This window comes from Tachyglossus aculeatus, unplaced genomic scaffold, assembly GCF_015852505.1.
Source record: "Tachyglossus aculeatus isolate mTacAcu1 unplaced genomic scaffold, mTacAcu1.pri SUPER_30, whole genome shotgun sequence".
Classification (NCBI taxonomy): domain Eukaryota; kingdom Metazoa; phylum Chordata; class Mammalia; order Monotremata; family Tachyglossidae; genus Tachyglossus; species Tachyglossus aculeatus.
The window spans coordinates 1737878-1882056 of record NW_024044837.1 but is presented as its reverse complement, the minus strand read 5'-3'; the positions used below and the strand labels follow the sequence as shown (position 1 = coordinate 1882056).

The following is a 144179-nucleotide window of genomic DNA, read 5'->3' as shown; positions in this document are numbered from 1 at the left end:
AGACAGTCCCTACCCAACAATGGGCTCACAGTCTAGAAGGGGGAGATAGACAACAAAACAAAACATGTAGACAGTTGTCAAAGCTATATGTACATCATTAACAAAATAGAGTAGTAAATATGTACATGTAAAATGAATAGAGTAATAAATCTGTACAAATATATACAAGTGCTGTGGGGAGGGGAAGGGGGATGATGGGGAGGAGGAGAGGAAAAAGGGGGCTCAGTCTGGGAAGGCCTCCTGGAAGAGGTGAGCTCTCAGTAGGGCTTTGAAGGGAGGAAGAGAGCTAGCTTGGCAGATGTGTGGAGGGAGGGCATTCCAGGCCAGGGGAAGGACATGGGCTGGGGGTCGACAGCGGGACAGGCGAGAACGAGGCACATTGAGGAGGTTAGCGGCAGAGGAGTGAAGTATGTGGGCTGGGCTGTAGAAGGAGAGAAGGGAGGTGAGGTAGGAGGGGGCGAGGTGCTTGAGAGAGTACAATGTAACAGAGTTGGTAGACATACTCCTTGCCTACAGCAAGCTTACAATCTAGAGAGGGAGCCAGACATTAATATTAAATTAATTATGAATATATGCACAAGTATTGGGTACTGAGGGAGGGATGAATAAAGGGAGGAAATCCAAGTGCAAGGTCGACACAGAAGGGAGTAGGAGAAGAGGAAATGACGTCTTAGTCAGGGAAGGCCTCTTGGAGGAGATGTGCCTTCGATAAGGCTTTGAAGGTGGGGAGAGTAATTGTCTCCTGGATATGAAGAGGGAGTGCATCCCAGGCCAGAGGCAGGACATCAGCAAGAGGTCGGCAGCAAGATAGAGGAGATCGAGGTACAGTGACTAAGTTGGCATTAGAGGAGCGAAGTGTGCGGGCTGGGTTGTAAGTAGCAGAATAGAGAGGTAAGGTAGGAGGGGGCAAGGTGATTGGGCGCTTTAAAGTCAATGGTGAGGAATTTCTGTTTGATGCAGTGGTGGATAGCCAACTATTGGAGTTTCTTGAAGAGTGGAGAAACATGGACAGAACGTTTTTGTAGAAAAATGATCCAAGCAGCAGAATGAAGTATGGACATCCTGGAGGGCACACTTGTGAAGGACTTTTGTTTGGATATGGTAGGGTAGAGTAGGGTAGGGTTCACCTCTTTCAGAAGGGCATGTGCTTGAGTTGGTTTTCAGTACTGGTGAAGGGGAGCATTGAGTCGCCTACACTCTCTTCTGGTCCTCATTCAGCCAATGGTCCACATTGCAAGTTGATTGGTTAGGGAAGGGTTCAGCCTGTGGCTGTGGAGTATATTGTGTCTACACCTTTGGACAGCAGCAGACCCTACTGTAACCTCTTCTGGCTTCTGTTGCCTTTGTGAGTGAGACCCTTATTCATCCATTCATTCAATCGTATTTATTGAGCACTTACTATGTGCAGAGCACTGTACTAAGCACTTGGGAGAGTACAATACAATGATAAAAAGACACATTGCTTGCCCACAGTGGGCTTACAGTCTGGGGTGTGTGTGACAGACATCAGTACAAATAAGTAAATTACAGATATGTACTTAAGTGCTGTGGAGCTGGGAGGGGTGAACAAAGGGAGCAAGTCAGGGTGATGCAGAAGTCAGTGGAAGAAGAGGAAAAGGGATGGCTTAGTCTGGGAAGGCCTTTTGGAGGAGATGTGCCTTCAATAAGGTTTTGCGGGGTGGGGGAGAGTAATTTTCTGTCAGATTTGAGAAGGAAGGGGCTAGGAGTCGGCGGAGAGATCGGCGAGATTGAGGCACAGAGAAAAGGGTAGCACTAGAGGAGCAAAGTGTGCAGGCTGGGTTGTAGAAGGAGAGTAGTGAGTTGGGATAGGATGGGGCAAGGTGGTGGAGTTTTTAAAGTCAATGGTGAGGAGTTTATCATTGCTGTATAAATCACCGAGGTCTTCAATGGGAATAATAGCATCATTTATTGTCCCGAAGCACTTTTTCATCCCATCAGTTTAAGGTAAGGAGAGGTAGATATTATTAGTCCCATTTTGCACAGGAAGAAACTGAGGCCCAGAAGGATTGGGTGATTTTGCCTGAGATCGAACAACAAGCCAGCGATAGAGCCAAGACTAGAACCCAGGTCTGCCGACTCTCAGACGTGTTCTTCAATCAGTAGTAACTCATTTATTTATATTAATATTTGTCTCTTCCCGCTTGACTGTAAACTCCTCGTGGGCAGGCAAGGTGTGTACCAGCTCTGTGTTATTGAGCTCTCCTAAGTGCTTAGTACAGTGCTCTGCACACAGTAAGCACTCAATAAATACCATTGATTGATCGACTGACAGGGTGCCTGCTCAGCACAAAGGACTGTACCAAATTGCTTGGGAAAGCACAATGTAATTAGTGGGCATGACCCCTGCCTTCAAATATCTCACAATCTAGACCACTAGATCACTAGACCATGCTACTTCTCTTGGGAGAATAGAACAGAAGTAAAGGCAGCATGGCCTTGCAGAGAGAGCACGGGCTTAGGAGTTAAATGACCTGAGATCTAATCCCAGCTCCACCGCTTGTCTGCTGTGTGGCCTTGGGCAGGTCTTTGTACCTCAGTTCCCTCAGTTGTAAAATGGGGATTAAGACTGTCCAACCTAGTAACTTTTATCAAGCCCAGTGCTTAGTACAGTGCCTGGCAAATAGTAAGGGCTTAACAAATACCATTTAAAAGACATGATCCCTGTCCTCGAGGACTTCAAAATCTCCTAGAGAGGAGCAGAAACTAATTAGCATAGATATGAGTGTAGATTCAAATGAAAAGAATGAAACTGAGCAGTTAAATGAGTAATTACCTATTTACATCAACAGATGTACACAGAAAAGCTAAGGTGGCTGACAGGATGGTCGGTACAGAAAGGTGGGGATTAATCAGGAAATACATCTTGTAGGCAGTGCCATTTTCAAGGGGCTTTGAAGGAGGGGGCATGGTTTGCTGGATATTTTTAATAATATTTGTTAAGTGCTTACTATGCATCAAAACATTGTTCTAAGCACTGAGCTAGGTACAACTTCATTAGGTGAGACACAGTCTCTGTCCCACATGGGGCTCACAATCTAAGTAGGAGAGAGAAGAGGTATTTAATCCCCATTTAATCCCCATTTTACAGTTGAGTAAACTGAGGCACAGAGAAGTTAAGTGACTTGCCCAAGGTCACACAGAAAGCAATTCTGAGAGCTGGGATTAGGGCCCAGGTCCTTTGACTCCCAGCCCTGCTCTCCTTCCACTAGGCAATGCTACTTCCCGGCATGGCCTTTTGACAATATTCTGGGGAGAGATTTAATAATAATAATGATAATAATAATAATAATTATGGTATTTGTCAAGTGCTTACTATGTGCCAGGAACTGATTTAAGTGCTGGGGTGGATACAAGCAAATCAGATTGGACACATTCCCTGTCCCACATGGGGCTCACAGTCTCAATCCCCATTTTACAGATGAGGTAACTGAAGCACAGAGAAGTGAAGTGACTTGCCCAAGGTCACACAGCAGACAAGTGGTGGAGCTGGGATTAGAACTCATGACCTTCTGACTCTCAGGTCCATGCTCTATCCACTACATCATGTCAACTTGTACTTCCCAAACAGTACAGTCCTCTGCTCACAATAAGCGCTCAATAAATACGAGTGAATGAATGCCGCTTCCCCATGGAGAGAAGAAGCGGAAGCTATGGACTTCATGTGCTTAGTACAGTACTCTGCACACAGTAAGTGCTCAACGAATGTGAATGATTGATTGATTGATTGAAAAAGTTTTAGAAAGCTTTTGTTTAGGCTAGACTGCCCAAGACAATAATAGTTAGTGGACCTGGTCCCAGGAAATCAATGGGGATCTGGGAATCAGGAGACCTGGGTTTCAGTCCCACCTCTGCCACTGGACTGCTGTGTCAGCCTGAGCAAGTCATTTGACCTCTCTGTAAAATAGGGGTAAGATTCCTGTTCTCCCCATCTCTTGAACGGTGAGTTCTGTATGGAACAGGGACAGTGTCTGGCCTAATTCTCTTGTATCTGTCTATCGATCATATTTATTGAGCCCTTACTCTGTGCAGAGCGCTGTACACAGCATTTGGGAGGGTACAACAGAATTTGAGACAAGATCCCGGCCACTGAGGAACTTACAATCTAGCCGGAGAGACAGACACAAAAGTAAATTATCAGAAAAATGACATGTGGTCGACTGAGGTCCGGCTGACGTTGGTTAGTAAGGACCCAATAACTTGAACCTCAGGTGAATCCACCACATTCTTCAGCCTTCCAGGTTCTAAGAAGGAGGAATCTCGCTTTCTGGAAGAAGACATTTTTCCTACTGACGAGTTTTCTCAGGGCCTGCTTCATGTCCCTGTTCCTCAGGCTATAGATGAAGGGGTTCAGCATGGGGGTGACCACCGCATACACCACAGATGCTATTGAACCCTGCCGGGATGTGTAGGTAGATGTGGGGCTGGAGTAGACCATGAGGCCAGTGCCGTAGAATAAGGAGATCACAGACAGGTGAGACCCACAGGTGGAGAAAGCTTTGTTCCTTCTCCCAGCAGACGGGAGTCTCAGAATGGTGGAGACGATGCGAGCGTAAGAGAACAGGAGGCCAGTGAGGGGAACTACACCCAGCACCACTAGCACTGTAAACAACAATGCAACAATGATGAGGGTGTCAGTGCAGGAAAGCCTTAAGACCTGGTAAACTTCACAGAAGAAGTGAAGGATTTCATGATTGGAACGGAAGGATAATCGAAGTGCCATTAAAGTATTTGACAGGGCATGGAGAGAACTGACTATCCCGGATCCAGCAATCACCAGGGAGCAGAACCGTGGGCTCATTATGGTGGTGTAGTGGAGGGGGTGGCATATGGCCACGTAGCGGTCATAAGCCATCCCGGTGAGGAGAAAGTGGTCCAGACTTACGAACAGAGTGACGAAATACATTTGCACCAGGCAGCCAGTGTAGGTTATGGATTTGCTGTGGGTCTGGTTGTTGACCAGCATCTTGGGGACCGTGGTGGATAGGGAGCAGACATCAGCCAGGGAAAGGTTGGTGAGGAAGAAGTACATGGGGGTGTGCAGGTGGGGGTCGGAGCCGATGGCCAGGATGACGAGCAGGTTCCCCAGGACCCCGAGCAGGTACATCGAGAGGAACAGCACGAAGAGGAGTTGCCGCTGTTCCACACCATCAGACAGTCCCAGGAGGAGGAAGTCCGAGACACTGCTTTGGTTTCCCCTCTCCATGAAGCTGAATGACCTGATGGGAGAGACACACCAGGAGAGAATGGAAGGGCATAAAAACAAAAACAATGCCGATATTGACTTATTCCCTCAGTCCATGCAGTCCAAGACTGTCCCTGAAAGGGGTCCCAAGACTCTTGGCTGATGATGATACCCATCATCATCATCATGGTTAAGGATAATCCACCTAATACCTCTGATATTCCCTTCTCTTTTCCTAAATTTTCCCGTAGTCACTATTGTGGATCTTTCAGCAATGGATTCATCCAAACCCCTCTTGAGTAAAATGAACCTACCAATATTGTCTGCAATATAACCATATATTATTATTGAGGTTCATTCCTCTCCTCCACCTCAGCCCTTCTTCAGTCTCCCATGTCTGGAAAAGAGGAAGGGTGGTGGGAACTGAAGAGGGACATTCCTAGCCTTGATGATTATAATGGGAGATACCGTGGTATAGGATAGTTCTGAGAGTTGGAGGACCTGGATTCTAGCCCTAGCTGTGCCACTGGCTTCAGTTTCCTCATCCGTAAAATGTGAATAATAATATCTGCCTCTCCCTATCTCACAGGGATGTCGTGAAGACAAAAGTGAGATAAGTAATGTGATAGTTAGATGGAAGTCACAGTATTATTATATACCTATATACCTAGACTGTATAACCCAATTAAGCCCTTTTTTCCCTGGCTCCCTTTCGCTTCTGCATCACCTTCGTACTTGGATCTGTGACCTTTGGGTATTTGATATTCTCCCCCACCCTCAGCATCATAGCACTTATGTACATATCTTTAAATTATATATTAAAAACTATTTATGTGAATGTAATAATAGTGATAATAACGACGGTATTTGGGTGCTTACTATGTGTCAAGCACTGCTCTAAGCACTGGGATAGATTTAAGGTAATCGGGTTGTGCCACATGGGGCTCACGGTCTCAATCCCCATTTTACAGATGAGGTAACTGTGGCACAGAGAAGTTAAGTGACTTGTCCAAGGTCACGCAGCAGACAAGTCAGAATGTCTGTCTCCCCCTCGAGACTGTAAGCTCATTGTGGGCAGGGAATGTGCCTGTTAACTCTGTTGTACTCTTCCAAATGCTTAGTCCAGCGCTCTGCACTTACTATGTGCAGTAAGTACACAGTATTTACTGTGTACTTACTATGTGTATTTACTATGTACTATTGAGTACATAGTAAGTGCTCAATAAATACCATTGATTAATTCATTGATTGATTGATGTGCAGCCATCCAACTAGATAGTGACTTCACTGAGTTGAGGAGTGGATGGAAAATTCTCTCCCCTAAGATTCTTCAGGGAAAATCAGTTTCCATGGGCTCTCCTGTGTTGCCTTCCTGGATCTCCAAAGCAACAACAAATTGACCCTCTGTCTGCCTCCTGATCTAGTACCCAAGAATAATAATATTCTTCTCAGCCACTTACTTTTCTCTGTGGATTCCCTCTTCAGGGATTTTGTATTCCATCATCCAGCCTTTTCTTCTCCAGGCTAGAATGATCCCAGTTCCTTTAGCCTGTACCCCTTAAGCACTTGGTATTAATACCACCCTCAACCTCTCAACACTTATGTGCATATCTGTAATTTATTTATTTGTTTATGTTAATGTCTGTCTCCCCATCTACACCATAAGCTTGTTGTGGGCAAGGAATGGGTCTACCAACTTTGCTGTATTGTACTCTCTCGAGAGCTTAGTACAGTGCTCTGCACACAGTAAGTGCTCAATAAATACCATTGGGTAGGGACCGTCTCTATATGTTGCTGATTTGTACTTCCCAAGCGCTTAGTACAGTGCTCTGCACACAGTAAGCGCTCAATATATATGATTGAATGAATGAATGAATGATTTAGCCCCCCCTCAGAGGTCTTGTTTCCCATGTATTTCATCATCTTCACTGCTCTCCTCTGTACCCTGTCAGGTGTCACCTCAGTCCAGTACTCAGTCCACCCATAGCTCAAGATTGAGAGTAAGATTGCCCCATTGGGTCTAGAAAATCCAGTCAGCTTTTACTGACTTTCAATGTGACATTTCTGATTAGAAAGGCTATTTTTTGAGAGGAAGAAGAGATTTTTGGGGAGGATGATGGCTGGCTCTTCTCCGTCAGAACGAACAAAAAAAGGAAATGAGGGTGAATTAAAGCAGTAGTGATTATGCTTCTCAGAAGGAAAAGATGGATCGTATCTGGTGCAGAAAGTATGGTGGAGAGCCACTCTGCCATAGTGACCACAAATTGATAAAATTGAACATTCTTGCTGGGGGTGCGTGGAGGGAAAGGAGAGGGGAAATTCCCATAAAACCAACACAAGGATATGTAATTTTAGAAAATGAAACTACAGACAAATGCATTAATTGCACAGGAAACTGAAAAAGGTGGATTAAAAAAAATGACATTCTAGAATTCTGGAACCCTTTAAAAAATACCACTTTCAAGACTTATACCTTGATCCCAGAGCAACAACAAAAGGATGTCCAAAGAGAAAATCTGGATGGCTAACTGGAGGGGTTAAAAAGTTCACTGGAGGGAAGGCATTAGTGTACAGTTCCTGCAAGCCTCCTGCTGTCCCTGTCAGAAACAGAATTGTGGAGTAGTTGGATCATGTGTCTGACCCAGGAATGACATTGCTCACAGTTTTATGATCTGGACTCCCAGATTTACTTATTCCAAGCCTGTAAGAAGATCTGGGAGTTACCAGTCACGGTGGAAAAGACCCAGAATGGTGCCTTCTGGTATATTGTTATTAATGGTATTTATTAAGATCTTTGTGAAGCTAACCCTTCATCCCTCTCTAGAATCCCGTCCACTTTTCACCTCAACAGTCAAAATAAAAATTTGGACCTCTAAATGTGGCTATCTCTCTCTGAGGGACTCTCACTCTATACGTCTACCACCCTCTTCTCCAGAGTCCCCAGCCCTCACCCGATCAATCAATGGTATTTATTGAGTGCTTGCTGTGTGCAAAGCACTATATTGTGCACTTGGGGGAGGACAATACAACCAACTTGATAGACAAGATCCAAGCCCGTGAGGAGTTTATAGTCTAGAGATGGTATTTACAGTCTATAGGCACATACAGAGATCCAAACCCAGATTGAATGTGGTTCTCTACTGCACTGGTCTCTCCGAGTCCCTTCCTGAGAGATGGTAGCTATGGTCAGCCTAGAGGCTCACTCAGTAGTTATCCTTGGGGATTTCCAGGAACTCCTGCAGTCCCAAGGCAGCTAGTTTATGGAGACGGCCCTCCCCGCCACCCACTTGCCCGTCCCAGTCCTTTGCCCCAACTTTGGAAAGTGGGGTGAAGAAGACATTGTCCCCAGTCAATGGTGTCCCCCCGACTATTATCCTCAGGCAGCAAGGGGACCCAGGTGGAGGCCAGACCACCTGACATTGGAGTGGCTCTGCCAAGGGGCAGGGAGTCTACCAGGCTGTGAAGGGCAGGGAAAGGGCAATGGGGCAACAAGATCCCTTGGCAATGTCACCCCCACATCCTCGCCACCCCTCTTCCTCACCACGACTAAGTATTTTGGTGTGCCAGGGGCTGCCTGGCCTTCCCTTGCTGCTGACAGATGGTGTGTGGACATTGCCAGGGAACGTCTTTAGCTTCAGATCTAGGAATCAGCGGGGCCGGTGGAAGCACTGGGATAGTCACTCCAGTGACCTAGAGGGCAAAGTGGAAAGTCCAGAGAACGGTAAGTGGCCCGGGCTGCTCCTTTGGCTGCCTGGAGCATTCCAACTTCCCCGCCATCTTTTCCTATAAAGGTGCAGAGCAGGTGGAACCCTTTGGGATCTGGATGGGGATAGAGGGAATCTTACCTCATCTCTGGGAAATGAGACTTAGAATCTTTAAACATCGGGAATGGGAACTCAGTGTCCACCTTTGTGGAACATCTGTGAAGCCTACTGCAGGTATGTCACCATCACAATGACAAAACTTCACTGGATACCTGAGGTGGGGTTCGCTGTGGGGACCATCAGACCCAGTTGGACGGTTGAACTCCTCACGGACGGTTCAACCTGGAAGGTCGGTGTTGGTCCGAGGCTCTGTCCCCGTGGGGTCGTGCTCTTTGGCCGTCCCTCGTCTCCACTGGGAAGCAGTGGGAAGAGGAACGCAGGGCTGTGAGGCCCCGGGCAGCAAAGCTGTGTCCTTAGCCACAGGGGCAGTGCAGGAGGGAGCGGGGCTGATGGCAAGACTATCTGCAGTAGTCACTGAGCCCTTGGAACCCCTGGCCCATGGCTCCCCAAGCTCCTTGTTAGAAACAAACACTCAGTGTCTAGTCTCTGGCCCGGCCCCTCTGGGTTCGGCTGAGGGGGAAACATCCACTGCTGAGCATGACAGGGGAGAGGTCTGTGTGCAGGTTCATGCAGGTTCAATGAAGTCACTCTGGTCCTTACTGCACCCTCGTACAGTTCAGGTAAAAATCAGCAATTGAGTGATTACATTTCTGTTTTTTTGTGCTTTTGTATTTCTTTTATACTTTCTGCTTCCATCATGTTCATAACTACTGCTGTGTTTGTGAATGTCTGCTTGTCCTATATCCAACTTTATTAGGTCCTAGGGAGCAAGAGTTTTGTCCTGTAACTCCCCATAGCAGGCAGGACACTGACTATGCAGGGCTGACCTTTCATCTTGAGAAATGAGGTGAAAGCAGCCTCCTCAAAGCTGAGAGTCTGGGTTCCAAATATCCAAATGCAGATCTGTTCTTGAGATCCATTTCAGCCTGAGACATGAAAGGAACCCTGAATCCAATCTAGAATCCAATGTGGTGGATTCACATAGGGGCTAGGTTCCTGTATCCTTTCTATAACAGCCTGACCAGACCTCAGAAGATAAGATATCATTTGGAGTACTTCAAATTTCCTGCAACCAATACCATCTTGCACAATCTAGACACAAACCGACACAAACCGACTGCCTTCAAAGTGCAGTGGAAAAATAATAATACTTATTAATTGTATTTATTAATCATATTTATTGAGCACTACCGTGATAATAAGTCTACAGGTCTAATAAGTCTAGTCTAGTCTCATAAGTCTGTAGATAACTGTCTACATGTTTTGTTTTGTTGTCTGTCTCCCCCTTCTAGACTGTGAACCCGTTGTTGGGTAGGGACCGTCTCTATATGTTGCTGATTGAAAGAATGAATGAATGAATAATAATAATAATAATATTTCTTAAACCCTAGCTATGTGCCAAGCACTGTACTAAGTTCTGAGATAGATACAAGATAATCAAGACAGACATAGTCTCTGTCCCACATAGACTATTGAATCCCCGTTTTACTGAGGCACAGGGAAGTCCCACCACATGCAAGTGGCAAAGCCAGGATTAGAACCCCGGTTCTCTTATTCCCAGGCCCATGCTCTTTCCACCGGGTGACACCATTCGCAGAAATTTGTGGAACTCCAAAACCAATCCAGCTGGACACAATTCTTGACACCTGGAGTCTGCCCAAACCTGGAGAGACTTCCCAATAGGGGCACCTTGGACTCACTTGTCCCAACCAGTCCCAACCTCTCACCCTGGGACAACCTTGTGAACCCCAGCAAATGGAGTTGTAGTGATAGCTAAACCTCTAGAAGCCTTATGCACCGTTGCACTTGGTTCTGTTCTCCTTAAACACGCTATTTACTTCTGCCTTTATCCCTACAGGACTTATGTCCATATCCTTATACTCTGCTGCTTCCCCTCTCTGTAATTGATTTTAATGTCTGTCTCCCCCTCTAGACTCTAAGCTCCCTCTGGGCAGGGATTGCATCTACCAACTCTGCTGTGTTGTACTCTCCCAAGCACTTAGTAGAGTGCTCAGCATGCAATAAACACTTAAAAGATACCATTTGATAGATTGATTGATTGATTGAAGCTCAACCACAAATCACACTCTGATGTAGGGATCCCTTGATCCCTGTTGCTCTTTTTTCCTAGAGACAGCAATGTGGGGCATCTTAGAAATCTTGTGGTATTTCTTGTATTTTCCACATGTTGACTTTCCCCTGGCTTCTCTCCCCGATCTGAGATGCATCACGCATGTCATTTCCTCCACCTGAAATGTCTTCCCTGCTCTTCTTTGCCAACCATGTCCTTCTTGCCATCAGGAGCCTTCCCAAAACCCACCTCCTCAATGTATCTTTCCTTACTATTCCCTCTTATGCTCCAATAACATTATGCCTAGAACTACCTCAGAGTTTCTGAATGCAATTATGGATTCAAATATTTTAAGGATGCTGGTTTAAGATTTTTAGATATGCTCAAGCCTGCTCAGTCAATTCTATGTTTACCTTCCCTTTACTTGTCTCCCCCATTATAGCCGGCCATGGAATGTTTCTCCAAGGCAGAAACCTAATATTCTACACATCTTATAATTTCCTGGTCCAGAGCTTTGAACACTGTAGGCACTCAATAAATACTGAAGACAAAATAGAAGATTATAATGATGATGGTGATGAGGATGGTGACGAGGATGATGATGATGATGGTGATGAAGGAAGTCGGAAAGCCTCTGCAGTTGCCTGAAGGATATACCACATCCTTGCTTCAGCTATCATATCTGAGAACAGATATAACTGCCATGGTGTCTTTCTTAAAACTAGAAACAAAGGTCATGTCTTTATATCTCAGCTTGTCCTTTATGTTTTTGCAGGGTCTCATTCTCCATGACAGAAGGGTTTTTAAAAAAATCTTCTAAAATGTTGTTGCCTGAAGAGAGTGACTCCATCTTGGGCTCTTCAGCAGTGCTGTGTTACTGTGGAAGGGACTTAATGGTTTCTTCAGTGACGAGTAAAAGTCCTTGGTTTGGTGGTGGTCAGCACAGCCCTGAATCTCCTCAACCTTGACATTTCCCTCCTCAAAAATCTCCAGTGGTTTCCTATCCACCTCCATGTCAAACAAAAACTCCTCCCATTGGTTTTAAAGCACTCCATCACCTCACCCACTCCTACCTCACCTCACTTCTCTCCTTCTACAACCCAGCCCACATACTTCGCTCCTCTGGTGCTAGCCTTCTCACTGTGCCTCCATCTTGCCTGTCTCGCCACTGACTCCTGGCCCACATCCTACCTTTATTCATTCATTCATTCAATGATATTTATAGAGCGCTTACTGTGTGCAGAGCACGTACTAATGCTTGGGAAGTACAAGTTGGCAACATGTAGAGATGGTCCCTACCAAACAACGGGCTCACAGTCTAGAAGAGGGAGACAGACAACAAGACAAAACAAGTAGACAGGTGTCAATACCATCAGAATAAATAGAATTATAGCTATAAACACATCATTAATAAAATAAACATAGTAAATATGTACAAATAAAATAGAGTAATAAATATTTACAAATATATACAAGTACTGTGGGGAGGGGAAGAGGGTAGGGCAGAGGGAGGGAGGGAGGCGTTAGGGTGGGGAGGAGGAGGAGAGGAAAAAGGCGGGCTCAGTCAGGGAAGATCTCCTGGAGGAGGTGAGCTCTCAGTAGGGCTTTGAATGGAGGAAGAGAGCTTGTTTGGCGGATGTGTGGAGGGAGGGCATTCCAGGCCAGAGGGTCGTGGGCCAGGGGTCGGCAATGGGATAGGTGAGAACGAGGCACAGTGAGGAGGTTAGCAGAAGAGGAGCAGAGTGTATGGGCTGGGCTGTAGAAGGAGAGAAGGGAGGTGAGGTAGGAGGGGGCGAGGTGATAGAGAGCCTTGAAGCCAAGAGTGAGGAGTTTTTGCTTGATTTGTAGGTTGACAGACAACCACTGGAGACTTCTGAGTATGGGAGTGACATGCCCAGAGCGTTTCTGTATAAAGATAATCCAGGCAGCAGAGTGAAGTATAGACTGAAGCGGGAAGAGAGAGGAGGATGGGAGATCAGAAAGGAGGCTGATGCAGTAATCCAGACGAGATAGAATGAGAGATTGAACCAGCAAGGTAGCAGTTTGGATGGAGAGGAAAGGGCAGACCTTGGCGATGTTGTGAAGGTGAGACTGGCAGGTTTTGGTGATGGATTGAATGTGTGGAGTGAATGAGAGAGCGGAGTCGAGGATGACACCAAGGTTGCGGGCTTGTGAGATGGGAAGGACAGTAGTGCCATCTACAGTGAAGGGAAAGTCAAGGAGAGGACAGGGTTTGGGACGGAAGATAAGGAGCTCAGTCTTGGACACGTTGAGTTTTAGATGACAGGCAGACGTCCAGATGGAGATGTCCTGAAGGCAGAAGGAGATACGAGCCTGGAGGGAGGGAGAGAGAGCAGGGGTGAAGATGTAGATTTGGGTGTTAGCCCTCCCTCTTCAAATCAACCCGGCAATTACTCTTCCCCCAACCCCTTTAAAGCCTTACTGAAGGCACATCTCCTCCAAGAGACCTTCCCAGACTAAGCCCCACTTTTCCTCATCTCCCACTACCTTCTGCGTTGCCCTGACTTGCTCTGATTTGCTCTTCCCCTCTCTCCCCGCCCCACAGCACTTATGTATATATCTGTAATGTTATTTATTTATATTGATGTCTCTTTATTTGTATTGATATCTGTCTCCTCCCCACACCTAGACTGTGAGCTCATTGTGGGCAGGGATTGTCACTCCTGACTGCTGTATTGTACTTTCCCAAGCACTTAGTACAGTGTTCTGCACAAAATAAGCGCTTAGTAAATATGATTGAATGAATGAATGAATCCCACCACTGGTAATACAAGCTCCTAAACCTAATCTATGTACCACCCGATGCAGCCTGTTAGGGGCCTCCCATATGCCCAAGTCAAGAGTGGCTGCATGGAGTTGATGGATCATTGCTTCCTTTCCTAAAAGAAGTTCCTATTTGCGCTAGCAAACCATTTTGATCTAACCAGTCTTAGTAGCAGCAATATTTCTTTTTATGACTGAAGAGTAAAATCTGGTCCTTTTCCCTCCATGAGTTTACAATCTAAAGAGAGAGACAGCACACACACACACACACACACACACACACACACACACACACACACACACTCCAACAGAAACATGCACACTCTCAGTTAGATGTTAAAAAAGATAAATATGCAATTAGATTAAACAGCACCAATCCCAGGAAGAGAGCTGGAACAAAAATAACAAAAATATAGATGCAACATGGACAAAACTGGACACAGAGAACTGCATGATTACTGGATGAAATTTCATCATCTCCAACTGAGGACAACAATTGTCTGAAACTTTCTTCAGTAGACTGGGGTCCCCAAGGACATGGTATGGAGATTTGACAATGAGTTTTGGTCTCTAACAAGGAGCTAGGGAATCATGTCCCAGAAGCCCAAGGATTCACTGTAAAGAGACCTAAAGTGAACCCACTTCAGCCCTTCTGGCCCCCAAAGAGTGAAGACTCTGTCTGTGTTCCCGGCCCCATCAGCACTGTATGAGAATCCTCAGGCCAGAATACGAGATCAGCACTGTCCTTCCAGGTAAGAGCTGACTCGGACACTTCAGTCCTGAGCAGGTCTGCTCTAGCCGGCCTACAGCATGATTCCCAGTGAAAGGAGGAGTGTGTGGGGGTGTATGGGGAAGGGGTCTTAGCCCCAAAGAGCGAGGCTGACTCTCAGAGATGGCCAGGTCCATTTTCTCCCTTCCAGACCCCCAATCAAGCCCCAAACACTCCAGTCAGGTTTCTGGCAAAACTTCCAATTTCCCAACCCAGGTTCTCCCAGAGTCTCCTCAAATCAATTAATCAATCAATAATATTTATTGAAAACCTACTGTAAACATAGTACTGTTCTAAGTGCTTTGGAGAGTACAACAGAGTTGGTAGACACAACCCTTGCCTTCAAGGAGCTTACTGTCCTCCTGCAGCCAATTCCTCCCTTGCCTTTCCTGGTCCCAGATGGTGAGAGACGAGGTGGTGAAAGGAGACAACCCATGGCTGGGGAACTGTCCCTGCATATTAATATCATTATTCATAGTAATAATGATAATGATTGCATTCGTTGAAAATGTCCCATCTCTAGACACTGTACAATGTTCAACTTCACAAACTCTGAGATTCCACTCTCCAACCACAACCTTCATACATCCCTGCTCTCACAACCACCCTGCAAATCTGTCCTGTTTCCCCATTGAGACCTCCAATCCTCTTACTCCCTCCAATTTTCCACAGTTATCTTGCCTATTAGGTAATATCCCCAATTTGCATCCTCTGTTTTTGTGCCCAAGCTGAGAAATGCTGCTGGTGGAAATCCAGACACCAGGCCAACGTCATCCTCAAATTCATGCTCACCTTCTTTAATTCTGCCCTTTCATCTGCCTGGTAACAATGCTTCTCCATCCTAATTGACTCCCATGCCCATTTCTTGTGCCAGCAGTTTCAGACTTTGCATATTCATTTGTATATTGCATATTCAAGCCCCCCATCCGCAGACCCTCCCAATGCCCCAGTGACTTAGGCACGCATTTTGTTGATAAAATTGAAATCATTATGCGTAGTCTCCCTAAAATATCCCCTGCTCCTCTCCAGTCTGTTCCTCCTCCGGCCCACTCTTTGACTATCTCATTCTTCCTAATGATGATGATGGTATTTGTTAAGCGCTTACTATGTGCAAGGCACTGTTCTAAGCTCTGGGGGGATACAAACTGATCAGGTTGTCCCACATGGGGCTCACAATCTTAATTCCCATTTTACAGATGAGGTAACTGAGGCACAGAGAAGTTAAGTGACTTGCCCAGAGTCACACAGCTGACAATTGGCCTATTTTATTTTGTTAATATGTTTTGTTTTGTTCTCTGTCTCCCCCTTCTAGACTGTGAGCCCACTGTTGGGTAGGGACCGTCTCTATATGTTGCCAACTTGTACTTCCCAAGCGCTTAGTACAGTGCTCTGCACACAGTAAGCGCTCAATAAATACGATTGCATTGGCAGAGCCGGGATTTGAACCCATGACCTCTGACTCCAAAGCCCGTGCTCTTTCCACTGAGCCATGCTGCTTCTCTAGCAGTATCTCAAATTCTACCCCTTCCTCCTGTGCCTACGATCCCATCCTTTCCCACTTTATCAAAACATTTGCCCTTCTCTTTTTCCCTCCCTGCCTGCCATCTTCAACCTCTCACTTCCCAGTGGCTTCTTCTGCATTGCTTTCAAACATGCCCATGGGCCCCTTGGCCTAAAATATCCCTCCCTTGACTCCACAGCCCCCTCCAGTTATCACCCCATCTCCCTCCTACCATTTCTCTCCAAACTCTTTGAGCAGATTCTATATATTTGCTGCTTCCACTTCCTCTCCTAATTATAGTATTGGTTGAGTGCTTACTATGTGTCAAGCACTGGTCTAAGCGCAGGGGTACTTACAAGTTAATTAGGTTGGACACAGTTCCTATCCCACAAGGGCCTCAAAGTCCAAGTAGGAAGGAAAACAAGTTTTGAATCTCCATATTGCAGTTGGAAACTGAGGCCCAGAGAAGTCAAGTGTGACTGCCCAAGGTCACAAAGCAGGCAAGTGGCAGAGCTGGGGCTAGAAGCCAGGTCCTCTGATTCCCAAGCCTGTGCTCCTTCCACTAGCCCACACTGCTCCTCCAATTCTCTCCTCAATCTCCTGCAATCTGACTTCTTTCCCCTTGTCTCCTTGGGAACACCCAAATCCAATGGCCTCTATACCATCCTAATCCTCCTTGACCTTTTAGCTGCCTTTGACACTGTAGCCCAGCCCCTCCTCCTGGAAACATTATCCAAGCTTGGCTTTGCTGATACAGTCCTCACCTGGTTTTCCTCCTATCTCTCTGGCCACCACTTCTCAGTCTGTTTCACTGGCTCTTCCTCTGCCTCCCACTCTCTAATTTTGGGGGTCCCTCACGAATCAGTTCTGGATATTCTTCTATTCTCTATTCTCCTCCATCCCACTTCTTTGGAGAACTCATTTGCTCCCATGGCTTCAACTACAAGATTATCATCTACACGGATTATTCCCAAAATCTACCTCTCCAGCCCTCTCCTTCCCTCCTTCCCTGCCTCGTATTTCTTTCTGCCTTCAGGATATTTCTACTTGGATGTTCCCCCGACACCACAAGCTCAACATGTCCAAAACAGAACTCCTATCTTCCCACCCAAACCCTGTCCTCCCCTCACTTTACTATCACAATAGAAAACACCAACATCTTCCCTGTCTCCCAAGCCCATAGCCTCGACATTATCCTCCACTCATCTCTCTCATTCAATCCACACATTCATACTTCATCTGTAGGTTCTGTCTTCACAACATCTCCAGAATCTGCCCTATCCTCTTCATCCAGACTGCTACCATGCTGTACCAAGAACTTATCATATCCTGTCTTGAGCACTGCATCAGCTTCCTCACTGATCTCCCTGCCCCCTATCTAATCCTTACTTCACACTCCTGCCTGGATCATTTTCTAAAAAAATGTTCAGTCCATGTCTCCCCATTCCTCAAAAACCTCCAATGGTTGCCCATCCACTTCCATGTGAAACAGAAACTCCTTACCATCAGCTTTAAGGCACTCAATTAGCTCTCCCCCCCACCCCCACCTTACCTCACAGTTCTCCCACTACAGCACACCCTGCATATTTCACTCCTCTAATGCCAACCTACTCTCTGTACTTTCATCTCGTCAATTTCACTGCTGACCCCTTGTCCATGTCCTCCCTCTGGGCTGGAATTTTCTCCCTCTTCATATACGACAGACCACCACTCTCCCTCTTAAAATCAAATCAAAGAGGCCTTCCCTAACTCAGCCCTCATTTCCCCTATCCACCTTCCCCTCTGTGGTGCTTATGTAGCATGCCTATGCAGCTGGGAAGTAGCGTGGCATAGTGGATAAGAGCAGGGGCTTGGGATTCAGAAGGTCAGGGGTTCCAATCCCGACTCTGCCACTTGTCTGCTTTGTGACCTTGGGCAAGTCACTTAACTTCTCTGTGCCTCAGTTACCTCATCTGTAAAATGGGGATTGAGACTGTGAGCTCCATGTGGGACAGGGACTGTGTCCAACCCAATCTGCTTGTATCCATTCCAGTGTTTAGTATGGTGCCTGGGACATAGTAAGTGCTTAACAAATACCATAATAATAATTAGTATTATTATGCACTTGAATCTATACCCTTTAAGCACTTGATATTTGCTCCTCTCCCAGCCCTACAATACACATCCTTATCCTCTGCAGCTTCCCTTATCTGAAATTTATTTCAATATGTTTCCCCCTCTAGACTGTAAACTCCTCTTTTAAAAAAATGGTATGTTAAATGCTTACTGTGTGCCAGGCACTGTACTAAGCCCTGGGGTAGATACAAGCTTATCAGGTTGGACACAGTTCATGTTCCACATGGGGCTCGCAATCTTAATCCCGCTCACAGTCTTAATCCACATTTCACAGATGAGGTAACTGAGGCACAGAGAAGTGAAGTGCCTTGCTCAAGGCCACACAGCAGACAGTGGCAGAGCGAGGATTAGAATCCAGGTCCTTTTGACTCCCAGCCTGCTTCTCTAAGTAGCTCCTTGTGGGCAGAGATCATGTCTATCAACTCTTCTGTATTGTAGTTTCCCAAGCACTTTGTACAGTGCTCCACACACAATAAATGCTCAATAAATACCGTAGATTGATAACTTTCTGCACAGCACTACACTAAGTGCTGGGAAATGTACAAGAATAATAATTCAGATATGGTCCTTAGCCCACAAATTTCTCACAAATCAATCAATCAATGACATTTATGGAGCACTCACTCTGTACAGAGTACTGTACTAAGTGCTTGGGAGAGTACAGTACTTAGTAAACATGATCTCTGTCCTCCAGGTGCTTAAAAAGAGGGGGAAAACCCTGGCAACAGTTACACAGAGAAACAGTGTGGCATAGTGGAAAGAGCACAGAGCTGGGAATCAGAGGATTGGGGTTCTAATTCTGGATCCATCACTTACCTGCTGTGTGACTTTGTCAAGTCACTTAACTTCCCTGTGCCTCAGTTTACTCATCTGAAAAATGAACATTAAATGCTTGTTCTCCCACCTACCTAAACTGTGAGTCTGTGTAGGACTGGGACTACATTCGACCTGATTATCTTGTCTCTACCCCAGCACTTAATCTAATCTTACTTTACTTGGTGTAAAGTAAGCACTTAACAAATACCACCATTATTAAGTAAAGCAAGAACAATAGATTGACAACAATAATGACAATAAGGGTTGCAATACTAATAGTAGTTGTCCCTCAGTTTGGAGATGATTCCGTCCACAGTGAGTCTGCACCCGAGTATGAGAGTCTTTGTAAAGAGAATCTGCAGTAGATAACTGCTGAAAGGAACAGTTTCCCAGCTCCTGATTTGACCAAGCAAGGCTTGGACCAATGTCCAACAGTTCTGACCTTCTTATGGTTCCAACAGTTGTAACTGATGGACTCCAGCTTCAGCTTCTGTATATCCCAAAGGTGATTAGCTGTCCAGGGACTCCGTCTTTCTCTCTCTGCTCATCTGCTGCTTCTTAGCAAAGACATTTTCCAGCTCTTCTAGCATGGACATCATCTCCCCATTCCTGCCCAAACTCCAACTTCCTGCCTTCCTCCTCTTTTCCACACTATCCTTCCTCCCAAACCCTGGCCCAATTCCTGACTGGTACTGACTCAGCCTATGGTGACCTCACTGGGTGCAAAGACCCCTTTGCTTACAGCTGCCCTGCTTAATAGCCTTGTTGGAAAAACACTGTAATTCAGGCAGCAGCTTGGAGGCTGAGAATATGCAAATGCTTTTCAGGCTCTTTCTGCTCATGAGCAGGGTAATTCCTGGTTCGCTTCAGTTCTTGCCACTCATCTTCTAGATGCATTACTATATATCTGAACTGAATATTGATTGCAAAGGTTTGGCCTGCCCTCACAGAGCAGTTTGGGGGAGAGGAGTGGGAAAAGAACTGCAGACCTGTATTGAATGTAATTCGCCGTTGTTCAGGAGCAAGTAACAGCAGACCTGTGTGCTTGGACAGAAAGCATGAGCTGGTATAAAGAAGGAAAAGAGGACAGTTAGATAGGAAGGAGTTGGGCCCATGGCCAGGAGCCAGCACTGCAGTGTCACAGAAAAAATGACTATGGTTCTTGTAATATCTATCATGTCACTATCGATCAATTTTATTTACTGAGTGCTTACTTTGTGCAGAGCACTGGCCTAAGTGCTTGGGAGAGCACAGTACAACGATGTTGGTAGACATGTTCCCTGCCCACAAGGAGCTTACAGTCTAGAGGGTGAGACAGATATCAAAATAAATAATGGATATGTTCATGAGTGCTGAGGGGCTGAGGGTAGGGTGAAAGCAAATGCTTAAAGGGTACAGATCCAAGTGCAAGGGTGTCCCAGAAGGGAGACTATGAGCTCGTTGGGTAGGGATTGTCTCTTATTTGTTGCCAAATTGTACTTTCCAAGAGCTTAGTACAGTGCTCTGCACACAGTAAGCGCTCAATAAATACAATTGAATGAATGAATGACAGGGAGTAAGGGAAATGAGGGCCTAGTCAGGGAAGACCTCTTGAATGAGATATGATTTTAATAAGGCTTTGTTGGTGGGGAGAGTGGTAATCTGTTGGATATGAAGGGGGGAGGGAGTTCCAGGCCAGAGGCAGGATGTGGGCAAGGGGTCAGCGGCAAGATAGATGAGATTGTTGAGACACAGAATGGGGATGATCCTCTCATTGCCTTTAGCTGGGTATGAATTTTGACCCGAGAATTGTGGTGGGGTTCCAGATGGTGCTGAGGACCAGAGCATCTTAGAAGAGGCTAAAAGAATGGGGTCAATAAATCCTGAGTTTGAGAGAACTGAGAAGGGACTGAATCATCAATCAATAAACTAATCAATTGCATTTATTGTGCACTTACTGTGTGCAGAGCTTGGAGAGTAGTGGGTTTGGAATCTTTGATGGGGAATTCCATGGAGAATAATGAGTGGCTGTTCCCCATCTCCACCGAGGACAGGACAAAGCCTGAGGTGGAGTGGTGGGGGTGACAAGGGGGCAAGGGGGGCTATAGGACTGAGCCCCCTCCTTCCTCTTCCCCTCCTCCTTCTCCCCATCCCCCCTGCCCTACCTCCTTCCCCTCCCCACAGCACCTATATATATGTTTGTACATATTTATTACTCTATTTATTTTACTTGTACATATTTACTATTCTATTTATTTTATTTTGTTAATATGTTTTGTTTTGTTGTCTGTCTCCCCCTTCTAGACTGTGAGCCCGCTGTTGGGTAGGTACCGTCTCTATATGTTGCCAACTTGTACTTCCCAAGCACTTAGTACAGTGCTCTGCATACAGTAAGCGCTCAATAAATACGATTGAATGAATGAATGAATGAACCCTATGTAGACTCATAATTGGAGAAACGCCAATCATCTATGCTAATCAATCCAACCATCAATCAATCAAGCCTCATCAATCCATCGATCAGTTGAATTTATTGAAAACCAACCATTTACAGAGCGCTCTAAAAAGTGCTTGGGAAAGTTTGGTTGAGTAAGAGTCAGTGAGTCAATTGTATTTATTGGGAGCTTAATGTGTGCAGAGCACTGTACTAACAGCTAGGGAGAGTACAATAAAGCAATGGAATAGACACATTCCCTGTCCACAACAAGCTTTCAGTCTAGAGAGGGAGACAGACATTAATATAAGTAAAATTACATATATGTACATAAGTGCTGTGGGGCTGGGAGGGGGGATGAATAAAGGGAGCAAGTCAAGGTGGTGCAGAAGGGAGTGGGAGAAGAAAGGAGGAGGGCTTAGTCAGGGAAGGCACTTTGGAGGAAATGTGTCTTCAATAGCGCTTTGAAGGTGAGGAAAGTAAATTGACTGTCGGAGATGAGGAGGGATGGCATTTCAGGCCAGAGGCAGGACGTGGGTGAGAGGTCAGCAGTGAGATAGAAGAGATCTAGGTATACTGAGAAGGTTGGCATTAGGGGAGAGAGGTTTGCGGGCCGGGGTGTAGTAGGAGAGTAGCAAGATGAAGTAGAAATAGGCAAAGTGGTTGAATTCATTCATTCATTCAATCATATTTATTGAACGCTTACTGTGTGCAGAGCACTGTACTAAGTGCTTGGGTAGTACAAGTTGGCAACATATAGAGACGGTCCCTACCCAACAGCGGGCTCACAGTCTAGAAGGGGGAGACAGACAACAAAACAAAACATATTAACAAAATAAAATAAATAGAATAGTAAATATGTACTTGATGGTAAGGAGTTTCTGCTTGATTGCACCCTGCTCTCAAGGAGCTTATAGCCTAAGGGGGGGATTGACAAACACAAGTCATTCACTCATGATAGCAAAATTACAATGGCAAAATTAGCAAAATTAGCAGAATTAAGGAAAGATAAATAAGGATAGAGTAATAAGTAAGTGTAAGTTCATCTGAGGTGAATATATATATAATTACTAACATCTATGAGCTTAAGGGCTAAGGGCATTTCTGGGATGGGTGGCCTGGGAAAGTTGAGCTTAAGCAGGGAGTGTCTCCTGGAGAAGGTGGAATTTCAGGAGAACTTCAAAGAAATGAGCCCAACCCAGGATGTCAGAGAGGCTGGATAGTAGGAACAGTAGACTGAAGTGACTAAATGCAAGCCCAATGGACAAATTCAATTTACAGTTGAATGGCTGGGGTTGTGCCCGATACAAAGTGAAGGGAGTCCTTCTCACTGCTAACTCTGCCCATTCTACCTGCTTTACAAATAATAATACCATAATGATAATGATAATAATAATAGTATGTATTAAGTGCTTGATATGTGCTGAAGTAGATACAAGTTAATCGAGTGATTCTCCTAAGAGTCAAGCAGAACCATGATGTAATTACTCCGTCATCCCATTCTTCTGCCATGTCTCCCTCAGCAGATCCTCTGGCCCCATGGAGAGGGGAAACCAAACCAGCGTCTCAGAATTCCTCCTCCTGGGACTGTCTGACTGGGCAGAGCAGCAGCAGCCTCTCTTCATGCTGTTCCTCTGGATGTACCTGCTTGGGGTCCTGGGGAGCCTGCTCATTGTCCTGGCCATCGGCTCCAGCCCACACCTGCACACCCCCATGTACTTCTTCCTCACCAACCTCTCCCTGGCTGACATCTGCTTCCTGTCCACCACTGTCCCCAAGATGCTGGTCAACATTCAGACGCACAACAAATCCATATCTTATGCTCACTGCCTGGTGCAAATGTATTTCTTTATCCTGTTAGTAAGCCTGGACCACTTTCTCCTCACTGGGATGGCATATGACCGCTATGTGGCCATATGCTACCCCCTCCACTACACCACCATCATGAGCCCACGGCTCTGTGCCCTGATAGTTGCTGGGTCCTGGATCATCAGTTCCCTCCATGCCCTTACACACATTCTATTGGTGGTTCGCTTATCCTTCTGTTGCAATCATGAAATCCTTCACTTCTTCTGTGACCTTTACCAGGTCCTAAAGCTTTCTTGTTCCAGCATCCTCATCAATGAAGTGGTGGTGTTCGTCATTGCAGTGGTGCTAGCTGTAGTTCCCCTCACTGGCCTCCTCTTCTCTTACACGCGCATCATCTCCACCATATCGAGAATCCCATCTGCCAGTGGAAAATGTAAAGCTTTCAGCACCTGTGGCTCTCACCTGTCCGTGGTCTCTCTGTTCTATGGCACTGCCCTTGGGGTCTACTTCAGCCCCCCGTCTCCCCAAACAGCCAGAAAGGGCTCGATAGCATCTGTGATGTATACTGTGGTCACCCCCGTGCTGAACCCTTTCATCTACAGCCTGAGGAACAAGGACATGAAACAGGCCCTGAGAAATGTGTTCTGCAGGAAAATTGTCTTCTCCCAGATGCTGTGATTCCTACTCTTTGATACCCGGATGGCAGTAAGGATGTGGTAAATTCACATGGGTCTCTGGGTCATTTCTGGGCAAGATCAATTAGACCTCAATGGATCACATTCCATTTCCTCAATTTCAATTTCCAGTAAAGAGGTCTTACTAACATTTATCATCCTGGCCATACTAGATCCAGTGAAGACCCTCTAAGGCCCTTTGAAGTCCTTTTTTCATGCTTTTCTCACTCCAGCCTGCCTAGTCATGTCCCCCTCATCCTTCAAATACCTCCTAAAAGAACACATGATGACGATGATGATGGTGATGATGGAATTTATTTAGTGTTTACTACATGCCCCACATTGTATGAAGCACTGGGGTAGGTCCAAGATAATCAATTTGGACAAAGTCCCTGGATCACTCTGGGCTCCCAGTCTAAGACAGAGGGAAATCAGGTAGTTTATCCCCATCTTACAGATGAGGAAACTGAGGCACACAAAGGTTAAGTGCACTTGCTCAAGGTCACAAAACAGGCAAGTGGCAAAGTTGAGACTAGAACCTGGTCTACTGACTCCCAGATGCATGCTCTTTCCACTAAGCCATGCTACCTCCTCTGAGAAGCATTCCCTGATTCATGCCCCACTTTCTTGGTCAAGTTTCTCCTTCAGCCACCTTAGGATTCTTTGATTTATTTGCTATTTATTTATTTCCTTTTTACAGTATTTGTTAAGCACTTTCTATGAGTCTCGCACTGTTCTGAGGGCTGGGGTAGATACAAGTTAATAAGGTCGGACACAGTCCTTGTCCCTCATGGGAGTCACTGTCTAAGTAGGAGGGAGAACAGCTATTGAATCCCTATTTTGCAGTTGCGGAAACTGAGGCACAGAGTAGTTAAGTGACTGCCCTAAGGTCATGCAGCAGGCAAGTGGCATATTTGGGATTAGAATCCAGGTCCTCCAGCTCCCAGGCCCATGTTTTATCTGCTAGGCCATGCTGCTTCCCATTCATTTGTTGGAGTCTTCACTTTTATTTTCATTACTTGTACTTATGTTTTTACTATTTAACCTATTATATATGAGGTGATTTCTGGTCCTCTCTGCCCCACCTAAGATTTTGAATGCCTCAAAGGATGAGGCTGCCTTTTGCCTCTTTCGTATGTTTCCCAGGCACTGAGCACAGTGATCTGCCCACAGTAGCTGACTAATTACTGCTGTTGATTATGAGGTAGATGCTGGAACTCTCAAGGGTTTCAAAATCCAACCCAGTTGGGCACTGTACTCTAGAGCTGGAACCAGCCCAAACCAGGAGGCCTTCCACTGGGAAAAATATGAGCCTGCTGGACCTAACCTGCCACAGCTGGCTATCCTTAGACTCCCCACTAAACCCTAGAGACTCTGGCACTGCTCTGAGGCTGTCTTGTAAGAGCTAAACCTCTTGTGGTCCATCCTCCTGAGTTTACAATCTCAGGTGTAAACTCCCTCTAGACTGTAAGCTCCCTTTAGCCTGTAAGCTCGTTTTAGGTAGGTAATGAGTCTGTTTCTGTTATATTGACCGTGAGCTCATTGGTGGGTAGGGACCGTCTCTATATGTTGCCGACTTGTACTTCCCAAGCGCTCAGTACAGTGCTCTGCACACAGTAAGCGCTCAATAAATACAATTGAATGAATATTGTACTCTCCCAAGTGCTTAGTACACTGCTCTGCATACAGTAAGTGCTTAATAAATATGATTGACTCACTGGGAGAGACCAGGCAACACACACACTCACACACACACACAGCTACACTTGCAAATGCACATGAAAAGAGATGAACATGAACTTAGGTTGAAAATGCAAATGTTGGGGGAAATTATTCAATTATTCAATCAATCAATCAATCAATCAATGGTATTTACTGAGCAGTCTCTGTGGAAGAGTACACAAAAAGCCAAATATATGGTCTGATATTAATATTATTAAGTGCTGTCGAGTCATTTCCGATTCATAGCAACTTCATGAATATACTTTCTCCAGAATGTCCTGTCCTCTGCCATAATCTGCGGTATTTCTAATCATCATCAATCGTATTTATTGAGCACTTACTGTGTGCAGAGCACTGTAATTCTAATGATTCTTCCGTTATCATTGTTACGGTCTCTATCCAACTAGCTGCTGGTCTGCCTCTTCCACGTTTTCCCTGGACTTTTCCTAGCATTAGTGTCTTCTCCAGAGAATTAGTTCTCCTGATTATGTGTCCAAAATACACTAATCTAAGTCGAGTCATTTGATGTTCCAAAGACCACTTTGGTTTAATTTGCTCTAAAATCCATTTGTTTGCCTTTTGGGCAGTCCATGGTATTTACAAAAGCCTTCTCCAACACCACATTTCAAAAGAATCGATGTTCTTTCTATCCTGTATATGGTCTACAGGAAATTTCAACTTAATAGGAAAGAAATCATTTACTAATAGTGGAAGGAGAAGGAATAACAAGGATATAAGAGGTAGGGTAAAATGGCTGAATAAATAATTGAATGTAAATTGATTATGCATAAATAAATACCCAAATGCTGAGGTTGGGTATAAATGCAAAAGTGTTAAAAGTGGCTGTTAGGTGACAAGATTGAAATTGTTAGGAATTAATAGGGAAAAAGCTACGTGGAGGAGATGGGATTTTAGAAGGGTTTTGAAGGCAAGGAGAGCTGTCGTCTCTATATTTAAAGAGGGAAAGAGTTCCAAGCTTGGGAAATGGAGTGCTGGTCAACATTCAGATCCACAGTAAATCCATATCCTACACTGGTTGTCTGGCGCAAATGTATTCATTCTATTTGTAAGTCTGGATCACTTTCTCCTCAAAGGAATGGCTTAAGACCGCTATGTGGCCTTATGCCACCCCCTCCACTACACCACCATCATGAGCCCACGGCTCTGTGCCCTGGTGGCTGCTGGTTCCTGGATCATTAGTTCTCTCCCTGCCCTGACACACACCCTGTTGGTGGTTCGCTTATCCTTCTGTGCAGACAATAAAGTCTATCAATTCTTCCTTGAACCAACCAGATCCCAAAACCTTCCTGCACTGATCCACTCATCAGTGAAATACTGCTCTTTGTTATTGGAGCTCTGCTAGGACTAGGTGCCCTCACAGGCCTCCTGTTCTCTTACAGTCACAACGTCTCCATATTGAGAATCCTATCCGTGGGGGGAAGAGGCAAAGGTTTCTCCACTTGTGGCTCTCATTTGTCCATGATCTTTCTGTTCTATGGCAGTGCCTTTGTGGTCTACTTCAGCCCCAGGTCTACCTATGCACCACAGAAGGGCTCTATAGCATCTATGATGTACACAGTAATTATCCCCATGCTGAACCCTTTCATCTATAGCCTGAGGAACAAGGACATGAGAGAGGCCATGAGAAAATTCATCCCTAGGAAATCTGTCTTCTTCCAGAGATGGTAACCCCTTCATCTTGTTTATTGGCAACTCTTTCCCCTCTCATCTGCTAATTGTCATTGTCCCACAGGCTCTCTTTTGGGCCCCTACTTTGCACATTCTGCACTTACCCTCTTGAGGACTTTATGCATTCATATGTCTTTATCTACCACCTCTATCAATCAATCATTGGTATTTATTGAGCACTTACCGTGTGCAAAGCACTGTACTAAGCGCTTGAAAGAGTACAATACAACAGAGTTGGTGGACATGTTCCCTGCCCACAGGTTTGCAGGCCAGAGAGGGAGATGGATGTTAATATAAATAAAATAATTATGGATATGTACATAAGTGCAGTGGGGCTGAGTGTGGGGTGAATGTCAAGTGCCCAGAGGTCACAGATACAAATGCGTAGATGACACAAAAGGGAGAGGGAGCAGGGAAAAGAAGACTTAACCATGAAAGGCCTCTATGCAAATGACTTCCAATTCTACCTTTCTAACCCTGATGTCCCACCTCTGATTTCCAGCCCATGGCGTTTCCACTAAGCCATGCTACCGCCCACAAGCAGCGTTCTAATCCCAGGTCTGATTCTGGGTTCTAATCCCACATTTCCTCTTACCCCTAGGACATCTCCACTTGAATGTCTCACCAGCACCTCAAGCTCAATGTGTTCAAAACTTAGCTCCTCACCTTCCCTTAGAACATCCCTCCTCCCCCTCCTCCTCCTCCTAACTTTCCTCTCTCTGCCAATAACCCCACCCCATCCCTATTCCCAGAACCTGGCAGCCTTGGCGTGATCCTTGACTCCCTCATTATCTTTCAGTTCTCATATCATTCTTTCTCTAAATCCTGTCATTCTTCCTCCACATTCCTCCCAGAATCCACCCCTTCCTCTCCATCCACGCTGGTCCTGGCCTGCATCTTATCCTAGCAGGACTACATACAGTATCAGCCTCATCACTGCTCTCCCTGCCTCTAGCTCTCCCCGCTTCCAGCCCTTACTCGACTCTGCTACATAGATCATCTTCTTTCAGCTCCACTCAGCACACATCTCCTCACACCTCAAAAATCTCCAGTGGTTATCCTTCTCCTTCTGCAGTAAACAGAAACTCCTTGCCATTAGCTTCAAAGCTCTGCACCGTCTCCTTCCATCTCCCTCCATCATCCCTCCCACCATCTCCTCACACCTCAAAAATCTCCAGTGGTTACCCTTCTTCTTCTGCATTAAGGGGAAACTCCTTACCATTAGCTTCAAAGCTCTGCACCATCTCCCTCCATCTTACATGTCATCTCTCTTCACCAGCTACTCCCCAGCTCCCTGAGCCTTTGTGGTAACCTCTGGCACCATACAATATCCTAAAAAAAAGAATCCCAATCCAGGGTGCAAGAGTCTAGTCAAATACAATGGATAAAAAAGAGCTACCTCATGAAGGATCTCTCTGCTCTTTCCCTGTAGCATGGTCAGAACCCCAGTCCAGCACTGGAATCAGTTGGGGTTCTATTGCCTAGTGAAAAAAACTGTATTAAGAATGCATAATTGAAGATATGTGAGTAATCTTGTAGCTACCCCAGAGCTTAAAACATAATAAGCATTCAATAAATGCCACAGTTATTATTGAATGGTTTTGGTAAGAGGTGAAATTTTCACTTTTATCGGAACAAAGGTACTCTGCTCTCTTACTGCAAATGTTTTGGACAAATGAACAATGGGATATTCTGTAAACAAATCCCGACCATCAATCTGAACTGTGAAAGAAATGGAAAAGGGTAGAATTGTTATGTAAAAATTATGCCGTGGAGTTTTTTATCCATAACAATTAAATATTAGAGTCATGGTTTGAATATTTCCTACAGTGTGATAGTAAGAAATAATTGTCACATGAGCTGGGGAAGAGCAGCCTACAGGTGCAATGACAAATTATGGAATTTGAAATAGCAAGAAGAGAAGTTCTGAAATATCAATCAGTTAACTTTTGCGAAAGGGGGTAACAGTGAAAAATAAGCTAGAAATTGACAAAAAAGATGAATACTTGTGGGGTCACGGTTGAAGTGTCAATGTTCATGAAGGGTAGAGACAGGGGCAATAAAGACTGGTTGTTCACCAAATTCCACACCACTGGGAGGAGGGACACTCGCTGGTGGAAGAGTCAAGCCAAACTAAAGGAAACATAAGAAGTTATTAAGGCAGAAATCAAACAAGTTCAAATGGGATTTGACTAAATTTATGGATGTTATGGATTTATGGAAATGTGAAGGCTAGTGGAAGGCCCAGAAAGGGATTAGGAAGTCATCCATTCATGGAAGGTCATTGGAGGAAACACTAGTGATCTTCTACAGCCCACCCCGCTCCCTCTGCTCCTCTGCTGCTAATCTCCTCACCGTACCTCGTTCTCACCTGTCCTGCCAGCGACCCCCGGCCCACGTCATCCCCCGGGCCTGGAATGCCCTCCCTCTGCCCATCCGCCAAGCTAGCTCTCTTCCTCCCTTCAAGGCCCTACTGAGAGCTCACCTCCTCCAGGAGGCCTTCCCAGACTGAGCCCCTTCCTTCCTCTCCCCCTCGCCCCCCTCTCCATCCCCCTCATCTTACCTCTTTCCCTTCCCCACAGCACCTGTATATTTGTATATATGTTTGTACATATTTATTACTCTATTTATTTATTTATTTTACTTGTACATATCTATTCTATTTATTTTATTTTGTTAGTATGTTTGGTTTTGTTCTCTGTCTCCCCCTTTTAGACTGTGAGCCCACTGTTGGGTAGGGACTGTCTCTATATGTTGCCAACTTGTACTTCCCAAGCGCTTAGTACAGTGCTCTGCATACAGTATAGAAGGTACATCCTGATCATAAGGTGGGGATTTCAGTGAGGAAAGTCATCAGTGTTCTTCTGCTGGGGTGCATTGCCAAAGACAGAATTTTTGGGTCTGGGCACCATTGATCTGAAGCAGCAATAGCATTTCTCAGGTTGTTAGATAAGGATGCTACCCAAGACTCGCTCTTTCCTGGGCAGCACAGTGGCAGCACAGTGGAGAACTCTGGGTAGACTCCTGGGTTATTCTACCTCTCTTCAGCGGGGTGACTGTCCATGGCTGTCCCTCAGTCCATGCAGAGTGATTCTCAGAAGCCGGCCTGGGGAATGTCATCACTGTCTCCTGTCCAACCTCCTGTGTCTCCCCACTTCAGTCTATACTTCACTCAGCTGCCCTGATTATCTTTCTAAAGAAAGGTTCTGGGCATGTCACCCTCCTCCTCAAAAATCTCCAGGGGGTGCCTATCAACCTCCGTATTAAGCAAAAACTCCTCACTATTGGCTTCAAAGCTCTCAATCATCTTGCCCCCTCATACCTCACCTCCCTTCTCTTCTTCTACATCCCAGGCCGCACATTCCACTCCTCTGGTGCTAACCTTCTCACTGTGCCTTGTGAGAGCCTGTTCCGCCATCGACCCCTGGCCCACATCCTACCTTTGCCCTGGAATGCCCTCCCTCCTCAAATCCACCAATCACACTTCCCTCCTTCAAAGCCCTACTGAAGGCTCACCTCCTCCATGAGGCTTTTCCAGACTAAGCCCCCTTTTTCCTTAGCTCCCCCTCCCCTCCCCATCACCCCAACTCGCTCCCTTTTCTCTACCCCCCAACCCTATAGCACTTTTGTATATATGTACATATCTATAATTCTATTTATTTATATTAGTGCCTGTTTACTTGTTTTTATATGTATAGATCTATAATTCTATTTATTTATATCGATGCTATTGATGCCTGTTTACTTGTTTTGATGTCTGTCTTCCCTCTTCCAAACTGTAAGCCCACTGTGGGCAGGGATTGTCCTCTTTATTGCTGAATTGTACTTTCCAAGTGCTAGTAAAGTGCTCTGCACATAGTAAGCGCTCAATAAATATGAATGAATGAATGAATGAATGAATCACTGAGCTGCAGGGAGGGCTGTCCAGGGAAGCCCAGGAGATTCTGGAACAAGGGGGCCAATTCCTCCAGTAAAAGAAAAACAGGGTCATATCCCCAGTAAGATTTCATTATCATCTACTGGGGTCAGCAGTCACCTGGGGCTTCTCCAGATTTCTCTCTCAGCAGAGCCAAGAAGGGCCAGAGCAGAGATCAGGTGTTGAGTGTTTGTTTGTTTCTAACAAGGAGCATGGGGAGCCTCAAGCAGGGATTCCCAGGGGCCCAGAGACTCCTGCAAATAGTTCTGCCATGAGCCCCACTCCCACCTGCACTGCCCCCTTGGGTGAGGACGCAGAGTTCCTGTCCGGGGCTCCGCATCCCTGCATCCCTCTTCCCACTCAGCAACCTCAATTGCCCTAGGACGAGTTCTCCATCGCAGGGCTCGTCCCCAGAGGGTACAAAGGCAGCAGACGACACATGCAACATCCATTGCTCGACTGACCACAAGACAACTTGCACGGGTAGGGAATGCCTATACTGGCACATAGGGTGCCCATGCCTGTTACCCCACGCTGATGGTAGAATTTCAGCCTTCATGCTGCTCCAATATTGAGACTACAACACATCTCAGCCCCCCTTCTCTATGGGTCCACAGGACTCTACAAGCCGCAGCATTGGGGGCTCCTGAGAGTGAGGTTGGTGACCTCACCATCCTGGTGCCAGCCACAGTGGCCAGGTCTGCTAGGTGGGAGGTGGAGACATGACCCCTATCTCTGATGGCCAGGGGCTGGGGAGGGGGTTGGGAGGAAGGCATGTCTCTGGGAGAGACGCAGACCCCCATTAGCTTTCCGTTGGACTGTGGGTCCTGACCCTGCTTCTCCATAGGCTCTTCCATTTCTGGATCCTCCTGTTACTGACCACATCTAGGGAAGAAACCGTCAGCCACATAGAGTAATAAATATGTTTGTACAGATTTATTACTCTGTTTATTTTACTTGTACATATTTACTATTCTATTTATTTTATTTTGTTAGTATGTTTTATTTTGTTGTCTGTCTCCCCCTTCTAGACTGTGAGCCCGTTGTTGAGTAGGGACCATCTGTATATGTTGCCAACTTGTACTTCCCAAGCGCTTAGTACAGTGCTCTGCACACAGTAAGCGCTCAATAAATACGAATGAATGAATGAATGAATGGCATGGGGGTTCCAGTTTGGGTGTGACTAGCTGCTCTTCCTCACTTGAAATGCCTAGCCTTCAATGTTTATTAATAATAATAATAATGGCATTTGTTAAGTGCTTACTATGTGCCAAGCACTGTTCTAAGCACTGGGGGGATACAAGGTAATCAGGTTGTCCCACATGGGGCTCACAGTCTTAATCCCCATTTTCCAGATGAAGGGACTGAGGCACAGAGAAGTTAAGTGACTTGCCCAAAGTCACACAGCCGACAGTTGGCAGGGCCTGGATTAGAACCCATGACCTCTGACTCCCAAGCCCGTGCTCTGTCCCCTGAGCCACGCTGCTTCTCTGTTTGGGCTGGAGCACCCTTAGAGCCTGCTCAGTTGAGGTAACAGAGTACTAGGGGACCTTATTCTGGGGGTTTTAAATGCAGGAAACTTCAACCCTACACCAGTCAATCAATCATATTTATTGAGCGCTTACTGTGTGCAGGGCACTGAACTAAGCACTTGGGAGAGTACAACACAGCAATATAATGGACAGATTCCCTGCCCACAATGAGCTTATAGTCTAGTGGGGAGACAGACATTTATAAATAGATACACATTCCAGCCACCCTTGCTTTCAGGTCAGTGCCAGAGGAGGGAAAGGCTTCCAAGTGTGGGATGGGGTGGGTCACAATGACCCTTTCTTCCCACAAAAGCCACCTGGCCCACCTGATCTTGTGTCCGCATCATCATCATCATCGTCATCAATGGTATTTTATTGAGTTTATTTTAGATGTGCAGAGTACTGACCTGAAAGCTTGAGAGAGTACAACACAACAGAGGTAGCAGAACAAGCTTAAAGTCCGCAGTGCTTCCTCCCCTGCAGCTCCTGCTGCTACGGATGGAGAAGGGACAGGAAGGGCCAGAGGTTTGTGGGGGATCAGGAACTTGAGCCACGCAGCAGGGACGGGAACTAGCATGCCGGTAGCTGGGTGCCCAGTGGAGCTCTGCTTTAAGCGGGATCTGCTGGCCACAATGTGACAAGTGATGCCTGGGCTGGGGTTCCACTGCATTTTTGTCTCTCATCCTGGCCATCTGAAGGGGGTTATGCTGGTGGTACCCTCTGTAAAGGTTTGGGGTATTGCTGGGGGTTTCTTGGCTAAAACCCAACAAAAATCTCTCCTGTGTCCCCTCCAGGCCTAATCACAATCTGCCCAAAGCAGGAGCACCAAAATTGGCAGTTCAGGAGATGCCAGGATTTCTTGGTCACCACTGTCACCACCACATCACCTGACCTTTTAGCCCCCAAGTCAGCAGCTCATCAGTCAGGTTCAGTAGGTAGCTTTGTAGTAATAGATGTATTCTATGCTTTGAGCATCCATTCATTCGTTCATTCAATCGTATTTATTGAGCGCTTACTGTGTGCAGAGCACTGTACTAAGCGCTTGGGAAGTACAAGTTGGCAACAATGGGTGCAACATATTCCACTGAGCCCTTGGGAAGTACAAAACCAGGTGGTGTTTTCCACAAGGAGCTTACACTCTAACAGGGGAGACAGACACAAAAAGGGGTACAAATAGAGTAGTCGAAATAAATGATTGAAAGTACAGTTTAAGAAACATACATAGATAAGTGCTGAGGATGGGTAAAATTGGGTCATTAAGTGTTAGGTCTGCCCTATGATTGGGAGAGTATCTGTTCTCTGAGGGGTTTTTTCCACCCACACTCTGGCTTGAGTGGTTGTTGCCCCCCCCCCACTCTCCCTCCCCCTTAGACTGTTACTCCCCATCTGAGCAGGGACTGTGTCTGACCTCATAATCTCATATCTACCCCAGCACTTAGTACAGTGCTTGGCACAGAGTAATCACTGAACCAATACCACAGTTGTTGTTGCTTTATAAGAAAAAGATAAAAAATAGTTTAGTTCCATCATCAGATAAAATCACCAACACAATTTGACAGAAAAAAAGATAACGAGTACAAGGTCAAGGATGCATAGAATAAAATCCAGCACTTGTGTGCAGAGCAAATGAGGGAAACACAGAAGGGAATGGGAGATGAGGAAAGGTGGGGCTTAGTCTGGGAAGGCCTCTTGGAGGAGGTGTGCCTTCAATAAGGTTTCGAATAGCAGGAGAGTAATTTTCTGTTGGATTTGAGGATGGAGGGCGTTCCAGGCCTGAGGCAGGATGTGGGCGAGGGTCGGCATACATACAAATCTTTTCCTTGTCTATCATTTTCCAGGTTCAAGATCTCTAGCTTAGGGGGTTTTCAAGGTTACTTAGTTGTCCATGGACTCCCGCCAAGATCTGCCCTTTCCTCCCCATCCAAACCGCTACCTTGTTGGTACAATCTCTCATCCTGTCCCGACTGGATTACTGCATCAGCCTCCTTTCTGATCCCCCATCCTTCTGTCTCTCCTCGCTTCAGTCTATACATCACTCTGCTGCACAGATTATCTTTCTCCAAAAACGTTCTGGGCATGTCACTCCCCTCCTCAAAAATCTCTAGTGGTTACCTATCAACCTTCAGATGAAACAAAAACTCCTCACTATTGACTTCAAAGTTCTCCATCACCTTGCCCCCTCCCACCTCACCTCCCTTCTCTCCTTCTACAGCCCAGCCCACACACTCCGCTCCTCTGCTGCTTACCTCCTCACCATGCCTCGTTCTCACCTGTCCCACCGTCGACCCCTGGCCCACGTCCTACTGCTGGCCTGGAATGCCCTCCCTCTACACATCCGCCAAACTAGCTCTCTTCCTCCCTTCAAAGCCCTACTGAGAGCTCACCTCCTCCAGGAGACCTTCCCAGACTGAGCCTCTCCTTTTCCTCTGCTCCTCCTCCCCTCCCCATCGCCCCCACTCCCTCCCTCTGCCCTACCCCCTTCCCCTCCCCACAGCACTTGTGTATATTTGTACATATTTATTACTCTATTTTATTAATGATGTGCATATATCGATAATTCTATTTATCTATTTTGATGGTATTGACACCTGTCTACTTGTTTTGTTTTGTTGTCTGTCTCCCCCCTTCTAGACTGTGAGCCCGTTGTTGGGTAGGGACTGTCTCTATCTGTTCATTCATTCATTCAATTGTATTTATTGAGCGCTTACTGTGTGCAGAGCACTGTACTAAGCGCTTGGGAAGTACAAGTTGGCAACATATAGAGATAGTGCCTACCCAAGAATTGTACTTTCCAAGCGCTTAATACAGTGCTCTGCACACAGTAAGCACTCAAAAAATACGATTGAATGAATTGAATGAATGAATGGAGCCTCTCTATGCCATTGCAGTCACCTCAAACGTGGCCCTTCCCCAGCTCCTCCAGTGTGGATGTTCCTTTCCTATTCTTCCTATTTCCTTTCCTATTCCTATCCTTCTTCCCAGCCCCTGACATTGGCTCAACCTACAGTGATGTCACAGGGTGCAAAGACCTCTTGTCTTACAGCGCCCTATTGAATGGCCTTGTGGGAAAAACACTTTCAATCAAGCGGCCATTTGGAGGCTGAGAATCTTCATTCATTCATTCAATCATATTTATTGAGCCCTTACTGTGTGCAGAGCACTGTACTAAGCGCTTGGAAAGTACAATTTGGCAACAAGTAGAGACAATCCCTACCCAACAAAGGGCTTACAGTCTAGAAGGGGGAGACAGAAAACAAAACAAAAAAACCCAAGTAGACAGGCATCAATAACATCAATTTAAATAGAATTATAAATAGAATAATATATATGTACATATATACACAAATGCCGTGGGGCGGGGAGGGGGGTAGAGCAGAGGGAGGGAGTCAGGGCAATGGGGAGGGAAGGAGGAGCAGAAGAAAAGGGGGGCTCAGTCTGGGAAGGCCTCCTACCTTTCAGCATCCAGCACAAGACACATTGTTGTAAAGACAAACATATGTTTCATCAAAAAAGCCATGCATGGCCTTGGTGGGCCTATGATTTATGGTGAGGGAACTGGATGAAACCCATGCCAAGCCTGGGTAGGGAGGAAGAACTCACTAAAACCTGTGCTGGCCCACCTCCCTCGGAAGCTTAATGCCAGAGGCCAGGGAGGGTGGGGGATGTAAAAGAAGAATCTCAGGTAAACTATCTGCCCACCCAGCCCCCAGCCCACCCAGATTCCCTTCTGGACTGAATGGCTGAGCAAAAAATCATCTTTCCACTGCTTAGACAGACCATTCTCATCCTCCCATCCCCCACCCTCCCCAAAATAGCAATCGATCAGTAGTGTTTATTGAGCATCTGCTGTGACCAGAGAACACAACTGAGGTAGAAGGCATGAACCTTGCCAAGTACCTTACAATATAATGAGGATGACAAACATAAAATAAATGATAAATAAGAAGAAGTGCTCAAATAGTCAAGCACATACATCTCTAGGTACAAAAGGCAATCACCTCATGGTAAGAATCAGTATAGGCTCTGTGTAATGGTTACCCATTCATCTTTACAACCAGCAGAAACTTCTGTCTATTGGCACTCTGTATTATCACAGGAGCTTACTTCAGTACTCTGTACACAATAAGTGCTCAAAGAATGGATTGATCAACTTATTAGCGCTCTATCATCCTTCTCTCACAAAAATGTGAAGAGAGGTTGTGAGTGTAAAAGTGTTAAGATGGTAGCAAGGAGGATAGGACCTGGAGAGAAGGAAAGATCACTGAGGAAGACCTCCTGGAGAACTTGGGACTTCAGAAAGGATTGGAAGATGGGGAGAGCTGTGGTCTGCAGGATTTGAAGGACAAAAAAGTTCCAAGCAAGAGGAAGGGCATGAGCCAGGGATCTGAGGTGGGAGAAACAAGCACTAATAACAGTGAGAAGGTGAACTTTAAAGGAATGGAGAGTGTGAGCTGGCATTTAGTGGGAGAAGGGAGTGGATTGGTAACGAGAAGGTTGATAGAGTGTTAAGCAGTTGATCAGTCCATTTTTTGAGCACTTACTGTGTGAAGAGCACTGAAGTAAGTTCTTATGATAGTACAAATAGAGTGTCAATAGAAGTTTCTGCTGGATTCGAAGATGAATCGGTAACCATTGCACAAAGCCTAGACTGATTCTTATCATAATGTGACTGCTCCACCATTCCCTTCCCCTGCCACGTCTCCCCCCAGTAGATTCCCTGGCCTCATGGAGAAGGGAAACCAAACCAGCTTCTCAGAATTCCTCCTCCTGGGACTGTCAGATCGAGCGGAGCAGCGGCAGCTCCTCTTCGTGCTGTTCCTCTGGATGTACCTGCTCGGATTCCTGGGGAGCCTGCTCATCGTCCTGGCCATCAGCTCCGACCCACACCTGCACACTCCCATGTACTTCTTCCTCATCAACCTCTCCTTGGCTGACATCTGTTTCTTGTCCACCACGGTCCCCAAGATGCTGGTCAATGTCCAGACCCAAGATAAATCCATATCCTATGCAGGTTGCCTGGCACAAGGGTACTTTTTTAATCTGTTTGGAGTAATGGACAATTTCCTCCTCACAGGGATGGCTTATGACCGCTACGTGGCCATATGTCGCCCCCTCCATTATACCATGATCATGAACCCACGGCTCTGTGCCCTGGTGGTTACTGGGTCTTGGATAGTCAGTGGCCTTGATGCCTTAATACATACCTTACTGATGCTTCGCTTATCCTTCTGCAAAAATAATGAAATCCTTCACTTCTTCTGTGAAATTAACCAGGTTCTAATGCTTTCCTGTACGGACACCCACATCAATGTTTTTTTGTTATATGCACTGATAATGGCACTTGGAATAGGTCCCCTCACAGGCCTCCTGTTCTCTTACACTCGTATTGTCTTCACCATACTGAGAATCCCATCTGCCAGGGGAAGGTATAAAGCTTTCTCCACCTGTGGCTCTCACCTGTCCGTGGTCTCCCTGTTCTACGGCACTGGTCTTGGGGTCTATTTCAGTTCCACGTCTACCCACTCATCCCGGAAGGGCTCGATAGCATCCGTGATGTACACGGTGGTCACACCTGTGCTGAACCCCTTCATCTACAGCCTGAGGAATAAAGACATGAAAGGGGCTTTGAGAAACGTGTTCAGCAGGCAAAGTCACTTCCTGAAAAAACTGGGCCCTGGAAGGGAGTAGGATGTGCTGGAATAACCTGGGAGTTAGCCTAAGCTTTTCAGCAGCACGATGTAGTGGCAAGAACACCAGCTTGGGTGTCAGGGGATTTGGGGGTTAATCCTGACTCTGCCACTTGCCTGCTGTGTGTAATCTTGGACAAGTCACTGCAACTCTCTGGTCCTCAGTTTTCTCATCTGTAAAATGGGAATTAGATACTATTCTCCCTCCTACTTGGACTGTATCCAACCTATTTTGTAACTATTATAGTGATTGGTACAGTGCTTGGTGCAGAGTAAGCACTTAACCAATACCAAAAACAATTGTTACCATTATTATTATTCTGACAAAATTAATTAAGCTTTAAGAAAGATGATCATGTATGGATAAATTCATTATCATTAGGATCAAGTGTGCTCCCTCTCTTTTTTACTATCTTTCTCTCTCTCATCATATTCACACTTTCATACATGACACACATATCCATTGGTCCGATTCGAAAATGACGTTATTGAACTTGGGAGCATACACATGAGTGCAGAACTGATTGAAAGACTCATGCCTGACCTACAATCCCTATTGTATTCAACTGTGAATCATGGACAATTTGCTGAAAAGATAAGAAAATCCATGACAATGTTCAACTCTACTGCAGATAAAAGTCTTTGCTTGTGTGTTGGGTTTGTTGGTGACTGACTGCTACTACAAATCTTGGAATTATTTAAGCTAATTTGTGTTCTAAAAGTGCTTTGCTGATTCTGCAAAGTAGTTCATAAGGAAACGGTGTGGCCTAATGAAAACAGCACAGCCCTGGGAGTCAGAGGGCCTGGGTTCTAATCCCAGCTCCACAACATACCTGCTGTGTGACCTTGGTCAAGTCACTTACTGATCTGTGACTCAGTTCCCTCACCTGCAAAATGCTGATTCAATACTTGTTTGCCCTCCTACTTACACTGTGAGCCTTATTTGGGACCTGATTACCTTCTATCTACCCCAGGGATTAGTACAGTGCTTGGCACATAGTAAGCACTTAAAAAATTATCATTATTATTAGAGAAATGGCATGGCCTGGTGGAAAGAGCATGGGCCCAGGAATTTGGAGGACCTGGGTTCTAATACCGGCTCTGCCACTTCTCTGCTGTGTGGCCTTGGGCAACTCACTTCACTTTGCTGTGCCTCAAATGCCATTATTATTATAAAAATAATACTATGCCTGATCGATTCCTGATTTATCCCCCTCCACCCTCAGCCACTGTCATCCAGTCATGCCATTCGCTCATCCATTTCAACACTCTTGGGGAAGAGATATCTTTATTCCAACCAGTCGTATTTATTGAGTACTTACTGTTTGCAGAGCAGTGTACAAAGCACTTTGGAGAGTACAATATAACAGAGTTGGTAGACACAATCAGTGCCCACAATGATCTTACAGTCTACAGGACTTTATAATTCATTGATTTATCCACCTGTTTGTTTTTTAATCTATACTTGTCTGGTTTTAACTCTTGGATATTTGTCAATTGATGTTTACTTCGCTCCTCCATTAGACTGCACACACTTTGAGGGCAGAGATCACATCTTACTCCTCTTTTGGACATGCCTCATGTGACTGAAATTGTGCACTTCCCACCATACTTGCTCAATAAACAATCTGATAAATGATAAGGCATGGCATTCTCCATGGCACTCTACAACTAATTCAAGATTTTTGATGATGCGCAAAGCTTGTTCTTTGAGCGCTAATAGGTACAATCAATATCAAATGGCTAGACAGGATCACAGACAATGAAATTCTGGAATATTCCCTTCCTCCTTAGACTCTGAGTCCCACGTGGGACAGGGACTGTGTCTGACCTGATTATTTAGTAGCTACCCAAGCACTCAGTGCACTGCTTGGCACTCAGTAAGTGCTTAATATCTACAACATAGCCAGTTCCCTAGAATTTAAGTTATGTTTACCTCAATTCATCTATGCTGAGTGGGATATGGGAGGAGAATGAACGACAGCAGAATTCCCAAATAACTACTGCATGGAGAGCTGAAATTAGGAAACTGAAAGCAAAGAGAGCAGAAGACCTGGTTAAACAAAGCCTAAGACAATGCTGCATCCCAGCAGAAAACTGGAAGTCAATTGCCAAGGACAGATCAGCATGAAAAACTACTTTCAAGAAAGGAGTGGGTTTTTTTTTCAATTTTGAGTAAAAGTTTCATAAAGAACATGAGACAAGGAAACAAAAGGGAAGTGGTATCAATCAGTCAATCATATTTATTGAGCACTTACTGTGTGCAGAGCACTTTACTAAGTGCTTGGGAGACTACGATATAATTGACTTGGTAAATACATTCCCTGCCCACAAGGAACTCACAGCCTAGAGGGGGAGATAGACATTAATATAAATTATGAATATGTATGTAAGTGTTACAGGGCTGAGGATGGAGTGACTAAATGGTACAAATCCAAGTGCCAGGGTGATGCATAAGGGAGGAGTATGGGAAATGAGGACTAAGTTGGGGAAGGCTTCTTGGAGTAGATTTGTTTGTTTGTTTGCTCATTTTTTAAATGGCATTTGTTAAGTATGTACCGTGTGCCAGGCACTGTACTAAGCTCTGCGGTAGATACAAGATAATCAGGTCGGGCACAGTTTGGGTCCCATTTGGATTTCACAGTCTTAATCCTCATTTTACAGATGAGGTAGCTGAGGCACAGAGAATTTAAGTGACTCTCCCAAAGCCTCACAGCAGACAAGTGGTGGAGCCAAGATTAGAACCTAGGTCTTCTGATTTCCAGGCTCATGCTTTTTCTACTAGGCCACGTTGTTTTTGTGATTTTGATGTTCTTTTAATAAGGCTTTGAAGTTGGGGAGAGTGATGGTCTGTCAGATTTGAAGTGGGAGGGAGTTCCAGGCCAGAGACAGGATATGAGTGGAGTGGGGCGGAGACTATCTTTGCGAGGGAGGTTCGAATGTGGGAGCTCGCGCTCTGTGCCTCATCTGTAAAATGAGGATTAAGTCCGGGAGCACCACGTGGGACAACCTGATTGCCTGGTATCTACCCCACCGCTTAGAACAGGGCTTGGCACAGAGTAAGCACTTAACAAATACCGTCATTATTATTGTTATATATTATTATGTGTATTTAGCTATAATTCTATTTATCTATTCTAATGGTATTGACACCTGTCTACTTGTTTTGTTGTAATAATAATAATGTTGGTATTTGTTAAGCACTTACTATGTGCATAGCACTGTTCTAAGCACTGGAGCACTGCTCTAAGCTCTGGATAATTTTAGTATTTGTTAAGCGCTTACTATGTGCAAAGCACTGTTCTAAGCGCTGGGGAGGATACAAGGTGATCGGTTTGTCCCATGTGGGGCTCACAGTCTTAATCCCCATTTTACAGATGAGGTCACTGAGGCCCAGAGAAGTGAAGTGACTTGCCCAAAGTCACACAGCTGACAAGCGGCGGGGCCGGGACTTGAACCCATGACCTCTGACTCCAAAGCCCGGCCTCTTTCCACTGAGCCACGAGTCTCCCCCTTCTAGACTGTGAGCTCGTTGTTGGGTAGGGACCGTCTCTATACATTGCCGATTTGTACTTTCCAAGCGCTTAGTAATAATAATAATAATGATGATGGCATTTGTTAAGCACTTACTATGTGCAAAACACTTTTCTAAGCACTGGGGGGGATAGAAGGTGATCAGTTTGTCCCACATGGGGCTCACAGTCTTAATCCCCATTTTACAGATGAGGGAACTGAGGCTCAGAGAAGTTAAGTGACTTGCCCAAGGTCACACAGCAGACATGTGATGTTGCCAACTTGTACTTCCCAAGCGCTTAGTACAGTGCTCTGCACACAGTAAGCGCTCAATAAATGCGATTGATTGATTGATGTGGTGGAGGCGGGATTCAAACCCATGACCTCTGACTCCAAAGCCCGTGCTCTTTCCACTGAGCCACACTGCTTCTCGTGCTCTGCACACAGTAAGTGCTCAATAAATACGATTGAATGAATGAATGAATATGAGCAAGGGGTTGGCGGTGAGATAGATGAGATAGAAGTATAGTGAATAGGTTGGCAATAGAGGAGTAAAGTGTGCGGGCTGGGTTGTAGTAGGAGAGTAGCAAGGCGAGGTAGGAGGGGACAAGGTGATTGAGGGCTTAAAGCCAATGGTAAGGATTTTCTGTTTGATGTGGAGGTGTATGGGCAACCACTGGAGGTTCATCAGGCACTGCATCAAGTGTGGCAAAAATCAAAACTACAACACAAGAAGGGACAGCCTTTTTGTGCATAAAATGTGAACAGAACTGTGGGTCCTGCATTTGCATTTACAGTCACACATGCACACATAAATGAATTTCACTTGGAGGTGTCTTCTTCTAATACAAAGAACAACTCTGTTTCTGTCCATCTCTCTCTCTCTCTCTCTCTCCCTCTCTCTCGCTCTCTCCATTCATTCAGTCATATTTATTGAACGCTTACTGTGTGCAGAGCACTGTACTAAGTGCTTGGGAAGTACAAGTTGGCAACATATAGAGACGGTCCCTACCCAACAGCGGGCTCACAGTCTAGAAAGGGGAGACAGACAACAAAACCAAACATATTAACAAAATAAAATAAATAGAATAAATATGTACAAATAAAATAAATAGAGTAATGAATACATACAAACATACATACATATATAAAGGTGACGTACAAACATATATACAGGTGATATACATATATACAGGTGAAATAATAATGTAATAATAATACAATATAAGAGAAGTAGCGTGGCTCAGTGGAAAGAGCACGGGCCTTGGAGTCAGAGGTCATGGGTTCAAATCCCAGCACTGCCAACCGTCAGCTGCATGACCTTGGGCAAGCCACCCCACTTCTCTGTGCCTCAGCTACCTAATCTGCAAAATGGGGACCAAAACTGTGAGATATATATATATACATATATATGTAAATATATGTACACTTCCAAAAAAAAGAGACCACAACTAGGTGAGACCCACAGATGAAGAAAGCTCTATACTTTGCCTATCTATCTGCCTATCCTTTGTACTTAATATATAGAATGTATGTAATGAGTGGGCTATATAATGTACAATAGCCCAGTGTTCTGGCTTCAAGTTCTGGTTCTGCCTGCAGCTGGCTAACATGGGTAAAGATCACACACGTCTTGTCAATGTGCTGGGCTCCTGCATGCCTCTTCACCTGTTACACTCAGTGCCCCAGCGGGGACACTATCAGTAGGGACAAAAAGGTGGGATCGGTGCTGCACAAGTCCCTAGCACTAAGACCTGTTCCCCTGCACAGATTCTCTAATCTAAAGTCTCAGGTTCGAGACTCATCTATTGTTCCTCAAGGAAGACTCTGTCACCAGCAATACGCACAACAATTTTAGCTCTGACTATGCCAGTTCTTACTCCCCCATTATAGGGTAGGGGATCATATACTCTTCTTCCTATCACCTGCCCATCTCTCAAGCCCCCAACCCTAGCATTATCCTAACTCCTCTCTGTCTTTCAACCCATATATTGTCTATTAACAAATCAATCAGTGGTATCTGTTGAGCGCATACGGGGTGCAGAGCACTGTACTAAGCACTTGGGAGAGTGCAATACAACAGAGTTGATAGACACATTCCCTGCTCACAACAAGCTTACAGTCTAAGGAATTGTGTCAGTTTTTTTCATAACAACATCTCCAGAATACACCTCTTCATCTCCATCTAAACTGCCGCCATGCAGGTCCATAGGAATACGCTTCATACAATCCAGTAACTAAATATAATAGGCACTTGGGAAAGACTGGCTAGAATAAGACATGTAAATGCTGCAGAAACGTGTAAATGTGTAAGGAAGCTGCTGGGGTGATGTGACTGTCCAGAGCAGGGTTGGGTCAGTCATAGGACATTTCCCGGAGAAGGTGGCTTTTAAGGAGAGTTTTGAAGGAGCTTCGGGACGTGGACTGGTGAGGGAGAAGGGGGGGAAATGTCTGGCAGGAGCAATGGATTGGAAACCGGACGTTTTATGCAGAGTGAAGAACATCTCATATCTGCAGGTGACTGGTGGTTGGGAGAGCTCTAAGCTCCAGACCCTGATGGTGACACCCAGCAGTCTCCCCATTCCTTACACAGGTGTCTCTTGACATGGTCTGGGCAGAATAGAGATAGTCTGCATTCCCAGGGCAGTGAATTCCCATGAGTCAAGCGCTTAGTACAGTGCTCTGCACACAGTAAGTGCTCAATAAATACAATTGAATGAATGAATGAGACTGATGGCCCCGTGGACCAGAAAACAGTCTGAAAGGATTCCACAGGAGCACCAGCACCATGCCACTCCCCTGGGCCCAACCAGCTCTGTCCTCACCATGTGCCAACTCCAAGGGTGGCAGGGTCACTGGGAAAAACCAGAGGCACCAGTTACCCGTGGCCTTCTCCTGATACCCTCAGTAGGGACCATGTCCCAGAGGATTAGGAGGGGAGGGGAGAGGGCCGGGATGGTCCCAGAATGGTGGTCTGTGTCTTAGGAGAACCCAAGGAGCTGCTTTCTGTCCACTCCTGGGCTAAAGGCAGCACATGGAGCCCCAGCACCATCGGAAAGAGGCCACTGGCTATAGAGACCATAACACCGGCTGATATGCACCCTTCAGCTCTGCTCCACCCCTGCCCCTGTGGCCCATGGCACCCTCAGACCTGCCACAGGCTGAGAGTCCAGGGCCAGGGTTGGCCCACAGTGGGGGCTTCTGTTTTACACAGAGGTTGGAGCCTTAACATGTGGGGTGTCCTAATCCACACTGTACCAAGTGCTCAGGACTAACTTGGGACAAAAATGATATTCTCTCACCTCAGATTTCCCAAAAAGGGCCAGAAAGGTTCATTCTCAGGCTGGTCCACCAACCCCTGCTGTCTCCTCCAAGTATCCGGCAGGAAGGGATCACAACATCTCCAAAAAAAGATTTTTCCTGCAGAACACATTTCTCAGGGCCCGTTTCATGTCTTTGTTCCTCAAGCTGTAGATGAAAGGATTCAGCATAGGGGTGACCACCGTGTATACGACAGATGCTATCGAGCCCTTCTGGGATACTTGGGAAGTCATGGGACTGAGGTAGACCCCGAGGGCACTGCCATAGAACAAAGAGACCACAGTCAGGTGAGAGCCACAAGTGGAGAAAGCTTTCCATCTTCCCCCAGCAGAGGATATTTTCAAAATAGTTGAAACAATATGAATGTAAGAGAAAAGGAGGCCTGCAAGGGGACCTAAACCAAGCACCACGAACAGTATGTACAGTAACACATCATTAATGATGGTGTCAGTGCAGGATAGCTTTAGGATCTGGTTAAGTTCACAGAAATAGTGAAGGATTTTGTTGTCTGCACAAAAGGATAAGTGAAGGACCAATAGTGTGTTGAGTAAGGCATCAAGGCTACTGACACTCCAGGACCCAGAAACCATCAGGGCACAGAGTCGAGGACTCATGATGGTGGTGTAGTGGAGAGGGTGGCAAATGGCCACATAGCGATCATAAGCCATCCCGGTTAGGAGGAAGGTATCCAGACTTCCAAAGAAGATAAAAAAATATACTTGTGCCAGGCAGCCAGCGTAAGTTATGGATTTGTTGTGGGTCTGGATGTTGGCCAGCATCTTGGGGACTGTGGTAGACAGGAAGCAGGCATCAGCCAGGGAGAGGTTAGTGAGGAAGAAATACATGGGGGTGTGCAGGTGCGGGTTGGATGTGATGGCCAGGATGATGAGCAGGCTCCCCAGGACCCCAAGCAGGTACATCCAGAGAAACAGCACAAAGAGGAGCTGTCGCTGTTCCTCCCGGTCAGACAGTCCCAGGAGGAGGAATTCTGAGATGCTGGATTGGTTTCTCCTCTCCATGGGGCCGGATGTTCTGCTGGGAGAGACAAGGCAGGGGAGTGGGATGGTGGAACAATCACATCTTTGTTTAGGTCAGTCATTCCCCACTGGGATTTTGACGGGATAAGGATGAACTATGTGAACCTTGGGATGTCAAGGAAGGCATCAATTACCCAGCTCCTCCAAGCATACTGGTAACTCTACTGAAGGTAGATTTCTGGCATGAGTGGATCACTGGAATAATCCAGTAATGATGTTTCTTCTGGTCTTATACTCTTTATCCAGTGGGCTATCCTCAGGACCTTGAACTTGGACATATCCCTTGCCTGGCTGCCGTGCATTTGGGTGTGATTGAGGTGGACTTCAAATGTGCTCAAGTTAAAAAAAACCTCCTCTTGATTCCATAAATTGTTCCATCTCCTTCCTCCCATTATTATTCAAACTTCTGGAAGAGGTCATATCCACCCACGGGTATACAACTGATGCGCAAATTGCATGAGCCATTTGGTTGGATTACAAATTTGTCTGGGCATCCTATTAAATCTACCAATCCCTAGTAGACGGGGTTGAACTACCACCCAACATGGCACAGCATCCCCTATTATTGACATCTGCCAGTCCTGTGACATAATGTGATGTCAGCCTGGTGACCCCAAACATCCTCAGTGGAGGAAACCACGTGTCAGAGATTCAGTTCCCCTATGTTCCTGCCATGAGGATCAGCTGCAGAGAAAGGGACCCAAGAGAGATATGAAGGACATAATCAAAAAGTTGGTGGTTTTCTACTGGGGAAGCAGCATGGCCTAGTGTATAGAGCACAGACCTGAGAGTCAGAAGGACCTGGGTTCTAATCCCACCTCCGCCACTTATCAGCTGTGTGGCCTTGGACAAGTCACTTCACGTCTCTGTGCCAAAGTTGTCTCATCTGTAAAATGGGGATTAAGACTGTATGCCCCATGTGGATCAAGGACTGTGTCCCAACCTGATTAGCTTGTATCTACCCCAGCCCTTAGTACAGTGCCTGGAACATAGTAAGTGCTTAACAAATGCCTTTAAAAAATTAATTCCTAAATAATTGAAAAAGGGAGATGAGCATAATTTAGGTATTCTTAAATTCTATCTCTTGCACACCCTTCCCCCACCCATCTCATCTGGAAGGTATTCCAAATTAATTTCCTCATAGATTTATTTATCCTTTTGCATCTTTTATTCATATCTGTTCTCTCTCTTAACCATGGTATAATTGTCAATTTATATCTACTGGGGCCCCCATTAAAGTGCCAGCACTTTGAGAGTTGGTACTGAATTGCTGAATTCTTTTGTATGGCTCAAAAATGCCCAGTACAAATGCTTTTCCTGTAGTAGATGCTAGGTCAATGCTGGTGTTATGCTACAATAACATGCCCTCCTAACTCCAACTTTCATTGGATGACCACTTGTCAGCTGATAAACATATAGTGGAGGACTGGACCTGGTCTCAGAGAAAGTCACAAATAGTATAGGTTTCCACAGAGCTAAATACAGTGTAGTAAATACATAGTAAGCGATTAACAAATACCCCAATTATTATGATTGTAATTGAATGGATTTTGTGGGCCGATCAAAGACTTAAGCATAACTTAAATATAGCTAAGAGTGAGAGAATAGATATACATAATCAATCAATCAATTAATGGCATTTAATGAGTGCCTACTGAGTGCAAAGCACAGTATTAGGCACTTGAGAGAGTACAATTGAAACCATAAAGTACAGCATATACACACACACGCACATATATATATATATATATATATATATATATATATATATAAATAGACACAAATGAATGAAATTAATCAACATGAGTGTTGAGGTTGCATAGAGGATGGCATAACCAGGAAGAGGGGAAAGACTAATCAGAGAATGACTCCCAGAGGAAGTAATTTTTGAGAAGAATTTCGAAGGAGCAGAAGGATGTACTTTGCAAAACCTGGGGTGTGGGGGAGGGAAATATAGGCCTGAGCCAGGGGTTGGGGCAGGAGAGTTAAAAGCAAAAGGTGGTCAGTAGGTTTGCTTGGGAGCTGTGAAAAGCCTGAGCTGGGGTGGGGTGGGAGCAAGAGAGCAGACAGGTAAGTAGGATCCAACTGGTGGTGAACCTTGAAACTGATGGTCAGGCGCTTTGGGGATTTCTAGAGCAAAAGGACTAATTTCATCTCACTCACTTGCCAGTGCTGGGTAAGATGATTGATGGGAGATCGCTCAGGCTCAACAGATCTCTCTTTGTAGGATTCCCATGAACTATGTTTGAGACTTACTTATTCACCCACCTGGAACCTCCCAGGGCGTCTGGACTGCTTGACCTAAATGACCTGCAGTTGAGTACTGCACCAATAACTAGTGAGTAGATGGTCTAAAAGTACCACTTTTTTAGGTATGGTGGGATTAGAGCACCCAGGGATTTGTTGGGAGCAACTTACTTTAGCTGTCATGGATCATTCTGAGCACCAGCATGAATTGGGCATCCAAATTGCATGTCCACTTTGTCATCTCAGTATGGTACTTGTAAAGACGAGACATTGTCAATGCACGTGGGCTGGGATTTGCTATGGTAAACCTGCCCTGAGGTAAACAGATTCAGTCCATGTGCTATTCAGTACAAAAAACCTGAATGAAATGCCCTTCTCTGCCAGATGCCTGTGCTGGTGTCTCTACATCGGTCAAAAACATGGAGCTGAGATGCTGTATGATACCTATTGACAAGGATGACTCCCCCGAAATTGCCCTGTGCTAATAATACACAAAATGAGGTCCGTCCCTCCATGGACGGTTCTAACCTGGAATGTCGGGGTTGGTCCAGAGCTCTGTCCCCACGGGGTCGGGCTCCTTGGCCGTCCCTTGTCTCCGCCGGGTGGCAGCCTGAGTGTGAAGGGGGAAGAAGGACACGGGGCTGCTGGGGCTCTGGGCAGGAACACTGCATCCTCACCCAAAGGGGCAGTGCAGTGGGAGAAGGGCTCACAGCAGGACTATTTTCAGGAGTTTCTGGGCCCCTGGGACAACCAGCCTACAACTCCCTGAGCTCCTTGTTAAAAAGAAACAAACACTCAGTGTCTGATCTCTGCTCCGTGCCCTGGCTTTGCTGAGATTACCCAAATGATTGTTGAACTTGGTGGAGGATAATGAAATGTTACTGGGTTCAGGGTCCTACTACTTTCCTTCTGGAGTGAAAGCACCTCCATATGCCAGCATCTCTAGACTGTAAGCTCCATGTAGGCAGAGAATGTGTCTACCAACTTTGTTGTATTGTACTCTCCCAAGCATTCACTACAGGGCTCTGCACACAGTAAGCACTCAATAAATGCTATTGCTTGACTGATTGATTAATCTGTTGGACATTCCTCCTTGCCTCTGAGTGAGGGTGACGCCCAAGACGGCTCCTCGGACTCATTCTGCATGGACCGAGGGACAACCATGGCCATTCAGCCTTCTGAGGAGATAGAGAATAAACCAGGAGTCTACCCAAAATCCTCCACTGCACTGTCACTGTTACCTGTGCCCAAGAGAGAGTGAGCCTCAGGCAGCATCCTGATCTAACAACCTGAGAAACGCCATTGCCACTTCAGGCCAATGATGCCCAGACCCCAGAATTCTTTCTCTGACAGTGGCCCTACTAGAAGATCACTGATGGCTTTTCTCACTGAAATCGCCCCTCATGATCAGGGATGTACCTTCTAACATCACTAGTGTTTCATCCAATGACCCAACACAAACCATCCATGAATGGAGGCCTTCCTAATCCCATCCTGAGCCTTCCACTATCCCCTACCTTTCCTTCTAATTACCCACCTTGAGATTTGCATCTTTAAATGTATCCAAAGTATTCATTCATTCATTTGATCGTATTTATTGAGCACTTACTGTGTGCAGAGCACAGTACTGTTTGGGAGAGAACAATATAACAGTGAACAAACACATTCCCTGCCCACAATGAGTTTACGTCTAGAGGTGGAGACAGACGTATATATAATTAAATAAATTACAGCTGTGTACGGAAGTGCTGTGGGACTGGGAGGGAGTATGAATAAAGGTAACAAGTCAGAGTGACACAAAAAGGAGTGGAAGATGAGGAAATGGAGGCTTAGTCAGGGAATGTCTCTTGGAGGAGATGCATTTTCAATAAGGCTTTGAAACTGGGGAGAGTACTTGTCCAGCAAAGGTCACAACCTCCTATGCTAACCACTCCCAAATGTTCCCCAGCACTTGAGGGAAGAGGGTTTCCTTTCATTTGTCTTGACTCTGCTACCAGCAATTGTCATTGTGTATTCCCTCATCCCGGTGGTGTGGAATTTGGTAAACACCCAGTGCTTATTGGCCCTGTCTCTGCTCTTCAGATCAAGTCAGCTTCAACCATGATCCCACTAAATAATCATCTTTCCGGCCTGAAAAGTTATCAACCATCCAGCCTATCCTTGTTCAGAAGGTGTTTCAACCTCCTGTCACTTTCAGTTGCTCAACAGTGTACTTTACCCAGTTCTGTTACTACCAAGGTCTCTGATATCCTACTACCTCTTGCTTTATTCAGTTGGAAGAAGGAGTAAGAAGCATGGGAGTGAGGGGAAGAGGGCTAGGAAAAGAGAGATGAGAGGTCCTCTTGAGAGATCTCTGGGATCAGGTGAGAGGTAGCTCAAGTGAGAGGTAGCTGCATGGAGAAGCAGCATGCGTTAGTGGAAAGAGCACAGGCTTTTGAGTCAGAGGACGTGGATTCTAATCCTGGCTCCCTCACTTGTCTGCTGTGTGACCTTGGGCAAGTCACTTCACTTCTCTGTGCCTCAGTACCCTCATCTGTAAAATGGGAATTAAAACTGTAAGCCCCACATGGGACAACCTGATAACCCTGTATTTACTTCAGTGCTTAGAACAGTGCTTGGCACATAGCAAGCACTTAACATATACCATCATCATCATCATCTTTCATAGTTCAGATTGATGGTGGGAGTTCGTTTTAAAAATATCCAGTTAACCATTTGTCCAAAGACATCTATAGAAAGGGACTGAGTTTCTTTGTTCTAATCACATTCCATCTTCTGCATAAATTACTTATTCCTTAAAAGCATTCCAAGCTGAACGTCACCAAGTTTGGCCTCTTCAAGGAATCCTTTCATGGTCCTTCACATTTATCAATGCTCAATGATGATAATAATAATACTACTAATAATGGCATTTATTAAGCACTTGCTATGGGCAAAGCACTGTACTAAGCACTGGGGAGGTTACAAGGTTATCAGGTTGTCCCACGGGGGGCTCACAGTCTTAATCCCCATTTTACAGATGAGATAACTGAGGCCCAGAGACGTGAAGTTACTTGCCCAAATTCACACAGCTGACAAGTGGCGGAGCTGAGATTTGAACCCATGACCTCTGACTCCAAAGCCCGAGTTCTTTTCCACTGAGCCACACTTATTATTCTGCCCTTCTCCTCCAAATAAAGTCAGTGCCTAAGGGATTAATATTGGATGCTATCTAGAGGAATTTCCAGACCTTCCTTTGATTCTTATTCACTCCCATGGTTTCAATTTCCATCTCTTTATGGATGATTTCCCCAAACCACCTCCCCAGCCCTGATGTCTCTCCTTCTTTGCAGTCTTGCATTTCTCCTGTCTCTTTTTCCAATCACTGTAGATAGCACCACCCTTTTCCCTGTTTCCCAGGTCCACAATCTTGGCATTATCCTTGACTCATCTTTCTCACACAACTCACATATGCAATCTGTCACAAAATCCTATTGGTTCTACCTTCACAACATTACTAAACTCTACCCTTTCCTCTCCATCCAGGCTGATGCTGCTATGCTGTTTCAAGTACTTATCCAACCCCGCCTTGGATACTGCATCAGCCTCCTTGCTGACCTCCCAGCATCCTCTCTCTTCCAACTCCAAGCCACACTTCATTCAGTTGCACAGATCATTTTTCTAAAAACAGTTCAGTCCCTACTCCTTGAGAACCTCCAGTGGTTGTCTATCCACCTCCATATCAAACAGAAATTCCTTATCATTGACTTTAATGCACTCAATCAGCTCCTCCCTTCCTATCTTACTTCATTAATTTCCTAATACAACACAGCTTTCTCACTTTGCTCCTCCTGTGCAAACCTACTCAGTCACTATACCTCAATTTCTTCCGTCCTGTGGACAACACCTCACCCATGCCCTGCATCTGGCCTGGAACTCCCTTCCCCTTCGTATCTGAAAGACACCACTCTCCTTACCTTCGATACCTTATTGAAATCACATTTCCTCCAAAAGGTCTTTTCCGACTAAGCCCTCATTTCCCCTACTCCTTCTTCCTTCTGCATTACCTAAGCACTTGGATCTGTACCTTATCAGCACTTGATATGCACCCCACTCTCAGACCCTCAGCACTTATGTGCATATCTATACTTTTATTTAATATCTGTCTCCCCTTCTAGACTGTAAGCACTTGGTGGGCCGGGAACACGTCACCCACATCTGTTGGATTGTACTCTTCCAAGTGCTTAGCAGTGCTCGGCACACAGTAAACACTCAATAAAAAACACTGATGGAATGATTGATTGGATATGCTAATTTCTTATCTACAAGTGACATGACAAATGGCATTGTAATTTAAAGGAATTTTATTTAGAGGGGATACATCAAATGAAATGATTTCTCATGGAAGTGGAAAAAACTAAAGCCCAAGTTATCTCAGTACTGTTATATATGGACCCCTTCAACAGCATGCTACTCAGGGGATAGCGATTTTGATGTCTCTATAACCTCTTTGTTTTTAGTGATGTAGACTAAAGTGTATAATTTGGGAGGAAGGAGAGGGGGAGAAGAAGGGTGGGAAAGAGGAGGAGGAGGAGGAGGAGGAGGAGAGAAGGAGGAAGAGGAAGAGGAGGAAGAGGAGACTTCATTAATAGCTACATTACTGGAAGAGAGGCTAGAAGTCCTTCAGGGAGGCAACTGCATTTCAGCCATTGTAATTGGCTGAAACCCCTTACTGTTTCCAGTGCTGGAATGGAGGTTCTTTATTAAGATGTTGAATAGTGGCAGAGGCTACCATGAAGGCTCAGGGAACACAAGCTGAGTCACTAGCTCTAAAGTGGAATGAAAAGCTGGGGAGAAATCTGTGATGTGCTCAGGCTAACATTAGGTCTGGCAGGGGCTCAGGTGATTTTCCTCCAGGGAGTCCAAAGTAGAAATCCCCTGGAGCACAAGCTTGTCATTAGACCTAGATGTTGCATTTGTGGGTGGGCCATCACACATTCACAGGGAGAGCACCAGAATCAGCATCAGAGTAAATCTTTTGGCAGAGACGGCTGAGCCCACTCCAGTGAGGGATCCTCCTGGCCCCCAACCAGAACCCCAGGGCACTGATAGAGGTTGGGAGTCCACAGTAGGCCCATCCACTCACCAACATATATTTTACTGAGTCTTAGTGGAACCATTCGGGTGCACACTCAGGTGCCCCAAGCAATACATCCCAATAAGATAACACAATCCCAAACACCTTCCTTGCCACTGGTTGAGTGGTTGCTGAAGTTGGAACTTTCATGCAGGTATCACTTGGTCAGGGCTACAGGTTCAGAGACTTTTCACTAGGTGGTGATGACTCAGGAATCACTGACACAGGAACAGTCCTCTGTAGGTGGTTCTAGAGCAGTGTAACCCAAACTCTCCACCAGATGATGTGGGCTCTAGGTACGGAAGCCAGTCCTTGAGGATCAGTCCTTCTGCTTTCCCAGACAAGAGAGGGCCCCTCGCTGGGCTGAGGCTAGCCCTTTTAACCTGGACTCACCGTTGTAATAGGCCCTTCAGAACGATGCAGCAGTAAAAAAATAAAATAACCCCTGCCCTCAAGTATCTTACTATCTAATTAGGCATTTAGATTCTAACTGTACATGCTTTTTTATTTTTTCAAGAACATCTACAATAGCAAGTTAAGGGAAAAATTGTACCTGAAAAGGCCCCAGAAAGAGGCAGCAGACAATTCGACCAGCCTATCACTAGCTACCCAGCTGTACACCAATCCTATGACTCAGGCCAGGTGGGTTGTTATCATTTGGGGCCCACCAAATTATTGCAATCTAAAGTGCAGTATCTTGTACTCAGAGCCAATCAATAAATAAACATGATATGACAATAATGTTCATTCGTAGTGGACCACTTGGTCAACAGAAAAACTAACTCAACATAAAACTAACTCCCCTTCTAGACTGTAAGCTCCTTGTGGGCAGTTAATGTGTCTACCAGCTCTGTATCCTACCTCCTAAGCATTTATTACAGTGACCTGCACAAAATAAATGCTCAGTAAATACCATCAATTGATTGATAGCACGAATGGTATGTGATTGGTTGATGTTGGCTGACTGGCATGGAAAAGATCCACGAACTTAACCCCCAGGTGAATTCATCACAGCTTAAGGCCTTGAAGGTTTCAAGAAGTGAGGATCAGAATTTATGTGAATATGTTTCTTACTGACAAGTTTTTTCAGGGCCCCTTTCATGTCCTTGTTCCTCAGGCTGTAGATGAAGGGGTTCAACATGGGGGTGATGACAGTGTACATCACGGATGCTATCGAGCCCAGCCGGGATGTTTGATTAGATGTGGGCAGAGATAGGTCCCAAGAGTGGTGCTGTAGAATAAGGAGACCACCGACAGGTGAGATCCACATGTGCTGAAAGCTTTACACCTTCCCTTGGCAGACGGGACTGTCAATATGGTGGAGACAATACGTGTGTAAGAGCACAGAAGCCCAGTGAGGGGAATTATTCCCAGTCCTATTGCGGAGACAAATATCACCACCTCATTGATGAAGATGTTGGAACAAGAAATCCTTAGGACCTGGTAAAGGTCACAGAAGAAGTGAAGGATTTCATGACCGGAACAGAAAGATAAGCGATCCACCAACAGGGTGTGTGTCAGGGCATGGAGAGAACTGACAATCCAGGCACCTGCAACAACCAGGGCACAGAGCCGTGGGCTCATGATTGTGGTGTAGTGGAAGGGGTGGCATATAGCCACGTAGCGGTCATACGCCGTCCCAGTGAGGAGAAAATGGTCCAGACCTAGTAATAAGATAAAACAAAATATTTGTGTTAAGCATCCAACATAAGGTATGGATTTATCCTGGGTCTGGATGCTGACCAACATCTTGGGGACGGTGGAGGATAATAGAAAGACTTCGGCCAGGGAGAGGTTGGTGAGAAAGAAGTACATGGGGGTGTGCAGGTGTGGGTCAGAGCCGATGGCCAGGATGATGAGCAGGCTCCCCAGGACCCCAAGCAGGTACATCCAGAGGAACAGCACGAAAAGGGGCTGACGCTGCTCTGCCCGGTCGGAGAGTCCTAGGAGGAGGAATCCCGAGACACTGGTTTGGTTTCCCTTCTCCATTGGGCCGGAAGATCTGCTGGGAGAGACAATACAGGGAAATGTGACCATGGAGCAGTTCCAGTCCAATTCTACCCCAAAGGGGGTCTAAGGGCATTCAAGGACAGTTGGCATAAGTTGTGAAGGGAAGTCCTTGGTTTGCAACCCTGACTATCTAACCCAAGAATTGTATTTTCTTGATTCAGATTGGGAAGTGGTTGGAGAACTCCATCAAAAGGTCTTTGGCAAGCTCCAGTCTAATCTTTCCATAGACTTCTGACCCAGATTTCCTCAGTTCCAGTGCCAGAAAGGCCATAAATGTGCCTGTGTCCTAACCAGACCCAGAATAGAATGCATCCTCTAGTTGGTGGCGATGGAAAACAACCATCATGTCCTAGTGAAAAGAGCACAGGATGGGGATTTATGAAACCTGGATTCTAATCCCTTTATAAAGCCTTTCCTAATTAATCTTTTATCTTCCCACCCTAGAATCCCACCCCACCTCAAAACTGCCACGTCACTCCTGCATCTCCTATTTGGATATTCACCTTCCCCTTACCGACCGCTAGTAGCACTTATATACTGATCCTTAAACTCAGTTACTTCCCCCTACCTGCAGTTTATTTTAATGACTGTCTCCCCTGCTAGATTGTTAACTCCTTTTTAATGGGATTTGTTAAGTACTTATTATGTGCCAGGTACTGTACTAAGCACTGGGGCATATGCAAGATGACCAGTCCATGTCACACTTGGGGCTCACAGTCTCAATACTCATTTTGCAGATGAGGTAAATTCCTTGGCCATAGTTCACCATTTAACAAATACCAATAATAATAGCTGGTATTTTTTAAGCACTTACTATGTGCCAGACATTGTACTAAACACTGGGGTAGATACAAGATAATGGGGTTGGACAAAGTCCCTGTCCCACATAGGGCTCCCTGTCTCAATCCCTATTTTACAGATGAGGTAACTGCAGCACAGAGAAGTTAAGTGATTTTCCCAAGGTCACACAGCAAACGTGGCAGAGTCAGAATTGGAATCCAGATCCTTCTAACTACCATACTGGTATAGAATCCCTTAGATCATGCTGCTTCTCAAGAATACCACAATTATTATTAGTAATCAGAGTCATGAAAAATGGCCAAGCACAAAGACATGATGGCCTATCCACTGACATCTACAAGCTGAGAGAGGACACCCTGCTTAAAACTTACACAAGCTGCTTCTCAACATACAAGTAGCTGAAGTGATGCCACAGATCTACAGTGATGCCATCATCATCATCATCAAGAAGAAAGGTAAAAGATTAGAGTGCCGCAATTATCGAGGCTCCTCATTATTCGTCATTACCAACAGGATCCTAGTCACTCACCTCTTCCCATTCACCCTCAACGCTCTCCCTCTCCCACATTTGTTTCAAAAGCATCCACTCGCTGATCAGATCCTCATGAGAAAAACAGGCCCTGGTCTTCTCCTCTCAATCATCCAAATGTATTTATTGAGCACTCACTCTGGGCAGAGTATGGTATTAAGCACTTGGGAAAGTACAGTACCATTAGCAGATATGATCCCTGCCCTCCAGGAGCTTACAGTCTAGTGGAGGGAGACAGACACTGAAATAACTTCCCTCCCCCTTCCTCACTATCCCAAATAACCTCCCTCCCCCTTCCTCACTATCCCTTTGTTTTCCTTTAGGAATGGTGGTGGAGAGGCTGGCTCACCAATTTATAGTCCCAATTTATCCATAGGTTAACATCTCCAAGAGGAATGTGAATGGGAAATCAAGACAAGAAATCTTTATCCATCAGGACAGGTTACATTCTGACTTTAGAATACATTCCTTTCCTTCCTTACATACATTCTTTCACCATCCACCTAAACCAGCCTCACATAGTTATAATCAATCAATCATATTTATTGAACATTTATTGTGTTCAGAGCACCGTATTAAGCTTCTGGGAGAATACATTATAACAGAGTTGGTAGACATGGTCCCTGTCCCCAAAAAGCTTAGAGTCTAGAGATATGGTCTGGTTATACTAATTGCTCAGACCACCTCCAAGTCATTCATTTTCTCCTCCCCTGTCTCTTCACTTCCAGCCAGCTGCCGGGATTGTCAAGGTCCGTGTCACAACCTCCTCCTTCCTGGCTGATTCCAGGATGACAGTGTGTCTGAGTGGGTAGGGGACTTACTCCCCAGGGTGGATCGGAGGGGTTACCGGGCCACCGAGTTGAGGAGGTGGTCACGCTTGTAATGGACTCTGGCCTGGTTGAGCTGTGTGAGCAGGTGCAAGCATTCATTCATTCAATCATATTTATTGAGTGCTTACTGTGTGCAGAGCACTGTACTAAACACTTGGGAAGTACAAGTCAGCAACGTATAGAGACGGTCCCTACCCAACAACAGGCTCACAGTCTAGATGTGGGAGACAGACAACAAAACAAAACAAGTAGACAGGTGTCAAAACCGTCAGAATAAATAGCTATATGTGCATCATTAATAAAATAAATAGAGTAATAAATATGTACGAGTAAAATAAAGTAATAAATATGTACAAATATATACAAGTGCTGTGGGGAGGGGGAGGGGGTAGGGAAGAGGAAGGCGGGGTGATGGGGAGGGAAGGAGGACAAGAAAAAAGGGGCTCAGTCTGGGAAGGCCTCCTGGAGGAGATGAGCTCTCCGTAGGGCTTTGAAGGGAGGAAGAGAGCTAGTTTGGCGGATGTGTGGAGGGAGGGCATTCCAGGCCAGGGGAAGGACATGGGCCAGGGGTCCAAAGTGGGACAAGCGAGAACGAGGCACAGTGAGGAGGTTAGCAGCAGAGGAGCAGAGGGTGCGGGCTGGGCTGTAGAAGGAGAGAAGGGAGGTGAGGTAGGAGTGGGCGAGGTGATGGAGAGACTTGAAGCCAAGAGTGAGGAGTTTTTGCTTGATTCGTAGGTTGACAGGCAACCACTGGAGGTTTTTGAGGATGGGAGTGACATGCCCAGAGTGTTTCTGTACAGAGATGATCCGGGCAGCAGACTGAAGTATAGACTGAAGCGGAAAGCACCCTGAGTTTACTGCTCCTTTGATCCCCAACAATTTTGATCCCCTGGATTTCCAATTGACTGAGAGGTACCACCCCTTAAAGCCCATTTTAAAGCCAGGTAAAATGGGTACTTGCCTGGGGTTACAATGTTTGAAGGGGACAATGTTATATGGGGCCTGCCCCTTCACTGAAACCAGGAGAGCCGAAAGGGCCAAGGCATCAAGTGGATCATCCTGTCTCTCTCCTGCCCAGACAGGACAGGTTTTTAGTGATCGAAGTAAGCCCAAAATTCAGGGCCCAGGGAAGACAGTTTGCTTGTAGAAGCTCCCAGGGCCCACTGAAAATTGACTGGCCCAGGACATCCAAATTGCTTGTACTTGCCCGAGCACAGTAGATATACACCCAAACGGTTCAATCTTGGGATAGAGGGGCAAGAGTAAGGAAAGGTGAGGTTCCTGCAAGTACCACCTTACCCGTGCAAGTGTCCTCACTTTGTCAATGGCAATTCCTGACAAGCACATGGGCTAGCACTTTCCTGGCTGTTAGGAGTAGAGAGCTCTGAGCGGAGGAGCAGAAGGGAGTAGCAACATTTTCCTTACTTTTTGCTAGTAGGTCGGGTTGCCAAAAGGCATTGAAAATCGTAATCAGCTGGCCATTTCTTGGCTACTCTTCTGATGTTGACTCCTGGTCAGCCAACATCATGATGCGACACAGTCTTAACCTGTGGCAGGGAAATGTCTGGGAAGCTTGTCCTAGGACCATCAAACCTAGTTGGGAGGTCGGTCCCCCCATAGACGGTTCTAACCTGGAAGGTCGGTGCTGGTCTGGGGCTCTGTCCCCAAGGGGTTGGGCCCCTTGGTCGTCCTTTGTCTCCTCTGGATGGCAGCCTGAGCATGGAGGGGGATGAGGGATGTGGGGCTGCAGGGCCCCAGGCAGGAGCACTGCGTCCTCACCCTCAGGGGCAGTGCGGATGGGAGAGTGGCTCATGGCGGGACTACTTGCAGGAGTCTCTGGGCCCCTGGGACCTCCAGCTCGTGGCTCCCAGAGCTCCTTGTTAGAGGCAAACAAACACTCAGTATTTGGTTTCCCCCTTGACCTCTCTGGGCTGCTCTGAGGGAATCATCCCAGATAATTCTGACTATGGTGGAGAGGGCAATAAAATCTCCCTTGGGGCAGGGCCCTGCTTCTCTTTCATGAACCAGGATCTCCTGAGTTTATCTGACCAGCCATCATGACTCTCAGTTTCTAGTCCCAGGCTGCATCGACAGATGGATGATGATAGGCCAAAGGACACAAAACCTCACTACTATCAACTCTAGTAGAGGTACATTTCGGTTCACACCAGATCACATTGAGACTGTTACATACTTGCACGTTGTGTCTTTGAAAATACAGTAGTGTACCGTTGCTCATTCTTTCTGGATCCATGCCATTCAGGTGAGCATTGCTCAGACAGCAATGGTTAAGAGGGAAACGGTTTGCCCTGCTGCCAGCAGGACATGAACTTGAATTTTATTTTTGCAGCAGTGGTGATGGCTTGTGCTGAGCCACCCTGTAAGTTTTAGCCCTGTCTTCCTTTGTCCACTACAAGATGGCTCTAGGGAGAACGGGTGCACTCTGAGTTCACAGAACAGAACCTCACTGAGACCTCAACAGCTGCAGGCACGTCTGTGTGTCCTCGCCCATTTCATAAGCCATCTCAGAGTACCACACCCAGACTGGCTTAGTAAGGGTTGAGGGATGAGATCTTTTTTGCCGTGCTGCAACAACCAAGGGACATGCAGAAAAGAGGCAACATCACTAGTCACTTCGTTGTCAGCATTTCACACTTTAGAGCTGAGACTGGGGGCTGGGCTTGGGGGCACCTCCTTAAAATTGTTGCCAATCTGGATTTACTCAGATTCTGCCGATCCAGTACGCACTGTCAACTCTTGTACTCTCCCCACAAGAGGCATTTAACCTATGGCACTCCTTCCACTCCTTCCACCTCTAGCCCTGCCCAACTCTGCCTCTGCCATGTCAATCTCCATAAGACCTACAACTGGTTTACTTCAAGAAATAGGGGTTCTGCTCAATCTCCCAGCACATGCTAATCAGCCGGCCAATGGGAGGACCTTTTAAGTCCACATTCCCCCTTGATAATAATAATAATTATTATTATTTTGGTATTTGTTAAGCGATTACTATGTGCCAAGCACAGTTCTAAGAGCTGGGGAGATACAAGGTAATCAGGTTGTCCCACATGGGACTCACAGTCTTAATCCCCATTTTCCAGATGAGGTAACTGAGGCACAAAGAAGTTAAGTGACTTGCCTAAAGTCACATAGCCGATAAGTGACAGAGCCGGGATTAGAACCCATGACCCCTTAATCCCAAGCCCATGCTCTTTCCACTGAGCCATGCTGCTTCTCTAGGAATTGCTGTAGACAGCCTTTATTCTGAAAGCCTTGGCTTACTGGGATAGCTGGTTGGCTGATGGGTGGAGAGGGGGGTTGACTGAAACAAGAAGGCTAGCTCTGTCATTTCTACATGCTAGTATGTTTGGTTTTGCTTGTCTGGGAGATAATGTTTTTGCTGGACCGATTGTGAAATATGCCTTTTCTTTGCAAATACTACTGTGTTAATTGGCCCTGTGGGTTAGAAATCCAACTGTCTGTCATGGTTCAGTGTAAGACGGGGTGTTAAATCTCCCATCCAAAAGGACAGTTGAGCCTCAGTCCCACCACTTCCAATGATTCGTGAGCTACTCCTAGAGCAAAGGCCTGAGACACACTGCCGACCGTACACAGACTATGCACAGAAAGGCCGGCACTGGTCCTTTTTTGGTGCTTAAAGTCACCTTTTGCCTTCCTTGCTCCTCTTCGCTGTAGCAATGTGTTTATCTTCAAATTGAACAGCCTCTACTACCTCGTAATCCCCCTAGACCTCTCAGCTGCCTTTGACACTGCGTAGTATCCCCTTTCCCTGGAAACACTATTGACCCTTGGTTTTTCTGACACAATTCTCATCTGGTTCTCCTCCTAGCTGGCTGCTCCTTCTCAGTCTCTTTCACCAGCTCTTCCACTTCTTCCTACCCCCTGTGGGGGCCCCTCAAGGCTCAGTTCTGGGTCCCCTTCTACTCTCTATCTACATACACTTCCTTGAAGAACATATTCGCTCCCACGACTTCAACAAAAGCCTCTCAACAACAGATGATTTCCAAACCAACATCATAGACCCTGATCTCTCTCCATTTTTGCAGTCTCGTATTACCTCCTCCTTCTGGACATCACTACTTGGATGTTCCTCCGACACCACAAAATCAACGTGTCCCAAACCATACTCCTCATCTTTCTTCCCAAATCCTTTCTTCTGTCAGATTTCCCATCACCTGCAACGTGGACATTATCCTCAATAACTCTCTCTCTTTCCACCAACGTATTCGATTAGTCACCAAATCCTATTCATTCTTTCTTCACAGCATCTTCAGAATACACTGTTTCTTCACCATCCAAACTGCCACCTTGCTGATCCAAGCACTTGTCATATCCCAACCCGACTATTGTATCTGCCTCCTCACTGACCTCACTGCATCCTATCTCTCCTTTCTCCAGCCCATACTTCCCTCATTTCCCATTTCTAAAACATGTATAAAAGCATGCCTCCCTACACCTCAAAGTCTTCCAACAGTTGTGCATTCCTTTCCACGTAAACAGAAACTCCTAACCATTGGTTTCAAGGCATTAAATAATCTCTCCCCCGACTATCCTCATTCTTCACCCACTATATCCCAACTTGCACACTTCACTCCTCTCAAGCCCTACCTACTCACTGTGCCTTGTTCTCCCCTCTCTTACCACGAACCTATTGCTCACATTCTCCCTTCTTCCTGGAACTCCCTCTCCCTACACATTCAGCAGGCCGCTTCTCTCCTCATTTTCTATCAATCAATAGTATTTATTGAGTGGTTACATTGTGTACAGAGCAGTGTACTAAGCATAGGGGCAGGTAAAGATAATTAGATCAGACACAGTCCCTCTCCCATGTGGGACTAACAGTCTAAGTAAGAGAGAGAACAGGTATTTAATCCTTATTTTACAGATGAGGGAACTGGGGCACAGAGAAATTAAGTGACTTGCCCAAGGTTAATCAAGTTTATTATTATTCAAGCTGGAGTTTATAATTATGCATATTCATTGGAGCACACTGAATATTAAGTGGTCAGTAGTTTTAGTCGCACTTGGGTTTTATGTGACCGTACTTGAACTGTGAGCCCTATGTAGGACAGGGACTGTGTCTGACTTGATTAACTTACCCCATGTAAAAACATACCCCACAGTAGCCCCATTCATGACACAATCACATTTCCAAAGAAGCTAACCTGGTGTGTCATGGGGTCTACCTATACTTTCCTTTCCTTTCCAAGAAAGTAGAAATAACAGGGTCCCAGCTACCAGGAGAAAGGATAATGGTCCCTAGGAGAAGAGAGTTTTCCTGCTGAACACTTTTTTCAGGGCCCATTTCATGTCTTTGTTCCTCAAGCTGTAGATAAAGGGGTTCAGCATAGGGGTGACCACCGTGTACATCACAGATGCTTTAGATCCCTTCTGGGATGAGTGGGTAGATGTGGGACTAAAATAGACCCCAAAACCAGTGCCGTAGAACAAGGAGACCACAGACAGGTGAGAGCCACAGGTGGAGAAAGCTTTGCCCCTTCCCCTGGCAGACGGGATTCTCAGTATGGTGGAGACGATGCGACTGTACGAGAACAGGAGTCCAGCGAAGGGAACCACACACAGAACTACTGTCAAAATCAACACAGCTGTGTCATTAATGAGGGTGTCAGTGCAGGATAGCTTCAGGACCTGATTAAGTTCACAGAAGAAGTGATGGATTTCATTGTCAGCACAGAAGGATAATGGAACCACCAATAGGGTGTGTGTCAGGGCCTGGAGAATACTGAGACTCCAGGACCCAGCAACCATCAGCACACAGAGCCATGGGCTCATGATGGTGGTATAGTGGAGGGGGTGGCATATGGCCACGTAGCGGTCATAAGCCATCCCGGTGAGGAGAAAGTTGTCCAGACCTCCAAACAGAATGAAGAAAAACATTTGCGCCAGGCAGCCAGCGTAGGTTATGGATTTACTGTGGGTCTGGATGTTCACCAGCATCTTGGGGACCGTGGTGGATAGTAGACAGATGTCGGCCAGGGAGAGGTTGCTGAGGAAGATGTACATGGGGGTGTGCAGGTGTGGGTCAGAGCCAATTGCCAGGACAATGAGCAGGCTCCCCAGGACCCCGAGAAGGTACATCCAGAGAAAAAGCAAGAAGAGGAGCTGCCGCTGCTCCATCCGGTCAGTCAGTCCCAGAAGGAGGAATTCCGGGATGCCGGTTTGGTTTCCTCTCTCCATGGGGCCTGTGAATCTGCTGGGGAGATTTCAAATAGTATCATTATTTAGCCCAAATCTTGCCTCGATTGAGATGGTGAGGGGAACGAATGAGCAGTGTAATCTGAGAAGAAGATGTGGTTGTTGGGGAACCATCACCGTGCCCTCTCCTACCACACCTCGATTCTCTCCATCTACAACCCAGCCCACATACTTAACTCCTCTAGTGCTAACCTTCTCTCTGTGTCTTAATCTCACCTGTCTCGCCGCTGATCCCTGGCCCACATCCTGCCTCTGACCTGGAACACCCTCCCTCCTCAAGTCCTACAGATCATTACTCTCCCCCTCGACCTTCATACCCTTATTGAAGGTGCATCTCCTCCAAGAGGCCTTCCCTGACTAAGCCCCATTTAATTTTTCATCTCCCCCTCCCTTCTGTGTTACCCTGTCTTGCTCCTTTTGCTCTTTTCCGCTCCCAGCCCTACAGCACTTATGTACATATCTGTAATTTTATTTATTTGCACTGATGTCTGTCCCTCACATCTCTAGACTGTAAGCTTGTTGAGGGCAGCAATTGTCACTGTTTATGGTTGTATTGTACTTTCCCAAGCACTTAGGACAGTGTTCTGCATACAGTAAGCGCTCAATAAATATGGCTGAATTGAACTGAATTGAATTGAATCGAATTCCAGTAGAGCCTTGAGGACACCTCCTTCTTGGCTCACATTCTGTAACTTCCTTGGGAGAGACAGAAATGGCCAGAATGGGAGAAGCAGCAAGTACTAATGAGAGAAGATAAGCAAGATTACAGCAGAAGGAGGCTGTGTGGTCATGGATCAACGGTAAGGAATGAATGTGTCCCTTGCCAACTTCACTACGCTTACCTCTGACCCTCCTTTATTTTTAGACTGTGAACCCCTAGTGGGTCAGGTACAGTGTCTGAAATACCATCTTTGTTCCTTTCTCTAGTGCTTAGGGCAGTGCTTGGTATACAGTACCTTTACCTTGGTAGCACACAGTCTTTATTGATCATCTACTATGTATAGGGAACTGTACGAGGGCTTGAAAATCCACAATAGAAGTAGGAGACCTGAGATCAAAGATCTTATAATGTAATAGGAATAATAATAGTAATGATAACAATAATAGTAATTATAATCATGGTATTTATTAAGAGTTTACTATGCACCAAGCACTGCCCTAAGACCTGTGGTAGATACAGTATATCAGGTTGGACACAGTTTGTAGCCCAAGAAAGGCTCACAATCCATGTAGGTTGGAGAGCAGGTATTGAACCCCCATTTTACAGATGAGGAAACTGAGGCACAGAGTACTTAATTGACTTGTCCCAGGCCACACAGCAGGCAAGCGGCAGAGCTGGGATTACAACCCAGGTCCTCTGACTCGCAGAGCCATGCCACGCTGCTTCCTCTAAGGATACGTTTCCGTTCAGGATTGAACTGGGGAACTTTCCTGAAAACCGCTACATTTCAGAAACCCGCAGTGGGACGGGCTCCCATTGTATGTACATTCTATGGGAGCAGAAATAAAAACATAGATACAACAGGCAAAGATGAATAAATAGTTGGAATATACAAATCAATATATAAGTGCTAAGGGTGATGAATTGGAGGACAGAACCAGGGGGGGTGATCATTGGTCAGGGGATGCCTGACCTGGTTTTACATGGCGTTTTGAAGAGGGGAGGGGTGAGGTTTGATAGATTTGAGGAAGGAGGGAGTTCCATGCAGTGGGGTGGGTGAGAACAATGGGTCAGATTCAAGAACAAAGGACAACAAGAAAGTGAGCTTGAGAGGATTGGAGAGTGTGAGCTGGGATGCAGTGGGAAAAAGAAAGGGAAGATAAGGAGATGGGTAGTGGAGAGTACCATGACTTTAGAGTGTAAACTCTTCGCTAGACTGTAAATTCATTCTGGGTAGGGAACGTGCTTGCTGATTGTGTTGTATTGTACCATCTCAACCTCTTACTACAGTGCTCTGCACCTAGTAAGCTCTCAATAAATACCATTGATTGATTGATGATGTAAGGTCCAGCATTATCAATTATGATACAGTAATGAGACCTCAAAGTCATCATTGACTGTTGTTTTAAATCACAGATCCTTTGTACAATAGTAGACCAAAGGCCAAGGGAGGGTTGGGTTTCATCGAGAAGGGATTAAAAAACAATTGCAAACTTCTGCCACCATATGAAACCATAAAACACCAGCCCTTGCAATACTGCACACGGTTCTCATTGCCATGTCTCAGGAAGGACAGAATTGAGTTGGATAATAATAATGATGCTATTTGTTAAGTGTTTACCATGTGCCAGGCACTAAGGTACGGAGAAGGGCAACCAAGATGATCGTGAGGATGGAATGGCTTCCTTAAAAGGACAGACTGAAAGAGACATAGGTTGAGAGGGGATAGTATTGAAGTCTACAAAATCGGGAAGGACTTGAACAAGGTACACATGAAATTGTTGTTCCCCAAATCCCATAGTACCAGAAGAAGGGAAACCCATTAAAAGTTAAAGGGAGTGATTCAGAACAGACGAAAGGAAACACATCTCCCTCCAAGTGGATTACAAGTTTGGGATGTGTTACCCCCCAGAAGTTGAGCAGCCAAAACTATCAGCAAGTTCAAGAAAGATTTGCATTTATTCATGGATGAGCATGCCATGATGGGCCACTAGCAGAAATTTAGGGCTGTTAGATGGTTCATTCTTAACTCTGACGTTTGCTATCAAGAAGGGCAGCCACCCCATGGCTCCTCCAACTTTTGGGTTTCCACTGGTAGAGACAGAATGCTGAGCTGGAGAGACCATAGTTCTGATCCAGTAATAGCATTTCTTTTGTTCTTATTTGCTCCCCCTTTCTCTTTGCTCTCACTGCCCCATATCAATCAATCAGCGGTATCTATTGAGCGTTTACTGTGTGCAGAACCACGTACAAAGTGCTTGGGAGAGTACGCTATGTTACCGTCTAGAGGGGGGACAGTCATTAAAATAAATTGTGGATATACACATGAGTTCTGGAGGGCTGAGGGTGGGGTGAATATCAAATGCTTAATAATAATAATAATTATTATTATTATTATGGTTTTTGTTAAGTGCTTACTATGTGCTAAGCACTGTTCAAAGCGCTGGGGTAAATACAAGGTAATCAAATTGTCCCACGTGGGGCTCACAATCTCAATCCCCATTTTACAGATGAGGTAACTGAGGCACAGAAAAGTTAAATGACTTGCCCGAGGTCACACAGCTGACAAGTGGCAAAATTGCCAAGTGACAAGTGAGAAGCACCGTGGCTGAGTGGAAAGAGCCCGGGCTTTGGAGTCAGAGGTCACGGGTTCAAATTCCTGCTCTGCCAATTGTCAGCTGTGTGACGACTATTTTTCCTACTTTGCTGTGTGACCTTGGGCAAGTCACTTCACTCCTCCGGGCCTCGGTTCCCTCATCTGTAAAATGGGGATTAAGACTGTGAGCCCCACGTGGGAACACCCGATCACCTTGTATCCTCCCCAACGCTTGTTCCGCAGAACCTGCCCTTGTGCCTGTCTCACCATCCCTCCCAGACTCCGTCCTTTCCTTCCCTCATCTTTTCCTTCTACCCTCCTTGTCTCTCTCCCTGCCTCATCTACCCGTCTCCCTCCACTGCTCTTCCCATCTCTGCTGGCAGACTTAGTCTGTCCCTTTACTAGGTTCAAGAGCAACTTGGACATATTTGTGGGTGAGAGGATCACAACAGAGAGGGATAGTTAGGGATGATAGGGAGAAGAGTTAGAATGTTCAGGAAGAATGACAGGGTACATGGATGGTGACATGGGATTGGTTAAGAGAAAAGTGTGGGATGGGACAAGGAACTCCCTGTCTCGGGGGACAGTCAACAGCCAGTTCTTCCGAGCATCTTTGGTGCCTATAGTGAGACACAGATTTCTGAGTTGGATGGACCGTGAGTCTCACTCAGTAGGACATTTCTTATGTTAGAATCAATCCCTCTATCTGACAGACACACACACAAACACACCCATGGGAAGCAGTGTGGCTCGGTGAAAGAGCACGGGCTTTGGAGTCAGAGGTCAGGGGTTCAAATCCCAGCTCCACAAATTATCAGCTGTGTGACTTTGGGCAAGTCACTTAACTTCTCTGTGCCTCAGTTACCTCATCTGTAAAATGGGGATTAAGACTGTGAGCCCCCCGTGGGACAACCTGATCACCTTGTAACCTCCCCAGCACTTAGAACAGTGCTTTGCACATAGTAAGTACTTAATATATGCCATCATTATCATTATTATTATTACCCACCCCTCTTTGCTTGAATAGCCCCTTGTCTCCAAATTTTACCAGCAGAGCAGCTACCTTGGGATGGGAAGTGTTTCCTGGGAGGCAGTTAGGGGGAGTTACATGTCTGTAAATGCATAAACAAGGATCCTGCCCTCTCCTTCTCCTACATCCTGGGGTATTTTCCCCCCACCCCCAAACACACAATACGCACACAAACACACTCCACACTGCCCATCCACTCACCATATTTGTGGCTAGGGAAAGGAGGGTAGAGCATGCAGCGAGGAGAGGAGGGGGCTGTAGAGGGATTTTCCTTACCGCCCGCTGGCTAGTCTTGGTCCCTGTCTGTGTCGGGAATGTGAATTAGATACCTGACCCTGCCAGACTGCAGGGTGGCCACATGTAGATCTGTTACTGTCGGGAGGACTATCAGGCACCAGGGCTGGATAAGAGAGATTCTGGGACCATCAGACCCAGTTGGCAGTCAGTTGGAAGGTCGGTGCCGGTCCAGGGCTCTGTCCCCACGGGGTCGGGCTCCTCTGTTTTCCCTTGTCTAGTCTGAATGGCAGCCTGAGTGTGAAGGGGAAGAGGGACATGGGGCTGCTAGGGCGGCTGGGGCTCTGGGCAGGAGCACTGCATTCTCACCCACGGGTGGGGGAAGTGCGGGTGGGAGCAGGGCTCATGGTGGGGCTATTTGCAGAAGTCTCCGGGCCCCTGGGGCCCCCAGCTTGTGGATCTCTGAGCTCCTTGTTAGAGCCCGGCCCCTCTGGGCTCTGCTGAAGAAGACGTTCCTGGGATTGTTGATCAAGTTCAGGGAGGGTGAAAACTCCCTGGTCTTATCACAACGCTTAGCCCAGAGTAAGCACTTTATAAATACTATTAGAACTGCTATCATTATTTTCGAATTATTATTCCTGGGGACAGGGCCTGGCTGCTCCCCTTATAGAAGGGATAGTTTCTCCACAGGCCATGGTCACCTTGTATGTCCTGGCCATCTATCACTGGGTCTCCAGGACTAGCATCTCTCAGACAAGCATGCCTTACTGCATGATTCTAGGGACAGACTGGGTCTCTGACCCTTTGTGCAAGGGAAAGCCAGTCAGCAGGATGCTTATCCCATTTTTTCTGGTGCCCATATCATGTCACTGCAGCTACTAGCCTGGATCCGGTGGACCTAGGATAGAATCAATCAATTGATGGTATTTATTGAATATTTACTGTGTACAGAGAACTACACAAAGTGCTTGGGAGAGTGCAATACAACAGAGTTGGTAGACAGGATCCCTCCCCAAAAGGAGCTTACAACCTAGAGGGGGAGACAGATATTAATATAGAAATAAATTATGGCTATGTACCCAAGTGCTGTCAGAAGTCTGACCTGGTAGACTGAGCAGAATCACTAGTCACCTGAGAACCATATTGTAGATGGCATGAACCTTGCCCTCAAGTACCTTACAATATAATGAGAATGACAAAAATAAAATAAATGATAAAGAAGATAAAGAAGTTCTCAAATAGTCAAGCACCTACATCATTAGGTACAACAGGCAATCACATCATGGTAAGAATCAGTATAGGCTCTGTGTAATAGCTACCCATTCATCTTTACCACCAGCAGAAACTTCTGTTTATTGGCACTCTGTATTATCACAAGAACTTACTTCAGTGCTCTGCACACAGTAAGTGCTCAAAAAATGGATTGATCAACTGACTAGCACTCTGTCATCTGTCTCCTCTCACAAAAGTGTGAAGAGAGGTTGTGAATGAAAAAGTGCTAAGATGGTAGCAAGGAGGATAGGACCTGGGGAGAAGGAACGTTCACTGAGGAAGACCTCCTGGAGAAGTTGGGGCTTCAGAAAGGATTGGAAGATGGGGAGAGTTGTGGTCTGGAGGATTTGAAGGACAGAGAAGTTCCAAGTAAGAGGAAAGGCATGAGTGAGGGATCTGAGGTGGGAGAAACAAGCACTAAGCACAGTGAGAAGGTGAACTTTGAAAGAATGGAGAACGTGAGCTGGCATTTAGTGGGAGAAGAGAGTGGATGGGTAATAAGGAGAAGGATGATAGAGTGCTAAGCATTTGATCAATCCATTTTTGATCAGCCATTGTGATTGGCTACACCCTTGACCCCTGACTGTTTCCAGTGCTGGACCGGAGGTTCTTTATTAAGATGTTGAATAGTGGGAAAGGCTACCATGAAGGCTCAGGGAATGCAAGTTGGGTCATTCGCTCTAAAGTGGAACGAAAGGTTGGGGACAAACATTATATTATGTGTTCAGGCTAATATTAGGCCTGGCAGGGGCTCAGGCGATTTTCCTCCGTGGAGTCCAAACAAGAATTTGCCTAGAGCACAAGCTTGTCACTTGACCTAAATGTTGCATTTGTGGGTTGGGCCATCACACATTCACAGGGAGAGCATCAGAATCAGCATTAGAGTAAACCGTTTGGCAAAGAGGGCTGGGCCCACTCCAGTGAGGGATCCTCCCGGCCCCCAACGGGAACCCCAGGACACTGATAGAGGCTGGGAGTCCACCGTAGTCACATCCACTCACCAATATGAGCTAAGTATATTTTACTGAGTCTTAGTAGAACCATTAGGGTGCACCCTCAGGTGCCCCAAGCAATACATCCCAATAAGATAACACAATCCCAAACACCTTCCATGCCATTGGTTGACTGGTTGCTGAAGTAAGAACTTTCCTGCAGGCATCCCTGGGTCAGGGCTACAGGTTCAGAGACTTTTCACTAGGTGGTGATGACTCAGGAATCACTGACACAGGAACAGTCCTCTGTACGTGGTCTTAGAACAGTGCGGCCCAAACTCTCCACCAGATGATGTGTGCTCTAGGAACGGAAGCCAGGCCTTGAGGATCAATCCTTCTGCTACCCTAGACAAGAGAGGGCCCCTCGCTGGGCTGAGGTTGGCCCCTTTAACCTGGACCCACAATGGTAATAGGCCCCTTGGAATGATGCAACAGTAAAAAAAAAAACCCTGCCCTCAAGTACCTTAAAATCGAATTAGGCATTGAGATTCTAATTGTACATGTTTTTTTTTTTTCAAGAACATCTACAATTGCAAGTTAAGGGAACAAATTGTACCTGCAAAGGCCCCAGAAAGAGGCAGCAGGGAAATCGACCAGGCTATCACTAGCTACCCAGCTGTACACTAATCCTATGACTCAGGGCAGGTGGGTTGCTATCTCTCGGGGGACACCAAATTGTTACAATCTTAAGTACAGTATCTTGTACTCAGAGCCACTTAATAAATAAACATTCATTCAATAGTATTGATTGAGCACTTACTGTGTGCAGAGCACTGTACTAAGCGCTTGGGAAGTACAAGTTGGCAACCTATAGAGACGGTCCCTACCCAACAATGGGCTCACAGTCTAGAACATGATATGACAATGATGTTCCTTCGTAGTGGACCACCTGTCAATAGGAAAACTAACTCAACATATAACTAACTCCCCTTTTAGACTGTAAGCTCCTTGTGGGCAGGGAATGTGTCTACCAGCTCTGTATTGTACCTCCTAAGCACTTATTACTGTGCCCTGCACAAAATAAATGCTCAGTAAATACCATCTATTGATTGATAACACAAATGGTATGTGATCTGTTGATGTTGGCTGACTGGCATGGGAAAGATGCAGGAATTTAACCCCCAGGTGAATTCATCACAGCTTAAAGCCTTGAAGATTTCAAGAAGTGAGGATCAGAATTTATGTGAATATATGCTTCCTGCTGACAAGTTTTTTCAGGGCCCCTTTCATGTCCTCGTTCCTCAGGCTGTAGATGAAGGGGTTCAACATAGGGGTGACCACAGTGTACATCACGGATGCTATCGAGCCCAGCCGGGATGTTTGATTAGATGTGGGACAGAGATAGGTCCCAAGAAAGGTGCTGTAGAATAAGGAGACCACCGACAGGTGAGATCCACATGTGCTGAAAGCTTTATACCTTCCCTTGGCAGATGGGACTGTCAATATGGTGGAGACAATACGTGTGTAAGAGAACAGAAGCCCGGTGAGGGGAATTATACCCAGCCCTATTGAGGAGACGAATATCACCACTTCATTGATGAAGATGTTGGAACAGGAAAGCCTTAGGACCTGGTAAAGGTCACAGAAGAAGTGAAGGATTTCATGATTGGAACAGAAAGATAAGCGACCCACCAACAGGGTGTGTATCAGGGCATGGAGAGAACTGACAGTCGCGGCCCCAGCAACCACCAGGGCACAGAGCCGTGGGCTCATGATTGTGGTGTAGTGGAGGGGGTGGCATATAGCCAAGTAGCGGTCATAAGCCATCCCAGTGAGGAGAAAATGGTCCAGACCTATTAAAAAGGCAAAAAAAAATAGATTTGTGTTAAGCATCCAATATAAGATATGGATTTATCCTGGGTCTGGATGCCGACCAACATCTTGGGGATGGTGGTGGATAACAGGAAGACGTCGGCCAGGGAAAGGTTGGTGAGGAAGAAGTACATGGGGGTGTGCAGGTGCGTGTTGGAGCTGATGGCCAGGATGATGAGCAAACTCCCCAGGACCCCGAGCAGGTACATCCAGAGGAATAGCACGAACAGGGGCTGATGCTGCTCTGCCCAGCCGGAGAGTCCCAGGAGGAGGAATCCCGAGACACTGGTTTGGTTTCCTTTCTCCATGGGGCCGGAAGATCTGCTGGGAGAGACAAGACAGGGGAATGTGACCATGGAGCACTTCCAGTCCAATTCTACCCCAAAGGGGGTCTAGGGGCATGCAAGGACAGCTGGCATAAGTTGTGAAGTGAAGTCCTTTGTTCTTGGTTCAGATTGGGAAGTAGTTGAACTCCATGAAAAGGCCAGTCTAATCTTTCCATAGACTTCTGACCCAGATGGGATGACGTGGGCCGGGGGTCGATGGCGGGACAGGCGAGAGCGAGGTACAGTGAGGAGATTAGTGGTGGAGGAGCGGAGGGTGCGGGCTGGGCAGTAGAAGGAGAGAAGGGAGGTGAGGTAGGAGGGGGCGAGGTGATGGAGAGCCTTGAAGCCCAGGGTGAGGAGTTTCTGCCTGATGCGCAGATTGATCGGTAGTCATTGGAGGTTTTTGAGGAGGGGAGTAATATGTCCAGAGCGTTTCTGGACAAAGATAATCCGGGCAGCAGCATGAAGTATGGATTGAAGTGGAGAGAGACACGAGGATGGGAGATCAGAGAGAAGGCTAGTGCAGTATTCCAGACGGGATAGGATGAGAGCTTGAATTAGCAGGGTAGCGGTTTGGATGGAGAGGAAAGGGCGGATCTTGGCAATGTTGCGGAGCTGAGACCGGCAGGTTTTGGTGACGGCTTGGATGTGAGGGGTGAATGAGAGAGCGGAGTCGAGGATGACACCAAGGTCCTCAGTTCCAGTGACAGAAATACCATAAATGTGTCTGTGTCCTAACCAGACCGAAAATAGAATGCATCCTCTAGTTGGTAGAGATGGAAAACAACCATCATGTCTTAGTGAAAAGAACACAGGATGGGGATTTATGAAACCTGGATTCTAATCCCTTTAGAAAGCCTTTCCTGATTAATCTTTTATTTTCCCACCCTAGAATCCCACGCCACCTCATAACTGCCCTGTCACTCCTGCATTTCCTATTTGGACAATCACCTTCCCCTTACCCACCTCTAGTAGCACTTATGTACTGATCCTTAAACTCAGTTACTTCCCCCTACCTGAAATTTATTTTAATGCCTGTCTCCTCTGCTAGATCGTTAACTCCTTTTTAATGTGATTTGTTAAGCATTTATTATGTGCCAGGTACTGTACTAAACACTTGGGCATATGCAAGATGGCCAGTCCATGTCCCACATGGGGCTCACAGTCTTAAGACTCATTTTGCAGATGAGATAACTTCCTTGGCCCATAGTTCACCATTTAACAAATGCCAATAATAATAACTGGTATTTTTTAAGCACTTACTATGTGCCACACATGTACTAAACACCGGGGTAGATACAAGATAATGGGGCTGGACAAAGTCCCTGTCCCACATAGGGCTCCCTTTCTCAATCCCCATTGTACAGATGAAGTAACTGAGGCACACAGAAGTTAAGTGATTTTCCCCAGTTCACACAGCAGATACGTGGCAGAGTTGGAATTGGAATCCAGATCCTTCTAACTCCCAGACCTGTATTCCATCCCCTAGACCATGCTTCTTCTCAAGAATACCACAATTATTATTAGTAATCAGAGTCATGAAAAATGGCCAAGCACAAAGACATGATGGCCTATCCACTGACATCTACAAGCTGAGAGAGGACACCCTGCTTAAAGCTTACACAAGCTCTTTCTCAACATACAAGAAGTTGAGGTGATGCCACAGATCTTCAATGATGCCATCATCATCATCAAGAAGAAAGCCCGTTGTTGGGTAGGGACTGTCTCTATATGTTTCAGACTTGTACTTCCCAAGCGCTTAGTACAGTGCTCTGCACACAGTAAGTGCTCAATAAATATGATTGAATGAATGAATGAAAGGTAAAAGATTAGAGTGCTGCAGTTATCGAGGCGCCTCATTGTTCGTCATTACCAGCAAGATCCTAGTCACTCCCCTCTTCCCATTCACACTCAACACTCTCCCTCTCCCACATTTGTTTCAAAAGCATCCATTCACTGATCAGATCCTCCTGAGACAACCAGGCCCTGGTCTTCTCCTCTCAATCATCCAGACGTATTTCTTGAGCACTTACTCTGGGCAGAGTATGATATTAAGCACTTGGGAAAGTGCGGTACCATTAGCAGATATGATTCCTGCCCTCCAGGAGCTTACAGTCTAGTGGGAGGAGACAGACACTGAAATAACTTCTCTCCCCCTTCCTCACTATCCTTTGTTTTCCTTTAGGAATGGTGCTGGAGAGGCTGGTATCGCCAATTTCTAGTCCTAATTTATCCATAGTTTAGCAACTCCAAGAGGAATGGGAAGGGGGAATCAAGACAAGGAATTTTTATTCGTCAGGGCAGGTTACATTCTGATTCTGGAATACATTCCTTTCCTTCCTTACATACATTCTTCCACCATCCCCCCCAAACCAGCCTCACATAGTTATAATCAATCAATCATATTTACTGAGCATTTATTGTGTTCAAAACACCATTATTAAGCTTCTGGGGGAATACAATATAGCAGAGCTGGTAGATATGGTCCCTGTCCACAAAAAGCTTTGAGTCCAGAGATATGGTCTGGTTATATATTAATTGCTCAGACCACCTCCGAGTCACTCATTTCCCCCACCCCTGTCTCTTTTCTTCCACCCAAGCTGCCAGGATCGACGAGGTCCATGCCACAGCCTCTTCCTTCCTAGCTGATTCAAGGATGACAGTGTGTGTGGGTAAGGGACTTGCTCCCCAGGGTGGATCGGAGGGGTTACCGGGTCACCGAGTTGGGGAGGTGGTCACGTTTGTAGTTGACTCTGGCCTGTTTGAGCTACGTAAGCAGGTGCAAGCACCCTGAGCTTACTGCTCCTCTGATCCCCAATAACTTTGATCCCCTGGATTTCTAGTCGATTGAGAGGTACCACTGCTCAAAGCCCATTTTAAAGCCAGGTAAAATGGGTACTCACCTGGGGTGGCCAATTGGAAGGGGCCAAAGCTATTTGGGGACTGCCCCTTCACCGAAGCCTGCAGAGCAGAAAGAGCCAACGCTTCAAGTAGATCATCCTGTCTCTCTCCTGCCCAGACAAGACAGGTTTTTAGTGATCCAGGTAAGCCCAAAATTCAGGGCCCAGGGTAGACATTTTGCTTGCAGAAGCTCCCAGGGCCCATTGAAAATTGACTGTCCCAGGACTTCCAAATTGTCTGTACTCACCCGAGCACAGTAGATATACACCCAAACGGTTCAATGTTGGGACAGAGGGGCAAGAGTAAGGAAAGGTGAAGTTCCTGCAAGTACCACCATACCCCTGCAATTGCCCTGACTTTGCCAGTGGCAATGTCTGACAAGCATATGGGCTAGCACTTTCCTGGCATTAGGAGTAAAGAGCTCTTAGTGGAAGAGCAGAAGGGAGTAGCAACATTTTCCTTACTTTTTGCCGGTTGTTCAGGGTGCCAAAATGCACTGAGAATCGTAATCAGCTGGCCATTTCCTGGCTACTCTTCTTATGTTGACTCCTGGTCATCCAACACCGCAATGCGACTCAGTCTTAACCTGTGGCAGGGAAATGTCTGGGGAGCTTGTCCTACGACCATCAAGACTAGGTGGCAGGTCGGTCCCCCCATAGATGGTTCTAACCTGGAAGGTTGGTGCCGGCCTGGGGCCCTGTCCCGGAGGGGTTGGGCCCCTCAGTCGTCCTTCGTCTCCTCTGGACGGCAGTCTTAGCATGGAGGGGGATGAGGGATGTGGGGCTGCAGGGCCCCAGGCAGGAGCACTGTGTCCTCACCCTCAGGGGCAGTGCGGTTGGGAGAGTGGCTTGTGGCGGGACTACTTGCAGGAGGCTCTGGGCCCTTGGGAACTCCAGCTCGTGGCTCCCAGAGCTCCTTGTTAGAGGCAAACAAACACTCAGTATCTGGTTTCCCCCTCGACCTCTTTGGGCTGCTCTGAGGGAAACATCCCAGATAATTCTGACCATGGTGGAGAGGGCAATGAAATCTCCCTGGGGGCAAGGCCCTGCTTCTCCTTCATGGGTCAGGATCTCCTGAGTCCATCTGATCAGCCATCATGACTCTCAGTTTCTAGTCCCAGGCTGCATCGACAGGTGGATGATGATAGGCCAAAGGACACAAAACCTCACTACTATCTCTAGTTGAGGTGCCCTTCGGTTCACACCGGATCACATTGAGACTGTTACATACTTGCACGTTGTGTCTTTGAAAATACAGTAGTGTACCGTTGCTCATTCTTTCTGGATCCATGCCACTCAGGTGAGCATTGCTCAGACAGCAATGGTTAAGAGGGAAACGGTTTGCCCTGCTGCCAGCAGGACATGAACTTGAATTTTATTTTTGCAGCAGTGGTGATGGCTTGTGCTGAGCCACCCTGTAAGTTTTAGCCCTGTCTTCCTTCGTCCACTACAAGACAGCTCTAGGGAGAACGGGTGCATTCTGAGTTCACAGAACAGAACCTCACTGAGACCTCAACAGCTGCAGGCACGTCTGTGTGTCCTCGCCCATTTCATAAGCCGTCTCAGAGTACAACCCCCAGACTGGCTTAGTAAGGGATGAGGGATGAGATCTTTTTTGCCGTGCTGCAACAACCAAGGGAAATGCAGAAAAGAGGCAACATCACAAGTCACTTCATGGCCAGCATTTCACACTTTAGAGCTGAGATTCGGGACTGGGCTTGGGGGCACCTTATTAAAATTGTTGCCAATCTGGATTTACTCAGATTCCGCCAATCCAGTACACACTGTCAACTCTTGTACTCTCCCCTGAAGAGGCATTTAACCTATAGCACTCCTTCCACTCGTTCCACCTCTAGCCCTGCCCAACTCTGTCTCTCCCATGTCAATCTCCATAAGCCCTACATCTGGTTTACTTCAAGAAATAGGGGCTCTGCTCATTCTCCCAGCACATGCTAATCAGCTGGCCAATGTGAGGAACTTTTAATTCTGCATTTTCCCTTGATAACAATAATAATAATAATAATTTTGGTATTTGTTAAGTGCTTACTATGTGCCAACCATAGTTCTAAAAGCTGGGGAAGATCTAAAATAATCAGGTTGTCCCACATGGGGCTGACAGTCTTAATCCCCATTTTCCAGATGAGGTAACTGAGGCACAGAGAAATTAAGTGACTTGCCTAAAGTCACACAGCTGATAAGTGGCAGAGCCGGGATTAGAACCCATGACCCCTGAATCCCAAGCCCGTGCTCTTTCCACTGAGCCACGCTGCTTCTCTAGGAATGGCTGTGGACAGCCTTTAGTCTGAGAGCCAGGCTTACTGGGAGAGCTGGTTGGCTGATGGGTGCAGAGCAGGGTTGACTGAAATAAGAAGGCTAGCTCTGTCATTTCTACATGCTTGGCTTGGCTTGTCTGGGAGATAATCTCTTTGCTGGACCGATTGTGAAATGTGCCTTTTCTTTGCAAATACTACTGTGTTAATTGGCCTTGTGGGTTCGAAATCCAACTATTTGTCATGGTTCAGTGTAAGACGGGGTATTAAATCTCCCATCCAAAAGGAGAGTTGAGCCTCGGTCCCACCACTTCCAATGCTTCGTGAGCTACTCGTAGAGTCAAGGCCTGAGACACACTGCCGACCGTACACAGGCTATGCACTGGAAGGCCGGCACTGGTCCTTTTTTGGTGCTTAAAGTCACCTTTTGCCTTCCTTGCTCCTCTTCGCTGTAGCAATGTGTTTATCTTCAAATTGAACAGCCTCTACTACCTCGTAATCCCCCTAGACCTCTCAGCTGCCTTTGACACTGCGGAGTATCCCCATTCCCTGGAAACACTATTGACCCTTGGTTTTTCTAACACAATCCGCATCTGGTTATCCTCCTTGCTGGCTACTCCATCTCAGTCTCTCACCAGCTCTTCCACTTCTTCCCACCCACTGTGGGGGCCTCTCAAGGCTCAGTTCTGGGTCCCCTTCTATTCTCCATCTACATACCTTCCTGGAAGAACATATTTGCTCCCATGGCTTCAACTAAAACCTCTAAACAGATGATTTCCAAACCAACATCATAGGCCCCGATCTCTCTCCATTTTTGCAGTCTCATATTACCTCCTCCTTCAGGACATCACTACTTGGATGTTCCGCCGACACCACGAACTCAACGTGTACCAAACTGTACTCCTCATCTTTCTTCCCAAATCCTCTCTTCCCCCAAATCTCCCATCACTTGCAGAGTAGACATTATCCTCAGTAGTCCTCTCTCTCTCTTTCCACCAACATATTGGATTACTCCCCGAATCCTGTTCATTCTTTCTTCACAGCATCTTCAGAATACGCTGCTTCTTTGCCATCCAAACTGCAACCTTGCTGATCCAAGAACTTGTCATATCCCAACCCGACTATTGTATCTGCCTCCTCAATGACCTCCCTGCATCCTATCTCTCCTTTCTCCAGCCCATACTTCGCTCATTCCCGTTTCTAAAACATGCATAAAAGCATGTCTCCCTGCACCTCAAAATCCTTCAACAGTTGCACATTCCTTTCCACGTAAACAGAAACTCCTAACCATTGGCTTCAAGACATTAAAGAATCTCTCCCCCCACTATCCTCATTCTTCACCGACTATACCCCAACTTACACACTTCACCTCCCTACTCACTGTGCCTTGTTCTCCCCTCTCTTACCACTGACCTATTGCTCACATCCTCCCTTCTTCCTGGAACTCCCTCCCCCTACACATTCAGCAAGCCACTTCTCTCCCCATTTTCTATCAATCAATAGTATTTATTGAGTGCTTATATTGTGTGCAGAGCAGTGTACTAAGCACGGGGCCAGGTACAAGATAATTAGATCAGACACAGTCCCTCTTCCATGTGGGACTAACAGTCTAAGTAAAAGAGAGAACAGGTATTTAATCCTTGTTTTACAGATGAGGGAACTGAGGCACAGGGAAGTTAAGTGACTTGCCCAAGGTTAATCAAGTTTATCGTTATTCAAGCTGGAGTGTATAATTACGCTTGTTCATTGGAGCACACTGAATATTAAGTGGTCAGTAGTTTTAGTCACACTTGGGCTTTACATGACCGTACTTGAACTGTGAGCCCTATGTGGGACAGGGACTGTGTCTAATATGAGTAACTTATATCTACCTCAGCACTTTTAGTACAGTATTTGACTCACACTAAGTGTTAACAATTACCTCATTATTATTATTGGTAGTAATAACAATAATAATGAGCAGCTCTAAATGCAATCACATGAAGCAAAAGCTTCAGAGTTTAATACCCAAGCAGAACAAGCTTCTGCTTCTGCAGACTTCCACAAAGCTTCACAAGCTTCTCATTACTTAATATTGTGAACTTGGACTTTGATTTTTTTTTAAATGATTAAGCAATAGCTAAGTGATGTTTATCGCTACAAAATATAACATGAAAAGGAATTTCATATTACTTTTCAGAGGTTCTGGAGCAGATCCTAATTTATAATATGTAAATCTTGGGGAAAACGTAGCCCATGATAACCCCATTCATGACACAATCACATTTCCAAGGAACTTAACCTGGTGTGTCATGGGGTCTACCTGTAGTTTCCTTTCCTTACCAAGAAAGTTGAAATATCAGGGTCCCAGCTACCAGGAGAAAGGAGAACGGTCCCTAGGAGAAGAGAGTTTTCCTGCTGAACACTTTTTTCAGGGCCCATTTCATGTCTTTGTTCCTCAAGCTGTAGATAAAGGGGTTCGGCAGAGGGGTGACCACCGTGTACATCACGGATGCTTTAGATCCCTTCTGGGATGAGTGGGTAGATGTGGGACTAAAATAGACCCCAAAACCAGTGCCGTAGAACAAGGAGACCACAGACAGGTGAGAGCCACAGGTGGAGAAAGCTTTGCCCCTTCCCCTGGCAGATGGGATTCTCAGTATGGTGGAGACAATGTGACAGTACGAGAACAGGAGTCCAGTGAAGGGAACCCCATACAGAACTACTGCCATAATCAACACCACTGTGTCATTAATGAGGGTGTCAGTGTAGGATAGCTTCAGGACCTGATTAAGTTCACAGAAGAAGTGATGGATTTCATTTTCAGCACAGAAGGATAATGGAACCACCAATAGGGTGTGTATCAGGGCCTGGAGAATACTGACACTCCAGGACCCAGCAACCATCAGCGCACAGAGCCATGGGCTCATGATGGTGGTGTAGTGGAGGGGGTGGCACATGGCCACGTAGCGGTCATAAGCCATCCCGGTGAGGAGAAAGTGGTCCATACATCCAAACAGAATGAAGAAATACATTTGTGCCAGGCAGCCAGCATAGGTTATGGATTTGCTGTGGGTCTGGATGTTGACCAGCATCGTGGGAACCGTGGTGAACAGTAGACAGATGTCGGCCAGGGAGAGGTTGGTGAGGAAGAAATACATGGGGGTGTGCAGGTGCGGGTCAGAGCCTATGGCCAGGACGATGAGCAGGCTCCCCAGGACCCCGAGCAGGTACATCCAGAGAAACAGCAAGAAGACGAGCTGCTGCTGCTCTGCCCGGTCAGACAGTCCCAGGAGGAGGAATTCCGGGATGCTGGTTTGGTTTCCCCTCTTCATGGGGCCTATGGATCTGCTGGGGAGATTTTCAAATAGTATTATTATTTAGCCCAAATCTTCTCTCGATTGAGATGGTGAGGGGAACGAATGAGCAGTGTAAACTGAGAGGGAGATATAGCTGAACTCTGGAGCCCCAAAGAGGATGTGGTTGTTGTGGAACCATCACCGTGCCCCCTCCTACCACACCTCGATTTTCTCCTTCTACAACCCAGCTCACAGACTTCACTCCTTAAGTGCTAACCTTCTCTCTGTTTCTTAATCTCACCTGTCTCACCGCTGATCCCTAGCCCACAACCTGCCTCTGGCCTGGAATGCCCTCCCTTCTCAAATCCTACAGATAATTACTCTCCCTCCCCACCTTCATACCCTTATTGAAGGTGCCTTTCCTGCAAGAGGCCTTCCCTGACTAAGCCCCATTTAATTTTTCATCTCCCCCTCCCTTCTGTGTTACCCTGACTTACTCCCTTTGCTCTTTCCTGCTCCCAGCCCCACAGCACTTATGTACATATCTGTAATTTTATTTATTTACACTGATGTCTGTCCCCCGCAATACTAGACTATAAGGTCATTGTGGGCAGTGAATGTCACTGTTTATGATTGTATTGTACTTTCCCAAGCACTTAGTACAGTGTTCTGCATATAGTAAGTGCTCAATACATATGATTGAATTGAACTGAATTGAATTGAATCAAATTCGAATAGGGCCTAGAGGACACCTCCTTCTTGGTTCACATTCTCTAGCTTTGTTGGGAGAGACAGAAATGGCCAGAATGGGAGAAACAGCAACTACTAGTGAAAGAAGATAAGCAAGGTTACAGCAGAAGGAGGCTGAGGGGTTATGGATCTACAGTCAGGAAGGAATGTGTCCCTTGTCAACTTCACTTCCCCCACTTCTACCCCTCCTTCATTTTTAGACTGTGAACCCCTAGTGAGTCAGGTACAGTGTCTGAAATACCATCTTTGTTCCTTTCTCTAGTGCTTAGGGCAGTGCTCGGAATACAGTACCTTTACCTTGGTAGCACACAGTATTTATTGATCATGTACTATGTACAGAGAACTGTACGAGGACTTGAAAATCCACAGTAGAAGTAGGAGACCTGAGATCAAAGATCTTGAAATAGGAATAATAATACTAATGGTAACAATAATAGTAATTATAATCACGGTATTTCTTGAGTTAACTCTGCACCAAGCACTGTGACCTGTGGTAGATACAATATATCAGGTTGGACACAGTTTGTAGCCCAAACAATTCTCACAATCTATGTAGGTTGGAGAGCAGGTATTGAATCCCCATTTTACAGATGAGGAAACTGAGGCACAGAGTACTTAATTGACTTGTCCCAGGCCACACAGCAGGCAGGCAGCAGAGCTGGGAATAAAACCCAGGTCCCCTGACTCCCAGAGCCATGCTTTTTCCACTAGGCCACACTGCTCCTCTAAGGATACGTTTCTGTTCGGGATTGAACTAGGGAACTTTCATGTGTGAGGTAAGCGTGAAAGCTGCTACATTTCAGAAACCCTCAGTGGGACAGGCAGGTTAATAAACAGATTAATACATAAGTGCTAAAGGTGATGAATTGGAGGATAGAAGCAGGGGCATGGGCATTGGTCAGGGGATGCCTGCCCTGGTTTTGCAGCAGGTTTTGAAGAGGGGAGGGATGAGGTTTGATAGATTTGAGGAAGGAGGGAGTTCCATGCAGTGGGGTGGGTGAGAACAGTGGGTCAGATTCAAGAGCAAAGGACATCAAGAAAGTGAGCTTGAGAGGATTGGAGAGTGTGAGCTTGGGTGCAGTGGGAAAAAGAAAGGAAAGATAAGGAGATGGGTAGGGGAGAGTACCATGACTCCAGAGTGTAAACTCTTCTCTAGACTGTAAATTCATTCTGGAGAGGGAACGTGTTTGCTAGTTCGGTTGTATTGTACTCTCTTAACCTCTTACTACAGTGCTCTGCACCTAGTAAGCTCTCCATAAATGCGATTGATTGATAGATGATGTAAGGTCCAGCATTATCAATCATGATACAGTAATGAGATCTCAAAGTCATCATTGACTGTTGTTTTAAATCACAGATCCTTTGTACAACAGCAGACCAAAGGCCAAGGAAGGGTTGGGTTTCATCGAGACGGGATTACGAAACAATTGCAAACTTCTGCCACCATATAAAACCATAAAACACCGGCCCTTGCAATACTGCACATGGTTCTCATTTCCATGTCTCAGGAAGGACAGAATTGAGTTGGATAATAATAATGATGGTATTTGTTAAGCGTTTACCATGTGCTAGGCACTAAGGTATGGAGAAGGGCAGTCAAGATCATCATGGGGATGGAAGAGCTTCCTTAAAAGGACAGACTGAAAGAGACATAGGTTGAGAGGGGATAGTATTGAAGTCTACAAAATCGGGAAGGACTTGAAAAGGGTACACATGAAATTGTTGTTCCCCAAATCCCATAGCACCAGAAGAAGGAAAACCCATTAGAGATTGAAGGGAGTGATTCAGAACAGACAAAAGGAAACACATCTTCCTCCAAGTGGATTACAAGTTTGGGATGTGTTACCCCCGGAAGTTGAGCGGCCCAAACTATCAGGAAGTTCAAGACAGATTTGCATTAATTCATGGATGAGCGGGCCATGATGGGCCACTAGAAGAAATTTAGGGCTGTTTGGTGGTTCATTCTTAACTCTGACGATTGCTATCAAGAAGGGAAGCCACCTCATGGCTCCTCCAACTGCTGGGTTTCCACTGGTAGCGACAGAATGCTTAGCTGGAGAGACCATAGTTTTGACCCAATAATAGCATTTCTTTTGTTCTTATGTGCTCCCCCTTTCTCTTTGCTCTCACTGTCCCATATCAATCAATCAGTGGCATCTAAAGGGCATTTACTGTGTGCAGAACCACATACAAAGTGCTTGGGAGAGTACACTGCATTTCAGTCTAGAGGGGGAGACAGTCATTAAAATAAATTGTGGATATGCACATGAGTGCTGGAGGGCTGAGGGTGGGGTGAAAAACATGTGCTTAATAAACTAATACTAATTATGGTATTTGTTAAGCGCTTACTATGTGCCCGGCACTGTTCTAAATGCTGGGGTAAATACAAGGTAATCAGATTGCCCCACGTGGGGTTCACAATCTCAATCCCCATTTTACAGATGAGGTAACTGAGGCACAGAAAAGTTAAATGACTTGCCCAAGATCACACAGCAGACAAGTGGCACAATTGCCAAGTGACAAGTGAGAAGCAGCATGGCTCAGTGGAAAGAGTCGGGCTTTGGAGTCAGAGGTCATGGGTTCGAATCCCGGCTCCGCCAATTGTCGGCTGTGTGACTTTGGGCAAGTCACTTCACTTCTCTGGACCTCGGTTCCCTCATCTGTAAAATGGGGATTAAGACTGTGAGCCCCACGTGGGACAACCTGATCACCTTGTATCCTCCCCAGTGCTTCGAACAGTGCTTTGCACATAGTAAGCGCTTAATAAATGCCATTATTATTATTATTATTTTCATTAAAATTGGGATTAGAACCCACAACCTCTGACTCAGAAGCCTGTGCTCTTGTCACTAGGCCATGCTACTCCTCTTAGGGAGCTAAAAGGTAGAGATCCAAGTGCAAGGGTGACACAGACAGGAAGAGTAGGGGAAATGACGACTTAGTCGGGAACGGCCTTTTGGTGAAGACATGATTTTAGTAGGGCTTTGAAGATGGAGAGAGTGGTGGTTTGTCACAGATGAAGGGTGAGGGGAGTTCCAGGCCAGAGACAGGATGTGGGCAAGGGGGTCTCTGACAAGATATGTCCCCCTGTCCCTATATCTTATCTCTTCCCCCCTCTCTTCCCCTGGCCCACCATCATCCTTCCTCTATTTTCTCTATTTCTTCCCTTTCCCCACTGCCCTGTCCCACAGAACCTGCTCTTGTGCCTGTCTCACTATCCCTCCCGTACTCCTTCCTTTTCTTCTCTCATCTCTTCCTTCTACCCGCCTTCTCTCTCTCCCCACCTCATCTACCTGTCTCCCACCACTGCTCTCCCCATCTCTGCTGGCACACCCAGCCTCTCCTTTAACTAGGTTCAAGAGCAACTTGGGTATATTTGTGGGTGAGAGGATCACAACCAAGAGGGATAGTTTGGGATGATAGGGAGAAGAGTTAAAATGTTCAGGAAGAATGACAGGATGCATGGGTGGTAGACTTGTGATTGGTTAAGAGGAAAGTGTAGGATGGGACAAGGAACCCCCCATCTCGGGGAACAGTCAACAGCCTTTTCTTCCGAGCATCTTTGGTGCCTATAGTGGACACAGATTTCTGGGCTGGATGGGCTGTGAGTCTCACTCAGAAGGACATTTCTTATGTTAGAATCAAACCCTCTATGTGACAGACACACACACACAAACACACACTCACCCCGCTTTGCTTCATTAGCCCCATGTCTCCAAATTTTACCAGCAGAGCAGTTACCTCCAGATGGGAAGTGATTCCTGGGAGGCAGGTAGGGGGAGTTACCTGTCTGTAAATACATAAACAAGTACCTTGCCCTCTCCTTCACCTACCTCCTGGGATGTTTTCACCCTACCCCCAAACACACAAAACACACAAACACACACACACATACACACTCCACACTGCCCATCCACTCACCATATCCGTGGCTAGGGAAAGGGGGATAGAGTATGCAGCGAGGAGAGGAGGGGGCTGTAGAGGGATTTTCCTTACCGCCCGCTGGCTAGTCTTGGTCCCTGTCTGTGTCGGGAATGTGAATTAGATACCTGGCCCTGCCGTACTGCAGGGTGGCCACTTGTAGATCTGTTACTGTCGGGAGGACTATCAGGCACCAGGGCTGGATAAGAGAGATTCTGGGACCATCAGACCCAGTTGGCAGTCAGTTAGAAGGTCGGTGCCGGTCCAGGGCTCTGTCCCCACAGGGTCGGGCTCCACTGTCGTCCCTTGTCTAGTCTGAATGGCAGCCTGAGTGTGAAGGGGGAAGAGGGACACGGGGCTGCCGGGGCTGCTGGGGCTCCGGGCAGGAGCACTACGTCCTCACCCACGGGTGGGGGAAGTGTGGGTGAGAGCAGGGCTCATGGTGGGACTATTTGCAGAAGTCTCTGGGCCCCTGGGGCCCCCAGCTCATGGCTCCCTGAGCTCCTTGTTAGAGCCCAGCCCCTCTGGGCTCTGCTGAAGAAGATGTTCCAGAGATTGTTGATCAAGCTTAAGGAGTGTGAAAGCTCTTTGGTCTTATCACAATGCTTGGCCCAGAGTAAGCACTTTATAAATACTATTACAACTGCTATCATTATTTTCAAATTATTATTCCTGGGGACAGGGCCTGGCTGCTCCCCTTAAAGAAGGGATAGTTTCTCCACAGGCCATGGTCACCTGGGATGTCCTGGCCATCCATCACTGGGTCCCCAGGACTAGCATCTCTCAGACAAGCACTCCTTACTGCATGATTCTAGGGACAGACTGGGTATCTGACCCTTTGTGGAAGGGAAAGCCAGTCAGCAGGATGCTTATCCAATTCCTTCTGGTGCCCATATCATGTCACTGCAGCTACTAGCCTGGATCAGGTGGATCTAGGATAGAATCAATCAATAGACGGTATTTATTGAGCATTTACTGTGTTCAGAGAACTCTACTAAGCACTTGGGAGAGTGCAATGCAACAGAGTTGGTAGACAGGATCCCTGACCCAAAGGAGTTTACAATCTAGAGGGGGAGACAGGTATTAATATATCAATAAATTATGGATATGTACACAAGTGCTGTCAGAAGTCTGACCTGCTAAACAGAGCAGAATCACCAGTCACCTGAGGACCATATTGTAGATGGCATGAACCTTGCCCTCAAGTATCTTATAGTATAATGAGGATGACAAAAATAAAATAAATGATAAAGAAGAGGAAGAATAGTCAAGCACGTACATCTCTAAGTACAAAGGCAATCACATCATGGTAAGAGTCAGTATAGGCTCTGTGTAATGGATACCCATTCATCTTTACAGCCAGCAGAAACTTCTGGCTATTGGTACTCTGTATTATCAAAAGAACTTACTTCACTACTCTGCACACAGTAAGTGCTCAAAAAAATGGATTGATCAACTGAGTAGCACCCTATCATCTGTCTCCTCTCACAAAAGTGTGAAGAGAGGTTGTGAATGAAAAAGTGCTAAGATGGTAGCAAGGAGGATAGGACCTGGGGAGAAGGAAAGTTCACTGAGGAAGACCTCCTGGAGAAGTTGGGATTTCAGAAAGGATTGGAAGATGGAGAGAGCTGTGGTCTGGGGGATTTGAAGGACAAAGAAGTTCCAAGCAAGAGGAAGGGCATGAGCCAGGTATCTGAGGTGGGAGTAACAAGCACTAAGCACAGTGAGAAGGTGTACTTTGAAGGAATGGAGAGTGCGAGCTGGTGTTTCATGGGAGAAGAGAGTGGGTAGGTAATGAGGAGAAAGATGATAAAGTGCTAAGCAGTTGATCAATCCATTTTTTGAGCACTGAAGTAAGTTCTTGTGATAATACAGAGTGTCAATAGACAGAAGTTTCTGCTGGATTTGAAGATTTATCGGTAACCATTGCATAAAGCCTAGACTGATTCTTAGCATGATGTGACTGCTCCACCATTCCCTTCCCCTACCACGTCTCCTCCAGCAGATCCTCTGTTCTCATGGTGAAGGGAAAACCAAACCAGCTTCTCAGAATTCCTCCTCCTGGGACTATCAGACCGAGTAGAGCAGCAGCAGCTCCTCTTCATGCTGTTCCTCTGGATGGACCTGCTCGGGGTCCTGGGGAGCCTGCTCATCATCCTGTCCATCGGCTCTGACCCGCACCTGCACACCCCCATGTACATCTTCCTCATCAACCTCTCTCTTGCCAACGGCTGTTTCTTGTCCACCACGGTCCCCAAGATGCCTGCCAATGTTCAGACCCAGGGTAAATCCATATCCTATACAGGCTGCATGGACCAAGGGTACTTTTTTCATCTGTTTGGAGTAATGGACAACTTCCTACTCACAGGGATCAATCAATCAATCAATCGTATTTATTGAGTGCTTACTGTGTGCAGAGCACTGTACTAAGCGCTTGGGAAGTACAAGCTGGCAACATATAGAGACAGTCCCTACCCAACAGTGGGCTCACAGTCTTGAAGGGGGAGACAGAGAACAAAACCAAACATACTAACAAAATAAAATAAATAGAATAGATAGGTACAAGTAAAATAAATAAATAAATAGAATAATAAATATGTACAAACATATATACATATATACAGGTGCTGTGGGGAAGGGAAGGAGGTAAGATGGGGGGATGGAGATAGGGGGATGGACCGTACCTCGTCCTCACCGTACCTCATTCTCGCCTTTCCCGCCATCGACCCCCGGCCCACGTCATCCCCCGGGCATGGAATGCCCTCCCTCTGCCCATCCGCCAAGCTAGCTCTCTTCCTCCCTTCAAGGCCCTACTGAGAGATCACCTCCTCCAGGAGGCCTTCCCAGACTGAGCCCCTTCCTTCCTCTCCCCCTCGTCCCCCTCTCCATCCCCCCCATTTTACCTCCTTCCCTTCCCCACAGCACCTGTATATATGTATATATGTTTGATTTTACCTCCTTCCCTTCCCCACAGCACCTGTATATATGTATATATGCTTGTACATATTTATTACTCTATTTATTCATTTATTTATTTTACTTGTACATATCTATTCTATTTATTTTATTTTGTTAGTATGTTTGGTTTTGTTCTCTGTCTCCCCTTTTAAACTGTGAGCCCACTGTTGGGTAGGGACTGTCTCTATATGTTGCAAACTTGTACTTCCCAAGCGCTTAGTACAGTGCTCTGCACACAGTAAGCGCTCAATAAATACGATTGATGATGATGATGATGAGAGGAAGGAAGGGGCTCAGTCTGGGAAGGCCTCCTGGAGGAGATGAGCTCTCAGTAGGGCCTTGAAGGGAGGAAGAGAGCTAGTTTGGCGGATGGGCAGAGGGAGGGCATTCCAAGCCAGGGGGAGGACATGGGCCAGGGGTCGATGGTGGGACAGGAGGGCTGAGTAGGTGCGAATGAGGTTGTCGTTAATGTAACTTGGTGATAACAAGGGCCTTTTCCCCGGGGTGGTGGTGGTGGTGGGGGAGTCAGTCAGGACCGGACCGGGAAGGGGAGTTGGGGGGCACTGTAAGGAAGGTCGCTTAAGTTGGGGGGAGGTGGAAGCAGGGGGCGTCTATGGCGGCGCTCGGAGGAGAGGAGCCTTCCAGGAGCAGCGAGGGCCACGCGCAGTGATGGCGGGTGGGCGGGCCTCTGGGGAACGGAGTCCCGGGCGTCTATGGCGGGCCTCTCTGGCGCTCTGAGGAGAGGATCCTTCCGGGAGCAGCAAGGCCGCGCGGTGTGATGGCGGACGGGCGGGCCTCTCGGGAACGGAGTGCCCGGAGTGCCGGGCGTCTATGACGGCGCGCTCTGAGGATCAATCAATCAGTCAATCGTATTTATTGAGCACTTACAGTGTGCGGAGCACTGTACTAAGCGCTTGGGAAGTACAAGTTGGCAACATATAGAGACGGTCCCTACCCAACAGTGGGCTCACAGTCTAGAAGGGGGAGACAGAGAACAAAACAAAACATATTAACAAAATAAAATAAATAGAATAGATGTGTACAAGTAAAATAAATGAATAGAGTAATAAATATGTACAAACATATATACAGGTGCTGTGGGGAAGGGAAGGAGGTAAGATGGTGGGGATGGAGAGGGGGACGAGGGGGAGAGGAAGGAGGGGGCTCAGTCTGGGAAGGCCTCCTGGAGGAGGTGAGCTCTCAGTAGGGCCTTGAAGGGAGGAAGAAAGCTAGCTTGGCGGATGGGCAGAGGGAGGGCATTCCAGGCCCGGGGGATGACGTGGGCCGGGGGTCGATGGCGGGACAGGCGAGAACGAGGCACAGTGAGGAGGTTAGCGGCAGAGGAGCGGAGGGTGAGGGCTGGGCTGTAGAAGGAGAGAAGGGAGGTGAGGTTGGAGGGGGCGAGGTGATGGACAGCCTTGAAGCCAAGGGTGAGGAGTTTCTGCCTTATGACTGCTACGTGGTCATAATAATAATAATAATGATAGCATTTATTAAGCGCTTACTATGTGCAAAGCACTGTTCTAAGCGCTGGGGAGGTTACAAGGTGATCAGGTTCTCCCACAGGGGGCTCACAGTCTTAATCCCCATTTTACAGATGAGGGAACTGAGGCTCATAGAAGTTAAGTGACTTGCCCAAAGTCACACAGCTGACAATTGGCGCAGCTGGGATTTGAACCCATGACCTCTGACTCCAAAGCCGACGCTATCGCCTGCTCCATTATGAAGCGATCATGAACCCACAGCTCTGTGTCCTGATGGTTACTGTGTCTTGGATGGTCAGTGGCCTTGATGCCTTAATACATACCTTACTGATGCTTCACTTATCCTTCTGCAAAAGTAATGAAATCCTTCACTTCTTCTGTGAAATTAACCAGCTTTCCTGTACGGACACCCACATCAATGGTTTTTTTTTTGTTATATGCACTGATAATGGCACTTGGAATAGGTCCCCTCACGGGCCTCCTGTTCTCTTATACTGGTATTGTCTTCATCATATTGAGAATCCCATCTGCCAGGGGAAGGTATAAAGATTTCTCCGCCTGTGGCTCTCACCTGTCAGTGGTCCCTCTGTTCTACGGCACTCGTCTTGGGGTCTATTTCAGTTCCACATCTACCCACATGTCCTGGAAAGGCTCGGTAGCATCCTTGATATGCACAATGGTCACTCCTGTGCTGAACCCCTTCATCAACTGCCTGAGGAACAAAGACATGAAAGGAGTTTGGAGAAACATGTTCAGCAGGCAAACTTGCTTCCTGAAAAGTTTGGGCCCTGGAAGGGAGTACGATGTACTTGCCAACCTGTACTTCCCAAGCGCTTAGTACAGTGCTCTGCACATAGTAAGCACTCAATAAATACAATTGATGATGATGATGATGATGTGCTGCAATAACCTGGGAGTTAGCCTAAGCTATTCAGCAGCATGGTGTAGTGGCAAGAACACCGGCCTGGGGATTTGGGGTCTAATCCCGGCTCTGCCACTTGCCTGCTGTGTGTAAACTTGGGCAAGTCACTGCAACTCTCTGGTCCTCAGTTTTCTCATCTGTAAAATGGGAATTTGATACTATTCTTCCTCTTACTTGGACTGTATCCAACATGATGATTTTCTATCTACCCCAGTGACTGGTACAGTGCTTGGCGCAGAGTAAGCACTGAGCCAATACCAAAATAACTGTTACCATTATGATTATTCTGACAAAATTAATTAAGCCTTAAGAAAGGTGATCATGTATGGATTAATTCATTATCATTAGGAACAGGTGCGCTCCCTCTCTTTTTTACTATCTTTCTCTCTCTCATATTCACACTCTCATACATGCACACACATATCCACTGGTCTCATTCAAAAATGACGTTATTGAACTTGAGAGCGCACACATGAGTGCAGAACTGATTGAAAGACTCATGCCTGACCTACAATCCCTATTGTATTCAACTGTGAACCATGGACAATTTGCTGATAAGATAAGAAAATCCATGACAATGTTCAACTCTACTGCAGATGAAAGTCTTTGCTTGTGTATTGGGTTTGTTGGTGACTGCTATTAGGAATCTTGGAATTTTTTAAGCTAATTTGTGTTCTAAAAGTGCTTTGCTGATTCTGTAAAGTAGTTCATAAGGAAACTGTGGCCTAATGAAAACAGCACAGCCCTGGGAGTCAGAGGACCTGGGTTCTAATCCCAGCTCTACAACATGCCTGCTGGGTGACCTTGGGTAAGTCACTTAACTGATCTCTGACTCAGTTCCCTCACCTGAAAAATGGGGATTCAATACTCGTTCTCCCTCCTTCTTACATTGTGAGCCTTATTTGGGACCTGATTATCGTGTATCTACACCAGGGCTTAGTGCAGTGCTTGGCACATAGTAAGCACTTGACACATATCATTATTATTAGAGAAAGAGCATGGCATGGCCTGGTGGAAAGAGCATGGGTCTGGGAATTTGGAGGACCTGGGTTCTAATCCCAGCTCTGCCACTTCTCTGCTGTGTGACCTTGGGCAACTCACTTAACTTGGCTGTGCCTCATATGCCATTATTATTATAATAATAAAACTATGCCTGATCGATTCCTGGTTTATCCCCCTTCACCCCCAGCCACTGTCATCCAGTCATGCCATTCCCTCATACATTTCAACACTCTTGGGGAAGTATCCCTTTATTCCAATCAATCTTATTTATTGAGTACTTACTGTTTGCAGAGCAGTGTATGAAGCGCTTGGGAGAGTACAATATAACAGAGTTGATAGGCACAATCCTTGCCCACAATGATCTGACAGTCTAGAGGACTTTATAATTCATTGATTTATCTACCTGTGTTTGTTTTTTAATCTATATTTGTCTGGTTTTAACTCTTGGATACTTGTCAGTTGATGTTTACTTATCTCCTCCATTAGCTTGCAAACACTTTGAGGGCAGAGATCATGTCTTACTCTTCTTTCGTACATGCCTCATGTGACTGGAATTGTGCACTACCCACCGCAGTTGCTCAGTAAATACTCTGGAAAATAAGGCATGGCATTCTCCATAGCACTCTACACCTAATTCAAGATTTTTGATGATGCACAAAGCTTGTTCTTTGGGCACTAATAGGTACAATCCATATCAAATGGCTAGACAGGGTCACAGACAATGAAATTCTGGAACATTCTTCGTCCTTCCTCAGACTGTGAGTCCCATGTGGGACAGGGACTGTGTCTGACCTGATTATTTCTTAGCTACCCGAGCACTCAGTGCAGTGCTTGGCACTCAGTAAGTGCTTAATATCTACAACATAACCACTCTCCTAGAATTTAAGTTATGTTTACCTCAATTCATCTATGCTGAGTGGGCTATATGTGATGAATGAACGACAGCAGACTGCCTAAACCACAACTGCATGGAGAGATGAAATTAGGAAAAAGAAAGCAAAGAGAGCAGAAGACCTGGTTAAATAAAGCCTAAGACAATGCTGCATCCCAGCAGAAAACTGGAAGTCAATTGCCAAGGACAGACCAGCATGAGATACTACTTTTAAGAAAGGAGTGTTTTTTAAAATTTTTAGTAAAAGCTTCATAAGGAACATTAGACAAGGAAACAAAAGAGAAATGATATCAATCAGTCAATCATAGTTATTGAGCACTTACTGTGTGCAGAGCACTCTACTAAGTGCTTGGGAGACTACGATGTCATTGAGTTGGTAAATACATTCCCTGCCCACAAGGAACTCACAGTTTAAAGGGGGAGACAGACATTAATATAAATTATGGACATGTATGTAAGTGTTATAGGGCTGAGGATGGAGTGACTAAGTGGTACAAATCCAAGTGCCAGGGTGATGCAGAATGGAGGAGTAGGGAAAATGAGGACTAAGTTGGGGAAGTCCTCTTGGAGTAGATTTTTTTATTTGTTTGCTCATTTTTTAAATGGCACTTGTTAAGTACGTACTGTGTGCCAGGCACTGTACTAAGCTCTGGGGTAGATACAAGATAATCAGGTCGGGTACAGTTTGGGTCCCATTTGGAGTTCATAGTCTTAATCCTTCTAGACTGTGAGCCCACTGTTGGGTAGGGACTGTCTCTATCTGTTGCCAACTTGTACTTCCCAAGCGCTTAGTACAGTGCTCTGCACACAGTAAGCACTCAATAAATATGATTGATTGATTGATTGATTGATTAATCCTCATTTTACAGATGAGGTAGCTGAGGCACAGAGAATTTAAGTAACTTTCCCAAGGTCCCTCACAGCACACAAGCGGTGAACCTAGGTCTTCTGATTTCCAGGACCATACTTCTTCTACTAGGCCACATTGTTGTTGTGATGTTGATGTGCTTTTAATAAGGCTTTGAAGGTGGTGAGAGTGATGGTCTCTCAGATATGAAGGGGGAGGGACTTCCATGCCAGAGACAGGATATCAGCAAGGGGTTGGCGGTGAGATAGATGAGAAAGAAGTATAGTGCATAGGTTGGCATTAGAGGAATAAAGTGTGCAGAATTGGTTGTTGTAGGAGAGTAGCGAGGCGAGGTAGGAGGGGGCAAGGTGATTGAGGGCTTAAAGCCAATGGTAAGGAGTTTCTGTTTGATGTGGAGGTGGATGGGCAACCACTGGAGGTTCATCAGCCACTGCATCAAGTGCGGCAAAAATCAAAATGACAACACAGGAAGGGACAGTCATTTTGTGCATAAAATGGGAACAGGACTGTGGGTCCTGCATTTGAATTTACAGTCATACATGCACACAGAAGTGAATTTCACTTGCAGGTGTCTTCTTCTAATACAAAGGGCAACTCTGTGTCTTTCTGTCCATCTGTCTCTTTCTCTCTCACTCTCCCTATATATGTAAGTATATGTACACTACCAAAGAAGAAAGAGACCACAGCTAGGTGAGACCCACAGATGAAGAAAGCTCTATACTTTGCCCTAGCTGAGGATCGATCTATCTGCCTATCCCTTGTACCGTAATATATAGCATGTATATAACGAGTGGGCTATATAATGTAAAATAACCCCTGTGCTCTGCTTTCTAATTCTGGTTCTGCCTGTAGTTGGCTAATATGGGCAAAGATCAAGCATGTCTTGGCAATGTGCTGGGCTCCTGCATGCCTCTTCACCTGTTGCACTGTGCCCCAGCGGGGACACTATCGGTAGGGACAAAAAGGTGGGATCAGCGCTGCACAAGTCCATAGCACTAAGACCTATTCCACTGTACAGATTCTCCAACCTAAAGTCTCAGGATCGAGACTTATCTATCGTTCCTCAAGGGAGACTCTGTCACCAGCAATACACACAATAATGCTCATCTCTCAAACCCCCAACCCGAGCATTATCCTAACTCCTCTCTCTCTTTCAACCCATATATTGTCTATTAATAAATCAATCAGTGGTATTTATTGAGCGTATACTGGGTGCAGAGCACTGTACTAAGCACTTGGGAGAGTACAACAGAGTTAGTAGACACATTCTCTGCCCACAACAAGCTTAGCATCTAAAGAATCATGTCAGCTTTTTTCTTAACAGCATCTCCAGAATACACCACTTCATCTCCATCTGAACTGCCACCATGCTGGTCCATAGGAATATGCTTCATACAATCCAGTAATTAGATATAACAGATTGTTATAAATCAATAGAAAAACAGTATACCATAACGTTTTAATGGGTCAAACCTCAGAGCTTTTACCATGACAACAGGACATATAGATTCTAAGAGTAAAGTCCGATGATAGGCACTCGGGAAACACTGGCTAGAATAAGATGTATAAATGCCGCAGGAACATATACATGTGTCAGGAAGGTGCTGGAGTGATGTGACTGTCCAGAGAAGGGTTGGGTCAGTCCTAGGACATTTCCCGGAGAAGGTAGCTTTTAAGGAGAGTTTTGAAGGAGCTTCGGGGTGTGGGCTGGTGAGGGGGAAGGGGCGGACATGTCAGGTAGAAACAATGGAGCGGGGACCAGAGATTCAATGCAGAGTGGAGAAATTCCCATATCTGTGGGTGCCTGGTGGTTGGGAGAGCTCTAAGATCCGGACCCTGGTGGTGACACCCAGCAGTCTCCCCACTCCCCACAGGTGTCTCTGGACATGGTCTGGGCAGAAAAGAGAAAGTCTCCATTCCCAGGGCACTGCATTCCCATGGGGCCGATGACCCCACAGACCAGAAAATAGTCTGGAAGGATTCACTGGGAAAAACCAAAGGGACCAGTTACCCATGGCTTTCTCCTGATACCCTCAGTAAAGGCCATGTCCCAGAGGAGGATTAGGAGGGGAGGGGAGAGGGCTGGGTTGGTCCCAGAACGGTGGCCCGTGTTTTAGGAGAACCCAAGGAGCTGCTTTCTGTCCACTTCTGGGCTAAAGGCAGCACATGGAGCCCTGGCACCATCGATCAGAGGCCACTGGCTATAGAGACCGTAATCCCGGCTGATGTGCACCCTTCAGCTCTGCTCCACCCCTGCCCCTGTGGCCCATGGCACCCTCAGAGCTGCCACAGGCTGAGGAGAGTCCAGGGCCAGGGTTGGCAATGTGGGTCACAGCGGGGGCTTCTGTTTGACACAGAGGTTGGAGCCTTAACAAGTGGGGTGTCCTCCTAATCCACACTGTATCAAGTGCTCAGGACTAACTTGGGACAAAAATGATATTCTCTCAGCTCAGACTCCCCAGAAAGGGCCAGAAATGTTCACTCTCAGGTCGGTCCACCAACCCCTGCTGTCTCCTCCAAGTATCCGGCAGGAAGGGATCTAAACATCTGCAAAAAAAGATTTTTCCTGCAGGACAACACATTTCTCAGGGCCCGTTTCATGTCTTTGTTCCTCAAGCTGTAGATGAAAGGGTTCAGCATAGGGGTGGCCACCGTGTACACGACAGATGCTATCGAGCCTTTCTGCGATACTTGGGTAAACATGGGGCTAAGGTAGACCCCGAGGGCACTGCCATAGAACCGAGAGACCACAGTCAGGTGAGAGCCACAAGTGGAGAAAGCTTTCCATCTTCCCTCAGCAGAGGATATTTTTAAAATAGTAGAAACAATATGAATGTAAGAGAAAAGGAGGCCTGCAAGGGGACCTACACCAAGCACCACGATCAGTACGTACAGTAACACATCATTAATGATGGTGTCAATGCAGGATAGCTTTAGGATCTGGTTAAGTTCACAGAAGTAGTGAAGGATTTTGTTGTCTGCACAAAAGGATAAGTGAAGCACCAATAATGTGTTGAGTAAGGCATCAAGGCTACTGGCCCTCCAGAACCCAGAAACCATCAGGGCACAGAGTCATGAACTCATGATGGGGTGTAGTGGAGAGGGTGGCATATAGCCACGTAGAGATCATAAGCCATCCCGGTTAGGAGGAACATATCCAGACTTCCAAAGAGGATAAAAAAATACACTTGTCCCAGGCAGCCAGCGTAAGTTATGGATCTGTTGTGGGTCTGGATGTTGGCCAGCACCTTGGGGACTGTGATATGCAGGAAACAGGCATCAGCCAGGGAGAGGTTAGTGAGGAAGAAGTACACGGGGGTGTGCAGGTGCGGGTTGGAGCCGATGGCCAGGACGATAAGCAGGCTCCCCAGGACCCCGAGCAGGTACATCCAGAGAAACAGCACAAAGAGGAGCTGCCGCTATTCCTCCCGGTCGGACAAGTCCCAGGAGGAGGAATTCTGAGACACTGGTTTGGTTTCCCCTATCCATGTGGCCGGAGGATCTGCTGGGAGAGACAAGGCAGGGGAGTGGGATGGTGGAACAATTACATCTTTGTTTAGGTCAGTCATACCCCACTGGGATTTTGACGGGATAAGGATGAACTATGTAAACTTGGGATGTCAAGGAAGGCATCAATTACCCAGCTCCTCCAAGCATACTGGTAACTCTACTGAAGGTAGATTTCTGGCATGAGTGGATCACTGGAAGAATCCAGTAATGATGTTTCTTCTGGTTTTATGCTCTTTATCCAATGGGCTATCCTCAGGACCTTGAACTTGGACATATCCCTTGCCTGGCTGCCACACATTTGGGTGTGATTGAGGTGGACTTCAAATGTGCTCAAGTTGAAAAAACCTCCTCTTGATTCCATAAATTGTTCCATCTCCTTCCTCCCATTATTATTCAAACTCACACCCCACCTCGCCGCCCTCTCCTCTCTACCCAGTCTTGATGATCAGATTACTGCTCTCAACTCTACCCTTTCTACTCAGCTAGACTCGCTCGCTCCCCTTTCCCTTCGCCGCTCTCGCACCACTAACCCACAGCCCTGGATCACTGCCACTGTCCGCCTCCTTCGCTCTTATGCTCGAGCTGCCGAACGCTGCTGGCGAAAGTCTAAACACCATGCCAACCTCGTTCACTTCAAGTTTATCCTTTCCTGCCTTAACTCAGCCCTCTCTTCTGCCAGACAAAACTATTTCTCCTCCCTTATTGACACCCATGCCCATCACCCCCGCCAGCTCTTCCGTACATTCAACTCCCTTCTCAGGCCCCCGGTTCCTCCCCCTCCTCCTTCCCTCACCCCCAACGATCTGGCCTCCTACTTCATTAACAAAATTAAATCCATCAGGTCCGACCTCCCCAAAGTCTCTTCCCCCCTTTCTCCAACCCCCCGGCTCTCAAAACTCTCTGCTACTCTCCCATCCTTCCCAGCGGTATCCTCAGAGGAACTCTCCTCCCTCCTCTCAAGTGCTACTCCGGCCACCTGTGCTTCTGACCCCATTCCCTCTCATCTTATGAAATCTCTCGCTCCATCCCTTCTCCCCTCCTTAACTTCCATCTTCAACCGCTCACTCTCCACTGGTTCCTTCCCCTCTGCCTTCAAACATGCCCATGTCTCTCCCATCCTAAAAAAAACCCTCTCTTGACCCCACCTCACCTTCTAGTTATCGTCCCATATCCCTCCTACCATTCCTTTCCAAACTCCTTGAACGAGTTGTCTACACGCGCTGCCTCGAATTCCTCAACACCAACTCTCTCCTCGACCCCCTCCAGTCTGGCTTCCGTCCCCTTCATTCCACGGAAACTGCGCTCTCAAAGGTCACCAATGACCTCCTGCTTGCCAAATCCAACGGCTCATACTCTGTCCTAATCCTCCTCGACCTCTCAGCTGCCTTTGACACTGTGGACCACCCCCCTTCTCCTCCACACGTTATCTGACCTTGGCTTCACAGACTCCGTCCTCTCCTGGTTCTCCTCTTATCTCTCCGGTCGTTCTTTCTCAGTCTCTTTTGCAGGCTCCTCCTCCCCCTCCCATCCTCTTACTGTGGGGGTTCCCCAAGGTTCAGTGCTTGGTCCCCTTCTGTTCTCAATCTACACTCACTCCCTTGGTGACCTCACTCGCTCCCACGGCTTCAACTATCATCTCTACGCTGATGACACCCAGATCTACATCTCTGCCCCTGCTCTCTCTCCCTCCCTCCAGGCTCGCATCTCCTCCTGCCTTCAGGACATCTCCATCTGGATGTCCGCCCGCCACCTAAAGCTCAAAATGTCGAAGACTGAGCTCCTTGTCTTCCCTCCCAAACCTTGTCCTCTCCCTGACTTTCCCATCTCTGTTGACGGCACTACCATCCTTCCCGTCTCACAAGCCCGCAACCTTGGTGTCATCCTCGACTCCGCTCTCTCATTCACCCCTCACATCCAAGCCGTCACCAAAACCTGCCGGTCTCAGCTCCGCAACATTGCCAAGATCCGCCCTTTCCTCTCCATCCAAATCGCTACCCTGCTAATTCAAGCTCTCATCCTATCCCGTCTGGACTACTGCACTAGCCTTCTCTCTGATCTCCCATCCTCGTGTCTCTCTCCACTTCAATCCATACTTCATGCTGCTGCCCGGATTATCTTTGTCCAGAAATGCTCTGGACATATTACTCCCCTCCTCAAAAACCTCCAATGGCTACCGATCAATCTGCGCGTCAGGCAGAAACTCCTCACCCTGGGCTTCAAGGCTCTCCATCACCTCGCCCCCTCCTACCTCACCTCCCTTCTCTCCTTCTACTGCCCAGCCCGCACCCTCCGCTCCTCCACCACTAATCTCCTCACTGTACCTCGTTCTCGCCTGTCCCGCCATCGACCCCCGGCCCACGTCATCCCCCGGGCCTGGAATGCCCTCCCTCTGCCCATCCGCCAAGCTAGCTCTCTTCCTCGGAAGAGGTCATATCCACTCACGGGTCTACAACCGATGCACAAATTGCGTGAGCCATTTGGCTGGATTACAAATTTGTCTGGGCATCCTAGTAAATCTACCAATCCCTAGTAGAAGGGGTTGAACTACTACCCAGCATGGCCCAGCATCCCCTATGATTGACGTCTGCCAGTCATGTCACACAATGTGATGCTGGCCTGGTGACCCCAAGCATCCCCGGTGGAGGAAACCACATGCCAGAGATTCAGTTCCCCCATGTTCCTGCCATGAGGATCAGCTCCAGAGAAAGGGACCCAAGAGAGATATGAAGGACATAATCAAAAGGATATTGGTTTTCCTCTGGGGAAGCAGCATGGCCTAGTGTAGAAAGCACAGGCCTAAGAATCAGAAGGACTTGGGTTGTAATACTGGCTCTGCCACTTATCTGCCGTGTGGCCCTGGGCAAGTCACTTCACTTCTCTGTGTCATAGTTGCCTCATCTGTAAAATAGGGATTAAGACTGTATGCCCCATGTGAGTCAAGGACTGTGTCCCAACCCGATTAGCTTGTATCTGCCCCAGCGCCTAGTACAGTGACTGGTACATAGTAAGTGCTTAATAAATGCCTTTAAAATTAATTCATAAATAATTGAAAAAGGGAGAAGAGCATAATTTAGGTACTCTTAAATTCTACCTCCCGCCCACCCTTCCTCCACCCATCTCACCTTCAGTTGCCTGTGGGGCTGCCCCTGATTCGTACGCCTGATGCTTCCCCAGGAGCTTTATGGAAAGTCTCAACTCCCTCTTCTCTGATTCTGCCCCCAGTCGCTAGATTGGGTGCCTTGATGACTGCATCTGCCTCCCCTCTGACCTCCCTGCCTCCTATCTCCCTCCACTACAGTCCATTCTTCACTCTGCTGACAAGATCATTTTCCTTAAAAAACATTCAGTCCACCTTTGCTCACACCTCAAGAACATCCAATGGTTGCTCATCCACCTCCACATCAAACAGATACTCTTCCCATGGGCTTTAAAGCATTTAATCAGTGAATCTCCTCCTTCCTTACCTCACTTATTTCCTACTACAACCCAGCCCGCACACTTTCATCGTCTAGTGCTAACCTACTCATTGTACCGCGATCTCGTCTTTATTATTGTCCACCCCTTGCCCACATCCTCCCACTGGCCTGGAATGCCCTCCCCCTCCATACAAGCCAGACCAACACCCTCCCCCCCTTCAAAGGCCACATCTCTTTGTTAAGGTCACATCTCCGCCAAGAGGCCTTCCCCTTCTAAGACCTCATTTCCGCTACTCCCTCACCATTCTGCATCACCTATGCACTTGGATCTGTACCCTTTGAGCACTTAATATTCACCCCATCAACCCCCAGCATTTAGGTCCAAAACCATTATTTATTTATTTATTTAGAATTACAATTGTCATTGTAAGCTCCTTGTGGGAAGGGAATGACTCTACCAACTCTGTTGTATTGCACTCTCCTGAGCACTTAGTACGGTGCTCTGGACACAGTAAGTGCTCAATCAATGCCTTTGATTGATCGAATGATTGGAGAGTCTTGAAAGAAATGTTCAGGAGTTTCTAATCTATGCGGAGAGAAATGGATTGCCATTGGTAATTTTTGGAGGACAGTTTTGGATCTGGCCCAGGCAATTCTGCCCATGAGGGTCTCATCCTAGGCTTTCTGCTTCCTTAAGGTCTTGAGAGGAAGGAGGTGGTAATCCATTAGGAAGGACTGGACCCTCATACAAAAGAGGAAGGGCCAGCCCTGGGGTGTCATTATCAGCAGAACCTGCTCCCCCTTAATTATTTCTCCTCTTTATCTACTCTTGCCTAATCTTCCTCCTGTCTGACCCTCTCTCCCTGGATCCCCTCTTTCATCTTTTCTCCTCTCTCTGACCACTATTCAGTTCCTCTCGTTAGATTCCATAGAGAGTTCGATTCTGTCTCAGATCCCTCACAGTCCTCCTATAAAGTGATCTCCTCCAGGAGGTATTCTACATTAATTTCCTTGTAGATTTATTTACCCATTTGCATCTCTTATTCATCTCTGTTCTTTCTCTTAACCATGGTATAACTGTCAATTTGTATCTACTTGGGCCTCTATTGAAGTGCCAGCACTTTGAGAGTTGGGGCTGAATTGCTGCCTTCGTTTGTATGGCTCCCAAGTTCCCAGTACAAAGGCTTTGCCCATAATAGATGCTCAGTCAATGCTGGTGATACTGATACAGTATCATACCCTCATGGCTCCACCTTTCATCGGGTGACCACTTGTCAGCTGATAAACATATAGTGGAGGACTGGATCTGGTCTCAGAGAAAGCCACAAATAGTATAGGTTTCCATAGAGCTAAATACAGTGTAGTAAATACATAGTAAGCGATTAACAAATACCCCAATTATTATGATTGTAATTGAATGGATTTTGTGGGCCGATCAAAGCCTTAAGCATAACTTAAATATAGCTAAAAGTGAGAGTATAGATGCCCATAATCAGTCAATCAATTAATGGCATTTAATGAGTGCCTACTGAGTGCAAAGCACAGTATTAGGCACTTGAAAGAGTACAATTGAAACCATGAAGTACACCATATACACATACATGTACATATATAGAGAGAGACACAAATGAATAAAATAAATCAACATGAGTGTTGAGGCTGCGTAGAAGATGGCATGACCAGGAAGAGGGGGAAGACCAATCAGAGAATGACTCCTGGAGGAAGTAATTTTTGAGAAGAATTTCGAGGAGCAGAGGGATAGACTTTGCAAAACGTGGGGTGTGGGGGAGGGAAATATAGTCCTGAGCAAGGGGTAGGGGAAGGAGAGTTAAAAGCAAGAGGTGGTCAGTAGGTTTGCTTGGGAGCCGTGAAGAGCCTGAGCTGGGATGAGCCCGACTGAGCCCCCTTTTTCCCAGACTGAGCCCCCTTTTTCCTCTCCTCCTCCCCATCCCCCACCCTACCTCCTTCCCCTCCCCACAGCACCTATATATATGTTTGTACATATTTATTACTCTATTTATTTTACTTGTACGTATTTACTATTCTATTTATTTTGTTAATGATGTGCATCTAGATTTAATTCTATTTGTTCTGACAACGTGTCACCTGTCCACATGTTTTGTTTTGTTGTCTGTCTCCCCCTTCTAGACTGTGAGCCCGATGATGGGTAGGGACCGTCTCTATATGTTGCCAACTTGTACTTCCTAAGCGCTTAGTACAGTGCTCTGCACACAGTAAGCGCTCAATAAATACGATTGAATGAATGAATGAATGAATGAATGGGGTGGAGTGGGAGCAAGAGAGCAGACAGGTAAGTAGGATCCAAATGGTGGTGAACCTTGAAACTGAAGGTCAGGAGCTTTGGGGATTTCTAGAGCAAATGGACTAATTTCATCTCACTCACTTGCCAGTCCTGGGTAAGATGAGTGATGGGAGATCTCTCAGGCTTAACCGAATTCTCTTTGAAGGATTCCCGTGAACTACGTTTGAAACTTGATCACCCACTTGGAGCCTCCCAGGGCATCTGGACTGTTGGACCTAAATAACCTGCAGTTGAGTACTGCTCCAATTACTAGTGAGTAGATGGTCTAAAATTACCACTTTGTTAGGTATGGGAGGATTAGAGCACCCAGGGTTTTGTGGGGGGCAACTTACCTTAGCTGTCATGGATCATTCTGGGCACCAACATCAATTGGGCATCCAAATTGCATGTCCACTTTGTCATCTCAGTATGGTACTGTAAAGACAAGACATTGTCTATGCACTTGGGTCAGGATTTGCTATGGTAAACCTGCCTTGAGGTAAACAGATTGAGTCCAGGTGCTATTCAGTGCTAAAAACCTGAATGAAATGCCCATCTCTACCAGATGCCTGTGCTGGTGTCTCTACATCAGTCAGAAAAATGGAGATGAGATGCTGTATGATACCTATGACAAGGATGGCTCCCCGAACTTGCACTGTGCTAAACATACACAAAATGAGGTCTGTCCCTCCATGGACGGTTCTAACCTGGAATATCAGGGCCGGTCCAGGGCTCTGTCCCCACGGGGTCGGGCTGCTCGGCCATCCCTTGTCTCTGCTGGGTGTCAGCCTGAGTGTGAAGCAGGACAAAGGACATGGGGCTGCTTGGGCTTGGCACATAATAAGTGCTTAACAAATGCTATTATTATTATTATTATTGTTATTATTATTATTATTATATCAAACAGAAATTCCTTACCATTGACTTTAATGCTTTCCATCAGCTCATGGCTAATTTCCTACTTAATTTCCTCATCAGTTTCCAACACAACTTTCTCACTTTGCTCCTCCAGTGAAAACCTACTCAATCACTATATCTCAATTTCATCTGTCTTACGGCCAACACCTCACCCACGCCCTGTGTCTGGCCTGGAACTCCCTCCCCCTTCGTATCTAAGAGACCACCACTCTACTTACCTTCAATACCTTATTGAAATCACAAATCCTCCAAAAGGTCTTTTCCGACTAAGCCTTCATTTCCCCTACTCCTTCTTCCTTCTGCATCACCTAAGCACTTGGATCTGTACCTTATCAGCACTTGGTATTCCCCCATGCTCAGACCCTCAGCACTTATGTGCATATCCATACTTTTATTTAATATCTGTCTCGCCTTCTAGACTGTAAGCACTTGGTGGGCCGGGAACATGTCACCCACATCTGTTGGATTGTACTATCCCAAGTGCTTAGGAGTGCTTGGCACACAGTAAGCACTCAATAAAAAACACAGATGGATTGATTGATCGATTGGATATGCTAATTTCTTACCTACGAGTGACATGACAAATGGCATTGTAATTTACAGGAATTTTATTTAGAGGGGATACATCAAATGAAATGATTTCTCATGCAAGTGGAAAAAGTAAAGCCCAAGTTATCTCTGTGGTGTTATATACGGACCTCTTCAACAGCATGCACCTCAAGGGATAGCGATTTTGCTGTCTTTATAACCTCTTTGTTTTTAGTGATGTAGATTAAAGAGTATAATTGGGGGGGAGGAGGATGGGAAAGAGGAGGAGGAGGAAGAGAAGGAGTAAGAGGAAGAGGAGGAGGAGGAGACTTCATTAATAGCTACATTACTGAGAGGCTAGAAGTCCTTCAGGGAGGCAACTGTTTTTCAGCCATTGTGATTGGCTACACCCTTGACCTCTGACTGTTTCCGGTGCAGGACTGGAGATTCTTTATTAAGATGTTGAATAGTGGCAGAGGCTAACATGAAGGCTCAGGGAACGCAAGCTGGGTCATTCCCTCTAAAGTGGAACGAAAGGCTGGGGACAAATCTGTGATGTGCTCAGGTTAACGTTAGGCCTGGCAGGGGCTCAGAGATTTTCCTCCATGGAGTCCAAACTGGAAATCCCCTGTAGCACAGGCTTATCATTTGACCTAGATGTTGCATTTGTGGGGTGTGCCATCACACATTCACAGGGAGAGCATCGGAATCAGCATCAGAGTAAACCTTTTGGCAGAAAGGGCTGGGCCCACTCCAGTGAGGGATCCTCCTGGCCCCCAATCAGAACCCCTGGGCACTGATAGAAGCTGGGCAATGACAGTGGGCACATCCACTCACAACATGAGCTAAATATATTTTATTGACTCTTAGTAGAACCATTAGGGCACCCACTCAGGTGCCCTAAGCAATACATCCCAATAAGATAACACAATCCCAAACAACTTCCGTGCCACTGGTTGAGTGGTTGCTGAAGTAGGAACTTTCCTGCAGGCATCCCTGGATCAGGGCTACAGGTTCAGAGACTTTTCACTAGGTGGTGATGACTCAGAAATCACTGACACAGGAACAGTCTGCTGTACGTGGTCCTAGAGCAGCGCAGCCCGAACTCTCCACCAGATGCTGTGGGCTCTAGGTACGGAAGCCAGTCCTTGAGGATCAGTCCTTCTGCTTCCCAAGAAAAGAGTGGGCCCCTCGCTGGGCTGCATTTTGCCTCTTGAACCTGAACCCAGCATGGTACTAGGCCCTTGGGAACGATGCAACAGTTAAAAAAAAATAACCCCTGCCCTCAAGTATCTTAGGCATTTTGATTCTAATTTTGCATGCTATTTATTGTTTCAAAAACATCTAGAATTGCAAGTTAAGGGAACAAATTGTACCTGAAAAGCCCCAGAAAGAGGCAGCAGAAAAATCGACCAGCCTATCGCTGACTACCCAGCTGTACACCAGTCCTATGACTCAGGCCAGGCAGGTGGGTTGCTATCACTTGGGGACCACCAATTTTTTACAATCTAAAGTACAGTATATTGTACTCAGAGCAATTCAATAAGTAAACACGATATGACAATGATGTTCATTTGTAGTGGACCAACTGGTTAATAGGAAAACTAACTCAACATAAAACTAACTCCCCTTCTAGGCTGTAAGCTCCTTGTGGGTTGAGAATGTGTCTACTAGGTCTGTATCGTACCTCCTAAGCACTTATTACAGTGCCCTGCACAAAATAAACACTCAATGAATACCATCAATTGATCGATAACACAAATGGTATGTGATCAGTTGATGTTGGCTGACTGGCATGGGAAAGACCCAGGAATTTAAGCCCCAGGTGAATTAATCACAGCTTAAGGCCTTGAAGATTTCAAGAAGTGAGGATCAGAATTTACGTGAATATAAGTTTCCGACTGACAAGTTTTTTCAGGGCCCCTTTCATGTCTTTATTCCTCAGGCTGTAGATGAAGGGGTTCAACATGGGGGTGACCACAGTGTACATCATGGATGCTATCGAGCCCAGCTGGGATGTTTGATTAGATGTGGGGCAGAGATAGGTCCCAAGAGAGGTGCTGTAGAATAAGGAGACCACCGACAGGTGAGAGCCACACGTGCTGAAAGCTTTATACCTTCCCTTGGCAGACAGGACTGTCAATATGGTGGAGACAATACGTGTGTAAGAGAACAGAAGCCCGGGGAGGGGAATTATGACCAGCCCTATTGCAGCGACAAATATCACCACTTCGTTGATGAAGATGTCAGAACAGGAAAGCCTTAGGACCTGGTAAATGTCACAGAAGAATTGAAAGATTTTACGACTGGAACAGAAAGATAAGCGACCCACCAACAGGGTGTGCATCAGGGCATGGAGAGAACTGACAATCCAGGCCCCAGCAACCACCAGGGCACAGCGCCGTGGGCTCATGATTGTGGTGTAGCGGAGGGGGTGGCATATAGCCAAGTAGCGGTCATAAGCCATCCCAATGAGGAGAAAATGGTCCAGACCTATTAACAAGGCAAAAAAATAGATTTGTGTTAAGCATCCAATATAAGATATGGATTTATCCTGGGTCTGGATGCCGACCAACATCTTGGGGACGATGGTGGATAATATGCAGACGTCGACCAGAGAGAGGTTGGTGAGGAAGAAGTACATGGGGGTGTGCAGGTGCGGGTCGGAGCTGATGGCCAGGACGATGAGCAGGCTCCCCAGGACCCCGAGCAGGTACATCCAGAGGAACAGCACGAAAAGGGGCTGACTCTGCTCGGCCCAGTCAGAGAGTCCCAAGAGGAGGAATCCCGAGACACTGGTTTGGTTTCCCTTCTCCATGGGGCCGGAAGATCTGCTGGGAGAGACAAGACAGGGGTATGTGACCATGGAGCACTTCCAGTCCAATTCTACCCCATAGGGGGTCTAGGGGCATGCAAGGACAGCTGGCATAAGATGAGAAGGGAAGTCCTTGGTTCCCAAACCTATCTAACCCAAGAATTGTATCTTCTTGGTTCAGATTGGGAAGCGGTTGGAGAACTCCATCAAAAGGTCTTTTGCAAGCTCCAGTCTAATTTTTCCATAAATCTCTGACCCAGGTTTCCACAGTTCCGGTGCCAGAAAGGCCATAAATGTGCCGGTGTCCTAACCAGACCCAGAATAGAATGCATCCTCTAGTTGGTGGAGATGAAAATAACCATCATGTCCTAGTGGAAAGAGCACAGGGTGGGGATTTATGAAACCTGTATTCTAATCCCTTTAGAAAGCCTTTCCTGATTAATCTTTTATCTTCTCACCCTAGAATCCCACCCCACCTCATAATTGCCACTTCACTCCTGCATCTCCTATTTGGATATTCACCTTCCCCTTACCAACCCCTAGTAACACTTATGTACTGATCCTTAAACTCAGTTACTTCCCCCTACCTACAGTTTATTTTAATGCTGGTCTCCCCTGCTAGATTGTAAACTCCTTTCTTTGGTATTTGTTAAGCACTTATTATGTGCCAGGTACTGTACTAAGCACTGGGGCATAGGCAAGATGACCAGTCCATGGCCCACATGAGGCTCACAGTCTTAAGACTCATTTTGCAGATGAGGTAACTTCTTCAGCCTGTAGTTCTCCATTTAACAAATACCAATAATAATAACTTGTATTTGTTAAGCACTTGCTATGTACCAGACATTGTACTAAACACTGGGGTAGATACAAGATAATGGGGTTGGACAAAGTCCCTGTCCCACATAGGGCTCCCTCTCTCAACCCCCATTTTACAGATGAGGTAACTGAGGCACAGAGAAGTTAAGTGATTTGCCCAAGATCACGCAGCAGACATGTGGCAGAGTCAGAATTGGAATCCAGATCCTTCTAACTCCCAGACCTGTGTTCTATCCACGAGGCCATGCTGCTTCTCAATAACACCACAGTTATTATTAGTAATCAGAGTCATGAAAATTGGCCAAGTACAAAGACTTGATGGCCTATCCACTGACATCTACAAGCTGAGAGAGAAGCAGCATGGCTCAATGGAAAGAGCACGGGCTTTGGAGTCAGTGGTCATGGGTTCAAATTCATTCATTCATTCAATCGTATTTATTGAGCGCTTACTAATAATAATGATGGCATTTGTTAAGCGCTTACTGTGTGCAAAGCACTGTACTAAGCGCTTGGGAAGTACAAATCGGCAACATCTAGAGACGGTCCCTACCCAACAACGGGCTCACAGTCTAGAAGAGGGAGACAGACAACAAAACAAAACAAGTAGGCAGGCTGCAATACTACTAGAATAAATAGAACTATAGCCATATACACATCATTAATAAAATATAGTAAGTATGCACAAACAAAATACAGTAATAAATATGTAGAACTATATACAAGAGCTGTGGTGAGAGGAAGGAGGTAGGGGGCACGGGGGGTGCGATGGGGAGAGGAGAAGGAGGAGGGGAGGGAAAAGGGGGGCTCAGTCTGGGAGAGGAAGAGAGCTTTGAAGAGAGGAAGAGAGTTCTGGGTGCGGATTGTCTTTCCTATTTGCGGGGGGGGGGGGGTCTCTGTACTTAACGAGCAGTGGACATTCCGGCTGGCTTCCCTTGTCTGGAAATGGCAGTCCACATTCCCCTCGTTTCATATGGCACATGTTTTCTGTTTAGTGCTTACAGTGGGCCAAACACTCGACTCAGCTCTGAGGTACAAACAAACTGATTAAATTGGACAAGGTTGATGTCTTAATTCCATTTTACAGATGAGTTGCCAGAACACTGTGATTGGGAACCCATTTACAAAAGTGGACACAAAATAGACTTGTTGATTTGGTCAACAATTTGGTCAAATCCCTGCTCCGCCACTTCTCAGCTGTGTGACTTTGGGCAAGTCACTTAACTTCTCTGGGCCTCAGTTACCTCATCTGTAAAATGGGGATTAAGACAGCCAGCCCCTCCATGGGGCAACCTGATCACCTTGTAACCTCCCAAGCACTTAGAACAGTGCTTTGCACATAGTAAGCACTAAATAAATGCCATTATTGTTATTATTATTATTATTATTATTATTATTATTATTATTATTATTATTTTTATTATTTTAGCCATTGACAGATATGATCCCTGCCCTCCAGGATCTTAGAGTCTAATGGGGAGAGACAGACACTGAAATAACTTCCCTCCCCCTTCCTCACACTCCCTTTGTTTTCCTTTAGGAATGGTGGTGGAGAGGCTGGCATCACCAATTTCTAATCCTAATTTATCCATAGGTTAGCATCTCCAAGAGCAATGTGAAGGGGGAATCAAGACAAGAAATCTTTATCCATCAAGGCAGGTTACATTCTGACTCTAGAATATATTCCTTTCCTTCCTTACATCCTTCCTTCCTTCTTTCACCATCCACCCAAACGAGCCTCACATAGTTATAATCAATCAGTCATATTTATTGAGCATTTATCGTGTTCAGAGCACTGTATTAAGCTTCTGGGGGAATACAGTATAACAGAGGTGGTAGACATGGTCCCTGTCCCCAAAAAGCTTAGAGTCTAGAGATATGGTCTGGTTATACTAATTGCTCAGCCCACCTCCAAGTCATTCATTTTCTCCTCCCCTGTCTCTTCTCTTCCATCCAGCTGCCGGGATCATCAAGGCCCATGTCATAACATTCTCCTTCCTGGCTGATTCCATGATGACAGTGAGACTGAGTGGGTAGGGATCCCAGGGTGGATCGGACGGGTAATGTGGTCACCGAGTTGGGAAGGTGGTCATGCTTGTAATTGACTCTGGCCTGGTTGAGTTGCGTGAGCAGGTGCAAACATTCACTCATTCATTCATTCATTCAATCTCATTTATTGAGCACTTACTGTGTGCAGAGCACTATACTAAGCACTTGGGAAGTACAAGCCAGCAACATAGAGAGACGGTCCCTACCCAACAACAGGCTCACAGTCTAGAAGTGGGAGACAGACAACGAAACAAAACAAGTAGACAGGTGTCAAAACTGTCAGAATAAATAGAATTATAGCTATATGCACATCATTAAAGAGAGTAGTAAATATGAACAAGTAAAATAAATAAAGTAATAAATATGTACAAATGTATACAAGTGCTGAGGGGAGGGGAAGGGGGTAGGGCAGAGGAAGGGAGGGTAGCAATGGGGAGGGAAGGAGGAGAGGAAAAAGGGGGCTCAGTCTGGGAAGACCCCCTGGAGGAGGTGAGCTCTCAGTAGAGCTTTGAAGGGAGGAAGAGAGCTAGCTTGGCGGTTGTGTGGAGGGAGGGCATTCCAGGCCAGGGGAAGGACGTGGGCCGGGGGTCTTCGGTGGGCCAGGAGAGAACGAGGTACAGTGAGGAGGTTAGCGGCAGAGGAGCCGAGGGTGTGGGCTGGGCTGTAGAAGGAGAGAAGGGAGGTGAGGTAGGAGGGGGTGAGGTGATGGAGAGCTTTGAAGCCAAGGGTGAGGAGTTTTTGCTTGATTCCTAGGTTGACAGGCAACCACTGGAGATTTTTGAGGATGGGAGTTACATGCCTAGAACCTTTCCTGTAAAGAGATAATCCGGGCAGCAGTGTGAGGTATTGACTGAAGTGGCAAGCATCCTGAGTTTACTGCTCTTCTGGTCCCCACCAATTTTGATCCCCTGGATTTCCAATCGGTTGAGACGTACGACTGCTCAAAGTCAATTTTAAAGCTAGGTAAAATGGGTACTCACCTGGGTTGGCCAGTTTGAAGGGGACAAAGTTATTTGGGGCCTGCCCCTTCACCGAAGCCAGCAGAGCCGAAAGGGCCAAGGCCTCAAGTGGATCATCCTGTCTCTCTCCTGCCCAGACAGGACAGATTTTTAGTGATCCAAGTAAGCCCAAAATTCAGGGCCCAGGGTAGACATTTTGCTTGCAGAAGCTCCCAGGGCCCACTTAAAATTGACTGGCCTGGGACATCCAAATTGCTTGTACTCACTCGAGCACAGAAGATATACACCCAAACGGTTCAATGTTGGGAGAGAGGGCCAAGACTAAGGAAAGGTGAAGTTCCTGCAAGTACCACCCTACCCCTGCAAATGTCCTGACTTTGCCAGTGGCAATGTCTGACAAGCACATGGGCTAGCACTAGCCTGGCTCCTCCTGCCTTCAGGACATCTCCATCTGGATGTCTGCCCACCACCTAAAGCTCAACATGTCGAAGACTGAACTCCTTGTCTTCCCTCCCAAACCTTGCCCTCTCCCTGACTTTCCCATCTCTGTTGACGGCACTACCATCCTTCCCGTCTCACAAGCCCACAACCTTGGTGTTATCCTCGACTCCGCTCTCTCATTCACCCCTCACATCCAAGCCGTCACCAAAACCTGCCAGTCTCAGCTCCGCAACATTGCCAAGGTCCGCCCTTTCCTCTCCATCCAAACCGCTACCCTGCTCATTCAAGCTCTCATCCTATCCCGTCTGGACTACTGCATCAGCCTTCTCTCTGATCTCCCATCCTCGTGTCTCTCTCCACTTCAATCCATACTTCATGCTGCTGCCCGAATTATCTTTGTCCAGAAATGCTCTGGGCATATTACTCCCCTCCTCAAAAATCTCCAGTGGCTACCAATCAATCTGCGCATCAGGCAGAAACTCCTCACCCTGGGCTTCAAGGCTGTCCATCACCTCGCCCCCTCCTACCTCACCTCCCTTCTCTCCTTCTACAGCCCAGCCCGCACCCTCCGCTCCTCTGCCGCTAATCTCCTCACTGTACCTCGTTCTCGCCTGTCCCGCCATCGACCCCCGGCCCACGTCATCCCCCGGGCCTGGAATGCCCTCCCTCTGCCCATCCGCCAAGCTAGCTCTCTTCCTCCTTTCACGGCCCTGCTGAGAGCTCACCTCCTCCAAGAGGCCTTCCCAGACTGAGCCCCTTCCTTCCTCTCCCCCTCGTCCCCCTCTCCATCCCCCCCTTCTTACCTCCTTCCCTTCCCCACAGCACCTGTATATATGTATATATGTTTGTACATATTTATTACTCTATTTATTTATTTATTTATTTTATTTGTACATATCTATTCTATTTATTTTATTTTGTTAGTATGTTTGGTTTTGTTCTCTGTCTCCCCCTTTTAGACTGTGAGCCCACTGTTGGGTAGGGACTGTCTCTATATGTTGCCAATTTGTGCTTCCCAAGCGCTTAGTACAGTGCTCTGCACATAGTAAGCACTCAATAAATACGATTGATTGATTGATTGATTGATTGAGTAGAGAGGTCTGAACGGAGGAGCAGAAGGGAGTAGCAAAATTTTCCTTACTTTTTGCCAGTAGGTCAGGTGCCAAAAGGCACTGAAAATTGTAATCAGATGGCCGTTTCTTGGGTACCCTTCTGTTGTTGACTCCTGGTCAGCCAAATTCCTGATGCGACACAGTCTTAACCTGTGGCAGGGAAATGTCAAGGGACCCTGTCCAAGGACCATGAAACCTAATTGGGAGGTCGGTGCCCCATAGGTGGTTCTAACCTTGAAGGTCGGTGCTGCTCCGGGGCTCTGTCCCCGAGTGGTCGGGCCCCTCGGTCATCCTTTGTCTCCTCTGGACGGCAGCCTGAGCATGGAGGGGGATGAGGGATATGGGGCTTCAGGGACCCAGGCGGAAGCACTATGTCCTCACCTGCAGGGGCAGTGCGGATGGGAGAGTGGCTCATCGCGGGACTACTTGAAGGAGCCCCTGGGCCCTTGGGTCCTCCAGCTCATGGCTCCCAGAGCTCCTTGTTAGAGGCGAACAAACACTCAGCATCTGGTTTCCCACTTGACCTCTCTGGGCTGCCCTGAGGGAAACATCCCAGATAATTCTGACCATGGTGGAGAGGGCATTGAAATCTCCCTGGGGGCAGGGCCCGGCTGCTCCTTCATGGACCAGAACCTCCTCAGCCCACCTGACCAGCCATCATGACTCTCAGTTTCTAGTCCCAGGCTGCATCAACAGATGGATGATGATAGGTCAGAGGACACAAAACCCCACTACTATCAACTCTAGTAGAGGTGCCCATCGGTTCACATTAGGTCACACTGAGACTCTTACATACTTGCACGTTGTGTCTTTGAAAATACAATAGTGTACCGTTGCTCCTCCTTTCTGGATCCATGTCATTCAGTGAGCATTTCTCAGACAGCGATGGTTAAGAGGGAAATGGTTTGCCCTGCTGCCAGCAGGACATGAACTTGAATTTTATTTTCACAACAGTGGTGATGGTTTGCGCTGAGCCACCCCGTATGTTTTAGCCCTGTCTTCCTCTGTCCACTGCAAGATGGCTCTAGGGGGCACGGGTGCAGTCTGAGTTCACAAAACAGAACTTCATTGAGACCTCAACAGCTGCAGACACCTCTGAGTCCTCGCCCATTTCATAAGCCATCTCAGAGTACTACACCCAGACTGGCTTAGTAAGGGACGAGGGATGAGATCTTTTTTGCCGTGCTGCAACAACCAAGGGAAGTGCAGAAAAGAGGCAACATTACTAGTCACTTCGTGGCCAGCATTTCATACACTTTAGAGCTGAGACTGGGGGCTGGGCTTGGGGGCACCTCATTGAAGTTGTTGCCAATCTGGATTTACTCAGATTCTGCCGATCGAGTACACACTGTCAACACTTGTACTCTCCCCCCAGAGGCATTTAACCTATGGCACTCCTTCCACTCTTTCCACCTCCAGCCTTGCCCAACTCTGCCTCTCTCATGTCAATCTCCATAGGACCTAAATCTGGTTTACTTCAAGAAATAGGGGCTCTACTCAATCTCCCAGTACATGCTAATCAGCTGGCCAATGGGAGAACCTTTTAAGTCCGCATTCTCCCATGATAATAACAATAATAATTTTGGTATTTGTTAAATGCTTACTATGTGCTAAGCACAGTTCTAAGAGCTGGGGGAGAAAGAAGGTAATCAGGTTGCCCACCACGGGGCTCCCAGTATTAATCCCCTTTTTCCAGATGAGGTAACTGAGGCACAGAGAAGTAAAGTGACTTGACTAAAGTCACACAGCTGATAAGTGGCAGAGCCGGGATTAGAACCCATGACCCCTGAATCCCAAGCCCGTGCTCTTTCCACTGAGTCACGCTACTTCTCTAGGAATTCCTATAGACAGCCTTTAGTCTGAGAGCCAGGCTTACTGGGAGAGCTGGTTGGCTGATGGGTGGAGAAGGGGGTTGACTGAAACAAGAAGGCTAGCTCTGTCATTTCTACATGCTAATATGTTTGGTTTTGCTTGTCTGGGAGATAATGTTTTTGCTGGACCGATTGTGAAATGTGCCTTTTCTTTGCAAGTACTACTGTGTTAATAGGCCCTATGGGTTAGAAATACAACCATCCATCATGGTTCAGGGTAAGACGGGGCATTAAATCTCCCATCCAAATGGACAGTTGAGCCTTGGTCCCACCACTCCTAGTGCTTCATGAGCTACTCCTAGAGCCAAGGCTTGAGACACACAGCTGACCATACACAGACTATGCACAGGAAGGCCGGCCCTGGTCCTTTTTGGGTGCTTAAAGTCACCTTTTGCCTTCCTTGCTCCTCTTCACTGTAGCAATGTGTTTATCTTCAAATTGAACAGCCTCTATTACCTCGTAATCCCCCTAGACCGCTCGGCTGCCTTTGACACCGTGGAGTTTCCCTTTCCCTGGAAACAATACTGACCCTTGGTTTTTCTGACACAGTCCTCATCTGGTTCTCCTCCTCGCTGGCCGCTCCTTCTCAGTCTTTTTCACCAACTCTTCCTCTTCTTCCTACCACTGTGGGGGCTCCTCAAGGCTCAGTTCTGGGTCCCCTTCTATTCTCCATCTACATACACTTCCTGGAAGAACATATGTGCTCCCACGGCTTCAAGTAAAACCTCTAAACAGATGATTTACAAACCGACATCATAGGCCCCGATCTCTCTCCATTTTTACAGTCTCATATTACCTCCTCCTTCACGACATCACTTCTTGGTTGTTCCGCCGACACCACCAACTCAACGTGTCCCAAACTGAACTCCTCATCTTTCTTCCCAAATCCTCTCTTCCCCCAAAGTTCCTGTCACCTGCAACGTAGACATTATCCTCAATAGATCTCTCTCTCTTTCCACCAACATATAAGATTAGTCACCAAATCCTGCTCATTCTTTCTTCACAGCATCTTCAGAATACGCCGCTTCTTCACCATCCAAACTGCCACCTTGCTGATCCAAGCACTTGTCATATCCCAACCCGACTATTGTATCTGCCTCCTCACTGACCTCACTGCATCCTATCTCTCCTTTCTCCAGCCCATACTTCGCTCATATCCTGTTTCTAAAACTTGCATAGAAGCATGTCTCCCTACGCCTCAAAATCCTCCAACAGTTGCGTATTCCTTTCCACGTAAACAGAAACTCCTAACCATTGGCTTCAAGACATTAAATAATCTCTCCCCCCACTATCCTCATTCTTCACATACTGTACCCCAACTTGCACACTTCACAGCTCTCAAGCCTTACCTACTCACTGTGCCTTGTTCTCCCCTCTCTTACCACCAAGTTATTGCTCACATCCTCCCTTCTTCCTGGAACTCCCACCCCCTACACATTCAGCAAGCCACTTCTCTCCCCATTTTCTGTCAATCAGTAGTATTTATTGAGTGCTTATAGTGTGTGCAGAGCAGTGTACTAAGCACAGGGGCAGGTACAAGATAATTAGATCAGACACAGTCCCTCTCCCATGTCGGACTAACAGTCTAAGTAAGAGAGGGAACAGGTATTTAATCCTTATTTTACAGATGAGGGAACTGAGGCATAGTGAAGTTAAGTGACTTGCCCAAGGTTAATCAAGTTTATCAGTATCCAAGCTGGAGTTTATAATTACTCATGTTCATTGGAGCACACTGACTATAAAGTGGTCAGTAGTTCTCGTTGGACTTGGGTTTTATATGACCATACTTGAACTGTGAGCCCTATGTGGGACAGGGACTGTGTCTGACTTGATTAACTTATATCTACTTCAGCATTTAGTACAGTATTTGACACACACTAAGTGTTAACAATTACCTGATCATTATTATTGGCAGTAGTAATAATAATAATGAGCAGCTCTAAATGCAATCACATGAAGCAAAAGCTTCAGAGTTTAATACCCAAGCAGAACAAGCTTCTGCTTCTGCAGACTTCCACAAAGCTTTACAAGCTTCTCATTACTTAATATTGTGAAGTTAGCCTTTGAATTTTTTGAAAAAAGATTTAGCAATAGCCTAGTGATGTTTATCGCTACTAAATATAAACTGAAAAGGAATTTCATATTACTTTTCAGAGGTTCTGGAGCAGATCCTAATTTATAATATGTAAATCTTGGGGAATACGTACCCCATAAGTACCTCATTCATGACACAATCACATTTCCAAGGAACCTAACCTGGTGTGTCATGGGGTCTACCTGTACTTTCCTTTCCTTTCCTTTCCAAGAAAGTTGAAATATCAGGGTCCCAGCTATCAGGAGAAAGGATAATAGTCCCTAGGAGAAGAGAGTTTTCTCGTTGAACACTTTTTTCAGAGCCCATTTCATGTTTTTGTTCCTCAAGCTTTGGATTTGTTGTGGGTCTGGATGTTGGCCAGCATCTTGGGGACTGTGGTAGGCAGGAAACAAGCATCAGCCAGGGAGAGGTTAATGAGGAAGAAGTACATGGGGGTGTGCAGGTGCGGGTTGGAGCCAATGGCCAGGGCAACGAGGAAGCTCCCCAGGACCCCGAGCAGGTACATCCAGAGAAACAGCACAAAGAGGAGCTGCTGCTGTTCCTCCCATTGGAAAGTCCCAGGAGGAGGAATTCTGAGACGCTGGTTTGGTTTCCCCTCTCCATGGGGCCAGAGGATCTGATGGGAGAGACAAGGCAGGGGAGGGGGATGGTGGAACAATTATATCTTTGTTTAGGTCAGCCATTCCCCTAATGAGATTTTGATGGGATAAGGATGAACTATGTGAACCTCGGGATGTCAAGGAAGGCATCCATTACCCAGCTCCTCTAAGCATACTCGTAACTCTACTGAAGGTAGATTTCTGGAATGAGTGGATCACTGGAATTATCCAGTAATGATGTTTCTTCTGGTCTTACGTTCTTATCCAATGGGCTATCCTCAGGGCCTTGAACTTGGACATATCCCTTGCCTGGCTGCTGCCCATTTGGGTGTGATTGAGCTGGACTTCAAATGCGCTCATGTTAAAAAAAACCCTCCCCTTGATTCCATAAATCATTCCATCTCCTTCCTCCCATTATTATTCAAACTTCTGGAAGAGTTCATATGCACCCACGGGTCTACAGTCGATGCGCAAATTGCATGAGCCATTTGGTTGGATTACAAATTTGTCTGGGCATCCTATTAAATCTACCAATCCCTAGTAGAAGGAGTTGAACTACCCAAAACATGGCACAGCATCCACTATGATTGACATCTGCCAGTCATGTGACACAATGTGATGCTGGCTTGGTGACGCCAAGCATCTCCAGTGGAGGAAACCACATACCAGAGATTCAGTCCCCCCAAGTTCCTGCCATGAGGGTCAGCTCCGGAGAAAGGGACCCAAGAGACATATGAAGGACATAATCAAAAGGATGGTGGTTTTCCACTGGGGAAGCAGCATGGCCTAGTGTATACAGCACAGGCCTGAGAATCAGAAGGACTTGGGTTGTAATCCCGGCTCTGCCACTTATCTGCTGTGTGACTTGGGCAAGTCACTTCACTTCTCTGTGCCAAAGTTGCCTCCACTGTAATATGGGGATTAAGCCTGTATGCCCCATGTGATTCAAGGACTGTGTCCCAAACTGATTAGCTTGTATCTGCCCCAGCACTTAGTACAGTGACTGGTACATAGTAAGTACTTAATAAATGCCTTTAAAAATTTATTTGTAAATAACTGAAAGAAGAGGGGGAGGAAGAGAAGGAAGAGAAAGAGGAAGAGGAAGGAGAGGGGGAGGAGACTACATTAATAGCTACATTACTGGAAGAGAGGCTAGAAGTCCTTCAGGGAAGCAACTGTTTTTCAGCCATTGTGATTGGCTGAAACCCCCTAATGTTTCCATTGCTGGACTGGAGGTTCTTTATTAAGATGTTGAATAGTGGCAGAGGCTACCATGAAGGCTCAGGGAACGCAAGCTGAGTCATTCGCTCTAAAGTGGAATGAAAGGCTGGGGACAAATCTGTGATGTGCTCAGGCTAACATTAGGCCTGGCAGGGGCTCAGGAGATTTTCCTCCAGGGAGTCCAAAGAAGAAATCCCCTGGAGCACAAGCTTGTCACTAGACCTAGATGTTGTATCTGTGGGGTGTGCCATCACACATTCACAGGAGAGCATCAGAATCAGCATCAGAGTAAACCTTTTAGCAGAATGGGTGGGGCCTACTAAAGTGAGGCATCGTCCTGGCCCCTAACCAGAATGTCAGGGCACTGATAGAGGCTGGGAGTCCACAGTAGGCACATCCACTCAACAACATGAGCTAAGTATATTTTACTGAATCTTAGTAGAACATTCAGGTGCCCACTCAGGTGCCCCAAGCAATACATCCCAATAAGATAACACAATCCCAAACACCTTCCGTGCCACTGGGTGAGTGGTTGCTGAAGCAGAAACTTTCCTGCAGGCATCCCTGTATCAGGGCTACAGGTTCAGAGGCTTTTCACTAGGTGGTGATGACTCAGGAATCACTGACACAGGAACAGTCCTCTGTACGTGGTCCTAGAGCAGCACAGCCCAAGCCCTCCACCAGATGATGTGGGCTCTAGGTGCGGATCCAGTCCTTGACGATCAGTCCTTCTACTTCCCCAGACAAGAATGGGCCCCTCGCTGGGCTGAATTTTCCCCCTTTAACCTGGACCCAGCATGGTAATAGGCCCTTCGGAACGATGCCACAGTAAAAAAAAAAATAACCCCTGCACTCAAGTAGCTTACAATCTAATTAGGCATTTACATTCTAACTGTGCATGCTATTTATTTTTTCAAAAACATCTAGAATTGCAAGTTAAGGGAACAAATTGTACCTGAAAAGCCCCCAGAAAGAGGCAGCAGAAAAATCGACCAGCCTATCGCTAGCTACCCAGCTGTACACCAATCCTATGATGCAGGCTGGGTGGGTTGCTATCACTTGGGGGCCACCAAATTGTTACAATCTAAAGTACGGTATCTTGTACTCAGAGCCATTTAATAAATAAACATGATATGACAATGATGTTCATTTGTAGTGGACCACCTGGTCAATAGGAAAACTAACTCAACATAAAACTAACTCCCCTTCTAGACTGTAAGCTTGTTGTGGGTTGGAAATGTGTCTACTAGGTCTGTATCGTACCTCCTAAGAACTTATTACAGTGCCCTGCACAAAATAAACACTCAGTGAATACCATCAATTGATCGATAACACAAATGGTATGTGATCAGTTGATGTTGGCTGACTGGCATGGGAAAGACGCAGAAATTTAACCCCCAGGTGAATTCATCACAGCTTAAGGCCTTGAAGATTTCAAGAAGTGAGGATCAGAATTTATGTGAATATAAGTTTCCGACTGACAAGTTTTTTCAGGGCCCCTTTCATGTCCTTGTTCCTCAGGCTGTAGATAAAGGGGTTCAACATGGGGGTGACGACAGTGTACATCACAGATGCTATCGAGCCCAGCCGGGATGTTTGATTAGATGTGGGGCAGAGATAGGTCCCAAGAGAGGTGCTGTAGAATAAGGAGACCACTGACAGGTGAGAGCCACATGTGCTGAAAGCTTTATACCTTCCCTTGGCAGATGGGACTGTCAATATGGTGGAGACAATGCGTGTGTAAGAGAACAGAAGCCCGGTGAGGGGAATTAAGGCCAGCCCTATTGCGGAGAAAAATATCACAACTTGGTTAATGAAGATGTCGGAACAGGAAAGCCTTAGAACCTGGTAGAAGTCACAGAAGAATTGAAGGATTTCATGACTGGAACAGAAAGATAAGCGATCCACCAACAGGGTGTGCATCAGGGCATGGAGAGAACTGACAATCCAGGCCCCAGCAACCACCAGGGCACAGCGCCGTGGGCTCATGATTGTGGTGTAGCGGAGGGGGTGGCATATAGCCAAGTAGCGGTCGTAAGCCATCCCAATGAGGAGAAAATGGTCCAGACCTACTAACAAGGCAAAAAAATAGATTTGTGTTAAGCATCCAGCATAAGATATGGATTTATCCTGGGTCTGGATGCCGACCAACATCTTGGGGACAATAGTGGATAATAGGCAGACGTCAGCCAGAGAGAGGTTGGTGAGGAAGAAGTACATGGGGGTGTGCAGGTGCGGGTCGGAGCTGATGGCCAGGATGATGAGCAGGCTCCCCAGGACCCCGAGCAGGTACATCCAGAGGAACAGCACGAAAAGGGGCTGATGCTGCTTTGCCCAGTCGGAGAGTCCCAGGAGGAAGAATCCCGAGACACTGGTTTGGTTTCCCTTCTCCATGGGGCCGGAAAATCTGCTGGGAGAGACAAGACAGGGGAATGTGACCATGGAGCACTTCCAGTCCAATTCTACCCCATAGGGGGTCTGGGGGCATGCAAGGACAGCTGGCATATGTTGAGAAGGAGAGTCCTCGGTTCCCAAACCTATCTAACCCAAGAATTGTATCTTCTTGGCTCAGATTGGGAAGTGGTTGGAGAACTCCATCAAAAGGTCTTTTGCAAGATCCAGACTAATTTTTCCATAAACCTCTGACCCAGGTTTCCTCAGTTCCAGTGCCAGAAAGGCCATAAATGTGCCCGTGTCCTAACCAGACCCAGAATAGAATGCATCTTCTATTTGGTGGAGATGGAAAACAACCATCATGTCTCAGTGAAAAGAGCACAGGATGGGGATTTATGAAACCTGGATTCTAATCCCTTTAGAAAGCCTTCCCTGATTAATCTTTTATCTTCTCAGCCTAGAACCCCATCCCACCTCATAACTGCCATGTCACTCCTGCAGCTCCTATTCGGATATTCACCTTCCCCTTACCAACCCTAGTAGCATTTATGTACTGATCCTTAAACTCAGTTACTTCCCCTTACCTACAGTTTATTTTAATGCTTATCTCCCTTGCTAGATTGTAAACTCCCTTTTTATGGTATTTGTTGAGCATTTATTATGTGCCAGGTACTGTACTAAGCACTGGGGCATATGCAAGATGACCATCATCATCATCATCAATCATATTTATTGAGCGCTTACTATGTGCAGAGCACTGTACTAAGCACTTGGGAAGTACAAATTGGCAACATATAGAGACAAACCCTACCCAACAGTGGGCTCACAGTCTAAAAGGGGGAGACAGAGAACAAAACCAAACATAATAACAAAATAAAATAAATAGAATAGATATGTACAAATAAAATAAATAAATAGAGTAATAAATATGTACAAACATATATACATATATACAGGTGCTGTGGGGAAGGGAAGGAGGTAAGATGGGGGGATGGAGAGGGGGACGAGGGGGAGAGGAAGGAAGGGGCTCAGTCTGGGAAGGCCTCCTGGAGGAGGTGAGCTCTCAGCAGGGCCTTGAAGGGAGGAAGAGAGCTAGCTTGGCAGATGGGCAGAGGGAGGACATTCCAGGCCCGGGGGATGACGTGGGCCGGGGGTCGATGGCGGGACAGGCGAGAGCGAGGTACGGTGAGGAGATCAGCGGTGGAGGAGCGGAGGGTGCGGACTGGGCTGTAGAAGGAGAGAAGGGAGGTGAGGTAGGAGGGGGTGAGGTGATGGACAGCCTTGAAGCCCAGGGTGAGGAGTTTCTGCCTGATGCGCAGATTGATTGGTAGCCACTGGAGATTTTTGAGGAGGGGAGTGATATGCCCAGAGCGTTTCTGGACAAAGATAATCCGGGCAGCAGCATGAAGCATGGATTGAAGTGGAGAGAGACACGAGGATGGGAGATCAGAGAGAAGGCTGATGCAGTAGTCCAGACGGGATAGGATGAGAGCTTGAATGAGCAGGGTAGCGGTTTGGATGGAGAGGAAGGGCGGATCTTGGCAATGTTGCGGAGCTGAGACCGGCAGGTTTTGGTCACGGAACAGTCCATGGCCCACATGAGGCTCACGGTCTTAAGATTCATTTTGCAGATGAGGTAACTTCTTCAGCCTGTAGTTTGCCGTTTAACAAATACCAACAATAGTAACTTATATTTGTTAAGCACTTACTATGTGCCAGACATTATACTAAACACCGGGGTAGATACAAGATAATGGGGTTGGACAAAGTCCCTGTCCCACTTAGGGCTCCCTGTCTCAACCCCCATGTTACAGATGAGGTAACTGAGGCACAGAGAAGTTTAGTGATTGTCCCGAGGTCACACAGCAGACATGTGGCAGAGTCAGAATTGGAATCCAGATCCTTCTAACTCCCAGACCTGTATTCTATCCACGAGGCCATGCTGCTTCTCAATAATACTGCAATGATTATCAATAATCAGAGTAATGAAAAACGGCCAAGCACAGAGACGTGATGGCCTATCCACTGACATCTACAAGCTGAGAGAGAAGCAGCATGGCTCAATGGAAAGAGCAGGGGCTTTGGAGTCAGTGGTCATGGCTTCAAATCCCTGCTCCGCTACTTGTCAGCTGTGTGACTTTGAGCAAATCACTTAACTAATCTGGGCCTCAGTTACCTCATCTGTGAAATGGGGATTAAGATGGTGAGCCCCCCCATGGGACAACCTGATCACCTTGTAACCTCCCCAGCGCTTAGAACAGTGCTTTGCACATAGTAAGCACTTAGTAAATGCCATTATTATTATGATTATTATTATTTTAGCCTTTAGGAGATATGATCCCTACCCTCCAGGACCTCACAGTCTAGTGGGGGGAGACAGACACTGAAATAACTTCCCTCCCCCTTCCTCACTATCCCTTTATTTTCCTTTAGGAATGGTGGTGGAGAGGCTGGCATCACCAATTTCTAGTCCTAATTTATCCATAGGTTAGCATCTCCAAGAGCAATGTGAAGGGGGAATCAAGACAAGAAATCTTTATCCGTCAGGGCAGGTTACATTCTGACTCTAGAATACATTCTTTCCCTATCCACCCAAACCAGCCTCACATAATTATAATCAGTCATATTTATTGAACATTTATTGTGTTCAGAGCACTGTATTAAGCTTCTGGGGGAATACAATATAACAGAGTTGGTAGACTTGGTCCCTGTCCCCGAAAAGCTTAGAGTCTAGAGATCTGGTCTGGTTATACTAATTGCTCAGACCACCTCCAAGTCAATCATTTTCTCCTCCCCTGTCTCATCCCTTCCAGCCAGCTGCCAGGATCATCAAGGCCCATGTCACAACCTTCTCCTTCCTGGCTGATTCCAGGTTGACAGTGCGACTGAGTGGTTAGGGGACCTACTCCCCAAGGTGGATTGGAGGGGTTATGTGGTCACCGAGTTGGGAAGGTGGTCATGGTTGTAATTGACTCTGGCCTGATTGAGCTGCGTGAGCAGGTGCAAACATTCACTCATTCATTCATTCAATCAATCCCATTTATTGAGCACTTACTGTGTGCAGAGCACTATACTAAGCGCTTGGGAAGTACAAGCCGGCAACATATAGAGACGGTCCCTACCCAACAACAGGCTCACAGTCTAGAAGTGGGAGACAGACAACAAAACAAGTAGACAGGTGTCAAAACTGTCAGAATAAATGGAATTATAGCTATATGCACATCATTAATAAAATAGAGTAGTAAATATGAACAAGTAAAATAAATTAAGTAATAAATATGTACAAATATATGCAAGTGCTGTGGGGAGGGGAAGGGAGTAGGGCAGAGGATGGGAGGGTGGTGATGGGGAGGGAAGGAGAGGAAAAACGGGGCTCAGTCTGGGAAGGCCCCCTGGAGGAGGTGAGCTCTCAGTAGAGCTTTGAAGGGAAGAAGGGAGCTAGTTTGGCGGTTGTGCAGAGGGAGGGCATTCCAGGCCATGGGAAGGACGTGGGCCGGGGGTCTTCGTTGGGCCAGGAGAGAACAAGGTACAGTGAGGAGGTTAGTGGCAGAGGAGTGGAGGGTGCAGGATGGGCTGTAGAAGGAGAGAAGGGAGGTGAGGTAGGAGGGGGTGAGGTGATGGAGAGCCTTGAAGCCAAGAGTGAGGAGTTTTTGCTTGATTCCTAGGTTGACAGGCAGCCACTGGAGATTTTTGAGGATGGGAGTTACATGCCTAGAAACTTTCCTGTAAAGAGATAATCCAGGCAGCAGAGTGAGGTATAGACTGAAGTGGCAAGCACCATGAGTTTACTGCTCCTCTGATCCCCGAAAATTTTGAGACCCTGGATTTCCAAGCGATTGAGAGATACCACTGCTCAAAGTCTATTTGAAAGGCAGGTAAAATGGGTACTCGCCTGGTTGGCCAGTTTGCAAGGGGCAAATTTATTTGGGGCCTGCCCCTTCACCGAAGCCAGCAGAGGCTAAAGGGCCAAGGCCTCAAGTGGATCATCCTGTCTCTCTCCTGCCCAGACAGGGCAGGTTTTTAGTGATCCAAGTAAGCCCAAAATTCAGGGCCCAGGGTAGACATTTTGCTTGCAGAAGCTCCCAGAGCCCACTGAAAATTGACTGGTCCAGGACATCCAAATTTCTCGTACTCACCCGAGCACAGAAGATATACACCCAAACGGTTCAATGTTGGGACAGAGGGCCAAGAGTAAGGAAAGGTGAAGTTCCTGCAAGTACCACCCTACCCCTGCAAATGTCCTGACTTTGCCAGTGGCAATGTCTGACTAGCACATGGGCTAGCACTAGCCTGGCTCTTTGGAGTAGAGAGGTCTGAAAGGAGGAGCAGAAGGGAGTAGCAAAATTTTCCTTACTTTTTGCCGGTAGCTCAGGTCCCAAAAGACAACTCATTCATTCATTCAATCGCATTTATTGAGCGCTTACTGTGTACAGAGCACTGTACTAAGCGCTTGGGAAGTACAGGTTGGCAACATATAGAGATGGTCCCTACCCAACAGTGGGCGGCTCACAGTCTAGAAGGGGGAGACAGAGAACAAGACTAAACATATTTACAAAATAAAATAAATAGAATAAATATGTACAAATAAAATAAATAAATAAATAAGTGGAGTAATAAATATGTACAAACATATATACATATATACAGGTGCTGTGGGGAGGGGAAGGAGGTGAGGCAGAGGGGATGGGGAGGAGGAGGAGGGGAGTAACATGCCCAGAGCATTTCTGGACAAAGACAAACCGGGCAGCGGCAAGAAGTATGGATTGAAGAGGGGAGAGACGGGAGGATGGGAGATCGGAGAGGAGGCTGATACAGTAATCCAGACGGGATAGGATGAGAGCTTGAACAAGCAGGGTAGCGGTTTGGATGGAGAGGAAAGGGCGGATCTTGGCAATGAAAATCATAATCAGATGGTCGTTTCTTGGGTACCCTTCTGTTATTTGACTCCTCGTCAGCCAACATCCTGATGCGACACAGTCTTAACCTGTGGCAGGGAGATGTCAGAGGACCCTGTCCAAGGACCATGAAACCTAATTGGGAGGTCGGTCCACCATAGGTGGTTCTAACCTGGAAGGTCGGTGCTGTTCCGGGGCTCTGTCCCCGAGTGGTCAGGCCCTTCGGTCGTCCTTCATCTCCTCTGGACGGCAGCCTGAGCATGGAGGGGGATGAGGGATGTGGGGCTGCAGTGACCCAGGTGGAAGCACTGCGTCCTCACCTGCAGGGGCAGTGCGGATGGGAGAGTGGCTCATGGCGGGACTACTTGCAGGAGCCTCTGGGCCCCTGGGAACTCCAGCTCATGGCTCCCAGAGCTCCTTGTTAGAGGCAAACAAACACTCAGCATATGGTTTCTCCCTTGACCTCTCTGGGCTGCTCTGAGGGAAACATCCCAGATAATTCTGACCATGGTGCAGAGGGCAATGAGATCTCCCTGGGGGCAGGGCCCTGCTGCTCCTTCATGGACCAGGACCTCCTAAGTCCATCTGACTGGCCATCGTGACTCTCGGTTTCTAGTCCCAGGCTGCATCAACAGATGCATGATGATAGGTCAGAGGACAAAAACCCCCACTACTATCAACTCTAGTAGAGGTGCCCATTGGTTCACACTGGGTCACACTGAGACTCTTACCTACTTGCACGTTGTGTCTTTGAAAATACAATAGTGTACCGTTGCTCCTCCTTTCTCGATCCTTGTCATTTGGTGAGCATTTCTCAGACAGCAATGGTTAAGAGGGAAACGGTTTGCCCTGCTGCCAGCATGACATGAACTTGAATTTTATTTTCGCAGCAGTGGTGATGGTTTGCGCTGAGCCACCCTGTACGTTTTAGCCCTGTCTTCCTCTTTCCACTGCGAGATGGCTCTAGGGGGAACGGGTAAAGTCTGAGTTCACAAAACAGAACTTCACTGAGACCTCAACAGCTGCAGACACCTCTGAGTCCTCGCCCATTTCATAAGTCATCTCAGAGTACTAAACCCAGACTGGTTTAGTAAGGGACGAGGGATGAGATCTTTTTCGCTGTGCTGCAACAACCAAGGGAAGTGCAGAAAAGAGGTAACATAACTAGTCACATCGTGGCCAGCATTTCACACTTTAGTGCTGAGATTGGGGGCTGGGCTTGGGGGCACCTCACTGAAGTTGTTGCCAATATGGATTTACTCAGATTCTTCCAATCCAGTAAACACTGTCAACACTTGTACTCTCCCCCCAGAGGCATTTAACCTATGGCACTCCTTCCACTCTTTCCACCTCCAGCCCTGCCCAACTCTGCCTCTCCCATGTCAATCTCCATAGGACCTACATCTGGTTTACTTCAAGAAATGGAGGCTCTGCTCAATATCCCAGTACATGCTAATCAGCCGGCCAATGGGAGGACCTTTTAAGTCCGCATTCTCCCTTGATAATCAGAATAATAATTTTGGTATTTGTTCAGTGCTTACTATGTGCCAAGCACAGTTCTAAGAGCTGGGGGAGATAGAAGGTTATCAGGCTGCCCCACATGGAGCTCCCAGTCTTAATCCCCTTTTTCCAGATGAGGTAACTGAGGCACAGAGAAGTTAAGTGACTTGTCACTCAAGGCTCAGTTCTGGGTCCCCTTCTATTCTCCATCTACATACACTTCCTGGAAGAACATATTTGCTCCCACGGCTTCAACTAAAACCTCTAAACAGATGATTTCCAAACCAACATCATAGGCCCCGATCTCTCTCCATTTTTACAGTCTCGTATGCCCCAATCTCTCTCCATTTTTACAGTCTTGTATTACCTCCTCCTTCACGACATCACTACTTGGATGTTCCGCCGACACCACGAACTTAACATGTCCCAAACTGGACTCCTCATCTTTCTTCCCAAATCCTCTCTTCCCCCAAATTTCCTGTCACCTGCAATGTAGACATTATCCTCAATAGCTCTCTCTCTCTCTTTCCACCACCATATAAGATTATTCACCAAATCCTGCCCCTTCTTTCTTCACAGCATCTTCAGAATATGCCACTTCTTCACCATCCAAACTGCCACCTTGCTGATCCAAGCATTTGTCATATCCCAACCCAACTATTGTATCTGCCTCCTCACTGACCTCACTACATCCCATCTCTCCTTTCTCCAGCCCATACTTCGCTCATTTCCTGTTTCTAAAACATGCATAGAAGCATGTCTCCCTACACCTCAAAATCCTCCAACAGTTGTGTATTCCTTGCCACATAAACAGAAACTCCTAACCATTGGCTTCAAGACATTAAATAATCTCTCTCCACACTATCCTCATTCTTCACATACTATACCCCAACTTGCACACTTCACAGCTCTCAAGCCTTACCTACTCACTGTGCCTTGTTCTCCCCTCTCTTACCACCGACCTATTGCTCACATCCTCCCTTCTTCCTGGAACTCCCTCCCCCTACACATTCAGGAAGCCACATTTCTCCCCATTTTCTATCAATCAATAGTATTTATTGAGTGCTTATATTGTGTGCAAAGCAGTGTAGTAAGCACGGGGGCAAGTACAAGATAATTAGATTGGACACAGTCCCTCTCCCATGTGGGACTAACAGTCTAAGTAAGAGAGAGAACAGGTATTTAATCCTTGTTTTGCAGATGAGGGAACTGAGGCACAGAGAAGTTTAGTGACTTGCCCAAGGTTAATCAAGTTTATCATCATTCAATCTGGAGTTCATAATTACGCATGTTCATTGGAGCACACTGAATATTAAGTGGTCAGTAGTTTTAGTCACACTTGGGTTGTACATGACCGTACCTAAACTGTGAGCCCTATGTGGGACAGGGACTGTGTCTAATTTGATGAGGTTATATCTACCTCAGCACTTGGTACAGTATTTGACTCAAACTGTGTTAACAATTACCTTATTATTATTATTGGTAGTAATAGCAATAATAATAAGCAGCTCTCAATGCAATCACCTGAAGCAAATGCTTCACAGCTTAATACCCAAGCAGAACAAGCTTCTGCTTCTGCAGACTTCCAAAAAGCTTCACTAGCTTCTCATTACTTAATATTGTGAAGTTAGCCTTTGAATGTTTTAAAAAAGATTAAGCAATAGCTTAGTGATGTTTATCGCTAGAAAATATAACATGAAAAGGAATTTCACATTACTTTTCAGAGGTTCTGGAGCAGATCCCAACTTATAATATGTAAATCTTGGGGAAAATGTAGCCCATAATAAACCCATTCATGACACAATCCCATTTCTAAAGAACCTAACCTGGTGTGCCATGGGGTCTACCTGTACTTCCCTTTCCAAGAAAGTTGAAATATCAGGGTCCCAGCTACCAGGAGAAAGGATAACGGTCCCTAGGAGAAGAGAGTTTTCCTGCTGAACACTTTTTTCAGGGCCCATTTCATGTCTTTGTTCCTCAAGCTGTAGATAAAGGGGTTCAGCAGAGGGGTGACCACCGTGTACATCACGGATGCTTTAGATCCCTTCTGAGATGTGGGACTAAAATAGACCCCAAAACCAGTGCCGTAGAACAAGGAGACCACAGACAGGTGAGAGCCACAGGTGGAGAAAGCTTTGCCCCTTCCCCCGGCAGACGGGATTTTCAGTATGGTGGAGATGATACGACTGTACGAGAACAGGAGTCCAGCGAAGGGAACCACACACAGAACTATGGCCAAAATCAACACAGCTGTGTCATTAATGAGGGTGTCAGTGCAGGATAGCATCAGGACCTGATTTAGTTCACAGAAGAAGTGATGGATTTCATTGTCAGCACAGAAGGATAATGGAACCACCAAAAGGGTGAGTGTCAGGGCCTGGAGAATACTGACACTCCAGGACCCAGCAACCATCAGCACACAGAGCCATGGGCACATAATGGTGGTGTAGTGGAGGGGGTGGCATATGGCCACGTAGCGGTCATAAGCCATGCCGGTGAGGAGAAAGTGGTCCAGACCTCCGAACAGCATGAAGAAAAACATTTGTGCCAGTCAGCCAGAGTAGGTTATGGATTTGCTGTGGGTCTGGATGTTGACTAGCATCTTGGGGACCGTGGTGAATAGTAGACAGCTGTCGGACAGGGAGAGGTTGCTGAGGAAGAAGTACATGGGGGTGTGCAGGTGTGGGTCAGAGCCAATAGCCAGGATGATGAGCAGGCTCCCCAGGACCCCGAGCAGGTACATCCAGAGAAACAGCAAGAAGACGAGCTGCCGCTGTTCCATCCCGTCAGACAGTCCCAGGAGGAGGAATTCTGGGACACCAGTTTGGTTTCCCTTCGCCATGGGACCTATGGATCTGCTGGGGAAATGTTCAAATAGTATTATTATTTAGCCCAAATCTTGCCTTGATTGAGATGGTGAGGGGAACGAATGAGCAGTGTACACTGAGAGGGAGATATAGCTGAACTCTGGAGCCCCAAAGAGGATGTGGTTGTTGGGGAACCATCACCGTGCCCCCTCCTACCACACCTCGATTTTCTCCTTCTACAACCCAGCTCACAGACTTCACTCCTTAAGTGCTAACCTTCTCTCTGTTTCTTAATCTCACCTGTCTCACCGCTGATCCCTAGCCCACATCCTGCCTCTGGCCTGGAATGCCCTCCCTTCTCAAATCCTACAGATAATTACTCTCCCTCCCAACCTTCATACACCCTTATTGAAGGTGCATCTCCTCCAAGAGGCCTTCCCTTACTAAGCCCCATTTAGTTTTTCATCTCCCATTCCCTTCTGTGTTACTCTGACGTGCTCCCTTTGCTCTTTCCCGCTCCCAGCCCCATCGCACGTATGTACATATCTGTAATTTTATTTATTTGCACTGATGTCTGTCCCCCGCAACTCTAGACTGTAAGCTCGTCGTGGGCAGCGAATGTCACTGTTTATGGTTGCAATGTACTTTCCCAAACACTTAGTACAGTGTTCTGCATTTAGTAATAATAATAATAATAGTAATAATAATAATAATAATAATAATAATAATTCCATTTATTAAGCACTTACTATGTGCAAAGCACTGTTCTAAGCGCTGGGGAGCTTACAAGGTGATCAGGTTGTCCCACGGTGGGCTCACAGTCTTAATCCCCATTGTACAGATGAGGTAACTGAGGCCCAGAGAAGTTAAGTGACTTGCCCAAAGTCACACAACTGACAAGTGGCGGAGCCAGGATTTGAACCCATGACCTCTGACTCCAAAACCCATGCTCTTTCCTCTGAGCCACGCTGCTTCTAAGCGCTCAATACATATGATTGAATTGAACTGAATTGAATTGAAATCGAATAGGGCCTAGAGGACAGCACCTTCTTGGCTCGCATTCTCTAGCTTCGTTGGGAGACACAGAAATGGCCAGAATGGGAGGAACAGCAACTACTAATGAAAGAAGATAAGCAAGGTTACAGCAGAAGGAGGCTGAGGAGTCATGTATCTATGGTCAGGAAGAAATGTGTCCCTCGTCAACTTCACTTCCCCCACCTCTACCCCTCCTTTATTTTTAGACTGTGAACCCTTAGTGGGTCAGGTACAGTGCCTGAAATACCATCTTTTTTCCTTCCTCTAGTGCTAAGGGCAGTGCTTGTTATACCGTTCCCTTACCTTGGTAGTACACAGTATTTATTGATCATCTACTATGTATAGGGAACAGTACGAGGGCTTGAAAATCCACAATAGAAGAGACCTGAGATCAAAGATCTTATAATGTAATAGGAATAATAATAGTAATGATAACAATAATAGTAATTATAATCATGGTATTTGTTAAGAGTTAACTATGCACCAAGCACTGTGCTAAGACCTGTGATAGATCCAATATATCAGGTTGGACACAGTTCGTAGCCCAAACAAGGCTTACAATCTATGTAGGTTGGAGAGCAGGTATTGAATCCCCATTTTACAGATGAGGAAACTGAGGCACAGAGTACTTAATTCACTTGTCCCAGGCCACACAGCAGGCAAGCGGCAGAGCTGGGAATAAAACCTCGGTCCTCTGACTCCCAGAGCCATGCTCTTCCCCCTAGGCCACGCAGCTTCCTCTAAGGATATGCTTCCGCTCAGGATTGAACTGGGGAACTTTCGTGTGAGAAGTAAGCGTGAAAGCTGCTACGTTTCGGAAACCCACGGTGGGACAGGCAGGTTAATGAACAGATTAATATATAATTAACTTATAATATAAGTGCTAAGGGTAATGAATTGGGGGACACAAGCAGGGGGGTGGGCATTGGTCAGGGGATGCCTGACCTGGTTTTGCAGGAGGTTTGGAAGAGGAGAGGGGATGAGGTTTGACAGATTTGAGGAAGGAGGGAGTTCCATGCGGTGGGGTGGGTGAGAACAGTTGGTCAGATTCAAGAACAAAGGACAATAAGAAAGTGAGCTTGAGAGGATTGGAGAGTCTGAGCTGGGGTGCAGTGGGAAAAAGAAAGATAAGGAGATGGGTAGGGGAGAGTACCATGACTCTAGAGGGTAAACTCTTCACTTGACTGTAAATTCATTCTGGGTAGGGAACGTGTTTGCTAGTTTGGTTGTATTGTACCCTCTCAACCTCTTACTACAGTGCTCTGCACATAGTAAGCTCTCAATAAATATGATTGATTGATTGATGATGTAAGGTCCAGCATTATCAATCATGATACAGTAATGAGATCTCAAAGTTATCATTGACTGTTGTTGTAAATCACAGATCCTTTGTACAACAGCAGACCAAAGACCAAGGGCGGGTTGGGTTTCATCGAGAAGGGATTAAAAAAAAATTGCAAACTTCTGCCACCATATAAAACCATGAAACACCGGCCCTTGCAATACTGCACATGGTTCTCATTGCCATGTCTCAGGAAGGACAGAATTGAGTTGCATAATAATAATGATGGTATTTGCTAAGCGTTTACCATGTGCCAGGCCCTAAAGAAGGGCAACCAAGATGATCATGGGGATGGAGTAGCTTCCTTAAAAGAGGGATAGTTTGGGATGATAGGGAGAAGAGTTAGAATGTTCAGGAAGAATGACAGGATGCATGGATGGTAGACATGGGATTGCTTAAGAGCAAAGTGTAGGATGGGACAAGGAACCCCCGTCTCGGGGGACAGCCAACAGCCGGTCTTTCCGAGCATCTTTGGTGCCTCTGGTAGACACGGATTTCTGGGCTGGATGGGCCTGAGTCTCACTCAGAAGGACATTTCTTATGTTAGAATCAATCCCTCTTTGTGACACACACACAAACGCACACTCCCCCCACTTTGCTTCATTAGCCCCATGTCTCCAAATTTTACCAGCAGAGCAGTTACCTCGCGATGGGAAGTGATTCCTGGGAGGCAGGTAAGGGGAGTTTCCTCTCTGTAAATACATAAACAAGTATCTTGCCATCTCCTTCACCTACCTCCTACGATGCTTTTCCCCCACCCGCAAACACACAACACACACACTCCACACTGCCCATCCGCTCACCATGTCTGTGGCTGTGGAAAGGGGGATAGAGCATGCAGCGAGAAGAGGTGGGAGCTGTAGAGGGATTTTCCTTACCGCCCGCTGGCTAGTCTTGATCCCAGTCTGTGTCGGGAATGTGAATTAGATACCTGACCCTGCCGCACAGCAGGGTGGCCACATGTAGATCTGTTACTGCCGGGAGGACTATCAGGCACCAGGACTCGATAAGAAAGATTCTGGGACCATTAGACCGAGTTTGGCAGTCAGTTGGAAGGTCGGTGCCGGTCCAGGGCCCTGTCCCCACGGGGTCGGGCTCCTCTGTCGTCCCTTGTCTACTCTGGGAGGCAGCCTGAGTGTGAAGGGGGAAGAAGGACACGGGGCTGCTGGGGCTCCTGGGGCTCCAGGCAGGAGCACTGCGTCCTCACCCACAGGTTGGGGAAGTACGGGTGAAAGCAGGGCTCATGGCGGGCCTATTTTCAGAAGTCTCTGGGCCCCTGGGGCCCCCAGATCGGGGCTCCCTGAGCTCCTTGTTAGAGCCCAGGCCCTCTGGGCTCTGTTGATGAAGATGTTCCAGGGATTGTTGATCAAGTTTAGGGAGGGTGGAAGTTCATTGGTCTTATCTCAATGCTGGGCACAGAGTAAGCACTTTATAAATACTATTACAACTGCTATCATTATTTTCAAATTATTATTCCTGGGGACAGGGCCTGGCTGCTCCCCTTAAAGAAGGGATAGTTTCTCCACAGGCCATGGTCACCTGAGATGTCCTGGCCATCCATCACTGGGTCTCCAGGACTAGCATCTCTCAGAAAAGCACTCCTTACTGCATGATTCTAGGGACAGACTGGGTCTCTGACCATTTGTGGAAGGGAAAGCCAGTCAGCAGGATGCTTATCCCATTTCTTCTGCTGCCCAGATCATGTACTGGCCTGGATCAGGTGGATCTAGGATAGAATCAATCAATCAATGGTACTTATTGAGCATTTACCATGTGCAGAGAACTATACTAAGTGCTTGGGAGAGTGCAATACAACAGAGTTGGCAGACAGGATCCCTCCCCAAAAGGAGCTTTCAATTTAGAAAGGGAGAAAGATATTAATATAGAAATAAATTATGGATATGTACACAAGTGCTATCAGATAGAAGTCTGAACTGGTAGACAGAGCAGAATCACCAGTCACCTGAGGACCGTATTGTAGATGGCATGAACCTTGCCCTCAAGTACCTTACAATATAATGATGATGACAATAATAAAATAAATGATAAAGAAGAGGAAGAAGTACTCAAATAGTCAAGCATGTACATCTCTAGGTAAAAAAGGCAATCACATCATGTTAAGAATCAGTATAGTCTCTGTGTAATGGTTACCCATTCATCTTTACAACCAGCAGAAACTTCTGTCTATTGGTACTCTGTATTATCGAAAGAACTTACTTCAGTGCTCTGCACACAGTAAGTGCTCAAAAAAATGGACTGATCAACTGAGTAGCACTCTATCATCCGTCTCCTCTCACAAAAGTGTGAAGAGAGGTTGTGAAGGAAAAAGTGCTAAGATGGTAGCAAGGAACATAGGACCTGGGGAGAAGGAAAGTTCACTGAGTAAGACCTCCTGGAGAAGTTGGGATTTCAGAAAGGATTGGAAGATGGAGAGAGCTGTGGTCTGGAGGATTTGAAGGACAAAGAAGTTCTAAGCAAGGGGAAGGGCATGAGCCAGGGATCTGAAGTGGGAGAAACAAGCACTAAGCACAGTGAGAAGGTGAACTTTGAAAGAATGGAGAGTGCAAGCTGGCATTTAGTGGGAGAAGAGAGTGGATAGGTAACGAGGAGGAGGATGATAGAGTGCTAAGCAGTTGATTAATCCAATTTTTGAGCACTTATTGTGTGAAGAGCACGGAAAGAAGTTCTTGTGATAATACAGGGTGTCAATAGACAGAAGTTTCTGCCGGATTTGGAGATTTATCAGTAATCATTGCACAAAGCCTAGACTGATTTTTACCATGATGTGACTGCTCCACCATTCCCTTCCCCTGTCACGTCTCCCCCAGCAGATCCTCTGGCCTCATGGCGAAGGGAAACCAAACCAGCTTCTCAGAATTCCTCCTCCTGGGACTGTCAGACCGAGCGGAGCAGCAGCAGCTCCTCTTTGTGCTGTTCCTCTGGATGTACCTGCTCGGGGTTCCTGGGGAGCCTGCTCAACGTCCTGGCCATCGGCTTCAACCCGCACCTGTTCTTCCTCATCAACCTCTCTCTTGCTGACATCTGTTTCTTGTCCACCATGGTCCCCAAGAAGCTGGCCGATGTTCAGACCCAATATAAATCCATGTCCTACACAGGCTGCCTGGCGCAAGGGTACTTTTTTCATCTATTTGGAGTAATGGACAGTGTCCTCCTCACAGGGATGGCTTATGACCGCCATGTGGCCATATGTCACCTCCTTCATTATACCGTGATCATGAACCCACGGCTCTGTGCCCTGATGGTTACTGGGTCTTAGATAGTCAGTGGCCTTGCTGCCTTAATACATACCTTACTGATGCTTCGCTTATCCTTCTGCACAAATAATGATCCTTCACTTCTTCTGTGAAATTAACCTGCTTTCCTGTACGGATAAACTTGATTAACCTTGGGCAAGTCATGAAACTTCTCTGTGCCTCAGTTCCCTCATCTGCAAAACAAGGATAAAATACATGTTCTGTCTCTTACTTAGACTGTTAGTTCCACATGGGAAAGGGACTGTGTCCAATCTAATTATCTTGTACTTGCCCCCGTGCTTACTACACTGCTCTGCACACAATATAAGCACTCAATAAATACTATTGATTGATAGAAAATGGGGAGAGAAGTGGCTTCCTGAATGTGTAGGGGGAGGGAGTTCCAGGAAGAAGGGAGTAGGTGAGCAATAGGTGGGTGGTAAGAGAGGGGAGAACAAGGCACAGCTCTGCACACCATAAGTGCTCAATAAATACGATTGATTGATTGATTGATTGTGTAGGTAAGGCTTGAGAGCTGTGAAGTGTGCAAGTTGGGGTATAGTATGTGAAGAATGAGGATAGTGGGGAGAGAGATTATTTAATGTCTTGAAGCCAATGGTTAGGAGTTTCTGTTCACATGGAAAGGAATACACAACTGTTGGAGGATTTTGAGGCATAGGGAGACATGCTTCTTTGCATGTTTTAGAAACGGGAAATGAGCGAACTATGGGCTGGAGAAAGGAGAGATGGGATGCAGTGAGGTCAGTGAGGAGGCAGATACAATAGTCGGGTTGGGACATGACAAGTGCTTGGATCAGCAAGGTGGCAGTTTGGATGCTGAAGAAGCGGCGTATTCTGAAGATACTGTGAAGAAAGAATGAGCACGATTTGGTGAGTAATCTTATATGTTGGTGGAAAGAGAGAGAGAGCTATTGAGGATAATGTCTACATTGCAGGTGACAGGAAATTTGGAGGAAGAGAGGATTTGGGAAGAAAGATGAGGAGTTCAGTTTGGGACGCGTTTAGTTCGTAGTGTCGGCGGAACATCCAAGTAGTGATGTCGTGAAGGAGGAGGTAATACGAGACTGTAAAAATGGAGAGTGATCGGGGCATATGAGACTGTAAAAATGGAGAGAGATCGGTCTCAGGTCCGCAACATTGCCAAGATCCGCCCTTTCCTCTTTAAGAAATAGGGGCTCTGCTCAATCTCCCAGCACATGCTAATCAGCTGGTCAGTGGGAAGACCTTTTAAATCCACATTCCCCCTTGATAATGATAATAATAATTTTGGTATTTGTTAAATGCTTACTATGTGCCAAGCACTGTTCTAAGAGCTGGGGGAGATAGAAGGTATTCAGGTTGTCCCACATGGGGCTCACAGTCTTAATCCCCATTTTCCAGATGAGGTAACTGAGGCACAGAGTAGTTAAGTGACTTGCCTAAAGTCACACAGCTGATAAGTGGCAGAGCCGGGATTAGAACCCATGACCCCTGAATCCCAAGCCCGTGCTCTTTCCACTGAGCCACGCTGCTTCTCTCGGAATTGCTGTAGATAGCCTTTAGTCTGAAAGCCAGGCTTACTGGGAGAGCTGGTTGGCTGATGGGTGGAGAGGGGGGTTGACTGAAACAAGAAGGCTAGCTCTGTCATTTCTACATGCTAATATGTTTGGTTTTGCTTGTCTGAGAGATAATGTTTTTGCTGGACCGATTGTGAAATGTGCCTTTTCTTTACATATACTACTGTGTTCACTGGCCCTGTGGGATATAAATCCAACTGTCTATCATGGTTCAGGGTAAGACGGGCGTTAAATCTCCCATCCAAAAGGACAGTTGAGCCTCGGTCCCACCACTTCCAGTGCTTCGTGAGCTGCTCCTAGAGCCAAAGCCTGAGACACACTGCCGACCATACACAGACTGCACAGAAAGGCCGGCACTGGCCCTTTTTTGGTGCTTAAAGTCACCTTTTGCCTTCCTTGCTCCTCTTCACTGTAGCAATGTATTTGTCTTCAAACTGAACAGCCTCTACTACCTCGTAATCCCCCTAGACCTCTCGGCTGCCTTTGACACTGTGGAGTATCCCCTTTCCCTGGAAACACTATTATCCCTTGGTTTTTCTGACACAATCATCATCTGGTTCACCTCCTTGCTGGCTGGTCCTTCTCAGCCTCTTTCACCAGCACTTCCTCTTCTTTCTACCCCCTGTGGGGACCCCTCAGGGCTCAGTTCTGGGTCCCCTTCTATTCTCCATCTACATACCCTTCCTGGAAGAACATATTTGCTCCCACAGCTTCAACTAAAACCCCTGAACAGATGATTTCCAAACCAACATCATAGGCCCCGATCTCTCCATTTTTACAGTCTCGTATTACCTCCTCCTTCGGGACATCTCTACTTGGATGTTCTGCAGACACCACAAACTCAACGTGTCCCAAACTGAACTCCTCATCTTTCTTCCCAAATCCTCTCTTCCCCCAAATTTCCCATCACCTGCAGCGTACATTATCCTCAATAGTTCTCTCTCTCTCTTTCCACCAACATATTGGATTACTCCCCAAATCCTGTTCATTCTTTCTTCACAGCATCTTCAGAATACACCGCTTCTTCACCATCCAAACTGTCACCTTGCTGATCCAAGCACTTGTCATATCCCAACCCGACTATTATATCTGCCTCCTCACTGACATTCTTGCATCCTATCTCTCCCTTTTCCAGCCCATACCTTGCTCATTTCCTTTTTCTAAAACATGCATAAAAGCATGTCTCCCTATCTCTTCAAATCCTCCAACAACTGTGCATTCCTTTCCACGTAAACTGAAACTCCTAACCATTGGCTTCAAGACATTAAATAATCTCTCCTCCCACTATCCTCATTCTTCACCCACTATACCCCAACTCGCACACTTCACTCCTCTCAAACCCTACCTACTTACTGTGCCTTGTTCTCCCCTCTCTTACCACCAACCTATTGCTCACATCCTCCCTTCTTCCTGGGACTCCCCCCCCAGGACTCCCCCAAATCTACACATTCAGCAAGCCACTTCTCTCCCCATTTTCTATCAATCAATAGTATTTATTGAGTGCTTATATTGTGTGCAGAGCAGTGTACTAAGCACGGGGGCAGGTACAAGATAATTAGATCAGACACAGTCCCTCTCCCATGTGAGACTAACAGTCTAAGTAAGAGAGAGAACAGGTATTTAATCCTTACTTTACAGATGAGGGAAATGAGACACAGAGAACTTAAATGACTTGCCCAAGGTTAATCAAGTTTATTATTATTCAAGCTGGAGTTTATAATTACGCATGTTCATTGGAGCACACTGAATATTAAGTGGTCAGTAGTTTTAGTCGCACTTGGGTTTTATATGACCATACCTGAACTGTGAGCCCTATGTGGGACAGGGACTATGTCTGACAATTAACTTATATCTACTTCAGCACTTAATACAGTATATGACACACACTAAGTGTTAACAATTTCCTTATTATTCTTATTGTTAGCAATAATAGTAATAATAATCAGCTCTAAATGCAATCACATGAAGCAAAAGCTTCAGAGTCTAATACCCAAGCAGAAGGGATTCCGTCCCCTACACTGCTCTGAAGCTACCATCTCAAAGGTCACCAATGACCTCCTTCCTGCCAAATCCAACGGCTCCTACTCTATTCTAATCCTCCTGGACCTCTCAGCTGCCTTCGACACTGTGGACCACCCAATTCTCCTCAACACGCTATCCAACCTTGGCTTCGCAGACTCCGTCCTCTCCTGGTTCTCCTCTTATCTCTCCAGCCATTCATTCTCAGTCTCCTTTGCGGGCTCCTCCTCCCCCTCCCATCCCCTTACTGTAGGGGTTCCTCAAGGGTCAGTTCTTGGTCTCCTTCTGTTCTCTATCTACATTTACTCCCTTGTTGAACTCATTTGCTCCCACGACTTCAACTATCATCTCTATGCTGATGACATCCAAATCTACATCTCTGCCCCTGTTCTCTCTCCCTCCCTTCAGTCTGGGGTCTCCTCCTGCCTTCAGGACATCTCCATCTGGATGTCTGCCCACCATCTAAAACTCAGTATGTACAAGACTGAACTCCTTATCTTCCCACCCAAACCCTGCCCTCTCCCTGACTCTCCCGTCACTGTAGATGGCACTACCATCCTTCCTGTCTCACAAGCCCGCAACCTTGGTGTCATCCTCGACTCTGCACTCTCGTTCAGCCCTCACATCCAATCCATCACCAAAACCTGCTGGTCTCACCTCTGCAACATCACTAAGATCCGCCCTTTCCTCTCCATCCAAACCGCTACCTTGCTGGTTCAATCTTTCATCCTATCCCGACTGGATTCCTGTATCAGCCTCCTCTCTGATCTCCCATCCTCCTGTCTCTCCCCACTTCAATACATACTTCACACTGCTGCCCGGATCATCTATGTGCAGAAACGCTCTGGGCATGTTACTCCCCTCCCCAAAAATCTCCAGTGGCCACCAGTCAACCTACGCATCAAGCAAAAACTCCTCTCTCTCGGCTTCAAGGCTCTCCATCACCTTGCCCCCTCCTACCTTACCTCCCTTCTCTCCTACAGCCCAGCCCGCACCCTCCGCTCCTCTGCCGCTAACCTCCTCACTGTACCTTGTTCTTGCCTGTCCCACCTTCGACCCCCCAGCCCACATCCTCCCCATGGCCTGGAATGTCCTCCCTCCATACATCCACCAAGCTAGCTCTCTTCCTCCCTTCAAAGTAATACTGAGAGCTCACCTCCTCCAGGAGGCCTTCCAAGACTGAGCCTCCTTTTTCCTCTCCCCCTCCCCATCCCCCACGCACTACTTCCTTCCCTTCACCGCAGCACCTGTATATATGTTTGTGCAGATTTATTACTCTATTTATTTTACTTGTACATATTTACTATTCTATTTATTTTGTTAATGATGTGCATCTAGCTTTACTTCTATTTATTCTGATGACTTGAAACCTGTCCACATGTTTTGTTTTGTTGTCCGTCTCCCCTTCTAGGATGTGAGTCCGTTGTTGGGTAGGGACTGTCTCTATAGATTGCCAACTTGTACTTCCCAAGCACTTAGTACAGTGCTTTGCACACAGTAAGCACTCAGTAAATATGATTGAATGAATGAATGAATGAACAAGCTTCTGTTTCTGCAGACTTCCACACAGCTTCACAAGCTTCTCATTACTTAATATTGTGAAGTTAGCCTTTAAGTTTTTTTTAAAAGATTAAGCAATAGCTTTGTGACGTTTATTGCTATAACATGAAAACGAATTTCATATTACTTTTCAGAGGTTCTGGAGCAGATCCTAATTTATAATATGTAAATCTTGGAGAAAACATATTCAATAATAACCCCATTCATGACACTATCACATTTCCAAAGAACCTAACCCGTTGTGTCATGGGGTCTACCTATACTTTCCTTTCCTTTCCAGGAAAGTTGAAATATCAGGGTCCCAGCTACCAGGAGAAAGGATAATGGTCACTAGGTGAAGAGAAGTTTCCTGCTGAACACTTTTTTCAGGGCCCATTTCATGTCTTTGTTCCTCAAGCTGTAGAGAAAGGGGTTCAGCATAGGGGTGACCACCGTGTACATCACGGATGCTTTAGATCCCTTCTGGGATGAGTGGGTAGATGTGGGACTAAAATAGACCCCAAAACCAGTGCCATAGAACAAGCAGACCACAGACAGGTGAGAGCCACAGGTGGAGAAAGCTTTGCCCCTTCCCCTGGCAGACGGGATTCTCAGTATGGTGGAGACGATGCGACTGTATGAGAATAGGAGTCCAGCAAAGGGAACCACACACAGAACTACTGCCAAAATCAACACAGCTGTGTCATTAATGAGGGTGTCAGTGCAGGATAGCTTCAGGACCTGATTAAGTTCACAGAAAAAGTGATGGATTTCATCGTCAGCACAGAAGGATAATGGAACCACCAATAGGGTGTGTATCAGGGCCAGGAGTATACTGACACTCCAGGACCCAGCAACCATCAGCACACAGAGCCATGGGCTCATGATGGTGGTGTAGTTGAGGGGGTGGCATATGGCCACGTAGCGGTCATAAGCCATCCCGGTGAGGAGAAAGTTGTCCAGACTTACAAACAGAATGAAGAAATACATTTGCGCCAGGCAGCCAGCATAGGTTATGGATTTACTGTGGGTCTGGATGTTGACCAGCATCTTGGGGACCGTGGTGGATAGTAGACAGACGTCGGCCAGGGAGAGGTTGGTGAGGAAGAAGTACATGGGGGTGTGCAGGTGCGGGTCGGAGCCTATGGCCAGGACAATGAGCAGGCTCCCCAGGACCCCGAGCAGGTACATCCAGAGAAACAGCAAGAAAAGGAGCTGCCGCTGCTCCGCCCAGTCAGACAGTCCCAGGAGGAGGAATTCTGGGATGCCAGTTTGGTTTCCCCTCTCCATGGGACCTGTGTATCTGCTGGGGAGATATTCAAAGAATATTATTATTTAGCCCAAATCTCCCCTCAATTGAGATGGTGAGGGGAACGAATGAGCAGTGTAAACTGAGAGGGGATATAGCTGAACTCTGGAGCCCCAAAGAGGATGTGGTTGTTGGGGAACCCTCACCTACCACACCTCGATTCTCTCCTTCTACAACCCAGCCCACACACTTCGCTCCTTTAGTGTTAACCTTCTCTGTTTCTTAATCTCACCTGTCTCGCCGCTGATCCCTAGCCCACGTCCTGCCTCTGGCCTGGAACGCCCTCCCTCCTCAAATCCTACAGATCATTACTCTCCCCCACCACCTTCATACCATTATTGAAGGCAAGAGGCCTTCCCAGACTAAGCCCCACTTTTTTTCATCTCCCCCTCCCTTCTGGGTTACCCTGACTTGCTCCCTTTGCTCTTTCCCACTCCCAGCCCCACAGCACTTATGTACATATCTGTAATTTTATTTATTTGCACTGATGTCTGTCCCCCGCAACTCTAGCCTGTAAGCTCATTGTGGGCAGCGAATGTCACCGTTTATGGTTGTATTGTACCTTCCCAAGCACTTAGTACAGTGTTCTGCATACAGTAAGCGCTCAATAAATACAATTGAATTGAACTGAATTGAAATGAATCGAATTCAAATAGGGCCTAGAGGACACCTCCTTCTTGGCTTGCATTCTGTAGCTTCCTTGGGAGAGACAGAAATGGCCAGAAACAGCAACTACTAATGAAAGAAGATAAGCAAGTTTACAGCAGAAGAAGGCTGAGGGGTCATAGATCTACGGTGAGGAAGGAATTTGTCCCTTGCCAACTTCACTTCCCCCACCTCTACCCCTCCTTTATTTTTAGACTGTGAACCCCCAGTGGGTCAGGTACAGTGTCTGAAACACCATCTTTGTTCCTTTCTCCAGTGCTTAGGGCAGTGCTTGGTATACAGTAGATGCTCACAAAATACCTTTGAATGAAAAATTTCTGGGGAGTTTCAGGATGCTAAGAACTCAGTGGGCCATAGGAGAAGCCACCAAGGAGTCAGGTGATCACTGTGGGTTGGATGGGTGTCTGCAGGGATGTGGAAATCACCAGGCTTTTTTGAGGTAGGGGAGCAGAAGGTCAGCATTTGAGGCTCCTGCAAGGGACCCCAAGGGTCAGATCACAGGTTAGAAGAGGGTCCATACCCTGGGAGTGGAAGCCCAGACTCGGGGCTTCCCGGGAAGTGTTTCCTGCTGATATCCACAATGGGTGGGCTCCAGTTGTGCGGATCCTGACCAAGCCCATTCCAATCAGAACTTTGGAATTAGAAGGACCTGGGTTCTAATCCCTGCTCCTCAACTTGTCTGCTGTGTGACCTTAGGCAAATCACTCCACTTAACTGCTTTGGGACTTTTAAAAATAATTTTACCTAGGTTTTATTTTTTTGGCTCCAGTTCAGCCTTCACCATTTCCCACCACACTATTTTTTTGGCAATTTTTCTTCGTCACAGCTGCTTGGTCTCCTTTCTAGCAGGACCCCA

General features: G+C 46.6%; 8 protein-coding genes and 4 pseudogenes across 8 annotated transcripts; 2 read left to right on the top strand and 10 right to left on the bottom strand.

Moving 5' to 3' along the window:
- Positions 1-9091: 9091 nt before the first annotated feature.
- LOC119921778 (olfactory receptor 7C2-like) lies at positions 9092-23983 on the top strand. The gene is made up of 3 exons (XM_038741821.1): positions 9092-9141; positions 23020-23475; positions 23563-23983. Exons 1-3 carry the CDS (start codon positions 9092-9094, stop codon positions 23981-23983), a joined length of 927 nt encoding a protein of 308 aa, XP_038597749.1.
- A 13580-nt stretch (positions 23984-37563) lies between these two features.
- Positions 37564-43275, top strand: LOC119921852 (olfactory receptor 7C2-like). Its single transcript, XM_038741858.1, has 2 exons — positions 37564-38472; positions 43273-43275. The coding sequence occupies exons 1-2, from the start codon at positions 37564-37566 to the stop codon at positions 43273-43275; spliced, it is 912 nt and encodes a 303-aa protein (XP_038597786.1).
- A 2155-nt stretch (positions 43276-45430) lies between these two features.
- LOC119921777 (olfactory receptor 7A10-like) lies at positions 45431-46378 on the bottom strand. Its single transcript, XM_038741820.1, has one exon. The coding sequence runs from the start codon at positions 46376-46378 to the stop codon at positions 45431-45433; it is 948 nt and encodes a 315-aa protein (XP_038597748.1).
- Positions 46379-54774: 8396 nt separating this feature from the next.
- LOC119921776 lies at positions 54775-55748 on the bottom strand (annotated as a pseudogene).
- A 7461-nt stretch (positions 55749-63209) lies between these two features.
- LOC119921811 (olfactory receptor 7A10-like) lies at positions 63210-64148 on the bottom strand. The gene has a single exon (XM_038741839.1). It carries the CDS (start codon positions 64146-64148, stop codon positions 63210-63212), a length of 939 nt encoding a protein of 312 aa, XP_038597767.1.
- A 7982-nt stretch (positions 64149-72130) lies between these two features.
- Positions 72131-73071, bottom strand: LOC119921806 (annotated as a pseudogene).
- Positions 73072-80634: 7563 nt separating this feature from the next.
- LOC119921847 (olfactory receptor 7A10-like) lies at positions 80635-81573 on the bottom strand. The gene has a single exon (XM_038741856.1). The coding sequence runs from the start codon at positions 81571-81573 to the stop codon at positions 80635-80637; it is 939 nt and encodes a 312-aa protein (XP_038597784.1).
- Positions 81574-86293: 4720 nt separating this feature from the next.
- Positions 86294-101572, bottom strand: LOC119921775 (annotated as a pseudogene).
- A 5315-nt stretch (positions 101573-106887) lies between these two features.
- Positions 106888-107826, bottom strand: LOC119921755 (olfactory receptor 7D4-like). The gene has a single exon (XM_038741809.1). The coding sequence runs from the start codon at positions 107824-107826 to the stop codon at positions 106888-106890; it is 939 nt and encodes a 312-aa protein (XP_038597737.1).
- A 12615-nt stretch (positions 107827-120441) lies between these two features.
- LOC119921849 (olfactory receptor 7C2-like) lies at positions 120442-121380 on the bottom strand. The gene has a single exon (XM_038741857.1). The coding sequence runs from the start codon at positions 121378-121380 to the stop codon at positions 120442-120444; it is 939 nt and encodes a 312-aa protein (XP_038597785.1).
- An 8310-nt stretch (positions 121381-129690) lies between these two features.
- On the bottom strand, positions 129691-130617 carry LOC119921752 (annotated as a pseudogene).
- An 11082-nt stretch (positions 130618-141699) lies between these two features.
- LOC119921809 (olfactory receptor 7G3-like) lies at positions 141700-142638 on the bottom strand. The gene has a single exon (XM_038741837.1). It carries the CDS (start codon positions 142636-142638, stop codon positions 141700-141702), a length of 939 nt encoding a protein of 312 aa, XP_038597765.1.
- Between the last annotated feature and the right edge of the window lie 1541 nt (positions 142639-144179).

Bases quoted from the DNA above. Each gene is read 5' to 3' on its own strand.
- LOC119921778 (XM_038741821.1), top strand. From the start codon at position 9,092: ATGGGAACTCAGTGTCCACCTTTGTGGAACATCTGTGAAGCCTACTGC. The intron at 9,142-23,019 runs GTATGTCACCAT...TGTCTCCCTCAG, and splicing joins ATCTGTGAAGCCTACTGCAG to CAGATCCTCTGGCCCCATGG. The intron at 23,476-23,562 runs GTCCTGGATCAT...TGAAATCCTTCA, and splicing joins TGTGCCCTGATAGTTGCTGG to CTTCTTCTGTGACCTTTACC.
- LOC119921852 (XM_038741858.1), top strand. From the start codon at position 37,564: ATGGAGAAGGGAAACCAAACCAGCTTCTCAGAATTCCTCCTCCTGGGA.
- LOC119921777 (XM_038741820.1), bottom strand. From the start codon at position 46,378: ATGGAGAGGAGAAACCAATCCAGCATCTCAGAATTCCTCCTCCTGGGA.
- LOC119921811 (XM_038741839.1), bottom strand. From the start codon at position 64,148: ATGGAGAGAGGAAACCAAACCGGCATCCCGGAATTCCTCCTTCTGGGA.
- LOC119921847 (XM_038741856.1), bottom strand. From the start codon at position 81,573: ATGAAGAGGGGAAACCAAACCAGCATCCCGGAATTCCTCCTCCTGGGA.
- LOC119921755 (XM_038741809.1), bottom strand. From the start codon at position 107,826: ATGGAGAAGGGAAACCAAACCAGTGTCTCGGGATTCCTCCTCTTGGGA.
- LOC119921849 (XM_038741857.1), bottom strand. From the start codon at position 121,380: ATGGAGAAGGGAAACCAAACCAGTGTCTCGGGATTCTTCCTCCTGGGA.
- LOC119921809 (XM_038741837.1), bottom strand. From the start codon at position 142,638: ATGGAGAGGGGAAACCAAACTGGCATCCCAGAATTCCTCCTCCTGGGA.